This window comes from Pleurodeles waltl, chromosome 3_1 (assembly GCF_031143425.1).
Source record: "Pleurodeles waltl isolate 20211129_DDA chromosome 3_1, aPleWal1.hap1.20221129, whole genome shotgun sequence".
In the NCBI taxonomy this organism is placed as follows: Eukaryota; Metazoa; Chordata; class Amphibia; order Caudata; family Salamandridae; genus Pleurodeles; species Pleurodeles waltl.
Window position 1 is genome coordinate 370,006,168 of NC_090440.1, and position 144,179 is coordinate 370,150,346.

Sequence of the window (144,179 nt, forward strand, 5' to 3'; positions counted from 1 at the left end):
TCACCATTTAACTTCCTCCTCCAATATTTTGCTTCCAATAAACACACCTAAAGCACAAAATGATCTGGAGTCTGTCTGTGATTTCGAAATAGTGTATTTTCAATTACAGTGACAAAATGTTCTTGAAATAGTAATGTCAACATACCTATGTCACACAGCTCTAGTCCATGAGGAATCTAAGCAGATGACACACGTTGGGACCCACATCTGTGAAACCGTAAGGGAAAGTGACAACTCAGTGACCATACACTGGGTGAACACGACAGACAGTAGAGAGGTAGTAGTTGAAAAGTACAGGTAGTAGGCAGGAATGTATTCTCACCTGTGTTTCACTGGAAATATTGCTGGATCACTGAGTCCCTGTTCTGCATGTCTTCTTCCTCTGCTTCATCCTCATCACTGTCCACAGGCTCCACAGCTGCCACAACACCGTCATCTGGACCATCCTCCTGCAGAAAAGGCACCTGTCGTCACAAAGCCAAGTTGTGAAGCATACAGCAGGCCACGATGATCTGGCACACCTTCTTTGGTGAGTACAATAGGGATCCACCTGTCATATGCACGCACCTGAACCTGGCCTTCAGGAGGCCGAAGGTCTGCTCGAATACACCCTCCTAGTTCACCCATGTGCCTCATTGTAGTGTTCCTCTGCCCTGGTCCTGGGATTCCTCACTGGGGTCAGTAGCCATGACAGGTTGGGGTAACCAGAGTCACCTGCAAATGGCGAGGAACAACTGTTAGACACACACTAACCTATAGGGATAACCCCAGACAACCATTCCCACTGTCTTGCTTCCAGGGGCTCACCTAATAGCCACACACAGTGCCTCTGGAGTTGACCCATCACATAAGGGATGCTGCTATTCCGCAGGATGTAGGCGTCATGCACTGAGCCAGGGAACATGGCATTCACATGGGAGATGTACTGGTCTGCCAAACATACCATCTGTACATTCATCGAATGATAACTCTTCCGGTTTCTGTACACCTGTTCACTCCTGTGGGGGGGGACCAAAGCCACATGGGTCCCATCAATGGCACCTATGATGTTGGGGATATGTCCCAGGGCATAGAAATCACCTTTCACTGTTGGCACATCCTCCACCTGCGGGAAAACGATGTAGCTCCGCATGTGTTTCAGCAGGGCAGACAACACTCTGGACAATACGTTGGAAAACATAGGCTGGGACATCCCTGATGCCATGGCCACAGTTGTTTGAAATGACCCACTTGCAAGGAAATGGAGCACTGATAGCACCTGCACTAGAGGGGGGATTCCTGTGGGATGGCGGATTGCTGACATCAGGTCTGGCTCCAACTGGGTACACAGTTCCTGGATTGTGGCACGGTCAAACCGGTAGGTGATTATCAAATGTAGCTCCTCCATTCACGACAGGTCCACCAGCGGTCGGTACACCGGAGGATTCCGCCATCTCCTCACATGTCCCAGCGGACGGTGCCTATGAAGGACAACAGCAACCACAGAGTCAAACAACTCAGAGGTACGTACCCACAGTTTGCCCAGAACACCAATCATACACAATAGGTGGCCTGTATGTGCGTTGAGACTAGGCCTAGGTATGTGTGACGCAGTTGGAAATTTGGCCATGTGGGCCCCTGAAATGGCGGCTGCCTGGCCTCTAAAGTGGGACAATGGGATGTGAGGTAACTGCGCTGGCGTTGTACACCATCGCGGTAGGCGGTCGAAGACCGCGGCGCAATGCTGCATTGGTTAACATCGGACCCTATGGGTCCCAGGAGCCAATGACGATGTACGCCGGCGGTGATGGTACGCACCGCCGCAGACGTGACCGCCGCGGACATGACCGCCATTTTCTATCTGTTCAATCACTCGATACCTGATCTTCGACAGGAGAGGACCTACACTGCAAGTGCTGCTGTGACCTCGGTCTGGAAGAGACAATGGCTCGTGCGTCTGGGGAAAGGGCCCCTGCCTTCACATCGGAGGAGTTGGAGAAGCTCGTGGATGGTGTCCTCCCCCAGTACACGCTACTCTACGGTCCTCCAGACAAACAGGTAAGTACACAGGGAGCATGTCGTATTGGCTATGCCTGTGTGGAGAGGGCTGGATGTAAGAAGGAAGGGGGCAGAGTTCTGCGTGCATGAAAGACGGTGGGTGCATGTGCCACATGGCAAGGGTAGGGATGGGGACCAATCACTTTGACGGTGCAGTTGGTAATGGCTTCTCTTCTTCCCCTGTACATTTCATGTAGGTCAGCGCCCACCAGAAGAAAGATATTTGGCATGCCATCGCCAAGGACGTCCAGACCCTGGGGGTCTACCACAGACGGAGCACCCACTGCCGGAAAAGATGGGAGGACATTCGCCACTGGAGCAAGAAGACGGCGGAGGCTCAGCTGGGGATGGCCTCCCAATGTGGGAGGGGTGCCCGTCGAACCATGACCCCCCTGATGTGCTGGATCCTGGTGGTGGCCTACCCAGAGTTGGATGGGCGCTTGAGGGCATCACAGCAGCCACAAGGGGGTGAGTACACTCTCATTCAGCTGAATTTGCGTGCAGTGGAGTTGTCTGGGTGGGGGAGGAGGGCTGTGGGTTTCCCTAGGCCAGGGCGAGTTCCGTAGGCTAGGCCCCTCCGTAAGGCATGGCCCTGTGGGCCCCCACCCCACCTCTGTAGAGTGCCAAGTACAGCTATTCATGCCCCTGTGTCATCTATATGTGCAGATGTCGTCCATAGCCTTGTAGGCCATTTCCCAGGAATTGCACTGTGGAGCCCAAGAGCGCGGCGTAGTGCAGGGGGCTTCTGTGTCTGTGTTGTCTGCCAACGGTATTGGTAATCCATGCACTCAACATGTCTTTATTCTGTTTCCCCCACCCTTTTTGTGGTTTCCCTGTTCTTGTGTGCATTAGCATCATCAGGCGGAGGAGCAGTGGCACCGGAGCATGAGGGAGCTGCATCCCACATGGCCATGGAGGGCCACACTACTGACTCTGAATACACCAGTGGGACGGAGGGCGAGGGGAGCACCATGGCGGTGACAGGAGCTGAAACCAGCGACACGGACTCGTCCTCCGATGGGAGCTCCCTTGTGGTGGTGGCAACATCTGTGCCCCCCACTTCTACAGGTACAGCCGCCACCCCCCCTACCAGCACTGCCCTCCCAGCAGCCCCTCGGCCTTCGCCCCGTGCCCGCTCACCCAGGAGGGTGGGCATCACCTTTGCCCCAGGCACCTCAGGCCCTGCCCCAGTCACCCCTGCTGCCCTCAGTGAGGAGGCCATTGACCTCCTCAGGTCCCTCACTGTTGGGCAGTCTACCATTTTGAATGCCATCCAGGGTGTAGAAAGGCAGTTGCAACAAACTAATGCATTCCTGGAGGGCATTCATTCTGGTCAGGCTGCCCTTCACCGAGCTTTTCAAACTCTGGCCTCAGCACTGATGGCAGCCATTGTCCCTGTGTCTAGCCTCCCCCCTCCAACTTCCTCCACCCAGAGCCAATCCCCTGTACCTCTGCCTATCCCAAGCACACCATCAGACCAGCCTGCACACACCTCACCACACAAGGGAAGCTCAGGCAAACATAAGTACCACACATCCCACAGGCACTCACGCAAGCATCACACACATGCAGACATACCAACATCCACTGCCTCCACTGTGTCCCCCTCCACATCGTCTCCCTCCTCCCTCCCAGTCTCGTCTACACACACACCTGCATGCACTACCTCTACAGCCACTACGTCCCTCACCAGCACACCCACCAGCACACCCCGCTCACGTGCAGTCACCACCCCCACTACCATTCACACGTCCCCTGTATCCTCTCCCAGTGTGTCTGTGACGCCCCCTCCCAAGATACACAAACGCAGGCACACACCCACCCAACAGCCATCCACCCCACGACAGCCTCCAGTGCATGCACCTTCACCCAAAGTCACCAAGCGTTCACCTCCTACAACCACCACCTCTTCTTCCAGTCCCAAACCCCCTCCAGCTACCCGTCCCAGTGTGTCCAAAAAACTTTTCCTGTCCAGCCTTGACCTTTTTCCCACACCCTCCCCACCCCGTCCATCTCATAGGTCCCGAAGTAGCACCTCAGCCACAACATCTCCGGGACCAGTGGTGCCTGTAGTCACAGGTAAGTGGAGTGCACCGGCCACCAGGATAGCCAGTGTGGCACGGAGCCACAGCACAGCCAATCCCACCCCCTGTGAAGCATCAGCGGTTGGCCAGTGCCCGGCGGGAGAGGGGGAAGACTCCAGCCACCCAAGCCGCTCCCAGGGGTCCCGGTGGGAGTGTGGACTTAGCTGTGACACCTCCCAAGGTGGGGAAGGGCCACAAGAAACCCGGCAAGTCTGGGAAGAGCAGCACGGCAGAGAAGACCGCCATCATCCCCGCTGCCCAGGAGGGCCCCACCAGCCCCAGCCCAGCTGCCCAGGAGGGCCCCGCCAGCCCCAGCCCAGCTGCCCAGGAGGGCCCCGCCAGCCCCAGCCCAGCTGCCCAGGAGGGCCCCGCCAGCCCCAGCCCAGCTGGGCCATGTACGACCGCCAGCCCCAGCCCAGCTGGGCCATGAAGGACCGCCAACTCAAGCACCGCTGAACAGGGCAAGCACCGCTGAATAGGGCACGCACTGCTGAACAGGGCACCGCCAAATCAAGCACCGCTGAACAGGGCACCGCCAACTCAAGCACCGCTGAACAGGGCAAGCACCGCTGTACAGGGCACGCACCGCTGAACAGGGCACCTCCAAATCAAGCACCGCTGAACAGGGCACCGCCAACTCAAGCACCGCTGAACAGGGCACGCACCGCTGAACAGGGCACGCACCGCTGAACAGGGCACCGCCAACTCAAGCACCGCTGAACAGGACAAGCACCGCTGAACAGGGCAAGCACCGCTGAAGAGGGCATGCACCGCTGAACAGGGCACTGCCAAATCAAGCACCGCTGAACAGGGCACCGCCAAATCAAGCACCACTGAACAGGGCACCGCCAAATCAAGCACCGCTGAACAGGGCAAGCACCGCTGAACAGGGCACCGCCAACTCAAGCACCGCTGAACAGGGCACCGCCAAATCAAGCACCGCTAGCCCATGAGCGGCAGGGGCACTGAAGCAACTGGGACCGTCAGGGGGTGAGTGATGCACTCTGGGCACCAGCCCCCCTCCAGAACCAGTGGAGACATGCATCCACTACCTCTGTCCTTCACATGATGAAGCACTCAGGGCACCAGTCCCCCTCCAGAACCAGTGGAGACATGCATCAACTACCTCTGTCCTTCACAGGATGAAGCACTATGGGCACCAGTCCCCCTCCAGAACCAGTGGAGACAGTTATCCACTTGAGAGACTGCGGCTTTGCACTCCCCAGGATGGAACAGTGGGCAAACCACCCACTGTAGAGACTTGAGAGACTGTGGCTTTGCACTCCCCAGGATGATGCAATGGGCAAACCACCCACTGTATGGACTTGAGAGACTGTGGCTTTGCACTCCCCAGGATGATGCAGTGGGCAAACCACCCACTGTATGGACTTGAGAGACTGTGGCTTTGCACTCCCCAGGATGCAGCAGTGGGCAACCCACCCACTGTATGGACTTGAGAGACTGTGGCTTTGCACTCCCCAGGATGCAGCAGTGGGCAAACCACCCACTGTAGAGACTTGAGAGACTGTGGCTTTGCATTCCCCAGGATTGAACTGTGGGCATTGAGCCCCCTCGTGGATCTTGCATCGTGCACTCATCCGGCTGAGGTGCCCCTCCTTCCCTTCCCCCTGAGGTGCCTGTTGTTTTTCTATCTGATGCCCCTGCAGTGTTCTCTCTGTTTTGATCTGGTATCGAGTGTGGGCCTCGCCCATGCATTTTGGGCCCAGTGGTCCACGGACTATAAATGGTGCAATACCTGGACTACTATTCTTGGTGTATATTTTGTTAATAGTGTAAATATGTATATTTTTGCGTACTGCATTTTAATATATTACAATGGTTACACTCATTTCCTTTTGTCTTTGCTTTCTTCCGTGGGGGGTTGGGGGTGTAACTATAATGTATAGATATTTATTAGTGTTTGTGTTGTAGTGGGTGAGGGTGGGGGTGGGGGTGTTGCGTGTTGCGTGTTGTGTGTCCCTGTTTTTTGCCTCCCCCTCCCCTGTGTCGTAGGTGCAGTACTCACCGTGGTCTTCGCCGCCGGCGTTCGTGCTCCTGGTAGAGGAGCAGGAAGACTATCGCAGGTAGGATTTGGAGTTCCGGTTCCATGGTGTCCTCGTTCCTCGTCGAGTGTGATGAGGGGAGTGTTTTCGCTTCGAATTATTGTTTCCGCCGTGTTTTTATCCGCGGTGAATCCGTCCTGGAAAAGGTGGCGGATTGGCCTGTCATAATAGTGTGGGTGGTACATTGTCTCTCGCCTTTCTGTTGGCGGTGACCGCCGCGCTGTTTGTTTGTACCGCCGTGGCGGTCTTAGTGTTAAAGTGGGTGTCTTTGTTGGCGGTTTCCGCCACGGTCGTAATTGAATTTTTTTTTCCGCCGGCCTGTTGGCGGTCTTACCGTTGCTTTAACACCATCCGCCAGGGTTGTAATGACCACCAAAGTGTTTATTTATACCCAATTAAGAATCCACTGAGTGTACTTTGTACTCTGAGAACTGCACACCACGGTCTGTACCTAAGTGTACCAAGAATGTTCACAAGAAAGCATTAATAAGAGCTAAAGTCTTGCAACCAACCTCGTCAAGATCTATTATGCGTTAGAGGAGAGGTTTCTTTATAATATTTTTAGATAAGTACTTATAGAGGTTAGGACTGGGCTTTAAAGAAGGCTACATTACCAAACCAAACTCTTCATTCCACGACCTGTTGATTCACTTTAATTGTATTTGAAAACGCTTCATTATCCATAAGGAACATTAAGTTAGAGGGGAATCTGAGGCATTTTTGATGCCTCTTTGGCCTGAACTTGGAAGCTATGGCTCGCCACAGTTAATCACGCCAAAGTTGCCCTGAATCAGAGTCCTTATCCATGTTTGTGTGCCGTGCCTCTCATCTTCAGCCTCGGAGAAACTGAAAGAAACATCATTTAAAGGAAATTTGCACTTTTTTTCGGTTGACTCTGGGAATGGATAAAATATAATACATGACTGTACAATGAAGGGGAAACATATATTATTAAACATAGCAAATGTATACTCGCGGTAACAAAGAATCCAACATCTGCCACATGCAAACAATATTCCTACAGAGCAACAGAAAATAACGCTAGACTACCGGAAACTAACAGCACCATGGTTCGCTGTAATTATAATACGATCCACCATGGTGGTCGTTGGCACAAAAGTGTGAACATTTTTTATTCTACTGTGTTGCTTTGCTACTCTGGCAGCAAACGTTTTGACAGTATTGTAGCAAAGTGCAATGAGGCCCATAGGTTTCTATGGAAGCGTCATTTTAATGTCTGCTCCAAGCAGGTGTTAAAAATGATGCCAAAAATGGGCCAGTTAAATCTATTAAATTTTACTGAGCCATTTTTGCGGGCCTTCTAGAGCCGGAACACCCCGTTTGCGTTCATCATGCCTGGCACAGGCATAATATGGCGCAAGGGTTTACAAAGTGGCACAAAGCATGCATTGTGCCACTTTGTAAGGTGGCGCTAGGGGCTCTCAAATATGCCCCTTTATGTGCTGAAGGTTGTTGTCATCCCCTCAATGCAGAAAAGCATCAGTATGTGGTATGTCAGTATCTAGCATTAGCTAAAATGAATTTTCCCAGTGCTGTAAGAGCTCCGAATTCAAACTAAAGCAAAAACCTTAAAAAATGTCATGACTACACAATGACAGAGGACACCAACCTCAAGACCAACACCTTCCCAGAGATGATCCTTACTCCATGGGCATTTTCTGATTAAGCGGAAGAGTCTTTATCTATCTCAAAAATAGAAACCTCCATGTAATTTTTTCCAGAAAACCTCGCCTGACTCAATTTATTGATGCCAAACAACAGTGTCTATAGTCTAAAAAATGGGAGATAATCATAGCTTTCTTTCATCGCTCTAAGAACAGTGGCAGCCATCTTCATTTGGGTCAAATTGTATGTTTAATGGATACCATGTTAAAGTTAGCTGCATGATGAGTAAGCATTTGCAATGCAATAGGTCTTGAATTTGTGAGACTTAGAGCTATTGACTTTGTAAGTGGCAATGTCTTTTACGTATGTGTTTTGGTTTGGATTGTAGTGGATGTATGAAAAGAGACACAGCTGCAGCACTGCTTAGAGGACTTAAAATGGAGGAATTATAGACGGACCAGAGAAGCAGCTGCAGCACTGTTTGGGGGACTAAGAATGAGGAATTACCATTGGGAACAGAGACACAGCTGCAGCATGCCTGGAGGATTTAGAATGAATGAGTAATTACCACTGGGACCAGAGAAGCAGGTAGCAGCATTGTCTAGAGGTCTTAGAATCAGAATTTTCCACTGTGACTGTAGACACAGCTGCATCACTGCTTAGAGGACTTAGAATGGAGGAGCTACTGACGGGACCAGAGAAGCAGTTAACAGCACTGTCTAGAGGGAGAAGAATGTGGAATTACCACTGTGACCAGAGACACAGCTGCAGAACCGCCTAGAAAACTGAGGACGTTACTGACGGTACTAGAGAAGCAGCTAGCAGTGCAGTCTAAAGGGCTAAGAATGCGGAAATACCACCGGACCAGAGAGAAAGCCGCAGCACTGCCTAGAGGATTTAGAATGGAGGAGTTATGGGCCTGAGCAGAGAAGCAGCTAGCAGCACAGCCAAGAGGACTTAGAATGATAAATTGTCAACAGGACCATAGAAGCAGCTAGTAGCACTTTCTAGAGGACTAAGAATGAAGAAATACCACTGGGACCAGAGAAGAGCTGCAGCACTGTCTAGAGGACTTAGAATGAGGAATTACCACTGGGACCAGAGAAGCAGCTAGTAGCACTGTCTAGAGGACTTAGAAAGAGTAATTAACACTGGGACCAGAGAAGCAGCTAGCAGCATTGCCTAGAGGACTAAGAATGAGTAATTACCAACAGAACGAGAGAAGCAACTTGCAGCATTGTCTAGAGGATTTAGAATTAGGAATGACAGGCAGGAACAGAGAAGCATCTAGCAGCACTTTCTTGAGGACTGGGAATGAGGAATTACCACTGGTACCAGAGACGCAGCTAGCAGCAGTGTCTAGAGGACGTAGAATGAGGAATTACCACAGGGACCAGAGAAGCAGCTGTCAGCACCTCCTTGGGGACTTAGAATGAGGAATTACTGACGGGTCCAGAGAAGCAGCTAGCAGCACTGCTTAGAGGACTTCGAATGAGGAATTACCACTGGGACCAGAGAAGCAGTTAGCAGCACTGCCTAGAGGACTTAGAATGAGGAATTACCAACGGGACCAGAGAAGGACCCAGCAGCACTTTCTAGAGGACTTAGAATGAGGAATTGCCACTGGTACCAGAGAAGCAGCTAGCAGCACTTCCTAGAAGACTTAGAATGAGGAATTATCAAAGGGACCAGAGAAGCAGATAGCAGCACTGTGTACAGGACGTGGAATGAGGAATTACCACTGCAACAAGAGAAGCAGCTAGTAGCAATGCCTAGAGGACTTATAATGAGGAATTACCGGCGGGACAAGAGAAGCAGGTAGCAGCACTGTCTAGAGGACTTAGAATGAGTAATTACCACTGGGACCAGAGAAGCAGCTGCTGCATTGTCTACAGTACTAAGAATGAGGAATTACCACTGGGAACAGAGAAGCAGCTAGCAGCACTGTCTAGAGGACTTAGAATGAGTAATTACCACTAGGACAAGAGAAACAGCTAGCAGCAATGCTGAGAGGACTAAGAATGAGTAATTACCAACAGGACTAGAGAAGCAGCTTGCAGCATTGTCTAGAGGACTTAGAATGAGGAATTACAGATGGTACCAGAGAAGCAGATCACAGCACATCCTAGAGGACTACAAATGAGGAATTACCACTGGGACCAGAGATGCAGCTAGCAGCACTGTCTAGAGGACATAGAATGAGAAATCACCACTGGGACCAGAGAAGCAGCTAGCAGCACTTCCTCGAGGACTTAGAATGAGGAATTAGTGGCAGGTCCATAGAAGCAGCTAGAGGCACTGTCTAGAGGACCTCGAATGAGGAATTACCACTGGTACCAGAGAAGCAGCTAGCAGCACTGGCTAGAGGACTTAGAATAAGGAATTACAAACTGGACAAGAGAAGGAACCAGCAGCACTTTCTAGAGGACTTAGAATGAGGAATTACTGCTGTTACCAGAGAAACAGCTAGGAGCACTGCCTAGAGGACTTAGAATGAGGAATTATCAACAGGACCAGAGAAGCAGCTAGCAGCACTGTCTACAGGACTCAGTATGAGGAATTACCCCTGCGACCAGAGAAGCAGCTAGCAGCACTGCCTAGAGGACTTTGAATGAGGAATTACCGACCGAACCAGAGAAGCAGCTTGCAGCATTGTCTAGAAAACTTAGAATGAGGAATTACCAATGGGACCAGAGAAGCAGCTAGCAGCACTTTCTAGAGGACTTAGAATGAGTAATTACCACTGGGACGAGAGAAGCAGCTGCTGCCTTGTCTACAGTACTATAATGAGGAATTACCACTGGGACCAGAGAAGCAGCACTTTCTAGAGTGCTTAGAATTAGGAATTACCACTGGGACCATGGACACAGCTTGCAGCATTGTCTAGAGGACGTAGAATTAGGAATTACCAACAGGACCAAAGAAACAGTTGCAGACCTTCCTAGAGAACTAAGAATGAGGAATCACCACTGGGACCAAAGAAGCTGAAAGTGAATGAGTGTGTACACTGTGTTTTCACTGGTGTGGTGTGAACACATTGCTATGGACATCCAAAAGAACACTAAGGCTGCAATGCCCAGACGGGAGGAGGGGCCATCACACGCTGTAAAAGGAGGAAGCATGAACGCGCATGAACGTAGTATGATGGCCAACAAAAATGTTCCCTTAGGGAGATCGCCTGGGAGGGAACTAAGCACACAAAGGAGGGACATTTAGAAAAAAATGCACCAGTAAAAAGGAAAGATTTAAGACAAGCATACCAAAGAACGAATGGCAAAAGTGTGTGGGGTTAAAGCTCTTAGAATAAATACAGCAAGTCCTGCATACAGCTCATGAGTGGTGCCTGGCTCGACCTAAAAGGGGGACAGAAAAACAGCCAGAATTACAAAATAATCCAGTCCAGTTTCCAACAGTGACATGAACACCAGAACACCAATCTAACTAGGAACTTAGCCACCAGAGGTGGCCATCTTGCTGTGGGACAATGCTACCTTGAGTGCACAAGCACCCTGAAACTTGCAGTGCAATGAAAGAGAACCACGGAAAACCACAAACTTGGAAATAAAATACTCATGCCAGCACTATCACCAACCTCACCCTTGGTGTGGACATTAAGACTTTTTGTAAGATAGCAGTGAGGTGAGGAAGGGGAACGGCCACTCACACATATAATGGCAGCAATCTTGCTTTGAGGCAAGTGCTCTGTTTAATGCACAGTGGCGTAGTTAATGAGATAATACATAAAAGACAAGCCCTCTACTGAGCATGCGCTGAAGGCGTTCTGCGTGCTTTGATAAAAGCTACACAAAGTCATCAAAGGCCTCCAAAATGCTTTTATGAGCTGGAAACTGTGAACGAGACAAGGAGTGAGACTTCCTTGGAGAAGCCACTTCTGCAGAAAAGGTGGCTACAAGGATTCTTTGCTTCTTTTGCTCTCCACGTGGATGTAAAAGTGAAGAGGCAAAATGCTGTCTCTCACAGAAAGGGGGGCCAATGTCTGAAGTGGGGAGACCCATTGCCGTTTGATGTATGCTGTGGTGGCAGAAATAAAAATGTGACTGCCACGTGAACAGAACAATGGATGAAGGCAAATGACCAAAAGACCACAATTGACCAAAAGACCCTAAATGTAGGTATAACATGTATATGTTTTTTAAAACAATAGGCTAGCGAAATAGTCAAAGCTGTCTCTAAGGCAAAACTTAAATATGCAAAAGAAGTTGCAGGTATGTCATGTTATCGATGATATTACTGGTAGGGCGATATGTGATAATATCTCTGCCATAATGCGAGGAGTGCATTGAAGTAAGTTAGGGTTGTCTAGCTAATATTAACTGGTGAACTTCAGCACTTTTTCAACTGAAAAGTGTATCTCTAGGCTTTTTTTAACACATTTTTTTGCAGATTTTATGATTTTAAAAAATATTTGTATTATTGTCTGAAAGAGGAATAAACCATAACTTATCCATAACGAAGTATTTGCATAGATTGTTCTCAAGATATTACATTGAACTGCCACTTTTTAATATTTCATTTTGCCCAAGTCCAATCAGTCGACCCTGATGCACACCTACATAAAGGGGTTTGGTCTTTGGCCTGGCCCAGCACCCAACCTCCTTTTCAGCCCAAGGTTTGGGCATGTTGGTTATACTCGTTTATATCATGTCCCAGCAATGCTGTTTCACTTCTTTAAGTTGCTGGTGCTGCAATTGTTGAGGACTGCCTATGAGTTCTAAAAGTACATTCAAGACACTCATGCATAACATAGGTCAGAAGTTGTGTTGCCTCTGGTGCTTTTACATATACTAGTAACCTGTGGTTCACAGTGACCTCACCTAAACAGTGCATGTCCACTTATTTCTTTCATACTCTGATGCAGTTACTTTTACTCTTGTTTGCTTGGTCTGTCCAATTTTATTATGCGCGCGCCCAAGGGGTTCGCTTTCGCTAATTGTTTGCGGATTTATTGTTGTCAATGATAATACAGGGGGTAGATACAAACACCCAAACATGGAATAGCTGGACTCTCAATGGCTGCTTCAGTCCTCCAAGAATGCGTTATGATACATGCGAGTCAGTTTACTCACATTTCAAATATTTTTGCATATACTTGCTCAACTATGCTGTACTTCTCTTGACACTTTTGTAATAGTTTTCACAACTCATCAGAGGAATATAACTCTTGCATTTGGGGGTGCTTACATTGCTTTTGTATCACTGAGTTGCAATACCTAAAGAGCATGGCGCAAGCCATCGATTCAAACAGCCGTGTATTGGACTTTGTTCCTGGTCCAAACAAACCCTCATAAAATATCTCAGCAACTGTGCTTCACGCTATCACATGTTGGACCACACATCCTGCAATTCGTCATGCAATTCCATGTACCACATGTCTTTTGACATTCTTCCTTCCATTAGGGGTTCCTTCCATGTTGCTAATACAGTGGTAAAACAAACAGAGAATGTCAATTGGGGTAAAAAGAAGAACACCACAGCAGCAATACCAGGGGAGCGGATGTGGGAGCTGCCGACCCTGGAACTATGGAATCAAGTTTGAGTCTCAGCGTAGGCTCAACATCTTGAGATTCTGTGCAAATTACTTCATTTTTCCTTTCCTTTAAATGGTGCTCAGACAAAATATAAATTAAAAAATATGCAGTTACAGCAATATCAACTTTTTAATATTGTGACACAGAAATATTGTGTGCAAAAATATTGTTGAAACTAATATCAATGTTTTAAGGTAAGACATATAGGGCCTCATTATGAGTTTGGTGGTCTTTTTGCAAGACAGCCCCAGTGGTGGCCGCCAAAAGACCACCATGTTGGTGGTAATCCAACCGCCGTATTAGGACTCACACTGCGAAGTCCACCAAAAAACAGCCAAATTTTCAAAACTGCCAGGACACTGGAGGACAGAAAAGAGGCGGTCCCACCACCAGCACTGCCAGTCCGACAAAAATACACCCATCTGATTACGAGCCACAAATCACCACAGTGGTTCTTCCATGGCGGATAACCATTGGTAGTGCGAACCGCGGCGATCCCAACTCACTTCTGTCAGAACACCACACCACATTGGATAGTTTGAACACCCCACAGCTGACACACATCCACACACAGACACACTTACTCCCTGCACTACATAACACACCCCTACACAACCCACAATCCTTTGCATCCAGAGCGCCATATACATACTCCAGGAAGCATAAAAGAGAACATTTTGTACTTGAACACTACAGGCATGCATACACATATCACTCAGCACACACCCCACACCAAGACAACTATCACAATACACACATCACTAGCACACACAATCCGCAACTACCATCTCCAACTTACATTGCAGCACCCACACCTCACCAATTACCCAACATTGCACCCTTACACTCACAACACCCCCACACACCGTCTACACAACTACTACCATATCCCCACAAAAACACCCACGTTTCACTGATGATGAGTTGAGGGTCATGGTGGATGAAATTGTCAGAGTAGAGCCACACCTGTTTGGAGCACAGGCCCAACAAACATCTATTGCCAGGAAAATGGAGTTGTGGCAAAGGATAATTGACAGGGTCACTTCTGTAGGCAGTTATCCACACACAAGGGAGGACATCAGGAAGAGGTGGAACGACCTACGGGGGAAGGTGCATTCCATGGCATCCAGGCACCAGATAACTGTGCAGTAGACTGCCGGTGGGCCCCCGCCACCTCCTCCACAGTTCACATCTTGGTAGGAGAAGATCTTGGACATAATGCATCCTGAGGGCCTGACTTGAATACCTGGGAAACTGGAGGTGGATAAGTACCCACAACATTCATGTCACACAATTGACTAGTCCTGCATGCTTCCTCAGCACCCAAATCCTCCCTAATTAACTAATTTAGCCACTGCACCTCTCACCTAATCACCTAATGCCTCTCTCTTGCATGCCACCTCTCTGCTCAGCCCAACTGCCCTCACGGCCCTTGGAAATAACACGTTAACTAGAGGCTGATCAGATCACTACAACTCCCAGAATGCACCAACCCATCATTGTGAAAACTTAGATTGTGCACATCACATCACATGTTATGCATATATAACCAAAGCACTGGCTACACCATCTAGATTGTTCTAGTGAGGACCAGCACATCGCAATGACAGCACTGCAAGTGCACACAAACAACAGCAACCAAAGCAAAACACAGCTACTGCTCAGTGACCATCCCCAATGGCCACAGATCACAGATACCAAACCAGAAATAGCCAGACCTGGGTTAAAAATAAAGATGGCAGAGTTGATGCACATATACAACACATACTTACAGGACAATTACCTCTGCATACTTACACACTGTGTTCCCACAAGGACAACATTGTGCATTGTGCAGCTTTGATGTGTGACATCTGACAAGCCTGCCTCTACACTAGGTAATATAGGTGAACAATCATGTCACATATCAGACATCATCAGATTGCATCTGCACTAAAATTTATACCCAATTAGTATGACCACTCCCAACATGGAGTAAGGAAAACAAGTCACAGACTCGTATGTACAACTAAGGTATGCTTTGCAGCAGCTGTCAATATCATTGCAGGGGTTCATGTCAAGCCACTGTCTGCATCTCACACAAAAGCAACCAAACACATTTTCTAACCTGAACTCTGTGCCTCACTCCCTACACAGGTAACCTTGCCATTGCCACCATGGAGAGGGTACCTGAGATTGTGCCCCTCAGGATGAAGGCCCCAGTGAGGACAACACCTTGGATGTCTGGACACTAAAGAACAACCTGGCCCATCTGGGACACCTGGTCAGTCAACAACTCTTAGCCTCACCCTGCCCACATCAACACCTCCCAACACTGTTACATCAACTTCACAGGCAACCATTCTCCTCCAAACCTGTGTCCCAATGACTTCAATTTATTGTGTGTCCCACAGTACAGGTACCCGAGTCTAATCTTGCCACCCCTGACAATGATGGGCCTGCAACCACTGGGAGTGGGCACATTGTTCCAGGGACACATGCACGTGGGGCTAGGGAACGTGGTAGGGATGCTGTGGGCCAGAGGATGGGGCCTCAACGGGACACAAATGACCAGGAAACCATCCCCCAAGTCTTGGGAACTTGCCAAAGTTTTCCAAGACAGGACGGGCCAAATCCTAACTATGTTGGAGAAAAATCCGAGACTGCAGAGGGCACACCACCAGGAAGCCATGCAGCAGTGGCAGGCACAAAATGCACCCTGATTACCTTCTCCACACAACAACAGACCCCTTCCACTAGCAATGTTACATCTCCCCCTTTTACATCTGCGGCAGCTAGTGGATTGGAGGCCCTGCCAGGGGAAGGCCATGCCTCAGACACCCCTCCTGTAGTTGAAGAACCCCCTGCAAACGTGAACGTCCATCCAGACATACAACAGGAGCAGAAGCCAAGACCAAATCCACTGCAAGGAAGTGAACCTCTCCTGATTTGACACCCTTGTGTGTCACAGATACACCCTGTTGACTGTTCTGAAACCCAACTCCATTTTCCCATGGTACAAGGACACTGGACTTGTGTAACCAACTGGTGTAGGAGCTACCCTGATGAAATCATCCACCATGACTTCACCCATCACGTATATGTTAATTTATCTAATATTTTTGTCACTGATAGTCTTTTGATAAGCACAATAAATCACACTTGAACACAGCAACTGTGTATGTGTCCTTTACAATCCATGTACAGTAGCCATGCTTGCCGACTGTGATCTAGTCATGCCCCCCCCGTATCGAACAGCCAGTGTATGCTCATGATACAGAGGCTCCCTCAGCAGGAGACACATTACTACAGAAATGTCAGAGGACGGATGTGTAAGAGGTTGAAATCCAGGTTTACACTACTGAATAGTCAGTATTGCATTCAGGAAACAAAGGATGACAGAGAGTACCGTCTGGATGTAAGCAATGGTGTAACAAAAAACACATAAACTCGGTACAGAAGTCAGGCACATGGTAAACTATCTACAGAGCTGGGACACAGATAGGTCCTCCTTATCACCACATATTGGCTCTTCACATACTCATACCATAGCTATGAAGTCACATATCCCATGGAACACACAAGGAACATTACAGAGGAACCCACTTCTGAAAACATACACTAACATTGGCCCCATACCTATAGGATTGTCACTCAACTATGTCAGTATACAGTTACATGCACCTTGGACTGCAAAGTTAGAACACAAACACAGCTAGGTCCCATACCCTTCACAAAGTACTCCACCCATTGTGAAGTGAGATGTCATGATCCAACCTTCACACATGTGCCAGAAACTTCACCTGATGCATTATACATCATTTTACATCCTCCTCAACCCCACAGATAAAAGAAAAGGACCAAGCATTTACCACCCCACTTTTATGAAGCATAAACTTTCAAGGTACTACCCCACTGAAACAAATCTCATATTACCAGGGATCTGTCCGGTACACCTCTCATGTCTGTTAGCACTCCCCATTGGCTACTCACACAGAATACCTCAAGCCTAGGTTGCAGACCCAAACAGAATCAAGCTAAATCAGTGAGTGAAAGGAAAAGATGATAGGAGATTCCATGAGACATACCTCACATCTCAGACGTCTTTACCAGAAGCGTATGTTAGCATCTGCTTTAATAATACATGAAAAAGCAGAACAATCTGTCCTGGAGACATCACAACCTATCAGTCTGCATTCACAACTCACACATAGGAATTGGAACTCATTCCACCCACAGATGAAGCAAGAAAGGAGGTGTAATGGCAGCCATCTACTTCTGGCTGCACACATTCATCACATCAAAAGGTCCACTTCACATACCTGTATGTCAGTTGAAGTACTGATTGATGAGATTTGACCTAGAGCCACCTGCTCCTTCTTCCTCTGGCTCTTCATCACTTGCCATTTCAGCATTTCCAACCACAGGTCCAGCTGTCTCCCCCTCATCTGCTATCAATGGTATCTGACGCCTCAGGGCTAGATTGTGGAGCATTCAGCAGGCAACGACTATTTGGCATATTTTGAGGGGCGAGTAGAGGAGGGCTCTTCCAGATAGGTCCAGGCACCTAAATCTTGCCTTCAGGAGCCCAGATGCTCGCTCTGTTACACGCCTTGTCCTCCCGTGGGCTCATTGTAACAGAGTTCCCTTGGCATGGTGGGGTACCTCAATGGTGTCAACAGCCAAGGGTGGTTTGGATAGCCTGAGTCACCTGTGAACACAATGGTTGAACACCATAAACACGTATGTGGGACTTGCTATATTGTGGTGACAGGAGACACAAATCACAAACATACACTACAATGGAAACTTACCAACCAGCCAGGCCCTCTGTGTGTGGAGTTGTATCACTTGCTGTGGGACATTGCTGTTCCACATGATCAAGGAATCATGCACAGAACCTGGATACTTGGCTGTGACGTGAGATGTACTGGTTTGCCAGACACACCACCTGAACGCTGATTGAGTGGTAGTTTTTCCTGTTCCTATACATCTGTTAATTGGCACTGGGAGGGACCAAGGCTACATGGGTGCCATCAATGGATCCTACCACATGAAGAATGTGTTCCATCTCATAAACGTCTGCCTTCACATAGGCCAAATCCGCTCTGTGGGGAAACCTGATTTAGCTGCCCAGGTGTCTCAACAATGCACACAGTACATCCTTCAAAGCCAGACTGAACATGGGCTGAGACATCCCTGCTGTTAGGGTCACTGTATTCTGAAGGGAGCCTGTGGCCAGGAAGTGTAGTACTGACAAGACTTGAAGGATGGGCGATACGCCATAGGGATTGTGAATGGCAGGCATCATATCTGGCTACAATTGAGTACAAAGATCCATGATGGTATGACGATTAAGATGATATGTCTGGATGACATGCCTTTCCTTCATGGTGTCCAGGTCTACTAGTGGACGGTACACTGGTGCTTGTCTCACTCTCCACATGGCAGGATAACTATGTGAAGAAAAGTGAAAATAGTATAAGTTATGCAGTATGCACACATCATGTACAATTTGTTTATTTCTTCACACCTAACATCTGTAGACGATGCCTAGAACATCTGACATTTATAGCACAGCCCATAGATATGCATCTGATTACCCACTCCTTGGTGCACATTGCCAACTATGACAATGGGATTATACATATGATACTACTGTAAGAGTAAATGTGTGTGAGACTTAACTGTCTTGCACTAATCACACATATTTTTGGAATCAATCTATATTTTTCTGTGAACTAAGAACCTCTGAGTAGCTGTACATAGCTATCACTATATTTTCTCACTCAACACAGCTTTTACTTCACATTTGCACAATATGTGACCCAAACATGATGTAACTGCATACAGATATACAACACTTTAAGGAACTAAGTGAATGATGCAGATTAGTAAACACTTCCATCCATTAAATGTGCTCAAAATAGCAGGCACCTGATCTACTGTACTGGACAGGTGGAGGTGACCTAAGTCCACCAGCGTTATGGTGGTAGGCGGTTGCAACTGCCGTGCAACTTGCCATTGGAAAACATTGCTGCCTTTTGGTGAACTTGGGCCAATGGCGATGCCCACTGGTGGTGACGGTCATGTACGTGGTGGCTGTGACCGCCATCTCCTGCAGTATTGCTCACTTGACTCCTGACACTGTTGCCAGCAAGACCTCCATGACGTGAGCTGCTGTGTACTGCCTCTGGGAGCCATTATGCCAGACTTGCAGGTGACAGGGCCCCTGCCTTCACCCCAGAAGAGCATGAAAGGCTAGTGGAGGTCCTATCCCTGTATGAACAACTATATGGGGCATCAGAGGAACAGGTGAGACTAATGTCCTAGCTATGTGTGATAGGTGTTCTGTGTGACATTGCACCGGGCATGTGAACTTGTGAAGGTGTAGATGCATGCAGATGGCATAATGTGCATAATGTGAAGGCGTGTGTGCAGAGACAATGAGTATGTGTGCCTACTTGCTGTGACTGATGTATACTGACCACACCTATTTGTATGGTGCATGTGTACATGACTTTCTCCTTTTGTCTGTGTCATCCATGCAGGTCAACGCCCATCAGAAGGAGGGGAATTGGTGTGCCATCGCCAAGCAAGTGCAGACCCTGGGGATCCATAACAGGCGAAGCACCCATTGCAGAAAGTGGTGGGAGGACCTGAGACGCTGGGCACGGAAGACCGCTGAGGCCCAGCTGGGGATGTCCTCCCAACGAGGGAGGCGTGCCCGTCGGACCCTGACCCACCCAATGGTCCACATTTTGGCAGTGGCCTATCCTGAGGGGGATTGGCATTTAAGGGCAGCACAACAGCCACAAGAGGGTAAGTATTGACTGACTAAATGTACTTTCCTCTGGCAGTTTGTTTTTTGCGGTCACGCTTTAGCAGCTGTGACACTGTAGTAGGTGAAACATGTATGTTGACTACTGGGAATACATACTACTCAAGTTGCCAGAATAAAAGATGGAGATCTGGCCTTAGGGTTGTGCATGTTGACGTTTAGATCACCTGTGTCAAGGAATATCTATGACTGCATGTGGAGATACACATTTGACAGTGCCACATGTGTGACTTTACCCAGCCATAAGTATGTCTGTAAGCTGCTACCCATCTAGTATTTCCAGGTCCATTAATCAGATTATATAATAATGTAGCTCTAAGGTGTCAAACCACTCCCATTTGTAAAGACCAGCTGTATGTAGCCTGACATATTAAGTACAGGGCCTAGTTACCTTGTGTACAGGTATTGACTCCATGTGAGGCTGGCATCTCATTCAGTCAATAGGTATGACCAGTACTGGACTGTTCAAATGGGTTTGTGGAGGTGTTCCCATTGTCCCTACATATTCATACTATGTGGTATGTGAAGGTTGTAACGGAAGGATATCCAACTATGGGGATCTGATTTTGTCTATGTTAGACTTTTCATCCTTGGCGTGGTCTCCCTTAACTTTTTGCCTCTGTTCCCCAGGTTGTTGATGTGTGCTGGACTCTGATTTTACTGTTTTTGTTACTCTGGGCACTTTACTACTGCTAACCAGTGCTAAAGTGCAAGTGCTCCTTTACAAAATGTGTATGTGATTGGTTTATCCATGATTCAAATCAAATCAAATCAAATCATTAACATTTATAAAGCGCGCTACTCACCCGTGCGGGTCTCAAGGCGCTAGGGGGGAAAGGGGGGGTTATCGCTGCTCGAACAGCCAAGTCTTTAGGAGTCTCCGGAAAGCGGAGTGGTCCTGGGTGGTCCTGAGGCTGGTGGGGAGGGAGTTCCAGGTCTTGGCCGCCAGGAAGGAGAAAGATCTCCCACCCGCCGTGGAGCGGCGGGTGCGAGGGACGGCAGCAAGTGCGAGGCCAGCGGAGCGGAGGGGGCGGGTGGGGACGTAGAAGCTGAGGCGTCTGTTGAGGTATTCCGGTCCCTTGTTGTGGAGGGCTTTGTGTGCGTGGGTGAGAAGACGGAAGGTGATCCTTTTGCTGACTGGGAGCCAATGCAGGTGTCTCAGGTGTGCGGAGATGTGGCTGTTGCGGGGTACGTCGAGGATGAGGCGGGCCGAGGCGTTTTGGATGCGTTGCAGGCGGTTTTGGAGTTTGGCGGTGGTCCCGGCGTAGAGGGTGTTGCCGTAGTCCAGGCGACTCGTGACAAGGGCGTGGGTCACGGTTTTTCTGGTGTCGGCGGGGATCCAGCGGAAGATCTTGCGGAGCATGCGGAGAGTGAGGAAGCAGGCGGAGGACACGGCGTTGACTTGCTTGGTCATGGTGAGAAGAGGGTCCAAGATGAAGCCGAGGTTGCGGGCGTGGTCTGCGGGGGTCGGTGCGGTGCCGAGGGCCGTGGGCCACCAGGAGTCGTCCCAGGCGGACGGGGTGTTGCCGAGGATGAGGACTTCCGTTTTTTCAGAGTTCAGCTTTAGGCGGCTGAGCCTCATCCAATCTGCGACGTCCTTCATACCCTCTTGTAGGTTGGTCTTGGCGCTGGCGGGGTCCTTGGTGAGGGAGAGTACAAGTTGGGTGTCGTCGGCGTAGGAGGTGATGATGATGTCGTGCTTGCGTACGATGTCGGCGAGGGGGCTCATGTAGACATTGAAGAGTGTCGGGCTGAGCGATGAGCCTTGAGGTACGCCGCAGATGATCTTGGTGGGTTCTGAGCGAAACGGAGGGAGGTAAACTCTTTGGGAGCGGTTAGCGAGGAAGGAGGCGATCCAGTCCAGGGCCTGGCCTTGGATCCCGGTGGAGCGTAGGCGGGTGATTAGGGTGCGGTGACAGACGGTGTCAAAGGCAGCCGAGAGGTCGAGGAGAATGAGGGCGACTGTTTCACCGTTGTCCATCAGGGTTCTGATGTCGTCTGTGACTGAGATGAGGGCGGTTTCCGTGCTGTGGTTGGTTCGGAATCCGGTTTGTGAAGGGTCGAGCAGGTTGTTGTCTTCCAGGAAGGTGGTCAGCTGTTTGTTGACGGTCTTTTCTATTACCTTGGCTGGGAAAGGTAGAAGAGAGATGGGGCGGAAGTTTTTCAGGTCGCTTGGGTCAGCCGTAGGTTTCTTTAGTAGGGCGTTGACTTCAGCGTGCTTCCAGCATTCGGGGAAGGTAGCAGAAGAAAAAGAAGAGTTGATGACGGTCTGGAGGTGCGGGGCGATGATGTCGTCGGCTTTGTTAAAGATGAAGTGCGGGCAGGGGTCCGAAGGGGCGCCGGAGTGGATAGAGTTCATGATGGATTTGGTTTCTTCCGTGTTGATGTGGGTCCAGTTGTTGAGGGTGATGTCCGGGGAAGCGGGTTCAGTGGTGTATGGTTGGGTCTGGTGTCCGAAGCTGTCGTGGAGGTCGCTGATCTTGCGATGGAAGAAAGTGGCGAGGGATTCGCACAAATCCTGTGAGGGCGTGACGGCGTTGGCGCTGGCGCTGGGGTTGGAGAACTCTTTGACGATGCTGAAGAGTTCTCTGCTGTTGTGGCTGTTTTTGTCTAGTCTGTCGGTGAAAAAGTTCCTTTTGGCAGTGCGGATCAGGTGGTGGTGTTCGCGTGTAGCGTTCTTGAGGGCGGTCATGTTGTCAGCGGTGTGGTCCTTGCGCCAGGCCTTCTCAAGGGCACGACAAGTTTTCTTTGATTCTTTGAGGGTGTCAGAGAACCAGAGAGGTTTTTTGGTGTTGGTCTGTCGATGCGTGCGTTTGAGGGGAGCAAGGTTGTCAGCGCAGTTGGAGATCCAGTTTGTGAGGTTGAGAGCTGCGTCGTTGGGGTCGGTGGTGAGGGTGGGTTGGTTGGCGGCGAGAGCGGAGTAGAGTTGCTCTTCAGGGATCTTGTTCCACTGTCGATGAGGGATGGGTTGAGTGCGGAGGTGGGAGGTCTCGCGTTGGAATGTGAAGTGGACGCAGCTGTGGTCGGTCCAGTATAGGGCAGAGGTGTGGCTGAAGAAGACGTGTTTGCTGGCGGAGAAGATAGGGTCGAGCGTGTGTCCGGCGATGTGGGTGGCGGTGTTCACCAGTTGTTTGAGGCCGAGGTTGGCGAGGTTGTCGAGCAGGGTGGTGGTGTTGGGGTCGTTGTTTTGTTCCAGATGGAAGTTGAGGTCGCCTAGGAGGATGTAGTCCGGTGAGGCGAGGGCGTGCGGGGAGATGAAGTCGGCGATGGCGTCGCTGAAAGAGGCGCGAGGTCCGGGAGGACGGTAGACGAGGGATCCTCTGAGGGTGGTCCTTGGGTCGGTGCGAATCTGAAAATGCAGGTGTTCAGCGGCGAGGGGGGGGTCTTCGGTGGAGGTGGTGACGCTGATGGAGTCTTTGAAGATGATGGCGACACCTCCTCCTACTTGGTTGGTGCGGTCTTTTCTGGAGATCTTGTAGCCTTCGGGGATGGCGGTAGCGATGTCTGGAGCAGAGGAGGCGTTCATCCATGTCTCCGTGATGAAGGCGACGTCCGGGGCTGTGGAGTCCAGGAGGTCCCAAAGTTCAACGGCGTGCTTGTGGACGGAACGAGCGTTGATCAGGATGCACTTGAGGTGGTTGATGGCGCGTGGGCTTGTGGTCGTGGTAGTTGCGTGGTGGAAGATGCGTTTGCAGGAGTTGCAGGCGAAGGGTCCATGGGTGCGTTTGGGGTGAGCTAGGAAGCAGGTTTTGGAGCGCCCTGGGTTGAGGGCGTGGAGGGTGGTGGGGTCGTAGCGGATCAGCGGGGCTTGGGGGAGCTGGGGACCAGGGGTCGTGGCGCTGGGCGCGGGCCAGGCGCGGGCGGGCGCAGACGGGCTTGCCTCTGGCGCGCCTCCGGCGCGCCAGCGGCGTGCCCGCTGCGCGCGCCCGCTGCGCAGTCGCGCAGCGGCCGCCATAAGAGGTAGGAGGGGGGGGGGAGGGGTCAGCTGGGGGCGAATGGGAGCTGGGGGGCGGGGGCGTGCAGGAGGTCGCGGCGGGAAAGCGCGAGGGAGGGGGGGGGACAGGTAGAGTGAGAGGAGCTGGGGGAGGGGGTTTAGGGTGGAGGAGGGTGAGTGTTAGGAGGTTTGGAGATTAGGGAGAGAGATAGGAGTAGGGTTGTGAAGATAGGGGAGGGGGGGTTGTAGAGGTGGGTGAGGGAGAGAGGTAGAGTGAGAGGATAGGGAGATAGGTAGTAGAGGGGGTGGCGGGAGGGGGGGAGAGATAGAGAAATAGATAGAGAAAATAGATAGAGAAGTCGATAGATAGGGAAATAGATAGATAGACAGATAGGTAGGTAGGAGGAGGTGGAGAGTGGGGGAGTTAGATAGTGAGATAGGGAGCTAGAGAGATAAGAAGATAGGAGGAGTGAGGGAGGTAGATAGCGAACGGGTTAGCTAGGGGTGAGAGAGGGGGAGGCGAGTGAGGGAGGGGGATGAGGAAGGAGCAGGAGGGCAGGCTCGGGGGAAGAAGACGGAGGAGGTAGAAGAGCCGAAGACAGGAGAACAGAAGACAGAAGAACAGAAGACAGAAGAACAGAAGACCGGAAGAGCAGAAGACCAGAAGACAGAAGAACAGAAGAACAGAAGAACAGAAGATCGGGAGAGCAGAAGAACAGAGAAGAACAGAGAAGAACAGAGAAGAACACAGAAGAACCGAGAAGAAGAACACAGAAGCACCGAGAAGAACAGAGAAGAAGAACACAGAAGACCGGAAGAACACAGAAGAACAGAAGGGAAGAACAGAAGAACAGAAGAACACAGAAGAAGATTGCAGAGGGGGAACGAGGAGGAAGAGACAGAGAGGAGGAAAAGAAGCAGGAGCAGGAGAGAAGGTGAGTGGCGCGGGGCAGGGCGAGGGGCTGGGAGGAGGGGGGTACTTACAGTTAGGTGGGTCTCAGGAACACAGGAACTCGGGAACTTGGAGGAGCTGCAGCGGCAGGGGGAGCGACCTACCCTTGGGTCAAGTAAAGTGCACTAGAGGTGCCAGGGCCTTTAAATCAAATGCTACTAGTGGGCCTGCAGCACTGGTTGTGCCACCCACATAAGTAGTTCTGTAATCATGTCTCAGACCTGCCATTGCAGTGTCTGTGTGTGCAGTTTTAACTGTAAGTTCAACTTTGCAAGTGTACCCACTTGTCAGGCCTAAACCTTCCCTAAACCTTCCCTTTTCCTACATGTCAGACACCCCTAAGGTAGGCCCTAGGTAGCCCCAAGGGCAGGGTGCAGTGTATGGGTAAGGTAGGACATATAGGCCCTCATTCTGACCCTGGCGGTCTTTGACCGCCAGGGCGGAGGACCGCGGGAGCACCGCCGACAGGCCGGCGGTGCTCCAATGGGGATTCCGACCGCGGCGGTAAAGCCGCGGTCGGACCGGCACCACTGGCGGGGTCTCGCCAGTGTACCGCGGCCCCATTGAATCCTCCGCGGCGGCGCAGCTTGCTGCACCGCCGCGGGGATTCCGACCCCCACTACCGCCATCCAGATCCCGGCGGTCGGACCGCCGAGATCCGGATGGCGGTAGGGGGGGTCGCGGGGCCCCTGGGGGCCCCTGCAGTGCCCATGCCACTGGCATGGGCATTGCAGGGGCCCCCGTAAGAGGGCCCCTACATGTATTTCACTGTCTGCTGCGCAGACAGTGAAATACGCGACGGGTGCAACTGCACCCGTCGCACAGCTTCCACTCCGCCGGCTCGATTCCGAGCCGGCTTCATCGTGGAAGCCTCTTTCCCGCTGGGCTGGCTGGCGGTCTGAAGGCGACCGCCCGCCAGCCCAGCGGGAATGTCAGAATTACCGCCGCGGTCTTTCGACCGCGGAGCGGTAACCTGACGGCAGGACTTTGGCGGGCGGCCTCCGCCGCCCGCCAAGGTCAGAATGAGGGCCATAGTAATGTGTTTTATATGTCCTGACAGTGAAATATTTCTAAATTCGTTTTTCACTGTTGCAAGGCCTGTCCCTCTCATAGGTGAACATGGGGGCTACCTTTAAATCTGATTAAAGTGTAGATTTCCTATGGGAGCGGATGTGGAGTTTGGGGTCTCTGAGCTCACAATTTAAAAATACATCTTTTAGTAAAGTTGATTTTAAGATTGTGTGTTTGAAAATGCCACTTTTAGAAAGTGAGCATTTTCTTGCTTATACCATTTCTGTGACTCTGCCTGTTTGTGGATTCCCTGATTGGGTCAGTTTGACAGTTGGGCTGGTTGCACCTCACACTAGACAGTGACACAAAAGGAGCTGGGGTGTAGTCTGCATTTCCTGATGAGCCATCTGTGCTAGGAGAGAGGGGAGGAGTGGTAATTTACACCTGAAAGGGCTTTCCTCACACAATGCAGTCTCCGATCCTCTGGTAAGTGTCTGGGGCCTAGCCTGGGCAAGGCAGGATTTCACATTCACTAGAGACTTTGCTTTGAAGTAGGCCTACTTCAAAGGAGAAATTGGGTATAAGAAGGGCACCCAAAACCACAGACTTTAGAACACTTCTGGAAACAAGAGGAACCTCTGCCTGGAGAAGAGCTTAAGAGCTGAGAAGAAGTGCTGCCCTGCCTGTGGCTGTGCTTTGTGGAGCTATCCTGCAGTTGCTGCTTCTGCCAGAGTAAGAGGGCAAAGACTAGACTTTGTGTGCCTTCCATCTTGTGAAGAAATCTCCAAGGGCTTGATTTAGAGCTTGCCTCCTGTTGTTTGAAGTCTCAGGGACAGCAAAGACTTCTCTCTGCCAGCACCTGGAGTCCCTGGAGAGACTCCTGCTTTGACAAGTGGTGCGCTATCCAGTCCCTGGGCCCTTGAAAGAAAAGCTGGTGGAAATCCAAGGAAATCGACTTCAGACGACTTCGGACCGACGCCGCTGCAGCCCCGCTGAAGTCCGCGACTCCGTGGAAGTCGCCGCACCCCGTCGTGACCGATGCCGCTCGACGTGCGCGGATTCAATGTTTCGCACTGACGCTGCGATCCCCGACTTCGGGCATCAACTTGTTTTCACTCTTCACCAAAGGTACTGTACTTGGGGGTCTACGCGACTCCGTGTCCGGCGCCGCTGGTGTTGACTTGTTGGGAACGACTCCGTCACAACGCCGTGTTAACACCTCATCTAAGCATTTTGTGTTTCTAAGCACTATTTTTAAGTTTAATCTTTTAAAAAACTTGACTTGTGTATGTTGGATTTTTGTCGTTTTGGTCTTGTTTTGTTTAGATAAATATTTCCTATTTTTCTAAACTGATGTTGTGTCATTTTGTAGTGTTTTCATTAAGTTACTGTGTGTGTTGGTACAAATACTTTACACCTAGCACTCTGAAGTTAAGCCTACTGCTCTGCCAAGCTACCAAGGGGTTAAGCAGGGTTTAGTTGAGGGTGATTCTCTTTTACCCTGACTAGAGTGAGGGTCCTTGCTTGAACAGGGGGTAACCTGACTGTCAACCAAAGACCCCATTTCTAACATTGGTGATCAGCAGTTGGGATTTGGACTGGTATTTGTACTTGACATACAGTAATTAAGTGTACACTACTGTTTGAGTTCAGACCACTACGTGACCACATACTACTTGTTTGGTGATCTTTTGATTTTTCTCTTTGGGACTGTTTTTGTTCTACTCCATTTTTTGTTGCTGATTCCTTGATTGACTTTCTTTGGATCGTCATTTGGGAACTTGTTTTTCTGCCTTTGGAACTTTGCACTTGTTTTTGAATCTTCATCATGTCCCAAGCTGGAGATGCATCAGTTGGAGCTGACTTTGACCTTGAAAAATTTGAGGGTTATACCAAGGCTCAGTTGAAGCAGTTCTGTAAAAGCTTTGACTGTCCCATTAAGAGCTCATCCGGGAAGGAGGAGCTGCAAAAGGCGATGAGGGCCTGGGTGACAGCCAAGAGCACTGAAGGGCACACAGAGGATGAGGGAGATGAGGAGGAGGAGGAAGAGTGTTTAGTACAAAATGGTATTGAGGTATGGGGGAGACCACGCCAAGGGTGGGCAGGGTCCCTCTCAGAAGAAAGGGGGGTGAGGGTAAACAGGGGGAGTTCTCTAAAGGGACCCAAACTGATTCCCAGGGTAAGGATTCCCAACCCCCCCAGTGAAAAGAAGCCATGGTTCTCCAAAGGGAAGCCAGTGGCAGGTGGTCCCCCACGTAAGTGCTATGCATGTGACCAGGTGGGTCATGTGAGGGGGGACTCCAAATGCCCCAAAAGTACACCGGCACCCACTGGTGCGCCTTCCCAGGGTTTGGCCAGTGTAGCGCTTGGGGAGGAGTTGGTTTCAGGTGGGTGGGAACCAGCTGAGATGACCCTTGTCTCACTAGGGGACAGTGAGATGGTCCAGAGAACCCTAGTGCCTGAAAACACTAAGAAGTACAGGCAGTGGGTGACCATTAATGGACAGAGGGTGGAGGCTCTGAGAGACACAGGAGCTAGTGTGACTACAGTGAGGAGTCAGCTGGTGTCTGAAGAGCAGATTGATCCCCAGGTACTTCACCAAGTAGTTGCAGTGGACAACTCAGTGCATGTGTGCAGAGTGGTGCAGGTTCCCTTTGAATGGGGGGGATCTCAGGTTCCTTGAAGGTAGCTGTGAGTCCAACCATGCCTGTTGATTGTTTGCTAGGCAATGACCTGGAGGATTCCCCTTGGAAGGAGGTGGAACACAGGTCTCACTTGGAGATGTTGGGTCTGCCTGGGTGGGTATGCGTATCCACCCGGTCAATGGCAGCCCGTCAGGGTAATCAAGAGCCCCTGGAGCCTGAAACAGTGCAGCACAGAAGATATGCCCTACTTTGGAAGGTTTGCAGCAGCAGGCTGCAGTCCAGGCGGCTGGCAAGGAGCCAGGATCACACCTGATTTATTGGGAGGATGACCTCCTGTATAGCGAGCCTAAGGTTCCTGACCCTGGGTCAGCCCGTTTGCTGGTGGTACCCCAATGCTTCAGGGCCTTCCTACTGGGGTTGGCTCATGATGTGCCTTTAGCTGGACATTTGGGGCAGGACAAGACCTTTGGGAGGCTTGTCACCCACTTTTACTGGCCCCTAATGCGCAGGCACTCAAATGCACATTGCAGGTCTTGTCAGACTTGTCAGGCAAGTGGCAAGAGTGGGAGGAAATGTAAAGCTCCCCTCCAGCCTTTGCCTGTTGTCAGTACCCCCTTTGAAAGGGTAGGCATTGACATTGTGGGGCCTCTGGATCCCAAGACAGCCATGGGCAACAGGTTTATCCTGGTCTTGGTGGACTGCGCCACCCGGTACCCAGAAGCCATTCCTTTGAGATCAATCACTTCCCCTGTGGTGGGTCGTGCATTGATGGGGGTTTTTACCCGCATGATGTTCCCCAAGGAAGTGGTATCTGATAGGGGTATCAACTTCATATCCACGTATATGAAATCTCTGTGGAAGGAGTGTGGGGTAACCTACAAGTTCACCACCCCTTACCACCCCCAAAGTAATGGTCTGGTTGAGAGATTCAACCACACCTTAAAAGGCATGATTATGGGCCTGTCAGAGCCCTTGAGGCGGAAGTGGGACGTCCTCTTGCCATGCCTTCTGTTCCCCTACAGGGAGGTGCCTCAAAAGGGACTTGGGTTTAGCCCCTTTGATCTGATTTATGGCCACCCTGTGAGGGGACCCTTGAGTCTGGTTAAGGAAGCTTTGGAAAAAGCTCCTAGTAAACGCCCCAGGATGTATTCAGTTACATGCTGGCTTTGAGAAACCAGACTGCCCGCTTTAGGAGTCTCGCTCAGGAGAAACTGGAAGCAAGCCAGGAGGATATGAAACGGTGGCATGACCAGAATGCCACTCTGGTTGAGTTTTAACCTGGTCAGAAAGTGTGGGTGATGGTGCCAGTGGAGCCTAGGGCGCTCCAGGATAAGTGGACTGGGCCATTTGAGGTGGTGGAGCGCAAGAGCGAAGTCACCTACCTGGTGGACTTGCGGTCTCCAAGGAACCCTTTAAGGGGCCTGCATGTCAACCGCCTCAAACCTCACTTTGAGTGGACTGAACTGTCCATGCTCCTTGCGACAGATGATGGGGTAGAAGAGGAGAGTGAGCCTCTTCCTGACCTCCTGTCTACAGGAGAAAAAGATGGGTCAGTGGAGGGAGTGATCCTCTCCCCCTCCCTGACTGAGGAGCAGCAAGGTGACTGTTGCCACGTGTTGGAACAGTTTTCCTCACTGTTTTCCCGGATCCCAGGAGTCACACACTTGTGCACACATGATGTGGACACTGGAGACAGTACACCCATTAAACAGAAGGTTTACAGGGTGACTGACAGGGTGAGGGCATGTATTAAGGATGAGGTATCCAAAATGCTTACCCTAGGGGTTATTGAGCACTCCAGCAGTCTTTGGGCCAGCCCAGTGGTATTGGTCCCAAAGGCTGCTGCCCCTAGTGCCACTCCAGATCTCAGGTTCTGTGTGGACTACCGGGGACTCAATGCGGTCAGCAAGACTGACGCCCACCCCATCCCCCGAGCTGATGAGCTCATTGACCGGTTGGGAGCTGCCAAGTACCTCAGTACATTTGATTTAACATCTGGGTACTGGCAGATTGCCTTAACTGAGGGGGCCAAGGAGAGGTCAGCATTCTCTACACCAGATGGCCACTTTCAATTTAAAGTGATGCCATTTGGGATGAAGAATGCCCCTGCTACCTTTCAGAGGCTGGTACACCAGGTGTTGACTGGGCTGGATGAGTTCAGTGCCACCTACCTGGATGACATTGCTGTGTTTAGTTCCACATGGGAGGAACATCTGCAACACCTCTGGAGAGTGTTGGAGGCCCTGCAGAAGGCAGGCTTAACTATTAAGGTGAGCAAGTGCTAAATAGGGCAGGGTTCTGTGGTGTACTTAGGACACCAGATGGGGAGTGGACAGGTGGCACCCCTACAGCCTAAGATTGACACAATTCTGGCTTGGGAGCCTCCCAAGACCCAGACTGAAGTGAGAGCCTTTTTAGGTCTCACAGGATATTACAGGAGGTTTGTTAAGGGATATGGTACCATTGTTACCCCCTTTACTGAGTTGACTTCTAAGAAGCAACCCAGGAAAGTGATCTGGACAGAGGCTTGTCAGAACGCTTTTGATGCCCTGAAGGCTGCCATGTGCACAGCACCTGTGCTGAAGGCACCTGACTACTCCAAGGAGTTTGTTGTGCAAACATACACCTCAGAGCATGGTATTGAAGCAGTACTCTCACAGCTCAATGAAGAGGGCCTAGATCAACCCGTAGCCTTCATTAGCAGGAGGTTACTACCCAGGGAACGTAGGTGGAGTGCCATAGAACGCGAAGCGCTTGCTGTGGTCTGGGCACTGAAGAAGCTAAGACCCTACTTGTTTGGGACTCACTTCCGAGTTCAGACCGACCAAAGGCCCCTCAGATGGTTAATGCAGATGAGGGGTGAGAATCCAAAACTGTTGAGATGGTCCATTTCCCTACAGGGGATGGACTTTACGGTGGAACACCGTCCTGGTACAGAGCACGCCAATGGTGATGGTCTGTCCAGGTTCTTCCGCCTTAGTGATGAGAACTCCCATGAGGTTGGGTAGTTGCTCCCCACTTTCAGCTGGGGGGGACACGTGTTAGACTTTTCATCCTTGGTGTGGGAGGGGTCAGCTGGGGGCGAATGGGAGCTGGGGGGCGGGGGCGTGCAGGAGGTCGCGGCGGGAAAGCGCGAGGGAGGGGGGGGGGACAGGTAGAGTGAGAGGAGCTGGGGGAGGGGGTTTAGGGTGGAGGAGGGTGAGTGTTAGGAGGTTTGGAGATTAGGGAGAGAGATAGGAGTAGGGTTGTGAAGATAGGGGAGGGGGGGTTGTAGAGGTGGGTGAGGGAGAGAGGTAGAGTGAGAGGATAGGGAGATAGGTAGTAGAGGGGGTGGCGGGAGGGGGGGAGAGATAGAGAAATAGATAGAGAAAATAGATAGAGAAGTCGATAGATAGGGAAATAGATAGATAGACAGATAGGTAGGTAGGAGGAGGTGGAGAGTGGGGGAGTTAGATAGTGAGATAGGGAGCTAGAGAGATAAGAAGATAGGAGGAGTGAGGGAGGTAGATAGCGAACGGGTTAGCTAGGGGTGAGAGAGGGGGAGGCGAGTGAGGGAGGGGGATGAGGAAGGAGCAGGAGGGCAGGCTCGGGGGAAGAAGACGGAGGAGGTAGAAGAGCCGAAGACAGGAGAACAGAAGACAGAAGAACAGAAGACAGAAGAACAGAAGACCGGAAGAGCAGAAGACCAGAAGACAGAAGAACAGAAGAACAGAAGAACAGAAGATCGGGAGAGCAGAAGAACAGAGAAGAACAGAGAAGAACAGAGAAGAACACAGAAGAACCGAGAAGAAGAACACAGAAGCACCGAGAAGAACAGAGAAGAAGAACACAGAAGACCGGAAGAACACAGAAGAACAGAAGGGAAGAACAGAAGAACAGAAGAACACAGAAGAAGATTGCAGAGGGGGAGCGAGGAGGAAGAGACAGAGAGGAGGAAAAGAAGCAGGAGCAGGAGAGAAGGTGAGTGGCGCGGGGCAGGGCGAGGGGCTGGGAGGAGGGGGGTACTTACAGTTAGGTGGGTCTCAGGAACACAGGAACTCGGGAACTTGGAGGAGCTGCAGCGGCAGGGGGAGCGACCTACCCTTGGGTCAAGTAAAGTGCACTAGAGGTGCCAGGGCCTGTAAATCAAATGCTACTAGTGGGCCTGCAGCACTGGTTGTGCCACCCACATAAGTAGTTCTGTAATCATGTCTCAGACCTGCCATTGCAGTGTCTGTGTGTGCAGTTTTAACTGTAAGTTCAACTTTGCAAGTGTACCCACTTGTCAGGCCTAAACCTTCCCTAAACCTTCCCTTTTCCTACATGTCAGACACCCCTAAGGTAGGCCCTAGGTAGCCCCAAGGGCAGGGTGCAGTGTATGGGTAAGGTAGGACATATAGTAATGTGTTTTATATGTCCTGACAGTGAAATATTTCTAAATTCGTTTTTCACTGTTGCAAGGCCTGTCCCTCTCATAGGTGAACATGGGGGCTACCTTTAAATCTGATTAAAGTGTAGATTTCCTATGGGAGCGGATGTGGAGTTTGGGGTCTCTGAGCTCACAATTTAAAAATACATCTTTTAGTAAAGTTGATTTTAAGATTGTGTGTTTGAAAATGCCACTTTTAGAAAGTGAGCATTTTCTTGCTTATACCATTTCTGTGACTCTGCCTGTTTGTGGATTCCCTGATTGGGTCAGTTTGACAGTTGGGCTGGTTGCACCTCACACTAGACAGTGACACAAAAGGAGCTGGGGTGTAGTCTGCATTTCCTGATGAGCCATCTGTGCTAGGAGAGAGGGGAGGAGTGGTAATTTACACCTGAAAGGGCTTTCCTCACACAATGCAGTCTCCGATCCTCTGGTAAGTGTCTGGGGCCTAGCCTGGGCAAGGCAGGATTTCACATTCACTAGAGACTTTGCTTTGAAGTAGGCCTACTTCAAAGGAGAAATTGGGTATAAGAAGGGCACCCAAAACCACAGACTTTAGAACACTTCTGGAAACAAGAGGAACCTCTGCCTGGAGAAGAGCTTAAGAGCTGAGAAGAAGTGCTGCCCTGCCTGTGGCTGTGCTTTGTGGAGCTATCCTGCAGTTGCTGCTTCTGCCAGAGTAAGAGGGCAAAGACTAGACTTTGTGTGCCTTCCATCTTGTGAAGAAATCTCCAAGGGCTTGATTTAGAGCTTGCCTCCTGTTGTTTGAAGTCTCAGGGACAGCAAAGACTTCTCTCTGCCAGCACCTGGAGTCTCTGGAGAGACTCCTGCTTTGACAAGTGGTGCGCTATCCAGTCCCTGGGCCCTTGAAAGAAAAGCTGGTGGAAATCCAAGGAAATCGACTTCAGACGACTTCGGACCGACGCCGCTGCAGCCCCGCTGAAGTCCGCGACTCCGTGGAAGTCGCCGCACCCCGTCGTGACCGATGCCGCTCGACGTGCGCGGATTCAATGTTTCGCACTGACGCTGCGATCCCCGACTTCGGGCATCAACTTGTTTTCACTCTTCACCAAAGGTACTGTACTTGGGGGTCTACGCGACTCCGTGTCCGGCGCCGCTGGTGTTGACTTGTTGGGAACGACTCCGTCACAACGCCGTGTTAACACCTCATCTAAGCATTTTGTGTTTCTAAGCACTATTTTTAAGTTTAATCTTTTAAAAAACTTGACTTGTGTATGTTGGATTTTTGTCGTTTTGGTCTTGTTTTGTTTAGATAAATATTTCCTATTTTTCTAAACTGATGTTGTGTCATTTTGTAGTGTTTTCATTAAGTTACTGTGTGTGTTGGTACAAATACTTTACACCTAGCACTCTGAAGTTAAGCCTACTGCTCTGCCAAGCTACCAAGGGGTTAAGCAGGGTTTAGTTGAGGGTGATTCTCTTTTACCCTGACTAGAGTGAGGGTCCTTGCTTGAACAGGGGGTAACCTGACTGTCAACCAAAGACCCCATTTCTAACATTGGTGATCAGCAGTTGGGATTTGGACTGGTATTTGTACTTGACATACAGTAATTAAGTGTACACTACTGTTTGAGTTCAGACCACTACGTGACCACATACTACTTGTTTGGTGATCTTTTGATTTTTCTCTTTGGGACTGTTTTTGTTCTACTCCATTTTTTGTTGCTGATTCCTTGATTGACTTTCTTTGGATCGTCATTTGGGAACTTGTTTTTCTGCCTTTGGAACTTTGCACTTGTTTTTGAATCTTCATCATGTCCCAAGCTGGAGATGCATCAGTTGGAGCTGACTTTGACCTTGAAAAATTGGAGGGTTATACCAAGGCTCAGTTGAAGCAGTTCTGTAAAAGCTTTGACTGTCCCATTAAGAGCTCATCCGGGAAGGAGGAGCTGCAAAAGGCGATGAGGGCCTGGGTGACAGCCAAGAGCACTGAAGGGCACACAGAGGATGAGGGAGATGAGGAGGAGGAGGAAGAGTGTTTAGTACAAAATGGTATTGAGGTATGGGGGAGACCACGCCAAGGGTGGGCAGGGTCCCTCTCAGAAGAAAGGGGGGTGAGGGTAAACAGGGGGAGTTCTCTAAAGGGACCCAAACTGATTCCCAGGGTAAGGATTCCCAACCCCCCCAGTGAAAAGAAGCCATGGTTCTCCAAAGGGAAGCCAGTGGCAGGTGGTCCCCCACGTAAGTGCTATGCATGTGACCAGGTGGGTCATGTGAGGGGGGACTCCAAATGCCCCAAAAGTACACCGGCACCCACTGGTGCGCCTTCCCAGGGTTTGGCCAGTGTAGCGCTTGGGGAGGAGTTGGTTTCAGGTGGGTGGGAACCAGCTGAGATGACCCTTGTCTCACTAGGGGACAGTGAGATGGTCCAGAGAACCCTAGTGCCTGAAAACACTAAGAAGTACAGGCAGTGGGTGACCATTAATGGACAGAGGGTGGAGGCTCTGAGAGACACAGGAGCTAGTGTGACTACAGTGAGGAGTCAGCTGGTGTCTGAAGAGCAGATTGATCCCCAGGTACTTCACCAAGTAGTTGCAGTGGACAACTCAGTGCATGTGTGCAGAGTGGTGCAGGTTCCCTTTGAATGGGGGGGATCTCAGGTTCCTTGAAGGTAGCTGTGAGTCCAACCATGCCTGTTGATTGTTTGCTAGGCAATGACCTGGAGGATTCCCTTTGGAAGGAGGTGGAACACAGGTCTCACTTGGAGATGTTGGGTCTGCCTGGGTGGGTATGCGTATCCACCCGGTCAATGGCAGCCCGTCAGGGTAATCAAGAGCCCCTGGAGCCTGAAACAGTGCAGCACAGAAGATATGCCCTACTTTGGAAGGTTTGCAGCAGCAGGCTGCAGTCCAGGCGGCTGGCAAGGAGCCAGGATCACACCTGATTTATTGGGAGGATGACCTCCTGTATAGCGAGCCTAAGGTTCCTGACCCTGGGTCAGCCCGTTTGCTGGTGGTACCCCAATGCTTCAGGGCCTTCCTACTGGGGTTGGCTCATGATGTGCCTTTAGCTGGACATTTGGGGCAGGACAAGACCTTTGGGAGGCTTGTCACCCACTTTTACTGGCCCCTAATGCGCAGGCACTCAAATGCACATTGCAGGTCTTGTCAGACTTGTCAGGCAAGTGGCAAGAGTGGGAGGAAATGTAAAGCTCCCCTCCAGCCTTTGCCTGTTGTCAGTACCCCCTTTGAAAGGGTAGGCATTGACATTGTGGGGCCTCTGGATCCCAAGACAGCCATGGGCAACAGGTTTATCCTGGTCTTGGTGGACTGCGCCACCCGGTACCCAGAAGCCATTCCTTTGAGATCAATCACTTCCCCTGTGGTGGGTCGTGCATTGATGGGGGTTTTTACCCGCATGATGTTCCCCAAGGAAGTGGTATCTGATAGGGGTATCAACTTCATATCCACGTATATGAAATCTCTGTGGAAGGAGTGTGGGGTAACCTACAAGTTCACCACCCCTTACCACCCCCAAAGTAATGGTCTGGTTGAGAGATTCAACCACACCTTAAAAGGCATGATTATGGGCCTGTCAGAGCCCTTGAGGCGGAAGTGGGACGTCCTCTTGCCATGCCTTCTGTTCCCCTACAGGGAGGTGCCTCAAAAGGGACTTGGGTTTAGCCCCTTTGATCTGATTTATGGCCACCCTGTGAGGGGACCCTTGAGTCTGGTTAAGGAAGCTTTGGAAAAAGCTCCTAGTAAACGCCCCAGGATGTATTCAGTTACATGCTGGCTTTGAGAAACCAGACTGCCCGCTTTAGGAGTCTCGCTCAGGAGAAACTGGAAGCAAGCCAGGAGGATATGAAACGGTGGCATGACCAGAATGCCACTCTGGTTGAGTTTTAACCTGGTCAGAAAGTGTGGGTGATGGTGCCAGTGGAGCCTAGGGCGCTCCAGGATAAGTGGACTGGGCCATTTGAGGTGGTGGAGCGCAAGAGCGAAGTCACCTACCTGGTGGACTTGCGGTCTCCAAGGAACCCTTTAAGGGGCCTGCATGTCAACCGCCTCAAACCTCACTTTGAGTGGACTGAACTGTCCATGCTCCTTGCGACAGATGATGGGGTAGAAGAGGAGAGTGAGCCTCTTCCTGACCTCCTGTCTACAGGAGAAAAAGATGGGTCAGTGGAGGGAGTGATCCTCTCCCCCTCCCTGACTGAGGAGCAGCAAGGTGACTGTTGCCACGTGTTGGAACAGTTTTCCTCACTGTTTTCCCGGATCCCAGGAGTCACACACTTGTGCACACATGATGTGGACACTGGAGACAGTACACCCATTAAACAGAAGGTTTACAGGGTGACTGACAGGGTGAGGGCATGTATTAAGGATGAGGTATCCAAAATGCTTACCCTAGGGGTTATTGAGCACTCCAGCAGTCTTTGGGCCAGCCCAGTGGTATTGGTCCCAAAGGCTGCTGCCCCTAGTGCCACTCCAGATCTCAGGTTCTGTGTGGACTACCGGGGACTCAATGCGGTCAGCAAGACTGACGCCCACCCCATCCCCCGAGCTGATGAGCTCATTGACCGGTTGGGAGCTGCCAAGTACCTCAGTACATTTGATTTAACATCTGGGTACTGGCAGATTGCCTTAACTGAGGGGGCCAAGGAGAGGTCAGCATTCTCTACACCAGATGGCCACTTTCAATTTAAAGTGATGCCATTTGGGATGAAGAATGCCCCTGCTACCTTTCAGAGGCTGGTACACCAGGTGTTGACTGGGCTGGATGAGTTCAGTGCCACCTACCTGGATGACATTGCTGTGTTTAGTTCCACATGGGAGGAACATCTGCAACACCTCTGGAGAGTGTTGGAGGCCCTGCAGAAGGCAGGCTTAACTATTAAGGTGAGCAAGTGCTAAATAGGGCAGGGTTCTGTGGTGTACTTAGGACACCAGATGGGGAGTGGACAGGTGGCACCCCTACAGCCTAAGATTGACACAATTCTGGCTTGGGAGCCTCCCAAGACCCAGACTGAAGTGAGAGCCTTTTTAGGTCTCACAGGATATTACAGGAGGTTTGTTAAGGGATATGGTACCATTGTTACCCCCTTTACTGAGTTGACTTCTAAGAAGCAACCCAGGAAAGTGATCTGGACAGAGGCTTGTCAGAACGCTTTTGATGCCCTGAAGGCTGCCATGTGCACAGCACCTGTGCTGAAGGCACCTGACTACTCCAAGGAGTTTGTTGTGCAAACATACACCTCAGAGCATGGTATTGAAGCAGTACTCTCACAGCTCAATGAAGAGGGCCTAGATCAACCCGTAGCCTTCATTAGCAGGAGGTTACGACCCAGGGAACGTAGGTGGAGTGCCATAGAACGCGAAGCGCTTGCTGTGGTCTGGGCACTGAAGAAGCTAAGACCCTACTTGTTTGGGACTCACTTCCGAGTTCAGACCGACCAAAGGCCCCTCAGATGGTTAATGCAGATGAGGGGTGAGAATCCAAAACTGTTGAGATGGTCCATTTCCCTACAGGGGATGGACTTTACGGTGGAACACCGTCCTGGTACAGAGCACGCCAATGGTGATGGTCTGTCCAGGTTCTTCCGCCTTAGTGATGAGAACTCCCATGAGGTTGGGTAGTTGCTCCCCACTTTCAGCTGGGGGGGACACGTGTTAGACTTTTCATCCTTGGTGTGGTCTCCCTTAACTTTTTGCATCTGTTCCCCAGGTTGTTGATGTGTGCTGGACTCTGATTTTACTGTTTTTGTTACTCTGGGCACTTTACCACTGCTAACCAGTGCTAAAGTGCAAGTGCTCCTTTACAAAATGTGTATGTGATTGGTTTATCCATGATTGGCATATTTGATTTACTAGTAAGTCCCTAGTAAAGTGCACTAGAGGTGCCAGGGCCTGTAAATCAAATGCTACTAGTGGGTCTGCAGCACTGGTTGTGCCACCCACATAAGTAGTTCTGTAATCATGTCTCAGACCTGTCATTGCAGTGTCTGTGTGTGCAGTTTTAACTGTAAGTTCGACTTGGCAAGTGTACCCACTTGCCAGGCCTAAACCTTCCCTTTTCCTACATGTCAGACACCCCTAAGGTAGGCCCTAGGTAGCCCCAAAGGCAGGGTGCAGTGTATGGTTAAGGTAGGACATATAGGGGGTCATTCTAAGTCTGGCGGGCGGCGGAGGCCGCCCGCCAGACTTCCCCCACCAAAATACCGCTCCGCGGTCGAAAGACCGCTGAGGGTATTTTGGGATTTGCCCTGGGCTGGCGGGCGACCGCCAAAAGGCCGCCCGCCAGCCCAGGGCAAATCAACCTTCCCACGAGGACGCCGGCTCAGAATTGAGCCGGCGGAGTGGGAAGGTGCGACGGGTGCAGTGGCACCCGTCGCGTATTTCAGTGTCTGCAAAGCAGACACTGAAATACAGAGTGGGGCCCTCTTACGGGGGCCCCGCGGCACCCCCTACCGCCATCCTGTTCCTGGCGGGAGACCCGCCAGGAACAGGATGGCGGTAGGGGGTGTCAGAATCCCCATGGCGGCGGAGCGCGCTCCGCCGCCATGGAGGATTCTCAGGGGCAGCGGAAAACCGGCGGGAGACCGCTGGTTTTCCAAATCTGACCGCGGCCAAAGCGCAGCGGTTAGAATGCCCTGCGGGGTACCGCCGGCCTGTCGGCGGTGCTCCCGCCGACCCTCAGAATCAGGGCCATAGTAATGTATTTTATATGTCCTGATAGTGAAATATTGCTAAATTCATTTTTCACTGTTGCAAGGCCTGTCCCTCTCATAGGTTAACATGGGGGCTACCTTTAAATCTGATTAAAGTGTAGATTCCCTTTGGGAGCGGATGGACATGTGGAGTTTGGGGTCTCTGAGCTCACAATTTAAAAATACATCTTTTAGTAAAGTTGATTTTAAGATTGTGTGTTTGAAAATGCCACTTTTAGAAAGTGAGCATTTTCTTGCTTATACCATTTCTGTGACTCTGCCTGTTTGTGGATTCCCTGTCTGGGTCAGTTTGACAGTTGGGCTGGTTGCACCTCACACTAGACAGTGACCCAAAAGGAGCCGGGGTGTAGTCTGCATTTCCTGATGAGCCACCTGTGCTAGGAGGGAGGGGAAGAGTGGTCACTTACACCTGAAAGGGCTGTGTCTGTCTTCACACAGTGCAGTCTCCGACCCCCTGGTGAGTGTTTGGGGCCTGGCCTGTGCAAGGCAGGATTTCACATTCACTAGAGACGTTGCTTTGAAGTAGGCCTACTTCAAAGGAGAAATTGGGTATAAGAAGGGCACCCAAAACCACAGACTTTAGAACACTTCTGGAAACAAGAGGAACCTCTGCCTGGAAAAGAGCTGAAGAGCTGAGGAGAAGTGCTGCCCTGCCTGTGACTGTGCTTTGTGGAGCTATCCTGCAGTTGCTGCTTCTGCCAGAGTAAGAGGGCAAAGACTGGACTTTGTGTGCCTTCCATCTTGTGAAGAAATCTCCAAGGGCTTGATTTAGAGCTTGCCTCCTGTTGTTTGAAGTCTCAGGGACAGCAAAGACTTCTCTCTGCCAGCACCTGGAGTCTCTGGAGAGACTCCTGCTTTGACAAGTGGTGCCCTATCCAGTCCCTGGGCCCTTGAAAGGAAAGCTGGTGGAAATCCAAGGAAATCAACTTCAGACGACTTCGGACCGACGCTGCTGCTGAATCCGGTGATGCTGCCTGCATCCGACGCCGTGACCTTCGCTGGAACGCGATGATCTTTACAGGCCCAACGCCACTGCAGCCCCGGCTCTGAATCTGCCTGTCAGGTGGAATGTAATGTACCCTCCTAGGAATTAGTAGGATATCCATTGTTTAGTAGTTGTAACTATGCTCTCTGAGATTGTCTGTGGATGTCTCATGTGTGCTAGGTAGGCCACAGTGGCAGTACATGCATTTGTGATGTAATAGGGAATATCTGTGAATAGTGACTGCATCTATTCCTCTAAGATTTGGTACATGTATTGACATAGCTGTTCTCCAGACATGCAATGTAAAATGCGATGACAACTATATGGGCCTGTCACATGTGTCTTCATCAGAGATTGTCGCCATTGTGTCATTTATGTACAGAGGGATGAGCTAGGCATGTGATTGGAATGGCAGGCACTGTGGGGGTCATTCTGACTCCCGCGGGCGGCGGAAGCCGCCCGCCTGGCAGGAACCGCCAGAAGACCGCACCGCGGTCAAATGACCGCGGCGGTCATTCTGACTTTCCCGCTTGGCCGGCGGGCGACCGCCAGAAGGCCGCCCGCCGGCCCAGCGGGAAAGCCCCTTCAACAATGAAGCCGGCTCCGAATGGAGTTGAAGGGGTGCGACGGGTTCAGTGGCACCCGTCGCGATTTTCAGTGTCTGCAAAGCAGACACTGAAAATCTTTATGGGGCCCTGTTAGGGGGCCCCTGCACTGCCCATGCCAGTGGCATGGGCAGTGCAGGGGCCCCCAGGGGCCCCACGACACCCGTTCCCACCATCCTGTTCCTGGCGGTAAGAAAACCGCAGGGGAAAACCGGCAGGAAACCGCCGGTTTCCCTTTTCTGACCGCGGCTTTACCGCCGTGGTCAGAATTGGCCAGGAAGCACCGCCAGCCTGTTGGCGGTGCTTCCGCGGTCGTTGGCCCCGGCGGTCCATGACCGCCAGGATCAGAATGACCCCCTGTATCTTTTGTGAAGCGAGTTGTCTTTACTTGCATGGAACATGACATGTTCATGGACTGGGCGGGTGCATTTCCTTAAAGTGATAAGAATATGGAAAGTTATGAGCTGGATTAGGATGATATATCAGCTTCAGCCAGTGCATGATGAGCATGCTGACTTTGAATTACAGGTGATTTGATGGGATGCTCCTGTTGTGCTCCCTTATATGGAGTATGATGTCGGTGAGAGAATGACAAATGGGGTAGATAGAAGTAACATGTTGTGACATGATGTAGCATCTGTGGGTTTCAATATGAGATTGCCTTGCCAGGAGATGTATACCTACAGTTGTGCACGTTGTAATGTGTGCTTGTGAAGAATGTGATGACCCTCTCTCTCTCTCTCGCTATCTCTCCCGTGCCTCTCTCTCTGTTTGTGTGCATCAGCAGGTGAAGAAGACGGGGCACAGACGAGTGGGGATGCTGCCGGCCACGGCACCTAGAGTGCTGATACCAGAGACAGCGAGGGTCACAGTGACCCAGAGGGCGAGGGGAGTGCCACGGGGAGACTGGATCCAGCACATCATCTTCAGAATCCTCCTCCAGTGGACTCTCCCTGGCAATGGCAGACCCGTCTGGGACCACTCCAGCACCATTTCTGACTGCCACCCCCTTTTGAATACCGCCCTTTCTGTAGCTCCCCATCCACAGGCACCACAACCACAGACACACCTACATGGAGCACATCCATAATGCCTGCAGTCACCATCCCAACAGACAGTCACCCATCCACCCCAGCATCTCCCAGCACCTCCACTCCCCCTCCTCCCAAGATACATAAACACCCACACTCACCCACCCAACAAACACCCAGCACCCACAAGCATACCTTGCACATATGCACCCAAGACATCTACCAAAACTCCTCAGACAACCTCTCTCTCCACACCCAAACCCTTTTGCATGAACATCCCTGTGTGTCAAAGAAAGGTTTCCTCTCTGAGTTGAACCTTTCTGTTACTCCTCTCCCACCCCGTGAGACCCCAAAATGCTCTGTGTCCCTCTCCAAGTCCAGCCCTTCCACCTCCACCACCTCCCTTGCCCCCCTGCAAGTACTCATGCCCCTCACCCACCAAGAAGGCTACTGCTCCCAAGAGTTTCCAACCCTCCCCTAAGCCTCGACCTAAGCCTCCCCCATCTCAAAGATCTCCCTCCCAAACCTAGGCCCAAGCCCCCCTCCAGCCCTCCCTAATCCCTGAGGTGCCTGCCACCCTCTTGATGCCCCTACCTGTGGAGGTTACATGGCGGTCAGGAGTCAAGTTAGGGGCACATACAAGTGCATTATGTGCATGTTGCACATGTCAATTTTGGGCTTGCCTATGGCCTTCCTCTTTGTATATATATTTATTTATATTATTTTTACATTTAATATATATCAGGGCCAACCTGTTGTTGCTTCCAAGGTTACATCTTTGTCTTGCTTTTATTTTCTTAGGGCAGTTTTGGACTTGGCTGGTTTTATTTGTGTGTGAATAAGTTTTGTGTGAGTGGTGGTTGTGCTGCCAGTTGTGTCTGGGCAGCATGTGTGGTTGTGTGCATAGCATTTGTCCCCCCCAGTGATGAGTGTGTATTGTGTGATAGGCCTGTGTATGTTGGGGACATGTTGTTGTGTTGGTATTGTGCGGTGTTTGTGTTGATGTGTTATTTTCAGTATTGTGTGCCTTTGTGTGGTTGTACTGTGTACGTGACTGTGTGTGGAGATTGGTATGTCAGATCCGTTGTGATGTGTGTTTGCAGGGTATGACGTATGCTGCATTGTTTGGATGTGTGATTGTGTGTGTTCATTCTCTGGTGTTGGTATGTTGTGTTGTCAACTGGTGGTGTCTATTGTGGTTGCTTGCGGTGTGTGTTTCAGCTGTGTGTGTGTGTGTTGCCCGTAGTGTGAGTACTATGTATGTATGTGTTGGTATGTGGCTGTGTGTGAGTGTGTGTGTTGGTGCGGGGTTACCTGTGTGTGTCGCCCTCGCCACCTGTTCCCGATTGGTATGTTGTGTGTGCGTAGGTACTTTGACATTTTAGAACAGTGACAGGTAAGTATGTGTATTCACGGTTGCTGTCATTGTCGTCGTCACTGGTTTCGAAGTCGTTGAGCAAGCAGGAGCAGTGGGAAGATGTGTAGTTCTAGTTCCTCTGGCTCCGGGCGGGTATTGCTTCCTGAAGGTAAGTGTCTCCTTTTATACTGTTGGTTTCTGCCATTGTTTCCAGGGTGGTGCGACCACGGCGGAAACTTTGGCAGTGTGCAGCCTTGTAATATGTCTGATGGAAACATGGTCTCAGCCGGCCTGCAAGTGGCTGCTGTCGACCGTGGCAGCCTGACTGCACTGGCGATAGTTTGGCTGTATTCTGTTGAGAATACCGCCATGGTCATAATTTGGCGGTCTTCTCCGCCAACCTTTAGCAGTACGACCGCCACACCAACATGGCGGTCCTGAGACTGCTAAACTCGTAATGACCCCCCCTAGTTTTTGAAGTTTCTTTATGTGTTAAAATTATATAGTAATTGTCTATGTTTTATATTGCTTGTGTAATTGTTGTTAATGTTTTTATATATAGTGTGTAATTTTAGGGTATTTATATTTTTTATTTATTTGTAAAATAGTTATTTATAGCTTGATAGCGGGTTGTGAGGGTTCTAGGAGTACAAGATGGGAAGTTAATTAAGTACAAGTAATATATATATATATATATATATATATATATATATATATATATATATATATATATATACATATATATATGTATATTTTAAATTAATATTAATGACATTTGATTATTAGGTGTGTAAATTGTGTAAATAATATTTGTAAGATACATTTTAGGTGTGGGTTTTTGGGTTTGTAGAGGTATAGGGTGGAAAGTTAAACAATGATTGAGTAGTCATTAATTATGAAAACATTATTAATTAATCATTATTTAATTATGTAAATTATTTAAATATTATAATTTTGTAATTTATATTTTAGGTGCAGGTTATTTCGTTTGTAGGGGTATAGGGTGGGAAGTTAATTAAATAATTAATTGTCAATTATTCATAAATGATTAGTTAGTCAAATGTTAATTAATTATGTAAATTGTATAATTATTTTTTTTTTCATTTACATTTTGGGTGGGAGTTGTTGGATTTGCAGGAGTATAGGGTCTGAAGGTAATTACATTATAATTAATTAATTATCCACTATTTATAATTAATCAATTGTTAATTTATTATGTAAATCATGTAAATATTATAATTTAGATATATGTTTAAAGTGCGACTATAGTGTGAGAATTTAATGAAATAATGATTAAATAACATTGTTTTCTTATATTAATTATTTTAAAAAAAAATTGCTTAATTATTTTTACCGTATATATTTAATTTTATGTTAACAGTTTTATAATTTTATGGAATTAACATTTGTAGCGAAATAAAATATGTTTGTGAAGTGAAATACTTTCCCTACTGTTGCGAAGACTGGAGTGGGAATAGTTAATTTTACTCATCATGAGTCCGTTTTCTCTACTGTTGCACCGACTGGAGTGGAATTAGTACATTTTACCCATCATGAGTCCGTTTTCTCTCCTGTTGCACCGACTGGAGTGGAATTAGTAAATTTTACCCCTCCTGAGTGCAATGTTTTCCCAATGTTGCACCAACTGGAGTGGGAATATTACATTTGACCCCTTCTGAGTCCATTGCTTTTCCTACTGTTGTACTGATTGGAGTGAGAATAGTAATTTGACCCCTCCTGAGTCCAACACTTTCCCTACTGTTGCACTGACTGGAGTGGGAATAGTAAATGTTACCCCTCCTGAGTCCCCTCCTGACTCCAACACTTTCCCTACTGTTGCACAGACTGGAGTGGGAATAATACGTTTTACCCCTCTTGAGTAAAACGCATTCCCTACTGTTGTTGAACATTAAATTATTAATATAATGTTTCTGTGTATTTAAAATTAAATTATATAAATTAGTAATGTTTGTAATATAATATATTTTTTAGTAAAATGTATTTTTATATTTTTCACTTTTTTATGTGTAATTAAATTGTTATGTTTTATGTTGTATTACATTTGAAAAACATATAATAAATTATAATGTCAACGTTATTATTTTATTAATCGTTTTACATTATGTGTGTAAATAAACATATACAGATATATGTGTGTTTGTTTAAAGAAGTATATATTTATATATTTTTTGTATTGTTTAATTATATTTAATTTACATTATATTACTATTACATGTTAATATTTTTAATGTTCACTGTTTTTAACTACATATATTTTTAGAAAAAAAAATATTTTTGTCTATTTTTTCTATACAAGTATGGAATGATATTTTTTCCAATATTTTTGTTTTTTCAATTATAAGTATAGGAAAAGTATGCTTTTGTGCACAATATTTTTGACATGATTCCAACTTAGAATCAAATAGGGTAACAATGGTATAGTTGCCTCATTGGTAGAAAACTACTACTAAAAATCCCAAACTTTGCAGCCCGGACTAACGGTAATTACGAAGACGATCTTCATTAAATAGGAACCCAAATTCAAAAGCTGGTTTGTAACTATTAAGTATAGCCTTGATGACACAAGCCATGCACAAGAACACAAGATGATCATTAAAGGGCACAAAAACCCAGCGATTGTGGACGCGTGAGGCATCCATAAAACACCTCTCAAAATACATTGCAGAATAGCATACACATCCTCGTCTCACCATATGTGGGCAGTGCATCAACAGCCTCACCACATCTGATCAGAAAGATGAACTAAAAACAAAAGACAAAGCTCACTTCAGCACTGTCACATTGGCACAAAAATAGCCCACACCGAAGTCACAAAACGAACAATTAACCAGAATAACATACAAAAAAATAGGTTTTGTCTTCCCGGATGCATTTTAGCATCCATGACATAGTAGGACACAGGGTACAAGAGCCACAAAAAAAGTGAAACACGCATACCAACAAGTTGAGGCTGAAGCACAAAGCAGCAAGCACACAGGACACACTTCTTACACTACCCACCACAAACCTTACAGTGTACTTCAAAATACCACTGTACATTGAATACAAAATGTAACCTACCTGCCAATGACCATACTGGCATCTGGACAGCCACAGCAGAAAATACACGCTGTGTACTGGATGTATTAGCCTCATGGCCTGCGAGGTGTACTAGGCCAAGGGAAGGTACTAGCTGCCACTCCAGGATCAGTGTACAAACCCATTTCACATCCTAGTAACACTAAACTCTCCATCCTATTGAGGTATGTCTGAGACAAACAATGAGGACTCACTGATATTCACCTTTAAAGCCGTATAGCATTTGGTATTCTCCTACGCATATACCTACTTACTTATCTACTCTGGCTGCCTGGTTCTTTTGTTGGTGGAAGCAGAATTTGTAGTCAAGGCCATTCCTTTTACAAGATAGTCTTGAGAAAATGACATTAAGGAGATAATGCTCTGGTCATCTGATTGCTACAACCAATTTGTCTAATAACCTCCTGAAACTAAAAAAAGTAAATTTGTAGACAGAAGTCTCAGCTGTCTCATCTGAAGACCTACCCTTCAATTTTGAGTTTTTTCTCAATGAGTGGTAATGAGGAAGGGAAAAAAGAGATGAAAATTGGCATGGATCAAGCAGCTGATGTGCTATTAGACTCTTCATAATCACACAAGGCTTCTTCATGTCAGGAAGCTCAAATTGGCCAAAGTTCTCTCCTTACTACAAGTTTAGTCTGCTCTGTGGATCCCCTTGTGGCTCTCCTCATGTAGTAGAAGCAGTCGAGGTAGCTGGAGGGGCCATAACCAAGAAAATTGTCCCTTGTAGTAGCATTGAGCTGGGTCCTTTAGATGCTGTAGTATTGGGTTCAGTTCTAACCAGCCAAATTGAATCAAACTTTGCAAGTGGGTCACCTGGTACTCAGGGGCCGATTATAAGTCCTGCTCAGGTAGATCCTTTGGACATCATGGTCAAGATGCCTCTCCAGCTTTTAAAAACATGTTTTATATGGAAATTCAACAGGGCCCTATTGTGATGTGCACAGGGGGCATCCCGGTGTATTGGAGGACTTTACTCTGCCAGATATAGAGGTTCTTAATGACAAGAATCGGCTGAGGGAGGCATATTTGAAATTCCCTGTTGCTTCGGGGGCTGACTTGGGCCCGGCTTTGCAGTGTTTGCCCAGTCATCCTTCTTTGCCTGCTTTGTATAGTAGTACACCCACCTTGAGGGCCTCGTCATTGAACTTAATAAACTTAATGAATTGTGAACCATTTGTGTTCTTAGGGATACAAGGGTTTGTCCAGTTGTTTAAATCTGGAAGGAGACAGTGGGAGAAATGCCTCCTCTGATTATGTTTTGTATTAAGATAGTTTTATCTTCTATTTTATCTTTCTTAGAGAGCTCAATCTCTAATTCCTAACATGTGTTAGAGGTGTTGTCTCCAATTCTTTTGGGGGTCCAGCACCTAACCTACTCTGGCTCTCACCAAATGCAGAGACCAAAGGTAAAAGAGGTGAACTCGCAGGTCACCCAAATTAAGTTGGTGGTTAATGGTGGGTAAACGGAAATTGGGATCCAGATGGGTAAGCCATGTGGACCTGGGGTTTCTCCCTCTACCTTTAGGGTAACAAATGGAAAAACTAGGGCTAAACAGAAGGAAGATAACATGTTTTCATAAAAAATTCTATCTAAGGGGTGTAATCAGGATGAGCAAGGTGCCAATATAATAGGGAATCCTCTTCCTGTTTTCCTGATTTTCAATAAAGGAGTAACATCTTCTGGTGGTGCTCTTTCCCCTCATGTTCGATCTGTTCTCCTACCTAAAGTGCCCTCCAATGGGGACCTCCAGTGGGTGAGTGCCACCTCAGGGGGATTTCAGGGCAAAACCCCATAGGGGAAAACATGAAAGCGAAATTTTGTCATATGAAATGTAGGTGAAACAAATAAGGTTTGCTAGTGTCCCGGCGGAGTCTGTATCTCCTGATCGGCCAACAAATACGGAAATGATGATTAATGTTCCTCTTCACCCGGGTCTGGAGTCAGATTGGTCAGAAATGTCAATCTCATACCCATCTTCTAATACATCAGAGGTGCTAGGATCCAATACATGCTGTCAGGAAAAGGGGCCAGATCCTACTAACAGGGTAACTACTTATGAGACATGTGAGGGCATGGAAATGGTTTGTCAAAAGGGTGAATGTGGGAGTGGGGCGGTGAACCTTGGCCTTTTAATGGCTGAAGTAGGGCATAGGGGCTTTCAAGTGGTGGGTCAGAATTCGGAGATACCACCATTAATCTGCCCCTCTAGGGTAATGCCTATTCAGCATGAATTAAGGTCTGCTAAACCTCTTAATGGGGAGGCTCAATCATTTTTCCTGCCATCACGGTCCTCTTATTTTGGGTTCGGGACAAAGCTTGATAATTTAACAGGCGACCCAGAAATTGGTTTTCTTTCAAATGTACTGGATTTTGTTTCTCTGTTTGATTGTGAATTGGCCACTTTGAATAGACAATCCATTCTACATCTATTACTGGAAATTGAGGCCCTCAGATTGGTAAGAAGTAAAGACAGTAACAATGTTTATATAAACCCTGTTCCTTCTCATGTGAGTTCAAGGGTAACATTCAGCTCTAAGATTGTCATAATTTTGAGAATGTGGATTATTTTTGGAAAAGAGGAATTGATGTCCTTCCGGTCAAGCCTATTACTGTGCTTAATGTGATAGTTCAATGCTGAATTCACAGGGTACCACTAAGGACTTGAAACGGAGGAGGTGAGGTCAGTCAAGTGGAAGGACAATACCAAATCAGTAGGTAGGCGCATGGGAAGAAGAGTGATAAGTGTTGTGGAAAAGGAGGTTCCGAGTGCTTGGGACTTGGTGAAGGGAGGCGACTCATCACATTGGAGTTGGGTTGTTGGCACACTGATTTGGGCTAAAAACACTGTGAAACCTCTGGTGCTGCAGAGATTACCCTCTAGGTAACATAGTTTCCATGATCCTGACAGGCCTAGGGCAATCTAATAAGCAATTGAACTTTGTAGCACCTTAAGCCATTAAATATTTGCTTGCAAGAAACCTGGGCCGTTCTGACTTTAAGTATGAGAATGATTTTATTTACTACTGTGTGGCAAAATCTTCTGTAAAAGGCCACGCCAGTGGAAGAATTACCACTTTACTTTACAGTGATGTCAATTGGAATCCAAAGGTATTTGTTCATCCCTCAAATGTTTGCCTTTGCCTAAACCTAGCTTTGTCTAATGAAAACAGAGGGTTGTCATGGCTTTTGTTTGTAAATGTATACATCAACCTTGGTAACTCTCAGGACATCCTAGTCGACTCCATGTTTTCTTTTGTTCATAGCATTAGCCTCCTGGAAAAATGTCCTTTGGTTATTATTGTAGGGGTCTTTAGTGCTAAAGCATCACATTCTGCTCGTATTACCTTTGGCAGTATTGAAATGGTTGAGATGTGGTGCATTCCTGAGGCTGTTTAACCTGAAAAAGTTAGATCAGATAGGTGGCGGTTATGTTTTTTGGAAAGTTATCTTCTTAAATGGTAGATTTCCAGAGGATACTCCTGCCTCTTATACTTTTCATTCTCCTCTTGGTCATTAATTGACTACATGGTAGTGTCCCATCAAATGTTAAGAGTTTATTCACAATTGGACATTTTGGGGATTGACTTAAGTGACCATAGAATTCTCTCAGCGTCCATCGACTTAGAGCTTAAGGCTCTTGATTCCTGGAATTCCAGGAAAGATGACATAGTCTATAACAAATCCTGGATGCTCTTTTTGGTCAGGTAATAACATAAACAATTTGGGCCATAGTATTAAAATAACAAGCCTGGGCCCTCATGATTGCTTCTTAAAGGACCCTATTTTCTGGTTTGAAAAACAACTGACATGTTTTTGAACTTTTGGCAGTAAAGATAGAGGTAAAAGCTCCAAATCACCTATTAAGATCTTTTGGGCCGTAAAAAAGCTGTAGAAAAGATGAATCATGAAATAAACTCTCTGGGTAGGAACCAATTTACATTTTCTTTGATAACATGTCAGAGGGAAACTAATCACTTTAAGCTAATAAAGAACAAGATTGAAGGTAGTAGAATGAAGAAACAAGGAGGACAGGAAGTAGATTAATTTGAGGGAAGCCGCCACTTCATTCACTTCTTGTAAATATTGGGCTTTAACAGCCCAATACTGCAATTCTAGAGTTTCACCTGAGGCCATACCGATATCAGACACAGTATATTTCAAAATTATATGCCTTTAACTTAAGTAGCAGTGGCCAGTTTGTGTCTAGTGTTAAAGTAGTGTTGATGGAATTATATGGCCCAACATCCTGTAAGGAGTTTGAGGGATTAATTGAGGGTGCTAGAACTTCTGGTGCTATGGGCCCTTATGAACGTTTGATAGCACTAATTAAACAGGAGTCTTCCTTATGGGCTATTTTCTTATGTCCACTTTTCCACTTTTCCATTATTGTTATCTGTCTGGTGATGTTCCATCTTCCTGGAAGGGAAGTATTATTGTACCTCTATATAATAGAGGACCGAAGGACTCTCTTGCCAGTTATGGACAAATTGTCCTCCTAGATGCAATAGGCAAATAATATGCAAAAGCATATTACTTAATCTTCGGGAATGGGTGTTTGGCAATAACCTTATACCTGTTGAGCAAGCCAGGTTTTGTAACAACTGTGAAAATATGACAGCCCTTCAAACTATAATTGGGAACTATCCTTTGGCTAGGGGCATTCCCATGTACTTCACTTTCATTGATTTCTCCACAGCGTTCAACAGGGTCGAACGAGGTACGATGTTGGAAAAAACTGGCAGCAGCAGGGATTCCTGCTCATCTTTTTAGGCAAAAAATTGCTTTGCACTCCTTTACTTGGACTCAGGTCTTGGTGGGAGAGAACCAAGGCTTGTCCATTAGAGAGGCAACGCATATTGGTGTCAAGCAGAGGTGGCTGCTTGTGCTTCTTCTTTTTGGCTTCATACCCATGATTTGCCTAGTAGAGCTGGCCAGATAAAGAGGGATGCGCCTAAATTAGGCTTCATGAATGTTGGTTGTCTTCTTTACACAGATGATGGTATTTTGTTGGGTTTAACCCCAATAGGCCTTATAAAGTGTCTAAGGGCCCGATTATGGGTTTGGCAGATGGGAACACCTATCTGCCAAACTCCTGACGGGGTGGTTGCCACCACACTGGCTACCTCCCCACCGGCCCCATTAAGTTGGTTTCCGCCGGTCAGCCAAGCAGGAAAGTGGCTGCAGCATTGTTGCCAGCTTGCAATCGGTTTTTTTAATGACTTCTTTTTTTGCGAATGCTTTTATGCTGTTGAAGATATGGATGAAGCGTTTTATTCTTTATGTGGATCTCTGTTGAGTTCCAAAACAAAATAAATAAATAAAAAGTACATCAAGTCCTTTTTTTTTGCTCTGCCAGAGCCTTACAGGCCTGGGTTAATGTAAAGTACAGGCTACAATCATTTCAATTCGCACCAACTGCATCATAGGGTCCATCAAATTATCTACATGCTGTAAAGCATGTGGCATAGGTTAAAGATCATCTCTTTTGTGTCTGCTGCCCAGTGTTTTTACACAGCAAGTGCACATACAAATGTAAACAGACGATATGCAATATGGAAATCCACTTCTATATAAATCGCATCCTTGACAACAGAACTCTCATCGGCTTGTGCTTGAACTATGTTTTCACCTTAATGACGGTACACTTGCTTTCCATGAAATTAGCCAAAACTAAACTTCAAGTGACGGGAGCAATAGAGTCCAATTTATTGCTCTTCAACTGGCCCGCAATCTTTGGACTACACTGAAAGCTCTACACTAGCTCCATTTGAAGGTTCTTTCCCTGTTTACAAAGCATACTGGAGCAATACTGGAGCAAATGTTTGGGATACATGCATAAGGGGGTGCCACACCATGACCCCCAAAAAAGCTCTGCTCAGGGTCTGCTCTTTTGTGCAATCCTTTGGGAGGATGAAATATTGAGGCGGATCCGTGGGAATCAACGTTTCATTAATGTAGAACACCCTCTATCATGACATGAAATCTGAAGCCAATCGCACGCATCCCAGGAAACTCTTTGAACATAATTATTTTGACTTTCTTTCTTGACAGACAAGGAGGTGGGGCCTGAAGTGTAGTAGATTTGGCCACAGCAATCGTGCAGGCTCTTCCTCCACTACTTCCTCTTTTTTAGGTTGAGCATAGGCAGCACGCATTCGCTATCTCTCGACTGTTGTAATTTCTCTCTTGCCTCTATGCTCACCTACTGGCTTCTTATTGCCTGTTTGTTTGTTTTTATTTTATTCTTGGTTTGCTATTGGTTTCTGGCATGCATTTGTCATGCCTCCTTTCGTGTTTATCCCTCCCAAAGTGCAGCGACCAAGTACAATCTCCTTCCACAGGTTTCCTTTATTATATGTTTGTGGAACTTTTTTTTTTTTTTTGTGTTTGCAGTTGCACGGTAGTGATCAGTATTCATTATGTACTGGGATAGGTTTAACCTTTTATTTTATGGGTGCGCACTGTTTTTGTTGTGCAGTGCGCCCGTTGCCTTTTATCTCATTTTTCCTGTAACTCGCCCTGCTCTTTGAAAGCCGAGCCCGACGCTTGTTTAGTGTAAGTTGCTTGGGCGGCCTCGCCCCATCCTCTCTGCCCACTCCTTCCGAACCATAAATTGCCCTGACAAAGCTGTTCCCTTTCTTCTCCCCAGGATGAGTGTCGTAGGCAACCATACAAATCTATTTAGTGTCCCTCCCCACCAACTCCTGTCCCTCAGTACAACTTCTGCTTTCACACGAACAGACCCCACACCGTCCTTGTACCCTGTGATTCACCCTATTGCAGAAAGCCACATACAGGTCTGGGTGGTCTCTTTTCTGCCCCAGTTGCCCAATTGTCATTGGATCTGCTCAGTGTATGTACCATGAATCCTCCCACAAATATCTGACTCTGTCTCTTGTCTCCCATGGAGTGATCCGGTCTGCTCTCCACTTGCTCCACCGAACTTCTTCAGTTGGATTTGGTTTCAGGTGTGTGGGCTCTAGTTAGAACCGCGGATCAGAATTAGAAAGATACTTTATGCTTCAGTGTCTGCTCTAAGGGTGGTAAAAAATATATGAATCACTAATACTACAGCAACTTTGAAATAGCCATCAGGTACTTCTTTCAATGTTAAATAAATGTCTGTTGTACCCGTGCTCATGAAATGATAGTGTTATCGTGGTGGCTTCTGGATATGCAGATATTTGTAGAACCACACCCCCATAGTACACCAGCTGCAGTGCTACATGTGGTCACTAGGGGGGGGGGAGACCTATTGACGTGCTCTAGGAAGGACTGGACTAGGGACGTCTAGTGACGGCCTGTGGTACTGCATCCTCAGATGTCTACAGAGCGCACTGCAGGAGGACGTCACTTGGGCCCCTCCCCTGCATTTGGTGTTCTGTTGCGTGTGTTGCTGCAAATATCTGCATACGCAGAAGCCATTGCGGTGAACACTTCCGGTTTATGACCATGGATAAGCAGACATTTATTTAATTGACAGGAAGGAGTAGCTGTGGTCATATATTCAAGGACTGTTCAATGTTGTCCCTGTGTTAGTGTAATCAGCATACTCACAATCCTGTGCACAACTAACACGTCTGCTTTACTTCCGTACTAAATGCTGTGTCCTTTATGGCATTTTAAATTATAAAAAACAGACAATAAGGACATAGTAGCAACAGTACTGTGCTCCCGACTGGCTCCTTTGAGCAGGTCTACTAAGAAGCCGCACAACATAACTTCTTAGCACTAGTTAGATGGCCAGCTTTTCCGACACTGAGTTAAATGATTGTAGTAACTTGCATTGTGTTCCTTTCTTTTTTACAGATATTCACTTTTATATTCAACATCGTGTTGAACTTGTTTTTACCAATCTGAACAGTAGTCATGGTCTGCAAGCATGATATGTACCCCATTCACGAAAAATGTTTTTATTGTAACGGTCGTCAGTTCCTTGGAGAAAGCCTGAGCTTAGTGATTTCATTGGTAGGACTTTAAGGTGTTTTGTTAGTCTAGTCTATTAATAGCGAGAATCTGAAGAGAGCTTTAAACATGTGACTTATTGACCAAAACAATTCCTTTTAATTGGATTGATTTATTCTGCAATGTTCAAGTTAATTATTAGATTGCGTGTAGTCATTAAGCTATTGCATGAATTCACTTTTGAGCACCAAAGCATTATGGCTGGCTTCTGTACCTCTTCAGTAGTTGGTCAGGATTAGCATCTCCCAGCTCTGCCTCTTAAGGAAAGACGCTCACCGCAGAATGGGAGGAAAAACACCGGTCTTGTAGTACATTGTGTCCGGCAGTGCGTACAACTATGTGCAGTAAAGCTTAAATACTTTTTAAACGCTCTTACTTATTTTTTTTCTGTACGTAGTTTGCCTTATTTTTTTTCTACAATTTTTGTTTTTACCAAATATGCATTGGAACGTGCTATGCCCCCACATCCTTCCCTTTCATAAGGAGGAGAAATTGTCTGTAGAAACTCGGAGCATGGATATTAAATTCCGCTCTCTAATATTTCTAAGGACTTAGGCCCTCATTATGAATCTACTTATAAACCACAGAGGGTAACCCATGAACCCCAAAGGGCTGGGTGAAAAGTAAGCATTACATACAACAATGCCCAAAGAGGGAAAGCTAGAAAATTAGTCATACATCATAAAACAACATAGGTGAAAATAGAAAAACAATTTATTCATATAAATATATATTTATTCATATACAAATACATCTAAAAAACATCGTAGTATGTTAATCCTGTAAGGACACCCCATCTAATAGACAACACACCGAAAGATAGACAGTGTGAGAGAAAGTGCTTGTGATAAATGACAGAAAGAGGAATAATAAATATTCAATTAAATCCAAAACCTATACAAAAAAAACATTAAAAACAGTCGGTTGGTTCTTTTTTGCTGCACTGCCTCCATTCCAAATCCTTTAAGAATCTAAACCACTTCCTTCAGTCCTCCAAGGAACCTATGCAGAAACCAATCCGAACTGTGACATATCCGTCGACATTTCGACCCCTCAATATCTTGGGCCAAATCTCAGCTCCACAATGGGTCTTCTTCAGGACTAACTGATGGGAGTCCCTTAATATATCCTGATAGCTTTGATAACGATCAGTCTTACGAGGGCTCACACACGGATGAAGAATACATGGAATTGATCAGTAACCCGGTATATGGTGATAAATTGTAATTTATAAACAGATTCAATCTCCTGATAAGTAGATAAGTAGAAAAGTGACGGAGTCAGAGGATATATTAAGGGAAACAGAAGATCATTGCAACAACATCCCTGCCACATATACATGTCTATCACACAACACACATCATACCCTTGGGGGGGAAAAAAGAACTGCACATGACGTCACAGTCTGCTCAAACAACACAGGAAGTACAAGCAGCACACACACACAAATACTGGCACACAGTCTATGCCAGCCAGGAACAACTCAAACCTAGGAAAGGAAATGCAGGACAAAGATGTAACCTGAAAACCAACAACAGGTTGGTTCAATTATATTTCAAATTTAAATGGTAAAAATCCAAGGCCAATGGCCAGTCCTCTATCAATGTCCAAAACACCAAAGGCACTACATGGTGCCTCTACTTGACTCCTGGCTGCCATGTAACCTCCACAGGTAAGGGCATCAAGGGGACAGGCACCTCAGGGATTGTTGGAGGGTGGTGGGGGAGGGGGTTTTGGGTTTAGACTGTGGAGGGGGGTTTAGGTTGAACTTGGGAGAGGGTTGGGCCTTTTTGGGAGGGGACTTCTTTTTTGCAGGGAGAGGGGCATTGGCGCTGGCAGGGGGCTGGGGGAGGCCTGGGAGGTGGATGGGATGGCTTTAGAGAGGGAACCTAACAGTTTTGTAGTGACAAGGGGTGGACAGGGGAAAGGTCAAGGTCACAAAGGAAAAGCTTTTTAAACAGACAGGATGGGAATCTTTAGGGTGAGGGGAAGTGGAGTGTGAGGGAGTGGGTGTTTGACATGAAGGAGGGGGTGTCTTGGGTGCGTGTATGTGGGAGGTATGCCTGTGGGTGGTAGGTGTCTGTTGGGTGGGTGAGTGAGGGCATTTATGAGTCTTGGGAAGTGGGGGGATGGAGGTGCCAGGGGATGCTGTGGTGGGTGGCTGTTTGAATGGTGACTGCAGGTATGGTCCGACAGGCACCCCATCATCGTTGGGAGGACATCCCCAGCTGGGCCTCTGCAGTCTTCCATGCCCAGGGTCCGCACATTCTTGGTGATGGCACACCAGATTCCCTTCTTCTGATGGGTGTTGACCTGCCTGGATGACATAGAAATATGTAGATTGTCATGGCCACATGTTCCACACAAAAAAAGGCAAGCTAACCAGCTAACTAGCCAAATACTATCTTGAACATCCCCTCCACTGATTGAATACCATATGCAGGCAGGCCATATGTGAGGTGGACACAGGCAGACAACATGCATCTCCAACACCAGCATTAATGTTGACACATATGACCAGACAGCAAACACAGATTAAATATGCCATTGCAGGAGGAGTCTAGTGTGCCAATTCCACTAACCATGCTCACCAGTCACAAGGTGGGTCAGGGAACACACATCAAAAACTCTCCACAATGTATCTGGACTCATTATCTGTCACCATACATAAGTACATGATCATGAACTGAGCCCATTCGATCACAACTGTGGCATCCTACAGACCCTTAGGACGCAATCGCTAAGATTGGTCACCAGCCTTTGATTAGTATAAGAAATTATAGTAGGGCTACGGTAATATTTGGTGACATGGTGTACATACCTGCCCCTCTAGTGCATCATAGAGCTGTCCATACATGGGTAGGAACTCCTCCACCAGCTTCTCCAGCTCCTCGGGTGAGAAAGCAGGGGTCCCATAACCTATAGGACGTGGCATGATTACTCCCAGAGGCAGTACTAAGCACCTCAAGTCGTGGAGGTCTTGCTGGCAGTAGTATCAGGAGTCAAGTGAGAGATGGAGGATGAAATGGTGGTCACATTCTCCACATAAGACACCGTAACCACTGGCGGAAATCACTACTGGCCCAAGACTGCCAAAGGCAGCAAAATGTTCCAATGGCAATATCCACCACGGTTGCATCCGCCTACCGCCATGATGACTTCTCCCGGCAGACATAGTTCATTTCCTTATGCCATTTTATGATAATTAGATGACCGGAACATTACAAACAAATGTGTCACGAGCACTGACACATATCTACGCCCTTGTTATCTGTGCTGGCTTTGAGCAAATATGTCTTTATTATCCGACTAAATGGTCATAATGCCATTATCATGATATGTGAGCAATGTATGATAAGTGGCAAAGTCGGCACCCTCATGGCAATGGGATTGATGTTATCAGTGTTTATTATATGTGAAACATGGTATGAATGTCTTTATCACTGGGACTTTCAGTGACATGCGTATCCATGTCCTAGTCATAATTGTGGTAACGGGGACGACATTGCAGCATAACACCTACATGTCCCTAGTTATATCCTGTGTACCATGTATAAGAGAATCATAAGGCATGTCCAAGCATCATGTGTGACATATGTAGTTTCACACTTACAATGGACACAATGACTGATAGACATAACTTCTTATATTACCTCATCTAGTTACCCTGGAATGCAAAGGCTCAGACAACCTCCAGTGTACCATCCACTAGCAGACCTGCAGACCATGGAGGATCGACATGTCATCCAGCTCTATCTCCTGGATAGGCAGCCAATTACTGATCTATGTCGTCAGTTGGAGCCAGATCTGATGCCAGCCATTCGTCATCCCAATTGCATTCCACCTATTGTACAAGTCACGTCAGTGCTGCACTTCCTAGCCACAGGCTCTTTTCAAAATAGGGATGTCACAGCAAATGTTTAGTTTGGTCCTGAAGGATGCCCTCACAGCACTATTGAAACACCTGGACAGCTTATTCGATTTCCACAACGTTCAGATTTGGCCCATGTGAAGGCTGATTTTTATGCTTTGGGACACATCCCACATGTGATGGGAGCCATTGATGGTATTTATGTAGCTTTGGTCCCTCCAAATGCCAATGAATAGGTGTATGGGAACAGGAAAAACTTTCACTCAATTAATGTCCAAGTAGTTTGTTTGGCGGACCTCTTCATCTCCAAAGTATGTGCAAACTAGACGGGTTCAGTTCATGATGCCTTCATCATGTGGAAAAGCAATACCACTGCTGATGACACAACAGTACACAGAGAGGGCCTGGCTGTTTGGTAAGTGATATATGTGTCAATATCTGATGTCGGCTCCCGAAAGTAAGGCTGTCCAAGATTAATGTTTGCATACATGCAGTGACTCCTTAAAGGGATTTCAGGCTACCCAAACCGTCCCTGGTTGTTGACACCAGTGAGGTACCCAAACCACGCCGGGGGAAGTTAGCTTTAATGAGGCCCACGGAAGGACAAGGCGTGTCGAGGAGTGGACCTTTGGGCTCCTGAAGGCTAGATTTTGTAGTCTGGATAAGTCTGGTGGAGCCCTCCCCTACTCACCAGCTAAAGTGTGTCAAATAATTGTTGCCTGCTGCATGCTCCACAACCTGGCCCTGAGACATCAGATCCCATATATACCAAATGAGGGGGAGCCAGCAGTTCAGGCAGGTGAGAATTTAGAAATGCCTAGTGAGGATGGCAGTGATGAGGATAAAGGAGGTGACAGCCGGAAGACCTCATAAATCAGTACTTCAACTGACTGTAGGTATGTGTTGTTCAGTAATAAACGTGAGTCAGTGGGTTCTTGGGGGGGGCTCAAATATGTTTGAGTATGGTCTCTGTATGACCATCAGACATCTCAATAGTAGCTTAGCTGTACATAGCTCTGGTGTGCATGCTATTTTGTACTTGTATTTGTGCTAATAGCGATGATGTCCTTAGTTAATGTTTGTCACACTGCACTATCAGTGTAACTATTGTAATTGTGAAATGTCTTTATAGCTCTTAAATGTTATTACCTGCTTATACCTTAGGTATAACATGTTTTACTTTGCAGGTTTCCTCACAAGGTCTTTGTCACATGGTTGTTTATGATTTGTGCCACAGGGAGGTGGGATTTGCAGGTCAGAAACATGTGAAGTGAACATGGATAGAACCAGGTACTGTATGTCGTCATATTGGTGGTGTGTGAGTACAATGCCCAGACTGTCAGGACAGTGGGATGCTAGTGTTCTGTTTAACACATTAGACCTCTATGCCATGTTGTCTGTGTCCAAGGCTGTCATATGTGTGGTCTTGTGTCTCTGACATGTCATCCTGTGCAATCAATAGACTCAACCTTTTCATTGGTATGTTGATGATGCTATTCAACTTGTATGTAGCTGTCACTGTGTTTCGTCATTGCAGGTCAATGTGCATGTGTGTCAAGACTGACATTGGTGAGCGGCATGCCTACGGATACCTTACCATAGTAAGTGGAAGGTTCAATGACTGGGGGCTTGCGTACTAACCTCTGTCTGTGTTATGCAGTATGGTCATTTGGAAGGTTTGGTATGGGTACTTGATGTGGCTTTGGCTGATAACTGACAGAACCAATCTATTTGTCCATTTGTTCAGAAAATAACTGGCATCTCCCTAGCTTCATTACTCAGTGGTGTGCTTGTTGTTAAGACTTATGCTGAAGCATTGAATTGTGCAACTGTACTGCACTGTCTGATAATTGCCATGTTGTCAACAAAGGGACCATATGGATAGAGGATCATTTCCTGGCAGTGGTTGAGGTCTTGGTATCTGCTCCTCCTGGATGTTTAGGTGGACGGCCACATTTGTAGGGGGTTCTTCAGCTACAGAGGCAGGGATGTCTGAGGCATGTCTTTCCCCTTGCAGAGCCTCCATTCCATTGGCTGCCACAGATGATAAAGAGCCTGATTTTATCTGGCCAATGGAAGGGGATTGGTTTTGGGGACATGACCTACTCAGGGTGATTTTAATGTCTCTTAGCACCCCTGTTAGGGAGGCCATGATGGCATTGTGTGCCTCCCACTTTCGTTTGAGTTCCAGGGGTTGTCCGTCTGCAGCTGCTTCATCTCCCCAGCATGGCAAGTACCTGGCCCATCATGCCTTGGAACTGTTGGTATGCTCCCAAGACTTGGGAGATGGTGTCCTGGCCAGTTGTATCCCTCGGAGCCTCACCCAGCAGACCTACTTTATCCTTCCCATGCACCCTACCCCTACATTCCTGTGCCCTTGACACAGTTTGCCCACTCCCACTGGTGCCAGATACTTCATTGTCAGGGTATTGTTGTTGTGACTCCGATACCTGCAATGTGGGGCACATGATGATAGAACTGTCCTTGGAACACAGGTTGTGGGGGCAAGTGGTTGCACAGGGCTGTGAGTGGTTGATGTAGGCAGGGTGAGGCTGCCAGTTGCAGACTGGCCAGGTGTCCCAGATGGGCCAGCTTTGTCCTCAATGTCCTCACATCCAGGGGTGTTCTCCTCACTGGGGGCTTCATCCAGGGGCGAAATGGCTGCCCCAGGTGTAGGCTCCCTAATCACAACGGGCAGGTGACCTGTGGAGGAAATGGAACAGTCAGTTACAGATTGTAATGCAACATGTGTTTTCAGACTATGGCAGGTAGGTATGCGTTGTGCCATATACAGATAGGCTTAGCTTGATTCCATGATATCACAGTGACACCTGCTTTTTAATCTGGCGTACAGCTATATGGGTTACAGGTAATTCCTCTGACATACGCCTTGCTACAGGATACTGGATTGGCTTGACAATTGAATGTCTGTTGTTGGACTTGTCTGCTGTGTAGCCTAATATTGTCCATGTTACATCCCAGTTAGCAGTAGTTCAGTATAGACTCAACAGACAGCTGCAGAATATGCAGGGGAAACTGAGCTGTACATCAACTTAGGGGGAACCATTTTACCTGGCCATTTAAATCTGATAATTCCTAATAGTGCACACAGCAGATATGTGTGTTCCCCCCAGGTGAGTATTTTTCAATGAGTGATGGGAGGTAAAAGGGCCATTTTTGCATAGGACATAGCTGTAGCTGCGTGTTGGTGGTATTGTACTGGTAGATGCCCATGGCAATGTTGGAATTGCCCTGGACTGTTAAATATCTGTTAATTCAGGTGGGTTTAGTAGTTTGTGTAGTTGACCTGCAGGGTTTCTTTCCTTTTTGTACACTGTTCAGGTTTTCTTAATTAATGGTGGGACGATGCCTGCTGGGAGTTGTAGTGCTGTTTGTCCCTGTACAACCCACCCGATAGCCAGACACTGTGACCCCAGGTGTGTTTAGGTGACATGTGGCATGTCAGAGAGGGGTATTTGGACAGTTGGACACAGGGGTTGTGAGTGTGTTGGCTGCTAAGAAGTCAAAACGTGATATGTGAGCATGCAAGACAGAACTTAGAGGTGACATTACCGGTGTATGGACTTACCCTGACTCCACTACCCCAGGTATTCTTGTGAGTGCCTGAGTATGTAGGTTGTCCAAGATGTTCTCCTCCCATGATGTGAACGTTGGGGGAGGAGAAAGGGGCCCTCCGCCAGTCATTTGTACCGCCAGCTGATGCCTGGCGGCCATGGAACGTACCTTCCCACTGAGGTTGTTTTACCTCTTCCTGATGTATTCCCTTGTGTGTGGGAAGCTACCTACAAAATTGATCCTGTCGACTATGATTTGCCACTTCTCCATTTTACTGGCGATCAAGGTTTGTTGGACTTGGGATCCAAATAGGTGTGGCTCTACTCTGATAATTTTGTTCACCATGACCCTCAATTCATAATCAGTGAATTGGGGATGTTTTTGTGGGGCCTGGTATTGTCTGATTTTTGGCTGTGTTTTGGTGGTCCTGACTGTGTAACTCATGATACGGCGGTCTATATAACTGCCAACGTGGTGGTCTTTTAGCATCCGCCACCGCAGCAGTCTTACAGTCAAACCGCCAAAGTCGTAATGAGGCCCTTTGTCCTCTTTAAGGCAGAAGTAGCAACTGCAGGGCAACCCAGCAAAGCACACACAGCAAAGGGGTAGTAATGCTCCTCCAGCTCATCAGCTTTTCTCCTTGGCAAAGATTCCTCTTGATCTAGAAGTATTCCAAAAGTCTGCGGTTTTGCGTCCACTACTAATAATATTTTCTGCCTTTGAAGTAGGCATACTTCAAAGGAAAGTTTGGGTCCACTACATATACTCATTTCTGCCTTTGAAGTAGGCAGACTTCAAAGGAAAGTCTCTGTTTTTCACAAGATCCTGCCTTGCCCAGGGCTGGCCCCAGACACACACCAGGGGGTTAGAAACTGCATTGTGTGAGGTCAGGCACAGCCGTTTCGAGTGCAGGTGTCAGTTTCTCCCTCCCCACTCTAGCCCAGGAGACTCATCAAGATATGAAGGAAATACCTCAGCTCCCTTTGTGTCACGGTCTAGAGGGAATTCACAAATAGCCCAACTGTCAGTCTGACCCAGACGTGGATTCCATAGGCAGGCAGAAGCACAGAATGGTTAAGCAAGAAAATGCCCACTTTCTAAGAGTGGCATTTTCAAACAGACAATCTAAAAACAACTCTACCAAAAGATGTATTTTTATATTGGGAGTTCAGAGACCCCAAATTCCATATGTCTATCTGCTTTCAATGAGAAACTGCACTTAAAAGACATTTAAAAGCAGTCTCCATGTTAACCTATAGGAGAGATAGGCCTTGGAATAGTGAAAAACGAATTTGGCAGTATTTCACTATCAGGACATGTAAAATACACAGGTACATGTCCTACATTTTAAATATACTGCACCCTGCCCACAGGGCTACCTAGTGCCTACCTTAGGAGTGACTTACATGTAGTAAAAGGGAAGGTTTGGGCCTAGCACGTGGGTGCACTTGCCAGGTCAAATTCTCAGTGCAAGACTGCAGACACAGACACTGCAGTGGCAGGTCTGATACCTGTTAACAGGGCCATTCCTGTGGGTGGTACGATCAGTGCTTCAGGCTCACTAGTAGCATTTGATTTGCAGCCTCTGGGTACCTCTAGTGCACATTACTATGGACTTACTAGTAAATCAAATAGCACTGATTAGCAGTGACAAAGTACCCAGAGTCCTAAAGCCAACAAACACTGGTCAGAAAAAATAGGAGAAAGGAGGCAAAACGTTTGGGGATGACGCAGCAAAAAGGGCCAGGACCAACATATAACATATGTAATTATTTTCACTATTTGTTTTTATATCACAGCTGGTCGTTTTATCCTAAAACAATTAATCCAACAGCTTGAAAGTCAGTACCACCTTTTAAGGTGATTAAGGCAGCACAGGCACTTCAAGCAAGAAATCAGAATAAGCCACTGCTGCAGATATGTTCCCCATGAATCTCTTCATGAGGAATATTGTACTTTAGGCCCAATTGATTGGTAGATGACATAATATAATCTGCACCTTTCAGCGAGCTCCTGACACATTTCACAAGACATTACCCATTTCTTCAAGAAGAGGGATAAATTATTCCATCTAACAATCACCCCACATCATAGCTTGATGTGGTAATTTTGGTGAACAAATCTTTACCAGGATTGAACAATGGGTACAAGAACACAGTATTATGCCCTTGTTCTAGAGGTTTCACTCTGTCATAGGACCTTTCAAGCTTTGCTTTAGATCAGTGGTTCCCAATCTTTTGACTTCTGTGGACCCCCACTTTATCATTACTGGAACCCGGGGACCCCCAGTGAATCATTATTTGAATCTAGTGAGCCACCCCATTGAGTAATTACTGTACTTTTAGCCAATTAATTTATATACAATTTATTAATCTATTAATATTAGTTAATTTTCTAAGCAGTCACTGACCCCCTTTGGACGCTTCGCGGACATCTCGGGTCCCCGGATCACAGGTTGGGAACCACTGCTTCAAATTGTACTGCTTCAGCATCACGAAGGACCATTTGGTTCCCGACAGCCCACTTTATTTAATATTTTTGGACTGGAAAGGTGCTTTTCTTTTTTCTTTTCTAACCTAGCATTTTTGCCTAGTTAAGGGTCTAATTGAACTTATGCAGTCTCCTCTTCAATACAACACACCTGGGGTGCAAGTTTAAATGAGTGGTGAAGTCTTCACTAAAATTCTAGAGATGATGGGTGTATGCAAAGGGCCTTTAATATTCAGTCTTTTTTATGTAGCAAACTGTTTAATTAAAGCTGGCCATATATAAGATCAATATGTGAGAAATACTGATACATCTGTACATGAACAGGGCAGTCCTAACAACAGCTAGAACACACTTAAAAATGATATGTCCTTTAAGTAGTTTAGTTCCTTTGTCTTACGTGCCTCATACTTTCTTGTAACAGATGTAGCAGACATTGTAGGAACATTGTGAGATGTAGCAGACGTTGTAGGGACATTGTAGGGAGGAGCCAAGGAGGAGTCACGCAGGGAGCAGTTGGGAGAGAGGTGATGCTGTCCTTCACCGCTCCTTGTGCCCCCAGTTTTCATCACTTTACGACCTAATGGGGAGATTGCATCCATGCTGGGCAGCAGTAGCTGCAAGTGTGAATAACCCAGAGGGATAGTGAAGTGAGTGTGCCGGGCTGTGGTGCACTAGTCATGGCCGCCACAACCCTAGGGCTCGAAGGCTTCCAGCTTAGGGTTTGTGCTGCTTAAGCCCGGGTCTAGGGTTGCCACGGAGCCCATGTTCATGCTCCCCACCCTGCTCTCCTTGACTTCCTTCATCACGGCCCTCAACCGTACTTCAGTGCCTTTGTTTGACCAACCTCGCCCGCTCGACTCAAGACGGGCGGCACTTAGTAGCATCCATTGACCTGCTACCATGTTTAAACGTTTCCATAGCTCATTCCTGCCTCTTCATCCCATCCAGCATTATTGAAGACATTTTTCATTGTTACCAGTGAGGAATAGCGGGTATTTGGTAGTTCACCGGATTGTACCTGCATTTGCTTTCACACTTGTACTTGTTTTGATTCCCCAAACGAGACACAATTAGGCATAATTAATGAATAATTTCTCAACAGAGTTTGATAGGGACCTGAAACAGGCCCAACAGCATACACAAAGGCACCCAAAGCAGTAAGCTGTTATCGGACCAACTTTGTCCTTGCCCCATCCTGTGCCTGTACCTGTGCCGGCACCTGCCATTGCTGTGTTTGTGCCCCCTCTTTCAAAGTCAAGCAGGCTGGCAGAGTGCAGAGATCCCTCTGAAAGCCGTCCGGTCACATGATCACATGATCTGAAGATCGGGGGAAGGCCGCAGCAATCCCACAATTAAGGCTGGCCGCTGTCCATTCTATATACTCCTTCCATTTGCTTCTACAAGTGTGGAAACTTTCATACATACTTTCATGCAGAAAATCAAATATGAGGCACAAATGAGGCACAAGAATGGAGCACATAAAAGAGGCACATTACCAAATGCCAATAGGCCACAGCAACACAGCGAAACAAGCAAGGGTCAGAGGGGTGCTCAAAAAGCAGCATCTTCACCTAAAAGCAAAGTGAAGGCAACAGAGAGCCTATTTTCTATTAAGCTCTACTTTCTTCATAGTAACAATCCACCACTGGCCACCTCAACGTGCACCACAGAATGTACGTCTACACATAGGGTGAGTACCCCACTCTTATCCACCTTGAACTGGGTATGCAACCTGCACCCTGGGCAGAAAATCCACAACACCTCTGTTATCAAACTCTTGTGCACATCAGTGCTATCTGCACCTACCTTCCTGGAATCAGAAAAAAACAATTGCTTCAGGCTACCCAAAAGAGGTGATAGCGGAAGTCCATCAATTCCTTTGGCAGGACAGGTCGAGCTACGCCCCGATCTTCGCAACATGTAACCACACAAACCAACTGACTGGAGGCACTTTCAAGGTTTTCAGCAAGCTTTTCACTGAATGGCTCACATGAAAAAAACATTATAGGCAATTGATCAACTGCAGTGGCACACAAACTCTCCAGAGAAGGAATCCAGGCTACCTAGGCAAACATCTATTGAGGCACCCTGCTGTCAATCAACTCAACCCGTTTTGCTGCTACGAACACCCTCCCCTGGTACTCCCATACAATAGAACTCCAGGTTGATTTGATACAAATTTTGGCAAATGCAATAACTAGCACAGATTAAAACCTTCAAGCTGGTGGGTCCATGATGTGAACTTTCACTCCATTAGTAGACAAGCTTTGTACACTCACAGAACTACTCACAATTCTTGTAGATAACCTGAAAATCCAGTACTCTACAAAAGGTGAGACCAAAGCTGTGGACCATGCCACTGGATCAATCACATTAGAGAAGGACAACATCCTTTGAAGGACCCACATCCCAAACAGATCCTGATGGTTCTAGTAAACCCCACTTTTGTTGGAAGAAGCAACTCAGATTCCATCGAACAGCACCCCAGCCAAGACCAGTAGCATGAACAACCTGGCAAAGGGCCCTTTCACCAACCTTGCTTCCATAGAAGTAGCCAAACTGACCATCAGACCCCTAACTAGGAGGCAGAAGAAAAGGCTTAGGAAAAATAAGAAAGAAAACAGTATGATTAGCAGGTTGGGTGCCAGCCTTAAACTTTGCCCCTAGGACTGTCAACGTCTGCTCTCAGCCAAAACCGCCTCCCACATTGTTCCCAATATTCCGACAGGTCTAAACCACCCCATAACGCCAGTTGGTGTATGATGACTCAATCCATGCTACAAACCCTGCGCCTAGGACCCACAACAACGATTTTGTTAGCCAAATATTAGCTCCAACCTTTGACAATGCCCAAAATTCCTCATCCACCAAGTCAAGAAACATGATCCCCTTGGCGGATGATGCCCCACACTAACCAGAACTCATTTAGTTAAGAGCATGGGCTTTCTACGAGGGCACTATCCAGTGGGTCGTCTGTTAGAGAATAAGTATATCAATAAGGAATAAGTATATCAGTCCACGTTAGGTGGTATGAATGGGCCTGCTAATGAGGCTGTTACCCGAAGTAGTTTAAACAGTTTTTACAAGCATCTACCAATCAAGCCTTCCCAGTGTGGGAAAATAAACTTTGTAAACTCTCAACCCTAGCAGGAAAAAGTTACACTCTCTCACATTGGATTTTATTTTCTTCCTTTAGACATGCCATCTACAGTGTCACAGTAGTACAAAAGAAAGGCATATTTTAGAATGCATGCTTCTAAATGTCTTTACAATGTGTTTTGGAACAGACCTACATTCAAAATATGACTTACAAAAATACACATTATTGAATAAAACACATTGTAAGTGATATGACGTTATTCGTAACACAAATGCACATGTCTCAAAGCATTGAGAGACATATCTGCAATCCCAGGCAAACAATAAACTGATGACGCTTAAGGAGTCCAAATCTTTGTAAAGGGTACCAAAATTACTTAAAAGCACATTTGCTAATGTTTGCACTCTGTGTGTTACTCTCATATACCCTAACATCACTAAAGCTATTATGGCTGATCCAACTTGGTAAACACATTAAAAGTCTTTTCTCCACTGCGAAGAAAGCAAGATAACAGTGAAATGACACCATGATTTATAAAATCAGCTTGCAAACAGCGGAGGCATGAAGAACCAAAATGCAGCATTAGTGAAAAGCAAGCATTCCCAAAGGCCAAAAATTGAACAGGCACCTACACGTTATCGGTCAAGAGGTCTATTAATTAAAGACTATTGAGACTGACCCGCAATGTTACATGTAGGTGATCATATCAGAAAGGTCACTGAATGAATGGGCGTGGAGAAATATAAACCTGTCTGACGGTGAAGGAAGACTGTAATTATCGGTTATTAATTATTCCCCTTCACTGTCTATTTACAAGTTATTCCATCTTGAATGAGGAATAGCATGAAGCTCTGATCTTACTCGGTAAAAATCCACAAACGGATCAGTCCACCTGATTTGAGCAGTTGGTAAATGGAGTGAGTGGAGGGGATCCAGAGACAGGACCTTAAAAGCTGCCTCCAGAAGGCAGGGGCTTGTTTGCCAGGGGTCGGGCTGTGCTTGTGAGAGAGCTTCTACACAATCCACACTGGCTTTGCTAACTGCTGTGGGAACACCATACCACTCATGATTGGCTGAGTAGTATCCCACCCAGGGATGCACCTCTGTCTGACTCACAATCAGACCCGAAGTAATCATTTCAGAGGCCAATGGGAGTATTGTGTTGGAACTGACCAGCATTGAAACATACATGTAATCATTCTAAAAAGGCTGGTGACTGAATGGGCTTGGAGTCTAATCTCCAAAGTCGACTATATTGTTTGGAATGTTCTAATATGGCCCACTGTTTTAGTTATACCAGGAATGTTTGCACACAGACCATTGAATATACAGACAAGCATTTTCATATGGATTGCACGACTTGCAACTCACTATTTGTCAAACACGTGTGCCTTACGTTTTTCAATCATTTTAGTACAGCATCAGCACTCTATAGTTACTTTTCTTCTTATATTGAATCTACTATTTCTGAGACTACAATATCTCATGTATTACTCACCTCTTCCAATGAACTGAATTAAATAGGGAGATATAAAGGGGAAACGCGCTGTTGCACTAAAAAGCAGTAGTCACATGTAGAAATCGTGTAACAATTTATACAATTTTGTAAATTCTGTGATTAAAACTACTTTTCTCAAATTAGAAACTGTTTATTTAGGATACTGCAATACATCACAACCAAAGATAACTAATACGTTTTTTGTTTGTATTACATTTTTTCAGAAAACGTTCCTGCCATCCTCCGTATGATTTTGTACATTGAGAATTAATGTCATAAATCAATAACGAAGACAGCACAAGAACATTGGAACATGTTACATACTTTGTTGTCAGTGTTCATGAATATTTTGTTGTTTACAAGACACACAGCATGAGGTGTAAATCATTCAGATGCTAACAAAGAGATAGCATGTAAATGTTAGAAGCCATTTTTAGTGGAACACACCTGAGTAGAGTATAGAAGAATTTCCTGTATGCTTATAACAGTGTTAGAGAAGAATTGCCTGTATCCTTATAACAGTGTTAGGCAGAATATGGGAATTACTGATTTTGGCAGACCATTTAGTGAAATTGTATTTTCATAATGGACATCAAAACAGCATTGTATATTTTATGGTATTTGGACTTGTAAAGTGCTGTTATTCACCCACAAGGGTATCTAGGCACTGAGTAGGGCAAGGGCTCGATAAAGGTATTTGGATGGAATCATGCCTGTTTTTTTCTGGAAGATCCAGGTCTTGAACTTTTTTCAGAAGCTCACGAGGGAGATGGTGATTCTGAGGAATTATGGGCAGTCGTTCCAGGCTTTGGCTGTGATTTGTGAGAAGGATCGTCCTCCACATCTGATCTTCTCAATGCAGTGGCCTGGGAAACCATCCAAAGGTATGCTGGTCTGATTTTCTGGAGGGCTTTGTAGATGTGCATAGGCATGTGTGAGCAGCTTGAATTTGCATGTTTCCTGAACTGGGAGGCAGTGGAGCGCGTTGAGGTGTGGTGGGATGTAGGTGTTTCGTGGAATGTCCAAGATTAGTCTGGTGGCATAGTGGTTTGGAGTTAATGTAGAATGCTGGCTGGCATTACGGTGTAGAGTGTTTCTGTAGTCAAGTCTGCTTGTGAAATAAGCCTGGGTGACTGTTCATCTGGTGTTCAAAGGGATCCAGTTGAAAATCTTCCATAGCATTCGCAGGTTGAGGAAGCATGATGAGGAGATGGCATTGATCTCTTTATTCATAGTGAGGTTGGTGTCCAGTATGATGTTGAGGTTTTTGGCATGCACCGTAGGGGTGTATTGGGGGCCCAATTCATAGGGCCACAATGAGGCATCCCAGGGGGAGTGGTTGTTTCCGAAAATGAGGAATTTGGTTTTGTCTGTGTTGAACTGGAGGCAGTTGTTTCTCATCCATGATGTGACGACTTTCATGCAGCTGGCGAACTTGGTTTTGGTAGCACTGAATCTGTCCATTGGGAAAAGGATAAGCTGTGTGTCGTCGGTGTATGAAACTATTCTGATGCTGTGCGATCGGATGATATCTGCAACGGTGCCATATAGACATTGAAGAACGTTCAGCTGAGGGTTGAGCCTTGAGGGACTCCGCAAATGAGATTTTGGGGTTCTGAGATGTAGGGTGGTAGTCTCACTCGTTGTGTTCTTCCAGCGAGGAAGGGGGTATCCACTTAAGGGCAAGATCACTGATGCCCAGGAGGTTAAGCCTTCTGATGAGTGTGTTGTGGGACATGGTGTCAAGTGCTGCAGAGAGGTAAAGGAATATGAGGGCAACTGTTTCTCCTCAGTCAAGCATGCTTTTGATGTCATTGGTAGACACAATGAGGACTGCTTCAGTGCTGTGGTTGGGACGGAAACCTGTTTGAGATCTGTTGAGGAGTTGTGGTGCTGTAGGTGATCTGAGAATTGAATATTGATGGCTTTGTCCATGATTTTGACTAGGAAAGGTAGGAGTGAGATGGGTCTGTAGTTGCGAGAAGGTTTGGGGGTCCACTGATGGCTTCTTCAATAAGACAGTGACTTCTGCTGTTTTTCAGATTGCCGCAAAGGTGGCGGTGGTGATTGTATGGAAAAGTGTTTGAAGGTTCAATAGTTAATACTGAAATCTGCCATTGAAGAGTTCTGTAAAGAAAAACAGTCCTTTTCCAGCAGTTTTTTTATACTATGCCAATTATGGGTTGCTAAGAATAACCACTAGTACACGTGGGCCTTTCAATTGCAATCTTCGGTCTTCTTCTGTCACTTACAAGAAAATGATTATGGCCCTCATTACAACCCTGGTGGTCGGTGTAAAAGCGGCGGTAATACCGCAAACAGGCCACCTGAAAAAAAAAATGGGGTTACGACCGTGGCAGAAACCGCCAGCATAGACAGCCACTTTAACACTCCGACCGCCACGGCGGTACAAACAAACAGCGCGGCGGACACCGCCAACAGACAGGCGGAAGACAATGTACCGCCCACCCTGTCACAACACGGCTATCCACCACCTTTTCCGGGGCGGAACCAACGCAAATAAAAACACTGCGGAAACAGTACACAGAAGGGAAAACACTCACCTCTCCACAACCCACAAGGAACCAGGACGCCATGGAGCCCGAATTGCAGATCCTGCCGGCGATGGTCTTCCTGCTCCTCTAGCAGGAGCTCCAACGACGGCGGCGACGACCACGGTGAGTACTGCACCTACAACACAGGGGAGGGGGGAGGGAAAACAGAGTGACACACACACGCAACACACAACACCCCCTCCCCCACCCTCACCCACAACACCATACACACAAATACATGCTGCAACATTACATATACACCCCCCACCCCGTGGAATACCACAAGGATAAAAGGAAATGATTTGAACGATTATAATCAATAAACATCCATTAGTCAAAAGTCAAAATCCAGTATATGCAAATATGTACACCAACTACACAAGTCCGGATAGTGCACCAATCATTGTCCGTGGACCACTGGGCCCAAAATGCATGGGTGAGGCCCACACTAGATACCTGACTCCAAATGGAGAGAACACTGGAGGGGCATCACATAGAAAATATACAGGCACCTCAGGGGGAGGGGGGGCACCTCAGCCTGATGAACGCACGATGCCACTGCTCCACGAGGGGGCTCCATGCCCATTGATGTATCCTGGGGAGTGCAAAGCCACAGTCTCTCAAGTCTCTCCAGTGGGTGGGTTGCCCACTGCTTTATCCTGGGGAGTGCAAAGCCACAGTCTCTCAAGTCTCTCCAGTGGGTGGTTTGCCCACTGCTTTATCCTGGGGAGTGCAAAGCCACAGTCTCTCAAGTGGATAACAGTCTCCACTGGTTCTGGAGGGGGCTTTGTGCCCAGTGTGCTTCATCCTGCTAAGGACTGAGGTAGTGGATGCCTTTCTCCACTGGTTCTGGAGGGGGCTTTGTGCCCAGAGTGCTTCATCTTGCCAAGGACTGAGGTAGTGGATGCCTTTCTCCACTGGTTCTGGAGGGGGCTTTCTGCCCAGAGTGCTTCATCCTGCCAAGGACAGAGGTAGTGGATGTCAATCTCCACTGGTTCTGGAGGGGGCTTTGTGCCCAGAGTGCTTCATCCTGCCAAGGACTGAGGTAGTGGATGTCAATCTCCACTGGTTCTGGAGGGGGCTTTGTGCCCAGAGTGCTTTATCCTGCCAAGGACTGAGGTAGTGGATGCCTTTCTCCACTGGTTCTGGAGGGGGCTTTGTGCCCAGAGTGCTTCATCCTGCCAAGGACAGAGGTAGTGGATGTCAATCTCCACTGGTTCTGGAGGGGGCTTTGTGCCCAGAGTGCTTCATCCTGCCAAGGACTGAGGTAGTGGATGTCAATCTCCACTGGTTCTGGAGGGGGCTTTGTGCCCAGAGTGCTTCATCCTGCCAAGGATTCTGGAGGTGGCTTTGTGCCCAGAGCGCTTCATCCTGCCAAGGTCTGAGGTAGTGGATGTCAATCTCCACTGGTTCTGGAGGAGGCCTGGTGCACAGAGTGCTCCACGTGCAGTGTGGCCGGTACAATTCCCTCACCTGGGTGTGTGTGCCACGAGATTGCCGAGGTACAGGTAGCATGATACGCCATGGAGGCAGCGACATACCCCACACTGCTGCGGCTTTGCATTCCATATGCAGGTGACAACTGTGATGACAGTGTTGCTTCATGGAAGCTGCCCAGGGTCCTGGAACTCACCACCAGCCTCAGACGACTGACCACTGGGGATGGTAGCCATGTCTGTGGTGGTGCCACTGGCTGAGGATGTCGCGGGGGCGCTGGCGGTGCTTGCGGCGGTGTCAGTCGCAGCAGTGCTTGCAGTGGGGTCTGTGACAGCAGTGCTGGCTGCGGGGTCTGTGGCGGCGGTTCTGGCTGCGGGGCTGTGGCGGCGGTCCTGGTGGCGGTGTCTGTGGCGGTGATGCTGGCTGCGGGGTCTGTGGCGGCAGTCCTGGCAGCGGGGTCTGTGGCGGCGGTCCTGGCTGCGGGGTTTGTGGCGGTGCAGGTGGCGGTGTTCTCTGCCATACAGGTTGGCGGCGACGTGGACAGAAGGTGTGACACTGGTCCCTCAGTTGGTGCCACCATGCCCGCTCCTGACCTGCGCTTCAGTTTTTGGCCCTTCCCCACCTTTGATGGTGGCGCAGCTGTCTTGCCACTATCCCCTTTCGTTTTCCCTGACCCCTTGGTGGCAGGTGTTTTCGGCTTCTCCCTCTGGGATGTGGGCACCTTTTTCACCTTGGTAGGTGGCGGAATGTCCTTGCCCTAGCTCCGTGGCACACTGGCAGCCCTGATGGTTGGTGCACTCCATGACCCCACAGTTGCTGGCACCACTCTGTCTGGGGATGTGGTGGCTGAGGTGCTGGGCTGGGACCTGGAAAGCCTGGCCCTAGGGGAAGGACGGGGGGGAGGTGTAGGGAAGAGGTCAATATTAGCCAGGAAATGTTTTTAGACACACTGGGACGGGTAGATGGAGGGGGTTTGGGAGTGGAGGTAGAGGTAGTGGTGATAGGAGGTGTACGTCTGCTGAATTTGGGTGAAGGTGCATGGGCTGGAGGCTGTTGTGAGGTGGATGGCTGTTGGGTGGGTGTGTGCCTGCATTTGTGTAGTTTGGGAGGAGGGCTCACAGACACACTGGGAGAGGACACAGGGGATGTGTGAATGGTAGTGGGGGTGGTGAGTGCACGTGAGCAGTGAGTGGTGATGGGCGTGCTGGTGATGGAGGTAGTGGCTGAGGATGTAGTGCATGCAGGTGTGAGTGGAGATAAGACTGGGAGAGAGGAGGGAGACGTGGAGGAGGGGGACACAGTGGAGGCAGTGGATGTTGGTATGTGTGCATGGGTATGATGCTTGTGTGAGTGCCTGTGGGATGCGTGGTGCTTATGTTTGCCTGAGCCACCCTTGTGTGTTGAGGTGTGTGCATGCTGGTCTGAGGGTGTGCTTTGGATAGGCTGAGGTACAGGGAATTGGGTCTGGCTGGAGGAAGTTGGAGGGGGGAGGCTGGACACAGGGACAATGGCTGCAATCAGTGCTGAGGCCAGAGCCTGAAATGCTATCTGTTGGGCTGCCTGGCCAGAATGAATGCCCTCCAGGTATGCATTTGTTTGTTGCAAATGCCTCTCAACTCCCTGGATGGCATTCACAATGGTAGACTGCCCAACAGTGAGGGATCTCAGGAGGTCAATAGCCTCCTCACTAAGAGCAGCAGGGCTGACTGGGGCAGGGCCTGAGGTGCCTGGGGCAAAGGAGATGCCCACCCTCCTGGGTTCAATCACTAGATACCTGACCTTCGACAGGAGAGGACCTACACTGCAAGTGCTGCTGTGACCTCGGTCTGGAAGCGACGATGGCTGCTGCGTCTGGGGAAAGGGCCCCTGCCTTCACTGCACAGGAGTTGGAGAAACTGATAGAAGGGGTCCTCCCCCAGTACACGCTACTCTATGGTCCTCCAGACCAACAGGTTAGTACACAGGGAGCATGTGGTATGGGCTAGGCCTGGGTGGAGAGGGCTGGTTGGAAGAGGGAAGGGGGCAGAGTTTATAGTACATTAATGCATGGGAATGAATGGGCCACATGGCCAGAGTAGGGAGGGGGCCACTCACAATGACGGTGCAGTTGTTAATGACTGTTCCTCTTTCCTTGTGCATGTCATGTAGGTCAGCGCCCACCAGAAGAGGGACATTTGGCGTGCCATCGCCAAGGAGGTCCAGACCCTGGGGGCCCACCAGAGACGGGGCACCCACTGCCGTAAGAGATGGGAGTGTCGCGTGGGCTCTCATTATCCTAAATGAGACTACTGGATTTCTAGGCAGCAGGATCGATAACGGTGTGGGGGACTGAGTCTGACCCACGTGTAAGGAACTCTGTCACCCTAAATCCGGTTGTTGCTCCGGCTAACTAGCAGTGCCTCATTTCTCCCACGGGGAAGAAATGATTGGGCAGCCGAGCGCATGACATCTTTGGAACTTCTCAGGGAAGTCGTGGTCACTCAGATCCAAACCAACTCTCTCATTCACAATATGGTCTCATATACAAATGACAAAGACAGTATAAGTTTTATATAATGTTTTAATAAAACGACTGTATTTTACATATTAAGGCGTGAGCCGCAATAACCAGAACAATACAACATAGTAGGATGGATATAGTAACCAGGAGAGTAAAACATAGAAATAAAGCTATCATAATTCCTAACCGTTTCTACTCTCCCTCTGCTTGTTCTATTTAGAGCACAGCATGTTAAGCTTTCAGCTTGCCTTTCTGTATCACTAGGGAGACGGATACACTCATACCTGAGCAAAGGCCTGTGATCTTGGTTCAGCATCTGCAACAAAGCAGTCAGCGTCAAGTTGTGGTTCCCTGGTCGGAATCTCCCTCTTGCGTGTACTGGGACAAGGAAGTAATTTTATAACTAACATGTCAGCGTGATCACAAAATGTCCCTACGCAGGAATGCCCAGTCTAAACTCTTACCACGTCTATCGGCAATGTACCAGACTGTATCCTTGACTGAAGCACAGAGTAAACATGTTATGGAGAACTCCAGTGCTGAAGTAGGCAAAACAGTGTGATATGAATAAAAAACAACACCGTAGAACTGGCTATTTGAAAAATAACAGTACGAAGCCTAATAAAAAACATGTAGAGCAAAGTGCACAGAGGCTCTAAGCTATTAGCAAATGAATAAAATATATTCAGGGCAAAATGCACAAAGGCCTAAAGCCTGAAGCTAAAGCGCAATGAATACGTAAAACTAACCACACTACACCCTCCCCTTGTCGGTAGCAAGTGGTTCCAATAACATAAAAGGATGCCCTAAATATAAACAATATCTAAAACAAGTATTTCGACAAGGTGAGAAGACAACAAAGTCATAAATTTAGGTAACATGTGAGCATAACCAAATTCAATATAGTGTCAATTTTGTAAAATCCAATCATCAGACAGAAGCAATAGAAAGTAGGAGTTCCTCCACTTCGATATATGTCAATATCGGAAGATCCACGCCACAAAGTACCATGGAGCAGGTGTGATCCAAAGCCCCAAAACCATTCAGGGCGGCACCCCGTGCAGGGCCTATGAAAGAGACACTACCATCTTCCTCCAGGAAGGGAATCTCATAAACTGCCTCACGAAGCAAGCGCATCCGTAGTGCACAAGTCTGGGAATGAGCCCTCATCGGGAACCTCAACAGATCAGCATCGACCATTGGAGGGCGCTGCAATGAGAGACAGAGAGCCAGTGCATGTTCAAACGAGCACCAAAGGCACCGAAACACGGGTTGCACACAATCCAAAACCGGTCTGAATGACAGAGACCAGTCGCACTCCAATTGTCCCAGGAGTGTTGCTCCAAAATGCTGCATCATGCGTTCACGACACAGCTGCGCTAATGGGAGCAGCAGTACAGGATCTCGTCGTGACGGGACAGCCATTGCGAAAAAATAGCAATAACAGCAAGACTCCAGCCAATAAAGCCAAAGTAATCGGGAAACCCCCAAAAATGCTTCCGAAAATAGAATGTATAGCCGAGGGTATCAAACCGAATATGGAAGAGAAGGTATTAGCAAAACCAACACCAACGACTTTGAAAAAATGTGCAATACCAGCAGTGCTGGATGCATTAAATATACGTCCCACAAGTTCACCGAAGTGAGTCGGAAAGTTAGTATTCAAAAGGGACTGTATCTCCGCCGATGACCTTGCCACCTGAAGTGCGTAGGTCTCGCTAGCAGATGTAAGGGCCACATGCTTTTGAAACAATAAAGCTTTTAGCCGACTCAACTTGTCGAAATCAACCTTGGAAGTAGCAATATGAGGCCAGATGTCCACTACCTCCCTAATTTGAGTGGGGGGAAACAACACATTCCCGCAGCACGTAACGGCCTTGTTGACAACGACGATGTAAACTATTCCGGCACGCATGCCACAGCAGCGTTCGCTGTTAAGAACAATGTAACTGCCGTTAGAAAGCACCTGGAAAGTGTTTTTAATAACCGGGACTGGAACTCCCTTCAGATAACAAGCTAAGTTAGCAATCGAAGCATTACACGCCCCGTGCAAGGACAGCTGTTTACAAACCATTGAATGGCTGACAGAAGCTTCGCATTCGCTGCCGCTAAGAAAAACCTCCTTCAAACCATTAACACATCTGTACTGAAAGGGAAGGTCCCACACCTCGTGTATGTAACTGTCTCCCAATAGTTCATATCTACCCACCGGAATATGCTTCAAACACGAAGTAAATTGCAAAGTAGAGATAGGCAAATTAATAACCCCATGGATCAACCATTCAGCTGACGGAATCTCAGCTACCGTGAAAGGCAGTTTCTCTAATTTTTCAATATTTAACATAACATATGTCGCTTCCTTTTTAGCCATCAGTTGTTGTTGACGAGTCAAATTAAAAGAGATAAAGATCTCCCTGGCACGAACGTGCTGCCATGGAACGCGACCCGCCTTCAAGGTCTGAAGAGTCCAACCCAGCTGCATGATGGACCGCGTCTGACTCTGCCCATGATATAAAGAAGACATGTCCGATTTAATAATGTCAATAGCAGAGGACACAATGCTGTCAATCGTGTAAACACGTTCAGAAAGGGTATGCATGCCATTATCAACAACAGACAAAGGCCCTCATTCTGACCCTGGCGGTCGGTGATAAAGCGGCGGCCAACCCGCCAACAGGCCGGCGGTCCAAAATATGCAATTCTGACCCTGGCGGGAACCGCCAACACAGCCCGCCGCATTAACACTCCGCCCGCCACGGCGGAACAAACAAACAGCGCGGCGGTCCCCGCCAACAGCCAGGCGGCAGACAATGTACCGCCCACCCTATCACGACCCACCAATCCGCCACCTTTTCCGGGGCGGGAGCACCGCCGATAAAAACACGGCGGAAACAGACTACGAACGGGAAAACGCTCACCTCCACATACTCCACGCGAGATTCCGGCAGTATGGAACCCGAGTTGCAGGTCATCCCCGCACTCCTATACCTGCTCCTGTACCAGGAGCACGCCCGGCGGCGCGGAAGACATCGGTGAGTACTGCACCTACGACACAGGGGAGGGAAAAGATTACCGGCACACACCCACCCACCCACACCCACTACAACACACACATCAATGCATTCCCACAGATCACTGTCACAACCCACAAACCCCCCCCTTCCGAAATAATGCAAAGACCAAAAGAAGAGATCTCAAACGGGCAGATATATTGAAAAATGGACAGCAGTAATCCAAATAAATAAATAAACTATGTACAAAATATATACAGCTACTAAATGTAGTCCAACCACTGTCCGTGGACCACAGGGGTCCTGAGCAAAGGGGCAAGGCCCAGTCCCACGACAAGAACTCCACGGAGAGAACACTGCAGGGGCATCAGAAAGAAAAAAGGACAGGCACCTCAGGGGGAAGGGAAGGGGGGGCACCTCAGCCACTTGAGTACACGACGCCAGATCCACGAGGGGACTCCATGACCATTGGCCATCCTGGGGAGAGCAAAGCCACAGTCCAAACAGTCCATACAGTGGGTGGCCTGCCCACTGGGCCATCCTGGGGAGAGCAAAGCCACAGTCCAAACAGTCCATAACAGACTCCACTGCCACTGGAGGAGGCATGTTGGCCAGAGGACATCCTGCAGCCCTGCCCGAGACAGATCCTGCCCTGCCACGTCTGCCAAAGGGCCAGCGGTTCCTGCCTGGAAGGGCCCAGTTCAGCGGTTCTTGCCTTGAAGGGCCCAGTTCAGCGGTTCTTGAGACGGCGGTCCCCAGCGGAGCGGTGCTGGAGACGGCGGGGCCCAGTTCAGCGGTTCTTGCCTTGAAGGGCCCAGTTCAGCGGTTCTTGCCTTGAAGGGCCCAGTTCAGCGGTTCTTGAGACGGCGGTCCCCAGCGGAGCGGTGCTGGAGACGGCGGGGCCCAGTTCAGCTGTTCTTGCCTTGAAGGGCCCAGTTCAGCGGTTCTTGCCTTGAAGGGCCCAGTTCAGCGGTTCTTGCCTTGAAGGGCCCAGTTCAGCGGTTCTTGAGACGGCGGTCCCCAGCGGAGCGGTGCTGGAGACGGCGGGGCCCAATTCAGCGGTTCTTGCCTTGAAGGGCCCAGTTCAGCGGTTCTTGAGACGGCGGTCCCCAGCGGAGCGGTGCTGGAGACGGCGGCCATTCTATGGCCAACTGCTCATTGCCTGGTGGTGCCCTCCTGGGCAGCGGGGATGGTGCTCCTTCAATGCCCACCTGGGCTGTGGGTGGTGGGGCCCTCCTGGCCAGCTGGGCTGGGTCCTCCCTGGGCAGCGGCTATGGGGGTGGTGGGCTCTCCCGGGGCAGCTGTGCCGGTTCCTCCCGGGGCAGCGGCTATGGGGGTTGCGGGCTCCTCCTGGGCAGCTGTGACGGGTCCTCCATGGGCAGCAGGCCTGCTGCCTGATTTCTCCGCCTTGCTGCCCTTGCCCTCCTTAGTCGGGAGTCTGTGGCCCTTTCCTCCCTTTGGAGCTGTGGCTGTTGACAGTGGCTGGCTAGTGTCCTGGGGGGATATCGAATCCGGGCTCCGGCGGCGGCCCTTCCGCCTTCTGCTCCTCTTCCCAGGGGGTGGGCTGGCTGTCCCCTTGCTGCTGGGCGAAGATCCAGACCTGCGGGCTGGTGGGCTCCAATACCCCTGCACCCTTGTCAAGGGGGCTGCAGGGCTGGTGGTGGCTGAGGTGCTCTTTTTACCCCGACGAGAAGGAGGGGGGGGGCTCAGGGTCAGGAAAGAAGGTAGCAGTAGAGAGATAGATTTTCTTGGGACAATGGAGAGTGGTAGGTACAGTGGGTATGGGAGTGGAGAGAGAGGATGTGGTTGTAGGCGAGACAAGTTTGCTGTCTTTGGGTGCAGGTGCAGGAGCGGGAGGCTGTCGTGAGGTGGATGGCTGTTGGGTGGGTGGGTGGCTGCGTTTGTGTGGTGTGGAAGAGGGGGTGACAGACACAGTGGGAGAGGACACAGGGGACGTGTAAATGGCAGTGGGGGTGGTGACTGCACGTGTGCGGACTGTAGTGGAGGGTATGCTGGTGATGGAAACACTGGCTGATGGTGAGGTGAATGAAGGTGTGAGTGTAGACGTCACAGGGAGGGAGGAGGGAGACGAGGAGGTGGGGGTCACAGAGGTGGTAGTGACTGTTGGCATGTCTGCATCGGAATGTTGCTTGTGTGAATGTCTGCGTGATCTGTGGTGCTTATGTTTGGATGAGCTGCTCTTGGGTGTTGAGGTGTGTGCAGGCTGGTCTGATGGCGTGGGTGGGACAGGCAGAGGAACAGGAGACTGGGAGGAGGGAGTTAGTAGAGGGAGGCAGGAGACAGGGACAATGGCTGCCGTCAGTGCTGAGGCCAGAGCCTGGAACGATCGCTGATGGGCAGCCTGACCCGAATGAATGCCCTCCAGGTACGCATTGCTGCGATGAACCTCCCTCTCCACCCCCTGGATGGCATTCAAAAGGGTAGTCTGCCCAACAATGAGCGTTCGGAGGAGGTCAATGACCTCCTCACTGAGGGCAGCGGGGGTAACAGGGGCAGGGCCTGAGGTGCCTGGGGCGAAGGAGATGCCCGGCTTCCTGGCAGAGCGGGCACGGGGCGAACGCTGAGGGGCTGCTGGGAGGGCGGAGATGGTGCGCTGGGTGGCGGCTGTACCTGTAATGGCGGGGGGGCACGGATGGTGCCACCCCCGCAAGGGAGCTCCCTTCCGAGGACGTGTCCGTGTCGCTGCAGGGTCCAGTCGTCCCCGTTGTGGAGCTCCCCTCGCCCTCCGTCTCACTGGTCCAGTCAGACTCTGTGGCATGGCCCTCCTGGGCCATGTGAGATGCAGCTCCCTCCTGCCCCGATGCCACTTCTCCTCCGCCTGATGATGCTGATGCACACAAGCACAGAAAGACAAACAAAAAGGGGGGGGGAGAGAGAAATAAAGAGATTTTGAGTACATGGATCACCGGTACAGTTAGCGGACATGACAGACACAGATGACCCCTGCACTAAGTTGCGCACTTGGGGTCCGCTACGCATTCCGTGGAACATGCCCTACACGCCTAGAGTTGACAACTGCACCCATGGATGACACGGCCCAGGGATGGCTGTACTGACACACTACTGAGGGTGGTGGCTGGGGACACAGGGGCTTACGGGGGTGCCCAGCCTACAGATATCGCCCTGGCCTAGGGGGACCCACAGCCCTCCTCCCCCACCCAGACACCTCCACTGCGCGACAACAGAGTAGATAATGCTTGTACTCACCCCCTTGTGTCTGCTGTGCTGCCCTCACGCGCCCATCCAAATCAGGGTAGGCCACCGCCAGGATCCGGAACATCAGGGGGGTCAGTTGACGGCAGGCACCCCGCCTACGTTGGGAGGCCATCCCCAGCAGAGACTCGGCGGTCTACTTGGTCCCGCGGCGGATGTCCTCCCACCTCTTGCGGCAGTGGGTGCCCCGTCGATGGTGGACCCCCAGGGTCCGGACTTCCTTGGCGATGGCACGCCAAATCCCGATCTTCTCATGGGCGCGGACCTATGTGACACGTACAGGGAGGGAGAAATACCACGTTCAAGTTTGTCTGCATTTTCGTTGCCAGTGGCCCAACGCCCCCCATCCCCGCCAGGCCCCCCGCCAGGCCCCCCGCCAGGCCCAACATGCCCCCCATCCCCGCCAGGCCCCCCGCCAGGCCCCCCGCCAGGCCCAACATGCCCCCCATCCCCGCCAGGCCCCCCGCCAGGCCCAACATGCCCCCCATCCCCGCCAGGCCCCCCGCCAGGCCCCCCGCCATGCCCAACATGCCCCCCATCCCCGCCAGGCCCCCCTCCAGGCCCCCCGCCAGGCCCAACATGCCCCCCATCCCCGCCAGGCCCCCCGCCAGGCCCCCCGCCAGGCCCAACATGCCCCCCATCCCCGCCAGGCCCCCGCCAGGCCCAACATGCCCCCCATCCCCGCCAGGCCCCCCGCCAGGCCCAACATGCCCCCCATCCCCGCCAGGCCCCCCGCCAGGCCCAACATGCCCCCCATCCCCGCCAGGCCCCCCGCCAGGCCCAACATGCCCCCCATCCCCGCCAGGCCCCCCGCCAGGCCCAACATGCCCCCCATCCCCGCCAGGCCCCCTCCAGGCCCCCCGCCAGGCCCAACATGCCCCCCATCCCCGCCAGGCCCCCCGCCAGGCCCCCCGCCAGGCCCAACATGCCCCCCATCCCCACCAGGCCCCCAAGCCAGCCAGTGGCCCCAAATCCATATTGAATTAAACTCACTTGTTGGTCTGGAGGACCGTAGAGTAGCGCATACTGGGGGAGGACCCCATCCACAAGTTTCTCCAACTCTTCTCCAGTGAAGGCAGGGGCCCTTTCCCCAGGCGCAGCAGCCATTGTCCCTTCCAGACCGAGGTCATAGCAACACTTGCAGTATAGGTCCTCTCCTGTGAAAGTTCAAGTCGCGAGTGAATAAGTAGATAGAAAATGGCGGTCACGCCCGCGGCGGTGCGTACCGCCACCGCCGGCGCCCTTCGCCATTGGCTCCTGAAACCCATAGGCTTCAATGTTAACCAATGCGGCTTCGCGCCGCGGTCTTCGACCGCCGACCGCCGCGGTGTGCCACGCCAGCGCATTGACCTCACATCCCATTGTCACACTTCACAGGTCAGGCAGCCGCCATTTCGAGGGTCCACATGGCTCAATTTCAACTGCGTCACACAGGCCTAGGCCTTGCATAGCCACTCAGACACGCCATTCACTGCATAGAGAATCGTTTACTGTGCAAGCTGTGAGTACGTACCTGTGGGTTGCTTGACTCTGTGCTCCATGTTGTCCTTCCTAGGCACCGTCCGCTGGGTTTGGCGAGGAGACGGATGAATCCTCGCGTGTACCGACCGCTGGTGGACCTGTCGACAATGGAAGAACGCCACATTATCCTGACCTACCGGCTTGACCGTGCCACTATACATGAACTGTGTGCCCAGCTGGAGCCCGACCTGATGTCCCCCATCCGCCAACCCACAGGGATTCCCCCTCTGGTGCAGGTCCTGTCAGTACTCCATTTCTTGGCAAGTGGGTCCTTTCAGACAACAGTGGGAATTGCTTCTGGGATGTCTCAGCCCATGTTTTCGAAGGTGTTATCCAGAGTGTTGTCTGCCCTGATGAAATACGTGAGGAGCTACATCATTTTCCCTGAGGTGGGCGAATTGGCTACAGTGAAGGGTGATTTCTACCCCCTTGGACATATTCCCAATGTCATTGGTGCCATTGATGGGACCCATGTGGCTTTGGTTCCCCCAAGAGACAGGGAGCAGGTGTACAGGAGCCGCAATAACCAGAACAATACAACATAGTAGGATGGATATAGTAACCAGGAGAGTAAAACATAGAAATAAAGCTATCATAATTCCTAACCGTTTCTACTCTCCCTCTGCTTGTTCTATTTAGAGCACAGCATGTTAAGCTTTCAGCTTGCCTTTCTGTATCACTAGGGAGACGGATACACTCATACCTGAGCAAAGGCCTGTGATCTTGGTTCAGCATCTGCAACGAAGCAGTCAGCGTCAAGTTGTGGTTCCCTGGTCGGAATCTCCCTCTTGCGTGTACTGGGACAAGGAAGTAATTTTATAACTAACATGTCAGCGTGATCACAAAATGTCCCTACGCAGGAATGCCCAGTCTAAACTCTTACCACGTCTATCGGCAATGTACCAGACTGTATCCTTGACTGAAGCACAGAGTAAACATGTTATGGAGAACTCCAGTGCTGAAGTAGGCAAAACAGTGTGATATGAATAAAAAACAACACCGTAGAACTGGCTATTTGAAAAATAACAGTACGAAGCCTAATAAAAAACATGTAGAGCAAAGTGCACAGAGGCTCTAAGCTATTAGCAAATGAATAAAATATATTCAGGGCAAAATGCACAAAGGCCTAAAGCCTGAAGCTAAAGCGCAATGAATACGTAAAACTAACCACACTACAGGAGGACATTCGCCGCTGCAGCAAGAAGACGGCGGAGGCTCAGCTGGGGATGGCCTCCCAACGTGGGAGGGGTGCCTGTCGCACCATGACCCCCCTGATGTTCCGGATCCTGGCGGTGGCCTACCCGGAGTTGGATGGGCGCTTGAGGGCATCACAGCAGACACAAGGGGGTGAGTACACTCTCATTCTGCGGACTTTGCACACAGTGGAGGTGTCTGGGTGGGGGAGGTGGGCTGTGGGTTTCCCTAGGCCAGGGTGAGTTCGGTAGGCAAGGCCCCTCCATAATGTAGGCCATGTGGCACTCTACCCCACCTCAGCAGAGTGCCAAGTCGAGGTATAGTTGCCCCTGTGGCATCCATGTGCGCAGATGTCCACCATTGCCATGTAGGCCATTTCCCAGGAATTGCATGTGCAGAGGGCAGGAGCACGGCGTAATGCAGGGGGCTGCTGTGTCTGTCTTGTCCGCCAACGGTAGCGGTATGCCATGCACTAAAACTCTCTTTCTTCTGTCTCCCCCCCTTTTTCTGCTCTCCCTGTCCTTTTGTACATCAGCATCATCAGGCGGAGGTACAGTGGCACCGGAGCACGAGGGAGCTGCATCCCACATGGCCATGGAGGGCCACACCACGGATTCTGAATGCACCAGTGGGACGGAGGGCGAGGGGAGCTTCACGTCGGCCACCGGATCACCAAGCAGCGACACGGACTCGTCTGCCGATGGGGGCTCCATTGTGGTGGCGGCACCATCTGTGCGCCCCACTTCTACAAGTACAGCCGCCACCTCCCCTACCAGCACCGCCCTCCCAGCAGCCCCTCAGCGTTCGCCCCGTGCCCGCTCACCCAGGAGGGTGGGCATCACCTTCGCCCCAGGCACCTCAGGCCCTGCCCCAGTCACCCCTGCTGCCCTCAGTGAGGAGGCCATTGACCTCCTCAGGTCACTCACTGTTGGACAGTCTACCATTGTGAATGCCATCCAGGGTGTAGAACGAGAGTTGCAACACGGTAATGCATTCCTGGAGGGCATTCATTCTGGTCAGGCTGTCCTTCAGCGAACCCTGCAATCTCTGGCCTCAGCACTGATGGCAGCCATTGTCCCTGTGTCTAGCCTCCCCCCTCCAACCTCCTCCACCCAGACCCAATCTCCTGTGCCCCAGCCCATCCTACACACCTACAGACCAGCATGCACACAAGTCAGCACACAGGTAGCTCAAGCAAACATAGGCACCACACAACCCACAGGCACTCATGCAAGCCTCACCCACGTACAGACACAGCAACATCCACTGCCTCCACTGTGTCCCCCTCCTCCCTCCCAGTCTCGTCTACACACACACCTGAATGCACCACTTCTACAGGCACCATGAATCGCACAAAGAGACCCAGCACCACAAGCCGCTCACCTGCACTCACCACCTCCACTCCCATTTACACATCCCCATGTCCTCTCCCAGTGTGTCTGTGACGCCCCCTCCCAAAGTACACAAATACCGGCAATCACTCACCCAACATCCATCCACCTCACGACAGCCTCCAGTACCTGCACCTGCAGCCATAACACCTAAAGTGACACCTCCGACAACCACCTCCTCTTCCTCCACTCCCAGGCCCCCTCCTACTACCCATCCCAGTGTTCGTCAGAAACTGTCCCTCTATAAAGTTGACCTTTTTGCCCCCACCCCCCCTCCAATTTATCAGTCCCGTCGTAGCGCCTCAGCCAAAAAGCCTCCAATACCAGTGGTGCCTGTTCAAGGTTTGTGGAGTGCACCGGCCACCAGGGCAGGCAGTATGACCCGGAGCCAAGGCACTGGCAGCCCACCCCCTGTAAAGGCTCTAAAATTGGAGAGTGGACGACGGGACCATGTGAAGACTCCTGGTGGGAAAACAACTCACATGGGTTCCAAGGGGATTGGAGAGTCAGCTGTGACTCCACCAAAGGTGGGGAAGGGCCAGAGGAAGTCTGCCCAGCCTGTTGTGAGTGTCACGGTGGAGAAGTGCGCCATAATTTCCGGCGGTCGAGACACAACCGCCAGCACCATTGTCACTGGTCCAGAGACCACCGCCGGAGTCACAGCCCAGGAGGGCACAAGTATCGTCACTGGTCAGGAGACCACCGCCAGAGTCATTGCCCAGGAGGGCACAAGTATCGTCACTGGTCAGGAGACCACCACCAGAGTCATTGCCCAGGAGGGCACAAGTATCGTCACCGCTCAGGAGACCACCGCCAGAGTCATTGCCCAGGAGGGCACAAGTATCGTCACTAGTCAGGAGACCACCGCCACCACCGGAGTCACAGCCCAGGAGGGCCCGGCTGCCACAGCCCAGGTGGGCTATGATGGAACGTCATGCCACACACCAATGCCCAGTAGAGGGAACGTCATGCCACACACCAATGCCCAGTGTAGGGAACATCATGCCACACACCAATGTCCGTACCAGAACCGCCATGGCAAAGCACCGCTGAACAGTCCTGAACCGCCATGTCGAAGCACCGTTGAACAGGGCAAAGACTGCCATGGCAAAGCACCGCTGAACAGGGCAAAGACCGCCATGGCAAAGCACCGCTGAACAGTCCTGAACCGCCATGTCGAAGCACCGCTGAACAGGGCAAAGACCGCCATGGCAAAGCACCGCTGAACAGTCCTGAACTGCCATGTCGAAGCACCGCTGAACAGGGCAAGGAACGCCATGGCAAAGCACCGCTGAACAGTCATGAACCACCATGTCGAAGCACCACTGAACAGGGCTAAGACCGCCATGGCAAAGCACCGCTGAACAGGGCAAAGACCGCCATGGCAAAGCACCGCTGAACAGTCCTGAACCGCCATGTCGAAGCACCGCTGAACAGGGCAAGCACCGGGTAGGAATGAATAGACCGCCACATCAGGCCTCCTTATCCCATGTGCAGCTGGGACAGTGACAGGACAGGAACTTTCACGGGGAGACTCATCCAGTCTGGGCACCAGTCCCCCTCCAGAACCAGTGGAGACCTGCATCCACTCTGTCTGTCCTGCACAGGATGAAGCACTCTGGGCACCAGTCCCCCCCAGTACCAGTGGAGACCTGCATCTACTTGAGAGACTGTGGCTTTGCACTCCCCAGGATGGTACAGTGGGCAAACCACCCACTGTAGAGACTTGAGAGACTGTGGCTTTGCACTCCCCAGGATGGCACAGTGGGCACCCCACCCACTGTAGAGACTTGAAAGACTGTGGCTTTGCACTCCCCAGGATGGCACAGTGGGCACCCCACCCACTGTAGAGACTTGAAAGACTGTGGCTTTGCACTCCCCCGGATGGTACAGTGGGCAAACCACCCACCCACTGTAGAGACTTGAGAGACTGTGGCTTTGCACTCCGCAGGATGGCACAGTGGGCACCCCACCCACTGTAGAGACTTGAAAGACTGTGGCTTTGCACTCCCCAGGATGGCACAGTGGGCAAGCCACCCACTGTAGAGACTTGAGAGACTGTGGCTTTGCACTCACCAGGATGGCACAGTGGGCACCCCACCCACTGTAGAGACTTGAAAGACTGTGGCTTTGCACTCCCCAGGATACATAAATGGGCATGGAGCCCCGTCGTGGATCTGGCTTTGCAGTCATCCGGCTGAGGTGCCCCCCCTTCCCTTCCCCCTGAGGTGCCTGTAGTATTTCTATCTGATGCCCAGCAGTGCTCTCTCCGATTGTGGTCAGGTATCCTTTGTGGGCCTCGCTCATGCATTTTTGGACTGTTGGTGCACAGACATTGTTGTGTACATATCTGTACTACTTCTCGTACTGTATATAATTATGACTGATTTTCATATATATCTGTATATTTTTGTATGACATGTATATTGCCACATTACAATGTTTGCCCAAATTTCACTTTGTCTTTTCATTCTTCCGGGGGGATTGTAGGTTGTTACTGTGATTTTTGTGAATGCATTGGTGTGTATGTTGTATAATCTGAGGTTGGGGGTGGGGGTGTTTGGTGGATGTCCCCCTAACTTTTGCCTCCTCCCTCCCCCATGTCGTAGGTGCAGTACTCACCGTTGTCTTCGGCGCCTACGTCGATGATGGTCGTAGAGGAGCAGAAACACAAGGGCAGGGAGTATTTGGAGTTCCGGGTCCATGGAGTCCTCAGTCCTCGTGGGATGTGTTCAGGTGAGCGTTTTTCCATTGCCAAAGCTGTTTCCGCCGTGTTTTTATCCACGGTGAATCCGCCCCGGAAAAGGTGGCGGATTGGCGGGTTGTGATATTATGGGCGGTACATTGTGTCCCGCCTGTCTGTTGGCGGTGACCGCCGCGCTGCTTGTCTGTACCACCATGGCGGGCAGTGTGTTAAAGTGCCTGTCTTTGTTGGCGGCTCCCGCCAGGGTCATAATTCTCTTTTTTTGTCCGCCGGCCTGTTGGCGGGCTTACCGACGCTTTAACACCGTCCGCCGGGGTTGTAATGACCACCTCTGTTTTCTCATTATTGATTGTATAGCCAACACATTCGTAAAAGTCTTTATTGCGTGCTAAGCATTCTTAATATTACCCAAAGTTAGGGCTAAAAAAAGACTCAAATCATCTGCATATATCGTAATTTTCAATACAGAAGATAAAAGAGGGACACGTTTGATTTCTTCCAGCTTTTCAGTATATTGGCAAGTCTGAGGATCCCATATTTTAGAGATGGAATTTTTATTACTCTTCTCTTGCTTTCCAGGCTAAAGAAATACCTATAGATTCACCTACCTCATACACCTGTTGTTGGAAGGTCCTGTCATTGACTAATTCCCTTTGGGGATAATGATCCCTAATGTTCTCCCTGACATTGCACCACCTCTCATATATGACTTCCAAGAAGTCTGATCCTAATGCTTGATAAGCCCTATCTACTTCCTCTTGTAAGGTACCGTTCCTCCTCCCTCCATTTCTTCCTCTTGATGCTCGTAAGGAGATCAGTACTCCTCATATGATGCATTTAAATGCCTCCCACACTGTTGAAATGTCAGCAGAAAGCTCTTTGGTGGTAAAAAAGAAAAAAAAATCCAAAATAATTACATCAATAACCTCTGATTCCCCATAATCTTTCAATCCATCCTCCACCTCTAATATTAATGGGTAAAGGGAGGAACATCACACTTTAAGAACACCCCCTATGATCGGTCAGCCCACCAGCATAAAGGGAAATGTCCAAGATTGAAAGGAACAGGGATCCTAAAAACAGATCTATCCCGGAAGCAGATTTACACTGCTTAGAATAGAAAGTGTGTGACCTCCCTGTCTCATTCTTTCTCGTCCAGATATCCCTCACATTCAAACAGAGGCATATATCTTTGACAATTTTATTTGCTCTTCTCCTGCTGCCTCTAGAGATTCAAAGAGTCCAAACCTACATTTGGAACATGATTAAGATATCCCCCAATAAAAATCTCTCTCTATAAACTTTTTAATGCCATCCTAATTTTTGCAGATCACTCAGATCGTCACTTATCTGATCATATTATGAAACAAGATTAATTTTCCTCCCATTAATATCTGAAGGAATGATTATGCAATATTCTGTCCTGCCTTAAATGGGTAGGGCCATTTTCCTTAATGTCCCTTTTCTGACTAGAATAGCCATTGCTCTATAACTAGACTTTGCAGATGAAAAAAGCCCTGCCAATGTTGCATGCAATTTATCATATTAACCACTTTTCTCCAGTCCAGTGTTTTCTGTAACATCATGACACTACAGCTGAATTAGCTGCACCAGGCCTTTTTTCATCCCTTGATGACATGCCGGGATGTTCTCTATGTGCTCTAGCAATTGACAAGTCTGAAGCTGGTTCATTGAGTACATGAGTTGCTATCAGGCTTGTAACAGCCTCCACCATTTCCAAATCTGCTTTCCATTTCTCAAGTACACCTACTAAACACAGGTTTGGACCTGTGAGAGCGATTATCCAAATCTTTCAGCTTCCCATTCATGCTCAGTATTTCTTTCTATATTGTTTGGATCTGTTTAGCCTGTTTGGAGAACATATCTTCCAAGTCTAGAAGCCATTGCTCAGCTGTTATTTGGTGGGTACCTAAGTCTGAAATTTTGGTTTCTATAGCCTCTAGCCTCGCTTCCAATTTACTCACAAGATCGGCTTGGGCTATTTTAATATCTTGTACTTCCTTCAACACCAGATGGAGCAGAGCTAGTATTGTTTCCTTTTGCGTTCCTGCAGAGGCTTTCCAAACTGGCATATTATCAAAGCCTGACAGGGATGAGGGCGGTATTGATGACTGCGGCAAACCCACTGACTCAATTTTAGGAAGTGACCCTGTCAGATCTGCATTAGTAGCTGTAGGAATATAGGCTTGCTGTTCACTACCCACCCTCTCTTCCTCTACAACACTGATCTGGTGTTTGCCATACCAAGACGGGGAGGATCTTTTCTCCTTCTTCTGAGTTAACCAACTGCTATTTGGGTTTGGGCCAATCTTGTTTTGATTTTTTGGCCTTGGACTGCAAAACAGAATGTATTTGTGGTAGTGGATATAGCTGGGGGTCTTTTCCCCCTCCACTTTTACAGCCTTTTAAAAAATTGGATATTGAATCCAACTCTCTTAAACAGCCTGCCAAACTTTATGATTCTCTTTAGAAGAGAGCACTGAGAGGTCACTCTTGATACAATTCACAGCTGTGTTCTTTTTCCATGTCTACTCTACTTCACTTTCATCGGGCAGGACCCCTTCTCCACTTCCTGGGAGTTTATTCCTGTATTTATTGTGCCCCCAGCAAGATGCTGCAAAGCCACCATTTCCGTTTGCACCAGTTGTCGAGTGCCGACCTCCCCTAAAGAAGTTTGTTTCTCTTAGAGTGACCACCAGGTATGGAGGCAAATTGTGGACAGGACTGTAACAAATTCAGGACAAAGGGTCAAAATTCAGGGCAAAAATTCAGGACAAAAGTTCAAAATTCAGGACAAAAGGCAATTATACTGACACATCTAAGGACAGGCCACTCAAGACTACTTTATCAGTGCATTGATTTACTATTTTCTACATAGCACTGTTTATTCACTATGGTCTTTTATGCCTCTATGAATGCTACATTCAAGTGGCACATTATTGCCTTGTTCAGTAGTAAATTAATGCCTTTGAACACGGTGTCAAGGGCATCTGCGCTATCCAAATTTACCCAATCTTTCTTGCAAAGAAAGCAACATTTTGTATTATGTTTCTAAACATTTTAAAACCTATGGCATACAGTTTGAGAAACATTACTAACAGGGAGATTGACCTGGCCAAATCACTGAACAATGTGGATTGGGCTAAATATTGGAAAATCCCCATAGAGTATCCTGTGGCTTCCGCTCAAAGAGACGGTGCACCGCAATATAAGCAAATAAATATATAGTGTAAGGGAAAGGAGAAGTCCGATGTTCTGACAGTGCAGATGAACAGTACTTTTTAAATATTTCGTTGCAAGTCCGAAATGTTAATTCCACACAGTTCCGTAGGTGAGATAAGTTAGGACAAAAAAATAAAATAAAACAGCCTTGTGTTCTTGCATTTCCATAGGCAAATTGAATAATACTCAGGATGAACAGCCAACGCGTTTCGCCCAATTGAAGGGCTTCTTCAGGGCTGTAATACAACCAGAAACACATATGTATACTATGCCATCAATTGCATGAAAGATGTAAATACAAAAGTAAGTGTGAGAATACACATTGTGGAAGTGAAACAAGAAAGAAAATGCTGTGCACCAACACGTTAATAGAAGTGATGAGCCCGTGCAGGACATGTTCCATATCATGCAGAAAGAGAAGTATATTGAGAGGGATATGTAAAAATTAACCAACCAATGAGTTAATTGAAAATAGAATTGAAATATTTATACAAGAAAATATACGTAGAGTGTTAGTGTGTGTCCAATGGAAAGTGAAATCCCAAAGAGAGGGGGGGCATCCAAGTGTCAAGTTAAACAAATAGGACAAACTGCAAAAATACATACCATCAATGGTATCCAGTCAGTAATAATAGTAACAAATGCATTGATAAATTAGTGACCTGAACAAACGAAACCAAAGAGAGGGGGATTAAATATAAAAGTGTAAAGCAGGAGGGGTGGTTCACAGGAAAAATGTCATCAAAATAACATGTAAAGTAAGCGCTTCAGAGTGGCGAAAACTAGACCACGTGCTTACATCAACTGAGTAAAATAAAGTATAAGGCAAAAGATGAGGAAAAGCGCATCGATCCAAGTCGCGCTCCAAACCTAAAGTAAAATGAATATCCCCGCAAACCATAACTAATCAGACACCAAAAAGAATAACATATTGGGGCAGGCAAGATGTCCCTTAAAACAATTTGCCAGAAGCGCATCCAAAGAATTCCAAAATATGAATACAAAACCTGGTGAGTGACAGCAAAGTGAATGATTATCCGAGAGAAGCAAACAATAAATAAAAGAAGAATTCAAAATAAGCGGAACAGGAGAAACCTTACCGCTTATACTGTAATGCGGCATGTCCCGCGCTCAAGAGGGATTCTATGACGCGATCAGAACGACTGCGAGAGATCTCACCCGACCGGCCCAAGTGTAAAGCCGGCCGCCGATGGGAAACCTCTTGAAGGAAACCTCCGGTCCGGGTGTGCTAGCGACAGACGCCCGGAACCCAGAAATACAAAATAAAACTTCCTAAAAATAGAAGAGGGACGAAACCAACCGCCATCTTAAGGCTGGTTGTGATTGAAAAGAGTGCATGCTAAAAATAAAGATAGGACAAAAAACAACCGCCATATTGGGGTTGATTGTCGATGAAAATGCCGGCTGCCAGAGATAAAGTAGAAAGGGTGATATGAAAAAACAAATAAAATGAACCGAATATAGATGTAAAACAGGAGAATTATGAGGAAAAATATTGGAAAGGGAGCAAACTATATAAGACTGACTGGGTACCCCATGGAACTTGAATAAGCAAAAAAATATATGAAATAAAATAAAATAAAAATAGTAACCGTGAAAAATTGAAAAAGTAAATATACAAAGGAAGGGTGAGAAGGAGAGGGTGAGGGAGGGAGAGGGGGGGAAGGGGAAGGGCACGTGAGCCCAAGAAAGTAATGTGATCAAGAAAAGTGTGGTTAGCATGATGGGAGACATATACATATTGATGGAAAAAATTTGGACAATTAGAAAGATGCATATGATGACAAAATTAGCCGATTGACACATGATATAGGTCCAGATACAGATCGATCTAATCATAAGGAAGGAAAAAAACATAGTCACAACTACCGAGAGCACAAACGAAGTGTGCAACGTTACAAATAGCAGTAATATGGAAACAGAGTCGATGCTATAATGACTAATTAACAGGTCGACACATGTTATTAATTTGGGCATTAATCTATGAAAGATTTGAAGAAAAACAAATGGGGAGAAGATACAAAGTACATGTTTAAATATAGTAACATAAAATTGGAGCAACGGAATATCCACAATATTGCAAGAGCAAAGTCAGATGAAACATGATTTCGAAAAAATCAAAAAAATATAGTAAACATAATGTAAGTGTGTTACAAACAAATAGCAAAGTAATACCCACCCCCAATGGCACATAGACAATCATGGTGAAAAACAAATAACATTTCAAACAAAACAGTCACAATAGAGAAAACAATGGAACTCATGATCAGTATTAAGGCCCAGTTCTACCGATTGGAGGCGGCAGATCCAGGCCGCCTCCTTTTGGCGCAAAATCATTTCTCTATTTCCCCCTCTAGAGTGAATGGGAACGTGTTCGATACCATGAAACCAGATAGTTGGATCATTAGGATGGGCCGATATTATATGTGTTGCGAGTGGATATGCAAAATCATGTTTTCTTATAGCTCGTAAATGTTCCTGTATTCTAAGTTTTAAAGGGTGTTTTGTGCTGCCCACATAGACCTTATTACGTGCGCAACCCAAAATGTAAACAACAAATTTGGTATTACAATTAATGAAATGATGAATAGTAAATCTCTTCGTGTTGTGATAGCAAAAATCTTTGGTTTTGTCAGGACCAAAAATGCAAATATTACAATCATGACAAGTGTAGAATCCCTTAGGTTTCATAGAAAGCCACGTGGTGGGACTGGGAGAAGAAATGTAGCTGGGATATAGATGGTCTCTAAGAGTTAGCCCTGTACGATAGGTAATCTTAGGTTTGTTAGGTATGAGTCCTTTAATGCCCGGGACATCAGTCAATAAGGGCCAATGGCGTTTAAGAATTCTAAAGATACCCTGGCTGTGGGCCGTGTACCGGGTCACAAAAGATAAGAAGTCCTTCTGAATCCTGTTATTCCCATGTGTTTTAACAGTCAAAGTGTCTTTTGTAGGAGTCTTCATGATACGATGAGCGGCCTGTGTTAGGATCTTGGCATTGTAGCCCCTATTAATGAATCAGTGTCTAGTGTGCTGAATCTGTGTGCAGAAGATGTAGTTGGTATTACAATTACGTCTAATGCGTACCATTTCTCCATATGGGATATTTTGAATAACCGAAGCAGGGTGGGCACTGGTAGAGTGAAGAAGACTATTGCATGCTGTGGATTTCCTAAAAAGTGCACTCTGTATACTGTTACGTTCTATGAAAAACCTGATGTCCAAAAAGTCTATGGTATTTTTATTGTAATGTAAGCTAAGTTGCACATTGTAAGGATTGTTGTTAAGAAAAGCATGATACTGAGTAAGTTGGTCAATGGTCCCATTCCAAATAATAATGATGTCGTCAATATATCGCCCCCAAAAGACAATAAAATGCATCCAGGGCGAGGCAAATTTGCCCCAGGCGTGTATTTTTGTGTACCTGCCCATGAACAAACAGGCATATGATGGGGCAAATTTTGAACCCATCGCCATCCCCTGTGTCTGTTGGTACCACTCGTTATTATGCAGAAAATAGTTTCTGGACAGAATAATATCAATCATCTGAAGAAGCATCTGATTGTGTGCAAAGCAGTCCACAGTCCTAGAATTGAGAAACATGGTGACTGCTTGAATCCCAAAAGTTTTACGTATGCATGTGTACAAGCTATTCACGTCCATAGTTACAAAGAGAAGATCCTCAGACCAAGTGAAATCATCAAATTTATTGAGGATATCTTTGCTATCCTGTATGAAAGAAGGTAAGTTGCTGACAAATTTCTGTAGGTAGAAATCCACATATTCAGATATTTTTTCTGTAGGGGAGTCTATCCCTGAAATAATAGGTCTTCCAGGGGGGAAGTTACCGCCTTTGTGTACCTTAGGAAGTGTGTAAATACAAGGAAATTTCTGGTTTTTAACAGTTAGGTATTTGAATTCATCATCAGAAAGTAGACCTTGTTTGTGCCAACCCCACAGCTTGTTACTGATATATTCAATCAGACCACCAATAGGATTGTGTGTGAGGTGTTTGTAACAGGTAGTGTCAGCTAGTTGTCTGTTAATTTCCTCCATATAGTCCCTGTAGTTCATAACCACCACATTGCCTCCCTTGTCGGCCTCACGTATAACGATCGATTGATCATTTTTGAGGCTCCGAAGAGCCTCCCTTTCTGTAGCAGACAAGTTATCAAGTTGTTGCTAATTGTGTATGTGGGTATTAAGAGTATGATGCAGATCCAAAGAAACACTTTTGGCAAAAAGCTCGATATTACTATGAGTATAAGCTGGTGTAAATTGGGACCGGGGTTTGAATCTGGTAGTTCTTTCAATTTTCTCTGAAATCCCCAAGTCTATCCGAATATCCTCTATTTCCCTACAGTCATCTTCTAGGGACATAAGTAACTGTACATCATGAAGATCAGAGACCAACTGGATGGAGGGATGGGTGTCAGGAGTGGAGGTAACTTCGGCATGAGTCTCTAGTCGAGGTCTACTCTTGTCTCCATCTGGAGCAGAAGAGAAATAATTTCTTAGTTTAAGAAGACGTGTGAATTTGAACAAATCAACAAAGACCTCTACAGGGTCGTTAGTCTGGGTAGGACAAAAGCCTAAACCTTTACTCAATAGTTTGCATTCAGTAGTGCTCAGAGTTCGATCAGACAGGTTAATAATAGTCAGATCACCCTCAGTCTTATCTGCAATAGGTGAGATGGGTATTAATCCTTTTTGGACCTGGTTCTGACCCCCGATTTTCCTGTGTCTTTGTTTCTATCGTTTCCCACCCCTTCTGGTCTTATATCCTTTCAAATCATTTTTGTGCCTTGGCTTAACCGCTCCATTTCCACTAAAAAATTATTATTAGGAATATCGCGAGAGATCTGTATGGAAGAACCATTGTCTTTAGATGTGCAACTGTCAATTGAGGAGATAGAACTCCCACTGGATAGGTCTGTGTCATCAGTATCTCGTCCCCTGATGGTTGAAGACTCTGGAAGTTTCACGTTATTGTATTGACGCGCAAAAGTATATATTCTGCCCAATTTGTAATGCAAATCATCCTGTTTAACTTTCCGTTGTTTTTTGTCTCTTAAGTACATTTGATAATCATCAATTATTTTATCCAAAATGTCGTAGTTTTTCTTCACCAAATCTTTTTGGGTGACCTCATCAATCTCTCTTTCTAGTACCTCAATATCACCCTGAAGTTTGGTGACCTTCTTATCAGTATGTCGGATTAGTATGCGCATCATGTTGAAGGATGAGTTCTGCAAATTAGCCTCCCACTCTTTTAGCGAGTCCTCATCTAAATCCTCATATGTAGGAAAAATCAAAATTCTAAGGCCCCTGGGTATCTTATTGTTGTCCAGGTATTTTTGTAAGGTGATCCCGTCCCACCTTCTAGTTAATTCTTGTTTTCTGAGCCTTTCCAACTTTTGCATTAATATTGGATGAAGAACTAAATAGTTCCCTGGCTAGTTCTTCTCGTTTGTCTTTAAAGCGTGACATGATATTGAAGGTAGGGAGTGCGTAAGAGCCTTAAGACACAAAGCAGACAAGCAAGAATTGCAGCAAGCTCATAGACAATGCACCATCCCTATTAATACCCAATAGTAAGAAAATACAAATGGAAAACAACAATACTGCTATTAGGTTTCAATAAGCGTGCAACTACACCAAAGTTCCTGCTGCAAGAAGGAACTAAACAGGGCTGAGGCAGCCCCACTGGAAAGCGCTCAAAGAGGCGGTGCACCGCAATAAAAACAAATAAATATATAGTGTAAGGGAAAGGAGAAGTCCGATGTTCTGACAGTACAGATGAACAGTACTTTTTAAATATTTCGTTGCAAGTCCGCAATGTTAATTCCACACAGTTCTGTAGGTGAGATAAGTTAGGACAAAAAATAAAATAAAACAGCCTTGTGTTCTTGCATTTCCATAGGCAAATTGAATAATACTCAGGATGAACAGCCAACGCGTTTCACCCAATTGAAGGGCTTCTTCAGGGCTGTAATACAACCAGAAACACATATGTATACTATGCCATCAATTGCATGAAAGATGTAAATACAAAAGTAAGTGTGAGAATACACATTGTGGAAGTGAAACAAGAAAGAAAATGCTGTGTACCAACAAGTTAATAGAAGTGATGAGCCCATGCAGGACATGTTCCATATCATGCAGAAAGAGAAGTATATTGAGAGGGATATGTAAAAATTAACCAACCAATGAGTTAATTGAAAATAGAATTGAAATATTTATACAAGAAAATATACGTAGAGTGTTAGTGTGTGTCCAATGGAAAGTGAAATCCCAAAGAGAGGGGGGCATCCAGGTGTCAAGTTAAACAAATAGGACAAACTGCAAAAATACATACCATCAATGGTATCCAGTCAGTAATAATAGTAACAAATGCATTGATAAATTAGTGACCTGAACAAACGAAACCAAAGAGAGGGGGAGTAAATATAAAAGTGTAAAGCAGGAGGGGTGTTTCACAGGAAAAATGTCATCAAAATAACATGTAAAGTAAGCGCTTCAGAGTGGCGAAAACTAGACCACATGCTTACATCAACTGAGTAAAATAAAGTATAAGGCAATAAGATGAGGAAAAGCACATCAATCCAAGTCGCGCTCCAAAACTAAAGTAAAACGAATATCCCCGCAAACCATAACTAATCAGACACCAAAAAGAATAACATATTGGGGCAGGCAAGATGTCCCTTAAAACAATTTGCCAGAAGCGCATCCAAAGAATTCCAAAATATGAATACAAAACCTCGTGAGTGACAGCAAAGTGAATGAATATCCGAGAGAAGCAAACAATAAATAAAAGAAGAATTAAAAATAAGCGGAACAGGAGAAACCTTACCGCTTATACTGTAATGCAGCATGTCCTGCGCTCAAGAGGGATTCTATGACGCGATCAGAACGACCGCGAGAGATCTCACGCGACCGGCCCGAGTGTAAAGCCGGCCGCTGACGGGAATCCTCTTGAAGGAAACCTCCGGTCCGGGTGTGCTAGCGATAGACGCCCAGAACCCGGAAATACAAAATAAAATTTCCTAAAAATAGAAGAGGGACGAAACCAACCGGCATCTTAAGGCTGGTTGTGATTGAAAAGAGTTCATGCTAAAAATAAAGATAGGACAAAAAACAACCGCCATATTGGGGTTGATTGTCAATGAAAATGCCGGCTGCCAGAGATAAAGTAGAAAGGGTGATATGAAGAAAAAAAAACAATGAACCGAATATAGATGTAAAACAGGAGAATTATGAGGAAAAATATTGGAAAGGGAGCAAACTATATAAGACTGACTGGATACCCCACGCTTATTGAAACCTAATAGCAGTATTGTTGTTTTCTATTTGTATTTTCTTACTACTGGGTATTAATAGGGATGGTGCGTTGTCTATGATCTTGCTGCAATTCTTGCTTGTCTGCTTTGTGTCTTAAGGCTCTTACGCACTCCCTACCTTCAATATCATGTCACGCTTTAAAGACAAACGTGAAGAACTAGCCAGGGAACTATTTAGTTCTTCATCCCATACTAATCCAAAAGTTGGAAAGGCTCAGAAAACAAGAATTAACTAGATGGTGGGACGGGATCACCTTACAAAAATACCTGGACAACAATAAGATACCCAGGGGCCTTAGAATTTTGATTTTTCCTACATATGAGGATTTAGATGAGGACTCGCTAAAAGAGTGGGAGGCTAATTTGCAGAACTCATCCTTCAACATGATGCGCATACTAATCTGGCATACTGATAAGAAGGTCACCAAACTTCAGGGTGATATTGAGGTACTAGAAAGAGAGATTGATGAGGTCACCCAAAAAGATTTGGTGAAGAAAAACTACGAAATTTTGGATAAAATAATTGATGATTATCAAATGTACTTAAGAGACAAAAAACAACTGAAAGTTAAACGTGATGATTTGGATTACAAATTGGGCAGAATATATACTTTTGCGCGTAAATACGATAACGTGAAACTTCCAGAGTCTTCAACCATCAGGGGACGAGATACTGATGACACAGACCTGTCCAGTGGGAGTTCTACCTCCTCAATTGACAGTTGCACGTCTAAAGACAATGGTTCTTCCATACAGATCTCTCGCGATATTCCTAATAATAATTTTTTAGTGGAAATGGAGCGGTTACGCCAAGGCACAAAAATTATTTGCAAGGATATAAGACCAGAAGGGGTGGGAAACGATGGAAACAAAGACAGAGGAAAATCGAGGGTCAGAACCAGGTCCAAAAAAGGATTAATACCCATCTCACCTATTACAGATAAGACTGAGGGTGATCTGACTATTATTAACCTGTCTGATCGAACTCTGAGCACTACTGAATGCAAACTATTGAGTAAAGGTTTAGGCTTTTGTCCTACCCGGACTAACGACCCTGTGGAGGTCTTTGTTGATTTGTTCAAATTCACACGTCTTCTTAAACTCAGAAATTATTTATCTTCTGCTCCAGATGGAGACAAGAGTAGACCTCGACTTGAGACTCATGACAAAGTTACCTCCACTCCTGACACCCATCCCTCCATCCAGTTGGTCTCTGATCTTCATGATGTACAGTTACTTTTGTCCCTAGAAGATGACTGTAGGGAAATAGAAGATATTCAGATAGACTTGGGGATTTCAGAGAAAATTGAAAGAACTACCAGATTCAAACCCCGTCCAAATTTACACCATCTTATACTCATAGTAATATCGAGCTTTTTGCCAAAAGAGTTTCTTTGGATCTGCATCATACTCTTAATACCCGCATACACAATTGGCAACAACTTGATAACTTGCCTGCTACAGAAAGGGAGGCTCTTCGGAGCCTCAAAAATGATCAATCGATCGTTATACGTGAGGCCGACAAGGGAGGCAATGTGGTGGTTATGAACTACAGGGACTATATGGAGGAAATTAACAGACAACTAGCTGACACTACCTGTTACAAACACCTCACACACAATCCTATTGGTGGTCTGATTGAATATATCAATAACAAGCTGTGGGGTTGGCACAAACAAGGTCTACTTTCTGATGATGAATTCAAATACCTAACTGTTAAAAACCCGAAATTTCCTTGTATTTACACACTTCCTAAGGTACACAAAGGCGGTAACTTTCCCCCTGGAAGACCTATTATTTCAGGGATAGACTCCCCTACAGAAAAAATATCTGAATATGTGGATTTCTGCCTACAGAAATTTGTCAGCAACTTACCTTCTTTCATACAGGATAGCAAAGATATCCTCAATAAATTTGTTGATTTCACTTGGTCTGAGGATCTTCTCTTCGTAACTATGGACGTGAATAGCTTGTACACATGCATACGTAAACCTTTTGGGATTCAAGCAGTCACCATGTTTCTCAATTCTAGGACTGCAGACTGCTTTGTACACAATCAGATGCTTCTTCAGATGATTGATATTATTCTGTCCAGAAACTATTTTCTGCATAATAACGAGTGGTACCAACAGACACAGGGGACGGCGATGGGTTCAAAATTTGCCCCATCATATGCCTGTTTGTTCATGGGCTGGAACGAAAAAATACACGCCTGGGGCAAACTTGCATCGCCCTGGACGGATTTTATTGTCTTTTGGGGGCGATATATTGACGACATCATTATTATTTGGAATAGGACCATTGACCAACTTACTCAGTATCATGCTTTTCTTAACAACAATCCTTACAATGTGCAACTTAGCTTACATTACAATAAAAATACCATAGACTTTTTGGACATCAGATTTTTCATAGAACGTAACAGTATACAGAGTGCACTTTTTAGGAAATCCACAGCATGCAATAGTCTTCTTCACGCTACCAGTGCCCACCCTGCTTCGGTTATTCAAAATATCCCATATGGAGAAATGGGATGCGTTAGACGTAATTGTAGTACCAACGACATTTTCTGCACACAGATTCAGCACACTAGACACCGATTCATTAATAGGGGCTACAATGCCAAGATCCTAACACAGGCCGCTCATCGTATCATGAAGACTCCTAGAAAAGACACTTTGACTGTTAAAACAGATGGGAATAACAAGATTCGGAAGGACTTCTTATCTTTTGTGACCCGGTACACGGCCCACAGCCAGGGTATCTTTAGAATTCTTAAACGCCATTGGCCCTTATTGACTGATGTCCCGGGCCTTAAAGGACTCATACCTAACAAACTTAAGATTACCTATCGTAGAGGGCTAACTCTTAGAGACCATCTATGTCCCAGCTACGTTTCTTCTCCCAGTCCCACCACGTGGCTTTCTATGAAACCTAAGGAATTCTACACCTGTCATGATTGTAATATTTGCATTTTTGGTCGTGACAAAACCAAAGATTTTTGCTATCACAACATGAAGAGATTCACTATTCATCATGTCATTAATTGTAATACCAAATTTGTTGTTTACATTTTGGGTTGCGCATGTATTAAGGTCTATGTGGGCAGCACGAAACGCCCTTTAAAACTTAGAATACAGGAACATTTACGAGCTATAAGAAAACATGATTTTGCATATCCACTCGCAACACATATAATATCGGCCCATCCTAATGATCCAACTATCTGGTTTCATGGTATCGAACACGTTCCAATTCACTCTAGAGGGTGAAATAGAGAAATGATTTTGCGCCAAAACGAGGCGGCCTGGATCTGCCGCCTCCTAGCGGTAGAACTGGGCCTCAATACTGATCATGAGTTCCATTATTTTCTCTAGTCTGACTGTTTTGTTTGAAATTTTATTTGTTTTTCACCATGATTGTCTATGTGCCATTGGGGGTGGGTATTACTTTGCTATTTGTTTGTAACACACTTACATTATGTTTACTATATTTTTTTGATTTTTTCGAAATCATGTTTCATCTGACTTTGCTCTTGCAATATTGTGGATATTCCGTTGCTCCAATTTTATATTACTATATTTATAAATGTACTTTGTATCTTCTCCCCGTTTGTTTTTCTTCAAATCTTTCATGGATTAATGCCCAAATTAATAACATATGTCGACCTGTTAATTAGTCATTATAGCATCAACTCTGTTTCCATATTACTGCTATTTGTAACGTTGCACACTTCGTTTTTGCTCTCGGTAGTTGTGACTATGTTTTTTTTACTTCCTTATGATTAGATCGATCTGTGTCTGGACCCATATCATGTGTCAATCGGCTAATTTTGTCATCATATGCATCTTTCTAATTGTCCACATTTTTTCCATCAATATGTATATGTCGCCCCTCATGCTAACCACACTTTTCTTGATCACATTACTTTCTTGGGCTCATCTGCCCTTCCCCTCCCCCCCCAAAAACCCCCCTCTCCCCACTCACCCTCTCCTTCTCACCCTTCCTTTGTATATTTACTTTTAAAATTTTTCACGGTTACTATTTTTATTTTATTTTATTTCATATATTTTTTGGCTTATTCAAGTTCCATGGGGTACCCAGTCAGTCTTATATAGTTTGCTCCCTTTCCAATATTTTTCCTCATAATTCTCCTGTTTTACATCTATATTCGGTTCATTTTATTTGTTTTTTCATATCACCCTTTCTACTTTATCTCTGGCAGCCGGCATTTTCATTGACAATCAACCCTAATATGGCGGTTGTTTTTTGTCCTATCTTTATTTTTAGCATGCACTCTTTTCAATCACAACCAGCCTTAAGATGGCGGTTGATTTCGTCCCTCTTCTATTTTTAGGAAGTTTTCTTTTGTATTTCCGGGTTCCGGGCGTCTATCGCTTTACACTCTGGCCGGTCACGTGAGATCTCTTGCGGTCGTTCTGATCGCGTCATAGAATCCCTCTTGAGCGGGGGACATGCCGCATTACAGTATAAGCGGTAAGGTTTCTCCTGTTCCGCTTATTTTTAATTCTTCTTTTATTTATTGTCTGCTTCTCTCGGATATTCATTCACTTTTGCTGCCACTCACCAGGTTTTGCATTCACATTTTGGAATTCTTTGGATGCGCTTCTGGCAAATTGTTTTAAGGGACATCTTGCCTGCCCCAATATGTTATTCTTTTTGGTGTCTGATTAGTTATGGTTTGCGGGGATATTCGTTTTACTTTAGTTTTGGAGCGTGACTTGGATTGATGCGCTTTTCCTCATCTTATTGCCTTATACTTTATTTTACTCAGTTGATGTAAGCACGTGGTCTAGTTTTCGCCACTCTGAAGCGCTTACTTTACATGTTATTTTGATGACATTTATCCTGTGAAACACTCCTCCTGCTTTACACTTTTATATTTACTCCCCCTCTCTTTGGTTTCGTTTGTTCAGGTCACTAATTTATCAATGCATTTGTTACTATTATTACTGACTGGATACCATTGATGGTATGTATTTTTGCAGTTTGTCTTATTTGTTTAACTTGACACCTGGATGCCCCCCCTCTCTTTGGGATTTCACTTTCCATTGGACACACACTAACACTCTACGTATATTTTCTTGTATAAATATGTCAATTCTATTTTCAATTAACTCATTGGTTGGTTAATTTTTACATATCCCTCTCAATATACTTCTCTTTCTGCATGATATGGAACATGTCCTGCACGGGCTCATCACTTCTATTAACGTGTTGGTACACAGCATTTTGTTTCTTGTTTCACTTCCACAATGTGTATGCTCACACTTACTTTTGTATTTACATCTTTCATGCAATTGATGGCATAGTATACATATGTGTTTCTGGTTGTATTACAGCCCTGAAGAAGCCCTTCAATTGGGTGAAACACGTTGGCTGTTCATCCTGAGTATTATTCAATTTGCCTATGGAAATGCAAGAACATAAGGCTGTTTTATTTTATTTTTTGTCCTAACTTATCTCACCTACGGAAGTGTGTGGAATTAACATTTCGGACTTGCAACGAAATAGTAAAAAAGTACTGTTCATCTGCACTGTCAGAACATCGGACTTCTCCTTTCCCTTACACTATATATTTATTTGCTTATATTGCGGTGCACCGCCTCTTTGAGCGCTTTCCAGTGGGGCTGCCTCAGCCCTGTTTAGTTCCTTCTTGCAGCAGGAACTTTGGTGAAGTTGCACGCTTATTGAAACCTAATAGCAGTATTGTTGTATTCTATTTGTATTTTCTTACTATTGGGTATTATTAGGGATGGTGCATTGTCTATGAGATTGCTGCAATTCTTGCTTGTCTGCTTTTATACTGCGGCTTCCATTTTAAACATATTCAATTTAATATTCTGAACTGAGTCTTCTTACAAGAATTGCCAAAATATACCAGGGAGCCGCAGTTGCATTTGTCCTTGCTGTATGCAGTTAGATGTCAATTTGCTTCATATGCTTTGGTCTTGCCCCACACTCTTTCATACTGCTAGAGAGTTGTTGAGGTGTTGTCAACCATGATGGGCTGTGTACTAATGAATCCCCAGAAATGGTCCTATTGGGCATATTCCCCCACCCTATGTTTGAGAAACCCTCCACCAAATTCCTTGTCCTGGCTCGTCTTCTAGTAACACAAAATATTACACTGCACTGGAAGGGTCAATTTTCCTTGACTATCATAAGTTCGACCAGGGCTTGATCGCTTTGTTTGGATCTGAGAGCACCCTGTTACACAGGGAAGAATGAGTGGTCTGAGAAAATATTTTAATGCACAGAAGTGGGATATTTTGGTGAAGGGCTTTAAGGACTGCACCAAGGATGATACACTTCCCCTGTAACCCACTCAAACACATACACTCTTGGTTTCCATGCACTAGCCAAATTTAGGTAACTACACAAGGCAGTGGCCTAAGGGCACCTATCTGTGATAAACTGTTGGATTTCCCGACTAGAAAATGTTCTTTTAAGCACAACAGGGTTCACTGCTCTGCTTCCCTACACTGATAGTTAAGGCAGCGGTGAGTGGGCAGGAGGATGGGATGAACAGTTTATTATGGATCAGATTGTTACACATAAAGTTTTAATAATTGTGTGCTAACTCTTCATAAATGTATGTACTCCAGCACTATTCTTCTGTAAATGTACAATGCAATCTTTTGCTATATACCTGGCCTCCATCATGCGATGCAACCTCTTTTTGGCATACAGCAATACAATCTTTAAAAAAATAGATAGTAGTGTTTCAGTTTAGTACGTTAGATCACAACATTGCATTAATATTTATTTGAAATGAACGTTTCTATACATAAACTTTAAAAACTTAAAATATTCCTTAACTCTCCCTTTTGACAACACCAGGAGTGAACAACGTGAACCAATTATCTGGTGTTCCTTCATGGCTAATTATTGTTATGGATGGTGGAACATTCCAGGCTAATAAAAGATACAAGTGGGTTTTTGTACACAGTCCAACTTAAACCGAATTACTTGAAAGTGCTCACAAATATCAATATCAAGTAAAGATCACACAATTTAGGCATGCAGGGAATCTGAGATTTTAACCCAGGCTTCCTAGTTACACAAAGTGCACTTTAGCCACTGAATAGAGTAATTTCTTTTTCTCAATCCCCTTTAAAACTAGAAGATAGTGTTTTGGTACAATTCCATAAAATTAACAGTACACTGTATTAAATAAGTACAGACCACAGGATATCTGACACTATAACTAAAAAAAGAATAAGCATTGGCAAAGCCAATAGGTCTCACTTATAAAGGAGCTGTTGGCTTTGGCAGTGTTTTTTTTTTGCCATGTAGTCCACCAGTGTGACTGTTGTTCAGTATGGCTAAAAGTTAGTGGTGTGGAGTGTCAGAGTGGAGTGTGGGTAGAGTGTTGTAGACTTGCATTGTTGTTGGAGTATTGTGGAGTGGAGTAGGTGGAGTAGAGTTCATAGACCTGAATAGGGGAAGTAGACTTCAGTGGTTCAGTGGCAGAGCGCATCGTAGAGTAGGGTCGAGTGAGGTGCATTAGCATCGAGTGAGTGGGACTGGATTGAGGTAGTGGGGTGAATGGGAATAGAGTAGAGTGGGGTGGATTAGATTGGGGTAGAATGGGGTGGATTGGTGTGCAGTGGATTGGATTGGAGTGGGGTGGTTTGAAATGGGGTGACATGGATTGAAATTGGGTGATTTGATTGGGTAGATTAGATTGGATTGGGGTGGGTGGTTTGGATTGGAGTGATGGGGTGAGGTGGATTAGATCGTAGTGGGGTGGATTGTATTCACTGGATTGGAGTGGGGGGATTGGACTAGAGTGGGATGGGGTGGGGTGGATTGGAATGGGTGGATTGGATTGGAGTGGCGTGGATTGGATTGGAGTGGATTGGAGTGCAGTGGAGTGCATTGGAGTGGGGTGGATGGACTGGATTGCAGTGGGGTGGACTGAACTGCGGCATGGTGGGGTGGATTGGATTGGGTAAGAGTAGGGTGGATTAGGGTAGAGTGTGATGGATTTGAGTAAGTGTGGTGACTCTAGTGAGTGGGGTGGATTGGGTGGGGTGGATTGGAGTGCGGTGCATTGAAATTGGGTGGGGTGGGTTGGATTGGGGTGTTGTGGGCTGCAATGGGATGGATTGGATTGGGGTGGATTGGATTGAAGTGTGTGTCTTAGATTGGAGTGGAGTGGAGTGGATGACACTGAGGTGGGGTGTATTGGATTGGAGTAGGGTGGGGTAAATGGATTGGATTGGAGTAGGGTGGACATAACTGGGATGGGCTGGGGTGGGATGAATGGGATTGGGGTGGGGTCGGGTGGGGTGGATATTAGTGGGGTGGATTGTAGTGGATTGGATTGACATGGGATGCATTAGATTGGAATGGGGTGGCTTGGAGTGGGGTAGACTGGATGGATTGGATTGGATTGGAGTGTGGGGAAATGAACTGGGATGGGGTGAATTGGGGTATAGTAGGGTGGGTTGGAGTACAGTGTGGTGGATTGCAGTGGAGTGAGGTGGAGTGGATTGAAATGGGGTGAGGTAAAATGGGAAGGAGTGGACTAGAGAAAGTGGATTGGGGTGGGGTGAATTGAAGTGGGGTAGATTGGAGTTGGGTGGATTGCACTGAGGTGAGGTGGATTGAATTGGCATCGGGTGAAATGGATTGTAGTGTGGTGGATCGTATTGGGGTGGATCCGATTAGAGTGAGGTGGATCGGATTAGAGTAAAGTGGATTGGATTGAGTGGGGTGGATTTGATTGAGTGGGGTGGATTAGATTGAGTGGGGTGGATTAGAGTGAGTGTTGTGGATTAGGGTGGAGTGGGTGGAATCAATTGAGTGTTGTGTATTAGATTTTATAGGGGTGGGAGGATTGGAGTTGATTGGAGAGGGGTGGTGTGGATTGGGGTGGGGTAGATTTAGTGGGGTGGGGCGGAGTAAAGTGGAGTGGATTGTGGTGGAATGGACTTCAGTGGGTTAGATTGGATTGGAATGGCGTGGATTGGATTGTAGTTAGGTGGGGTAGGGTGGATTGGATTGGTGTGGGGTGGATTGGATTGGTGTGTGGTGGATTGACTGGAGAGGGGTAGATGGCTTTGGAGTTGGGTGGATTGGACTAGAATAGAGAGAATTAATGTAAACTAGTTTGGATTGTGGTGGGGTGAATTAAAGTGGATTGTATTGGAGTGGGATGGATTGGAATGGTGTGGGTGGATTGGATTTGACTGGAGGGAGATTGGCTGGGTAGCAGTGGACTTGATTGGGGTGTGGTGGATTGCAGTGGTTGGTTGAGTTGCATTGGTTTGGAATGGGTAGATTGGATTGGAGTGGGGTGGGTTGGATTGGAGTGGGTGGGGTGGATAAAACTGGAGTGGAGTGGATTGAATTAGAGTGGATTGGGGTGGATGGGGAGGGTTGGATCGAGGTGATGGGTTTTAGATTGGAGTGGGGTAGATAGAACTGGGCTGGATTGGGGTAAATTGGTTTGTTGTTGGTTAGATTGGAGTGGGGTAGACTGACTTGTAGTGGGGAGGATTGGAGTGCAGTGAATTGGGTGGAGTGGGGTAGATTAAGTTGGGGTGAGGTTTATTGGATTGGAGTGAATTTGAATGGGGCAGACTCTTTTGGACTGGAGTGAGATGGATTGTTTTGGACTAAACTTGGACTGATTGGAGTGGGGCAGATTGGAATGGATTGAGTGGGACAGATTGTTTAGGATTGGAGTGGGCAGATTGGAATGAGGCTGATTGATTTAGTGTGGATGGGAGTGGGCTGGAGTGCAGTGGGGTCGATTAGGTTGGTGTGGGGTGGATTGGATGGGAATGGGGTAGATTGGAATGGGGTGAATTGGGATGGAGTGGGGTGGATTGGATTGGGTTGAGGTGGATTGGACTTGAGTGGGGTGTATTGTTTTGGACTGGAGTGGGGCAGACTGGAGTAGGCCAGGTTGGAGAGGGGCAGATTGTTTTGGATTAGTGCGGGCAGATTGGAGTGGGGTAGATGCAAATTGGACAGATTGTTTTGGATTGGAATGGGGTAGATTGGAGTGGGACAGATTGTTTTGGATTGGAGTGTAGCAGATTGCAGGGGTAGATTGTTTTGGATTGGGGCAGATTGTTTTGGATTGGAGTGGGGCAGATTGTTTTGGAGTGGTGCAGATTGTTTTGGATTGGAGAGGGGTAAATTGGAGTGGGTGAGATTAAATTGCGGTTGGGCTGGGAGGATTGGAGTGGGTGGGTTGGAGTGGATTGGGGTGAGTGGTTTGGTTTGGAATGTGGTGGAATGGTGTCGGGTGAGGTGAGGTGGATTGGGGTGGATTGTAGTGGGGAAGATTGGAGTGGGGTGGATTGGGGGGTACTTCATGATGTGTTAAAGTATAATTTAAAAAATTACACATAATTAAGAAACAATGTTACTTTGCAATACTTAGAACAAGATAATCGTCATCTTTTGAGAACAGCACCCACGAGCAAAAATAAAAGAAAACATGAGTGCAAAGTGAGAAAAGAGGACTTGACAAAATAAAAAAAGTTTGCTCTAAAAAATAAAACTTTGCAATTTTATTTGTCTTGCTGGGCACGTTTTTGCCAGTCAAGAACCTTCTGTTTGCAGGGCACTAGAAATTAAAAGAACAAAATAGTACCTGAGTCACTTCGAGAGCAGCGAACAGGCACTGATTCAGTTGAATCAATTAGTTCTTGGTCCCTGCTCCACACAGAGGAGCAAAAATAATGCTTGGCCTGCAGTGATGCATTTAGAGGCTGAAAAGAAGAGTGCCATGCAAGCCAACAAATGGTAAGGAACAGGCAGGCTCCAAGCCATTTACTATACACAACAGAGTCTCACAAGCGAGACGCATGCGCTAGCACATGCACTCGCAGCCTTGACCCTACAAAAGGTACATGATGAAGGTAAGGGAAGGCAGGACACCATATCCTTTTATCACTGGCTTTCTTATACATTGGAGGGCGGTTTTAGCAAAGTTTTGCCTTTCCCTTGTGCCACGCAGGGCGATGCAAAACCTAAAATGAGATTTACCAGGCTATGCAGATGCACCCTGCAAGGCTTGGCAAATAACTCAAGGCAGCAAGTGGTTGCCCTGTGTTATAATATGCTAGAAAGAAGTTTCATGTGTGGAGCTTGGATTCCCACGCATTCACCCATGTATTCTAAGGATTCCCAGATATACCAACACTGGTAGACCTGGGAATGCTTTAGAATTTTTCGCCTTCCCAGGAGAGGCCCAACAATGAGAAATATCTTTCTCTCTCCTTGTTGTTTTCTCCTTCTGAATGTCCTGCATCCTGCAGCACACTCAGAAAGAGGAAAATGCTTCTGAGGATTATTTTGTGCAGGAATGTGTCCTGTCCTGCACAAAAACAATCCTGCCTGTAACTCAGGCACCCTTGCACCACTGCACAAGGGTATCTGCATTGGCACCAGGCTGCAGATTGAGCGCTAGCACAGGTAGAGGACAGCAATGTGCCATATTTTGATATGGCGTATTCCTGCCCTCTCCCTTCATGCAGCACAGCAAATTGTTTTGCTGCATTGCATGAAAAAATTGTACATCTGGGCCTACAGAATATTCAAAGCACCAGTCGAACTGCATTTTTAGAATCGGGGTCAGTGAACACGGAGGAAGAATTAAAGGTGTTGATAAAAATAACAAAATATTCTGTAACTATTTTGTTGTACTTTCAGCATCAAGTAACTACATATGAAATAACACACGCCTAATGAAAAATAAATGAAAGTTAAACTATTCAGTGGGAAATGTCATGAAACTTCTATTGGTTAATGCATTCACTACAGATGCCAATGTGTGCAATCAGAGGCCCATAGAATTGCATCCTGTTTGGTGTAGTAGGGAGATGTGACGTATTTTGAGAGCTCTGAGGTCCCTGAAAGTACTCTTAATTTGTAATTCATCATTTTAAACATGCATTATTCACAGTATAATATAGTCTGCCACACAATGTGCATATAAATTTAAATTAATATAAAAACAGCTTCTAAAGTATGTACTTCAGTAATACACAGTTTATCCCTAGTGCAAACCTTTTTTAAAGCTTTCCATTAAAAGCATACACTCCACAGCTCAGCTTGTAGCACCCTTACAGTACTTCTAAAAAAGGAAAACATCTTTGTCACAGGAAACTTTAAGTGATTCTATCAGTTAAGGCCTATCCTAGCTCCAGAGCTCCTTTTAGGATTGCAGTTTTAACCAAATGCACACATTTACATTTCTTTCTGGAAAGCAGGCACACTGTGAAGAAAGCTTGTTTCTTTATGTGTCTGCCCCTCCCTGAGGAACACAGAAAAGGAGACTTCCTCCTTTCAACTTCAGCTGGGGAATTTGTCCTTTAGAAGAAAGGCCAAAATTACAGACAAATGCTGTTTGTTAAACATTTTATTACGGACATTAGGGTGAAATTACGGACAGTCAGTGAAAATTACTGACCAGTGGTCACCCTAGTCTCTCTCCTTCTCTACACTTAGCCAGAATGCTACTGCCAGTCTCCATCATCTTTGAATCCTCAGAATGATGTGGTTTGGTGTCTCCAGTAGGCCATAAGTCCTGCTTGTCTGATTGGTTTAACTTCAGCAAATATTGACTGGGAGGGAGCCGTCTTGATATGGGTTCAGTTCTTAGGTTCCAGTCTGCCACACAGCACAGCTGTGTGGTATGCAAAATACATTTTGTGGAGTTTCAGAAAGTTGACATGGGAATGCCTTCTGCCCATCGCTTGCCATTTGCTTTGTGGATTGTAACTCACATTTTATGACTCTCCATTGCTAACTTTATTTGCTTTAGTGAGTTAATCACTCCCCCATGTGAAAGCCGTGTTTACAGTATTGTCCCACAAGCTAGTTTTCTGTAATAAACAGGCCTGTCAATCTTGTTCTTATCTCATCATTTTGCTGAGTATTCAAAGACCCAAAGACTGAGGTCAAATGTAAGGCGCTGTCTTGCAACCTAGGCCGAAGGAAGAGAAGCAGACACAGAGGGCCTCATTACGAGTTTGGCGGGATAATAGCAAAACCGCTGCAGTGGCGGCCGTCAAAAGACTGCCATGTTGGCGGTCAGACAGACCGCTGTATTACGAGTCACACAGCCAGGGCTGCCAAAGTCCAGCCAAAATACCAACACCGCCAGGACACTGGAGGGTGGGAAAGAGGGAGTTTCACCACCAGCTCCGCCAGCCCGCCAAAAATCCTTTGAACCTATTACAATCCACATACCACCATAGCGGTTCTTCCATGGCAGAAAACCAATAGCCGTGCAAACCGCGGCAGTCAGCGATCACCACAGTAATACACAACACCACATAGGATAGTTTGAATTCCACACACCTGTCACATATCCACACACCCGACATACCTACAAACTACACTATAAAACACACCCCTCCACATCCCACAATCCTTTGCAGCCAGAACACCACACACAGCAACATAGAGGCCGCACACAGAAATTAGGAACCATAGAATAGGCATCCCTCTACATTTAAAATACCACTCATTCCACACCTGCACATCATACACATTACACATGTTTTTTCCCCACACATCAGACACCACCAGTCACCCACTCAACACAGCACCCACACCTCATCACCTTTTCTATATCTTTGTATTCATGTTGGCCACCACTATCATGTCCCCACAAAAACACCCCTGCTTCCCAGACGATGAATTGAGGGTCATGGTGGACGAAATCATCAGAGTAGAGCCACCCCTATATGTAGCCCAAGTCCTGCAAACCTCTATTGCCAGGAGAACAGAGATGTGGCAAAGAATAGTCGACAGGTTGAATTCTGTAGGCAGGTATCCACACACAAAGGAGGACATCAGGAAAAGGTGGAATGGCCTCAGGGGAAAAGTACATTCCATGGCCTCCAGGCACCAGGGGCGGTCCTCAAGACTGGTGGTGGGCCCTCACCTCCTTCCCCAACTTTCACATTGTGGAAGGAATCTTGGACATCCTGCATCCTGAGGGCCTGAAATGAATACCTGGGGAGTGGAGTCTGGTTAGCCACTAAACCAATGATGTCACCCTAAAGTTCTGTCTTGCATGCTCACTGATCACCTTTTGACAACTTAATTGCCAACCCACTTACCAACCCTGTGTCCATCTGTCCAAATACCCCTTTCTGGAATCCTACATGTCAAGTAAACTCACCTGGGGACATAGGGCCTGATTACAACTTTGGAGGAGGTGTTAATCCGTCCCAAATGTGACGGATATACCACCAGCCGTATTACGAGTTCCATAGGACATAATGGACTCGTAATACGGCTGGTGGTATATCCGTCACTTTACCGTCACTTTTGGGACGGATTAACACCTCCTCCAAAGTTGTAATCAGGCCCATAGTGTCTGTGTATGGCGCGGGTAGTACAACTCCCAGCAGACACTGTTCTACCTTTAAGAAAACCAGAACAGTGTACCATAATGAAAATGGTCTTGCATGTCAATTAAACAATCAACTAAACCCACCTGAATGCTCCACAATTGTACAGTGTCGGTCAATGACAGCAATCCTATGGGCATCTGCCGATATAATACCACCAACACACAGCTACAGCTGTGTCCTCTGATAAACTGTCCCTTCTACCTCCCATCACCTATTGAAATACATTCACCTGGGGCATATAAGAAGTGTGCTGAACTTGGTGTAACCTCACACATATGGCCAGGTACAATGGTTACTCCTAATCTGATTGACAGGTCAGTGTGCAGCCATCTGGTGACTCAATACTGAACTACTGCTAATTGGGAGGTAACAAGAACAATATAAAGTTACACAGCAGACAAGACATGAGTCTATCAACAGACATCCAACTGCCAAGACACGCTGACATCCTATAGCAAGGTGTATGATATAGCAATTCTCTGTATCCCATATTGCTGCTCCCCAGATTTGAAAGCTGGTGTCACTATCATATCAGGGAATCAAGCAAAGCCTTCCTGTTTATGGCTCAAAGCATATCTGCCTGTCAGAGGTTGTACCCACATGTTGTATTACAATCTGTAACAGTCTGTTCCACTACTTCAATGGGTCACCTAGCCATTGGGACCATGGACAGGGCACCTGAGACAGCCACTTCCCCCCTGGATGAAGCCCTCAGTGAGGAGAACACCCCTGGGATACCTGGTCAGTCTACAACTGTCAGCCTTAACCTGCCTACTACTGCTGGTTCCCCCTCATCTGGTATATATGGGATCTGACATCTCAGGGCAAGGTTGTGGAGCTGCAGCAGGCCACAATGATTTGACAAACATTGGGGGTGAGTAGAGGAGGGCTCTACAGAATATTGCCTTCATGACTCCTCCCAGCTCTGTTGCTCCTACATCCCAGGCAACCATTCACCCTCAAACCTGTGTCGCAAGGACAGTTAATACCATCATGTACTCCACAGTACAGGCACCTGAGTCACCACTAGAAAACCCAGACAATGAAGCACCTGGCACCAGTGGCAGTGGGCACACTGTGCCAAGGGCACAGGCCAGTGGGGTTAGGGTGCATGGGAGAGATGGTGTGGGCCAGCAGAGTGAGGCTCCTAGGGATACAGCTGGCCAGGACACCATCTCCCAAGTCTTGGGAGATTACTGACAAACCAAAGGCTGCTCCACACAGAGGAACAAAAATAATGCTTGGCCTACAGTGACACATTTTGAGGCTGAAAAGAAGAGTGCCATGCAAGCCAACAAATGGGCAACAGGCAGGCTCCAAGCCCTTTACTATACACAACAGAGTCTCACAAGCGAGACGCATATGCTAGCGCATGCACTCGCAGCATTGACCGTACAAAAGGTACATGATGAAGGTAAGGGAAGGCAGGACACCATATCCTTTTATCACTGGCTTTTTTATACATTGGATGGCAGTTTTAGCAAAGTTTTGCCTTTCCCTTGTGCCACGCATGGCGATGCAAAACCTAAAATGAGATTTACCAGGCTATGCAGATGCACCCTGCATGGCTTGGCAAATACCTCAAGGCAGCACAAGTGGTTGCCCTGTGTTATATCATGCTAGGAAGAAGTTTCATGTGTGGAGCTTGGATTCCCACGCACTCACCCATGTATTCTAAGGATTAACCAACTACTTGCTATGATGGGGGAGATAAAAAAGCAGCAGAGGGAAAACCACCAGGATGTTATGCAACAGTGGGAGGCCCACAATGCCAACATGGTCTCTCTAAAAGGGGTGCTGAAATACATTAACACCACCCTGAGTAAGTTGTGTCCACAACACCAGAGCCCTTCCATTGGCCACGTAACATCAGTCCCTGCATTATCCGTGGCAACCAGTGGAATGGAGGCTCTGCCAGGGGAAGGACATGTCTCTGACACCCCTGCCTCTCTAGCTGAAGAAACCCCCCCGCTAACGCGAATGTCCTCCAAAACATCCAGGAGGACCAGATTCCGAGACTTCAACCACTGCCAGAAAGTGATCCTCTACTGATTGTTTCCCCTAGTGTGTCACTGATACACCCTGTTGACTTTTTTTTAACCAATCTCCATTTTCCAATGGTACAAGGACACTGGACCTGAGACTCTAAGGCCCTCTAAGGCCCTCATTTTAACCCTGGTTGTCGGTGACCGCCAGGGTTAAAGTGGCCTGGTGGTACTTCCAGCCATATCATGACCGTGGTGGAAGCGCCATGGTCATACCACCGGGACCGGCAGTATACTGCCATGGAGGTCCCGGTGGTCGCAATCCGCCAGGGCAGCGCTGCAGGCAGCGCTGCCCTGGGGATTTCAAGTCCCCTTACAGCTAGCCTGTCCATGGCGGTAAACACTGCCATGGAACGGCTGGCAGTAAGGGGACTCGGGGGTCCCTGAGGGCCCCTGCATTGCCCATGCACTTGGCATGGGCAGTGCCGGGGCCCCCAGGCACAGCCCCATTGCGATTTCTACTGTCTGCTTGGCAGACAGGGGAAAGCGCGACGGGTGCTGTTCCACCCTCTGCACCGCCACATTGCCACCGGCTCCATTAGGAGCCGGCTGCAATGTTACGGCACAGCGGGGATGTCCAAATGCAGCTGGCGGGTTCCTGGCCGCATAGGCTGCAGGCTGTCGGTCCAATAATGTTGAAATGAGGGCCTAAATGTTGTAGCAGCTACCCTGATGATTACAACCACCATGACTGAACCCTCCACTGTTTGCACTTTTTGGTTTGATCTAATTCATTTTGTTTTCCTGTGTACTTGTAATTAAACATAACTAAAACACATAATAGATTTGAGAGTCCTTTTTCATCTATATTAAACAATGAAATGTGAATCTTGTTGCTTATACATGATATTCACACATGTAACAAGTCCCATCTGAAATGTAATGTATCTGTGTTCACTTAATACACAATGATACAAATAGACAATCTACAATCTCCATTTATAGCACTTTCCAGCACATATGTTGACAACATGCCAATGATCACACAGTGAAGTACACCTTCACAAATGTGTCCTTCAGCACAGCTGTGAACAACTAACACACCACAGACTACTGAAGCTAAGGACATGTCATACTTCGTCTGTCAAGATAGGCAAACAGATTGGTTCAATGTGTCATCAGCTAAAGTCTTATCACATACCCAACCCATACCTCCCAAATAACCATACTTAATAATACAGACAGAGGTCAGTACAAATGTTCCCAGTCATGGAACCTTCCACTTACCATGGTCAGGTATCTGTAGGCATGCTACTCACCCACGTCAGTCTTGACACACATGCACAGTAGCCTGCAATGAGGAAACACAGTGACAGCTGCATGCAAGCAAGAGAGCATCATTATCATACCAATGAGAAGGTTGAGGTAATGGATTGCACAGGATGACATATGTCAGAGACTCAAGACCACACACATGACACCATTGGACCCACATTACATAGCAAACAAGTCTAAATTGTGGAACAGAACACTACCATCCCACTGTCCCTACAGTCTGGGCATGGAAATCAGACACCACCCTTATAATGCCATACAGTACCTGGATCTATCCATGTTCACCTCACATGTCAGACCTGCTAATCCCACCTGCCAGTGACACAATTCAGAAATTACCAAATGAGGATGACCTTGTGAAGAAATCTGCAAGTAAAATTTTTAAAAAAAGGTATAGGCAGATATTGGTACCAAAGACCTATAAAGACATGTCCTAAATACAATGGTAAGTCTGATTGTGCATTGTGACAAACATCTCCAAAGGAGATCATCACAATAGTCACAACTCCATTTACTATTTAGCATGCATGCCTGAGCTATGTACTGCTAAGCAACTTATTACCTGTCTGGTGGTTATACAGTGACCATTCTCAAATATTTCTAAGCCAACCAATATCCCACTGAGTCTATCATTTTACAAAACAACACATATCTACAGTCAGTGGAAGTACTGATTGATGAGATCTGCCCGGATGTCTCCACCTTCATCCTCTTTACAGTCATCATCACTTGGCATTTCTGCATTTTCACCCGGTAGAACTGCTGGCTCACCCTCATCTGGTATATATAGGATCTGATGTCTCAGGGCAAGGTTGTGGAGCATGCAGCAGGCCACAATGACTTGACAAACTTTGGCGCTTGAGTAGAGGAGGGCTCCACCAGACTTATCAATGCAAAAGAATCTTACTTTCAGGAGCCCAAAAGTCCGCTCAACGACTCGCCTTGTCCTTTCATGGGCTTCATTGAAGCGGACTTCCCCTAGGCTGGTTGGGTACCTCACTGGTGTCAACAACCAGGGACAGTTTGGGTTTTCCCAAATCCTCTATAAGGAATCATTACATATGTGCAAATATAAATCATGGACATCCTTACATATTGAAGCAGACATAAGATACTGACACACATCACATTTATGACTTACCAACCAGCCAGGCCCTCTGTGTGTACCTTTATGTCATCAGCAGTGGGATAATGCTGTTCCACATGATGAAGGCATCATGGACTAAATCTGGGTACCTTGCACATACTTGTGAAATATATATGTCTGCCAAACAGACTAACTGGACATTTATGGAGTGAAAGTTCTTTCTGTTCTGATACACCTGTTCATTGCCATTTGGGTGAACTAAGGCTACAACATGGGTACCATCAGTGGCTCCCACTACATGTGGGATGTGTGCCAAAGCATAAACATTTGCCTTCACATGGGCCAAAGCTTTACATTGTTGAAATCTGATGTAGCTGTCCAAGTGTTCCAACAATGTAGATAGTACAGCCTTCAAGACCAGACTGAACATAGGCTGGGACACCCCTGCAGTTAGTGCCATGGTATTTTGAAAAGACCCTGCGGCCAGGAAGTGCAACACTGACGTGACTTGTACAATGGGTGGTATGCTATTGGGATGACGAATGGCGGGCATCAGATCTGGCTCCAACTCACGGCAGAGATCCATGATGTCTGCCTATCCACGCAGTAGATCTGAATGACATGTTGATCCTCCTTGGTCTGCAGGTGTGCTAATGGACGGTACACTGGAGGTTGTTTGCCCATTCTCATTCCAGGGTAACTATTGAGAGAAAACAAGAAGGTATGTCTATCACACATTGTGTCCATTGCAAGTGTTAAAATACATATGTCAAACATAATGCTCAGACATGCCATATGATATAGTAGAAATGTTGTGCACTGCACGTACCTAGGGAAATAATGGCTTATTACTGCAATCTCATCTCTTTCTTCAATTATGAATTGGAAATGGATACGCATGTCATGAAAAGCCTCTGTGATATTGACATTCTTACCATGTTTCTCATTTAAAAGACACAAATACTAGCTATCTAGTTGCCTTGAGCGTGCTAACTATTCCACTAAAGATACATTACTTTTATCTCATCAATATTACAACATGTCTATTACATCTGCATATACATACATGGTTGGTCAAAGCCAACATTGAAAACTATGGTGTAGGTATGTTTCACAGCTTGTGACACACCATTAAATTCACTTTTCTTTACATCTAAGGACCTCAAAATGGCATCTGTCTGACCTACTGTAGTGGACAACAAGAAATGACCTACGTCTTGGGCCAATGGTGATGTCCGACGGTGGTGACGGTCTCTGACATGGCGGGCGTGACTGCCATATCATACTTCATCTCTCACTTGACTCCTGACCCTGCTGCCAGCAAGACCTCCACGACCTTAGCTGCTGTGTACTGCCTCTGGGAGCAATCATGCCACATCGTATAGGTTATAGGACCGCTGCCTTCTCACCCGAGAAGCTGGAGAAGCTGGTAGAGGAGGTTCTACCTCTGTATGACCAGCTCTATGGTGCACCAGAGGAGCGGGTAAGTGCACCATGTGCACATATGTTTCATTAGTTCAGCTATACTAAGAAAAGACTGATGGATAATGTTTCTGTTAGTGTCCTTAAAGTCTATTGGGTGCCAAAGTTGTGGTAGAATGGGTGACTTCCCGGGCATGTACTTATGTTTGGTGACAGATTTTGAGTAGTGAGACATTGTGGAGAGTGTTTGATGTATGTCGCCTGAGCCACCTTTTGACTGTTGCACATGGTTAGTGGAGGTGGTATACCAGACTCCTCCTGGAAAATCATATTTTCATTTGTGTTTGCTGTCTGGTCATATGTGATAACATGACAGCTGGTGCTGGATATGCATTTTGTCTGCCTGTTTCCACCTCACATATGCCCTCACTGCATATGCTCATCTATCAGTGGAGAGGATGTTCAAGACAGTCTGTGTTTGGCTTATTAAAGTAACTTGTTAGTAACTCTGTCTGTTTTAGTATGGTACATGTGGACATGACATTCTATTTTATGTCTATGTCATCCATGCAGGTCAATGCCCATCAGAAGAAGGGGATTTGGCAAGCCATCGCCAAGAAAGTGTGGACTCTGTGGGTCCACAGCCAGCAGAGCACCCACTGTCAGAAGAGGTGGGAGGACCTGAGAGACTGGGCCCGGAAGACCGCTGAGGCCCAGCTGGGGATTTCCTCCCAACGAGGACCGGGTGCCCGTCGGACCCTGACCCCCCTAATGGCCCACATTTTGGTGGTGGCCTACCCTGAGTTGGATGGGCGTTTGAAGGCAGCAGAGCAGCCACAAGGGGGTGAGTACAGACCTAACTCAATTTTTTTCCTTTACCAGGTAATTGAGTGATGTTACAGATTGTTAGCTCAGACAATGCAGTAAGTGCAAAATGTCACAAGTCTCCTGTGAACAAATTGAAGTACTGTAGCCAGGTGTGTATTTAAAAATGTACTTTTGAGACATGTTACTCAGCTATGTTGTCCCCTCCGTACAATTGCACATAATGCTGCACATATGACTGTATCATATGTGTACCACTACACAGCTTCTTCTACCCTGTTAATTGTCAATTCCCATCCAAAAAGTAAATCCTCCCAATGTCATGATGGTAGGGTGTGTAGTTCCTTACTCTCTGTCCTCTATAATGTCTCACGATTCCTGTCTATGGGCAACATAGAGTCAGACATATTTAAGCCTTCAATCTCTGCATCATGTGCGGCTGTGATGTCCATCATATATACTGACATACAAGGTCAGTATTTCCACACCTCTTGCAAAGTAATCCCACTTGGTAAGTGAGAGATGTACACAGACATTTGTGATGTTTTATCAGAGTTAATAATATACATGTTGGATACCATTAAGCTGTTGCCACATCTCTATGTGGATATATATTTTGTGTCAGAGGCTAGGAATGTTACAACCATGTTAATAGTCTGTTTGTGGAAAGTGGCAACACAGCATTGTCCTTGGGTAGACAGTAGTAGGCAAGATACATAGGCAATGGTAGCCTATTCACAGTTACACTCAACAGATATTTGAGAATATCATGTGTTAATTGACAGGTTCAGACATGAATCAACTTTGGAAATAGTCATATCTACCTGCTGTTGCTATGAAGGATAAGTCAACAGAGTCCTGGCTGTTTAGGAATGTAGGGCCAGATGTATCAAACATTGTTACGATCGCAAGTGGGCCGTTTGCGATCGTAAAAATGCATTTCGGTATGTAATAAGTCCAGTTTGCGATTTGGTAACTTGTTACCGAATCGCAAATTGGATTTGCGACTACATACAGATGCGGTATTAGGAAGGGGTGTGTCAAGGGCGACCCTTCCTAATTCAGAATCCCAGAGGTATGTATGATTGTTTTGTGACCGTGAATGCAGTCGCAAAATAAGCACAGTTACCACCTACCTAGGGGACCCCTGCCCCTTTGTGAATGCATGCAAAAACATTTTTTAAGAGCAGGCAGTGGTCCCACGGACCACCGCCTACTCTTAAAAAATGACAACAAAACTTTTCATTTTTCATTTTTAAACGCATCCAGTTTTCCTTTAAGGAAAACGGGCTGCATTAAAAAAAAATTGCTTTATTGAAAAGCGATCACAGACATGGTGGTCTGCTGAGCCCAGCAGGTCACCATCCCTGTGATTGTAGCCATTCGCAATGGCTCGCAAATTGCGACCTACCTCATGAATATTGATGAGGTAGGTCCATGTGCAAGCCCTTGCGAATTGCAGTATGAAACTCCTGGAGTTTCATACATTCCATTAGCGATTACTTAATTGTGATTCGCAAAAAATTGCAATTGGGTAATCGCTATTGGATAACATGATACATCTGGCCCCTAATGTTGGCAATGACACCTATGTGGTGCAGGTGTGGTACTTAATTTACACATGTGTGTAGTATTGGAAGTGTATCTAGGCTTTTCGCTTGCCTCATGGTTGGTTTACCTGTAATGTTAGCATCACATGTGCTTTGGCTCTCAGAATCCTCCACAGACAGAATTAAGGCTTGCCATGTCTGATTTGTGGGTGGTGATGCTGTCACTGTCAGTGGCCTATTGATGTCCAAATTGCATGATTAGGTAGCCCTGATTGTTATCTTCCTGCACAGAACAGTGGTCTATTTGTAAGGTACACTTTATTGATAACTTGTGGTTGTGTTTGGAACATAGGTCTGAGCTTAATTGGCCCTGACATGACTGATAACGTTTGTTCTCGGAGGACCAGTGACCTAGATGTCTTGGTCCACATTGTATTTTCAGTCCTTGATACATCACTATTGGTGCATGTGTGTGTGACATGTGTTCTGACTCCTTGACCTAAAGTTGACATGTGAGACAATTTGAGGTGATACATGTTTGCATGTGTGCATTGTGTATGGTAGTAACTATGTGAAATGAAGAAGGTATGGCTTGTCTACACAAGGCTTGCTTGCCTTCACTTCACAACATATGTCATTGCCTGGTACATGACATCAGGGTAAAATATTTGTATGTGTTGAGTATGTGTTTTTAATTAGTGGAAGGTTGTCTCCCATTTCTGGACAATTGCTTAATTGACTATGTTGTTGTGGATAGGGGACCTGTATTGTGTGGCAATGTCACCTTGTCATAATATGGTCAGTGTGACTGATGAAGAACCTAATACATGGTATTGTATATGTGAGTTAGGTAGCTTAGCTGGTGTGTAACAATCTTTTTCTTGAGGGACATACACCATATTTTGTTGTGACATGATGTTGGCACTTTACTTGCACTACCTAGGGGTGTAGGTGAGCAGGAAGTAATGAAACTTAGGCCCTCATTATGACATTGGCGGTAAGTCCCGCTTACCGCCATGCTGACTGCCACCAACGTACGGCTACCGCAGCGGTATACCGCTACCCATATTATGACCCACACATAGCAATCCGTCACTATACAGACACACACACAACTCCGCCAGCCCAAAGGTCAGTGATAAACTGGCAGTACCAAAACCCACACCGTTACGCCAACAGAACTACGCCCACAATATTATGACCCACGAATCACCGCAGCAGAGATTCAACTGCGGTAAACCATTGGCATACATACTGCCGCGCTCAAAATACACACACACATACAAAACAACACCACATTGGACAATTCAAACTACACACACCTGACACACATACACACACCACACCCACACACCCACACCACTATAAAACACACACCCACATTACCCACATCCCTTTACGACTAACAAAAATTGCCACCAGAGAGAGATACAGCAAGAGCACCCACAGAACCAGAGACACCTAACACCATCACCCATACACCATCCACGCACCTCACAGCACACACCCCAACACATCACCCCACATACCCTAACACACACCACTCACACTACACCCATGGCACCACAAAGACACCCCAGGTTCTCAGAGGAGGAGCTAAGGGTCATGGTCGAGGAAATCTTCCGGGTAGAGCCACAGCTATTCGGATCACAGGTGTAGCAGACATCCATCGCTAAGAAGATGGAGCTATGGCGGAGAATCGCAGACAGGGCCAACACCGTGGGAGAGCACCCAAGAACAAGGGATGACATCAGGAAGAGGTGGAATGACCTACAGGGGAAGGTGCGTTCTTTGGTAGCAAGACACCAGATAGCAGTACAGAGGACTGGCGGGGGACCCCCACATCCTCCCCCACAACTAACAACATGTTTGCTAGGCGGCAGTACTCACCGTGGTTGTCGTCGCCGGCGTTGGTATGCCTGGTGTAGGAGGAGGTAGACCAGCATGGGGTTCAGGCTCCATGGCGGCGTGGCTTTTCCTTGAGTCTCCAGAGGTGAGTCCTTTGACTTCTGAGATCTGTTTCCGCCGTGCTTTTGATGTCGTTGGTACCACCATGGAAAAGGTGGCGGATAGGCCTCTTGTAATACTGTGGGCGGTACATTGTCTTCTGCCTGGCTGTTGGCGGTTACCGCCGCAGTGCTTGTTCCTACCACTGTGGCGATCGGTGTGTTAAAGTGGCTGTCTGTGTTCCGCTGTGGTCATAATTCCATTTATTTTACCGCCGGCTTCGTGGCGGTATTACCACCGCTTTAAAACTGACTGCCAGGGTTGTAATGAGGGCCTTAGTGTAATGTATGATGGAATTGTTATCTTGTGAATGTGATGACCCTACTTCACTATCTATTTGCAGCATCAGCACAGGAAGGTGAAGGAGATGGGGCACAGCCAAGTGGGGAAGCTTCTGACCATGGGACCTACAGTCACGACACCACAGACAGCGAGGGACCCAGTGGCCCAGAGGGCGAGGGGAGTGCCATGGGGAGATCGGATCCACTCCATCTTCTTTGGAATCCTCCTCCAGTGGCCACTCCCTAGTGGTGGTGGACCCATCGGGACCACCCCAGTACCATCTCTGTCTGCCACCCTCCTTTCTCTCACCGCCCTCCCTGTAGCTCTCCAACCAGTTGGCTGTGCTGCCCATCCAAAAGGGTGGGTGTCTCCTTTGCAGCAGGCATATCTGCCCCAGCCCGTTAGCCCAGCTGCCCTCAGTAAGGAGGCTATTGACCTCCTGAGAACCATCTCTGTGGGTCAGTTGACCATTGTGAATGCCATCCATGGACTGGCAGCTCAAATCCAACAGAGTATTGAGTTCCTGGAGGGCATTCACGGTGCACTGTCTGGCCTACAGAGATCTTTTCGGGCTCTGGCCTCCACACTGACGGCAGCCAGTAACCCTTTGTCTACCGTCCCTCCTCCACCTTCTTCTTCACTAGGCCGAACCCCCCCTTTCCCGACCCAGCCAAAGCACACAAACACTCTTGGATGCATCCACCTCAACAGACAATAGAAGAGCATACAAACATAAGCACCACAAGACACACCACCGGCATGCACACAAACCAAATCCACCTGCAGACACAGCAACAGTCACGACCAGCCCTGCTATTCCCACCACCCCCAGCATCACAGACACAACACCTAACACACCTGAAGACACCACACCAACATTCACTTATCCAGCTACCACACCTACCCTACCTGCAGACAGCTCCCCAGCAGATCCTCATACATCCATCCCAGTCACCACACCCGCAGGCACCACAACCACTGACACACCTACATGCAGCAAGTCCACCATACCTGCAGCCACCACCACAACAGACACTCTAAACATTAGACAACTACTCCCTCTCCCTCCAAACCCAAACCTCCTTCTGAAGACCATCCCCTTGTGTCAAAAATATATATTTTTCCAAGTCTGACCTTTTCCTTTCTCTTCCACTGCCGTGACATGCCTAGAAGATATGTTTCCCTTCCCAAGGCCATCCCTTCTACCTCCAATGCCTCCCCTACCCCACTGCCAGCACCCATGCCCCTCCCCCTGCAAAAAAAGAAGTCCACCCCTCTCAAAACGGTCCAACCCCCTCCCAAGCCAAAGCCTAAACACCCCTTCTCAAGCCTAAGCCCAACCCCCACCCCTATCACCCTCCAAGAATCCCGGAGGTAACTGTCCCCTTAATGCCCCTATCTGTGGAGGTTACATGGTAATCAGGAGTCAAGTTGGGGCACCATTACGTGCCTTTGGCGCAAGAGCACATTTGTATAGATGGACTGGTCAATGGCCTTGCACTTATATCTTTGTGCACAATAATATATGTATAACCAACCAGTTGTTGGTTCTCTGGTTACATCTTTGTCCTGCATTTCCTTTCATAGGTTTGAGTTGTTCCTGGTTGACATTGGTTGTGTGCCAGTGTTTGTGTGTGTGTGCTGCTTGTGCTTCCTGTATTGTTGAGCAGTCTGTGAGGTTTCGTGCAGTGCTTTTGTCCCCCAGAGATAGGGTGTGTGTTGTGTGATGGATATGTGTCTGTAGCTGAAATAGTTTTGTCATGGTATTGTGTTTTGTTTGTATTGCTATGTGTTTGTTGTTGTGCTGTGTTGCTTTTGTCTGTTTTGACTGTTTGAGTGTATGTATTGTGTATGGCATTATATTGTGTGTGATGTGTGTGTTGATTGCTAGGTTGTATGATTGTGTAATTGTGTGTGTTCCATCACAGATAGTTGTACATTGTGTTGTATGTGTGTCGAGTTACTGGCCAGTGTAGGTTGTGAGCGTTTGACATGTGTTTATATTTGTGTGGTTGTGGTGTTGTTTTTATGAGTTCCTATGTTGAATGGGAATATGTGAGGCTGGGCCTGTGCTGTGTTTCCATGCGTAACTGTGTGATACTGACGTGTGGTGTGTGTGTGCTGGCTGCAGTGTGCGTGCTGTGTATATGTGGGTGTCTTTGTTGCTGTGTGTGAGTGTGTCACTGTACTGTTACATGTGAGTGTAGTTCTCGCACGCCCTTCCCTACGGTATGCTATATGACTGTACATATACTGTACAACAATTGTAACAGGTGAGAGTGTGTACTTCCGGTTGTTGTTGTTGTCGTCAGCGATGATTCAGTTGTCTGTCGGCGTGCAGGAGCAGCGGTATGGTGTCTAGTTCTGGTTCCTTGGTGGCTTCAGGCGAGTATGGCTTCCTGGAGGTGATTGTTTCCTTTTATACTGTTCATTTCCGCATGGAGTTCCATAGTGGTCCGACCGCAGTAGAAATGTTGGACTGTGCAACCTCGTAATGAGTCCCGCGGTAACATGGTCTCCGCCGCATGGTTGGGGGCTCCTATCCACAGCCCACAGCGGAGTTCTGACCACACTGGCGGTGGCAGCGGTGCTTTGGCAGGATTCTGTATGCATCACTGCCAATGTCATAATTTGGCGGTCTTCTCCGCCAGCCTGTTGGCGGTCGGACCGCCAACATGGTGGTCCTCGGACGGCCAAACACCTAATGAGGCCCAAAGTAATCAATCCAGGCCTGGGCTGAGATGATTGGTGTCCTTGACAACCAGTCACCTATCCTCGACCCTCAGCCAAGCTCATAGTGCCAAGAGCACACAGCAGAGAAGCTGAAAAGCTTCTCTGGCCGAGTGCAAGCTAAAGCGCCTTGAGCATTTCGCTCGGAGAAGAGCTTCAAAGGTGGCAAACAGTCGAAACAAAGCATAATAACCCCCCCTCAGAAAACAAGGTACATTTGCATTCATTGTTAATGTATAATGGCTCCAAACTCGAGGCTATGATTAGAGACAGACTTTTTTTGGACACCTGGTTCCCACCTTGGCCGCTGTCTGGATATCAAATTGGCATCAAATACTCCTTTATTCCTAAAGGTGTGTTCTTCACAGAACAGCCCATCCTCCAGTCTGGAGAGTAAACTAACTTGCACCACACAGGCCTCTTGAGGTGCTAATGGCCCTTTTCTTATGTGGAAATGTATATGTGCATATTCATGGCTAGTGTCTTGTATATGGTTGCCTCTTGTGTTCCTCTCAACGCAAATAATGTTTAACATCCCTGCTGGTGGAGTGACTGATGGAAAGGAAAGGCTTTAGCTCTATGATAGCTTTAATGCTTCATTTACCCCTCAAATGTGATGTGAAGAATGCTCCCATCTTAGTAAGGACATTGTTTTGTTTCATATTAATATGTAATCACGATTAAATCATGTGTATGATTCTCAAGGCGGGGATTCATTTATCAGGCCCTTGAGGACATTTATTCTCATTATGAGGAGAACAGCACTGTCTTGGGTGGTTCACCCATCTATAAATTGTACACTTTTTTAGTTTGAGACTGAACTGTTCACATGTCTTAGCGTTTCAAGCTCTCTCTATCACACTCAGAGCACTTTTAAAAGAAATGGCAGAGCCCTGTTTGTTTAAGAATGGAGCAGGAGGTGGGCAGCATTGCCCTATTCGCTCTCTTTATAGGGATGTGCTCACCATTTCACTGATTACTTTGTAAACATCTTATTTAGGCCTTTAAAGATGGCCTGGGTAAAGTTAACTATGCCAGGATAGGAACCTGTTAACTACTGGTCAGTCAATCTTACCAATATGTGTTTAGCACCCTTGCGCTGTAATAGATAGTTTCAATGATAAGAATGTTAAGAATTAAACAAACTTTGGCAAAGCTAAAAGGTAACACCTTTTCAGAATATTCCCTCTGCCATTGCCTTTTGTACATGCTGTACAACTTGGGCACAGTTGACTTTGACAATAATTTTCAGACATGCTGTATAGCAGCGTGGCAAAAAATAATAATAAACAAGCATTTGCCATGCAATAGGTCTCGCATTTGCTAGAGCTATTGGCATTGTAAATTCAAAGCTGGACTTTTCTTGCCACATAAAATGGTCAACCCTGCCTCATAATTTCGTCTTTTCCTGCCATATAATTCCAGTGGCACTGCATATAACTAAAGTACTTCCATTTACCTTCTTCCTCTATATGCAGCAAAAAATGCAATTGAATACCACTTTCACCATCCCACCATCAAAGTTGCTGGCTGGCTAAAACAATTCCCCCCAAAAAGACACAAGACAGCCACAGAGGAGAAATCAACTAGAAGGGTTACACACACATTTCAAGAGTGTTCATAGTCATTGTGTTATAAGGTGTGATTTATGGTGTTAATTATAATAAGGAGAGATTATTAAAACATATATAATTATCATATAAACCTTTATGAGAAATAAACTTTTGGCTCAAAATAGCCCCTAGAGGGCACCATAAGAAAAATATTTGTAAGAAATATAGGTGGTCAATATGACATTGACAGTCAGCTGACCGCCATGCTGGCAATGGCGTTAGTACCGCTGCCAGGCTGGCGGTAATGACCGCCAAATTATGACCATGGCGGTGATCCCCCCCATAGACAGCCAATGTACCACCCCAACCGCCAGAGTGGTACGACCACTGAACACGGCAGTGGACCACTTCAGGCCAGTCCAAAGTTTGCAAATGGCCACAGGGCAACGTCCAAGGCCCAACTTGACTCCTGACAATATTGTCACTCCACTGGCCAGGGGCATCATGTTGGAAATAGGAAGGCACCTCAGGAGGTGGGGGGGTGTTGTGGGTTAGGGCTTCTTCTTGGGAGGGGGGTCCTTGGGCTTAGGTTTGGGAGGGGGTGGGTCTTTACCCTTCTGTTTAGGGGGTGGAGGAGTGGGCTTGGGGCAGGGGACCGGAGTGCCATTTTTGTGCCCCTTAGTGGCAGCTGCAGTCTTAGGGGGAGGAACAGGGCTCGATTTGGTGCTGGTGGTACTGGGCTGGGGGGGTGGGACTTTTCTCTTACGGGCAGGATGGGGAGAGTGAGAGGAAGAGGTCAAGGTGGGAAAGGAAAAGCTTCTTTGGACCAATGGGGTGGGTTGTGGGAGGAGGTATGGGAGTGGAGGTAGAGGGATTGGTTGTAGGAGGGGCAGGTGTGCTGGATTTGGGTGCAGGTGCATGAAAAGTGTGCATGTGTGAGGTGCATGGCTGTTGGGGGTCAGAGTGGGAGTGTATGTGTGTTTTTGGAGGGGGCAGACAGGGAGGAGGAGGTCAAACAGGACATGTGGATGGATGTTGCGGTGGTGTCTGCAAGTGAGGTGGGTGTGCTGCATGAGGTGGTGATGGTGGTGGTGGTGACTGCGCATGTGGTGTGTGGGGAGCATGTCTGCGGGTCAGCTGTTGTGGTGACTGTGGGTAAGGCTGTACAGGTGGCAGGATCTGTGACTGTTGATGCAGTGCATGAATGTGTGAGTGCTGATGTGCCTGTAAAGGAAGAGGAGGAGGAGGAGACAGTGGAGGCAGTGGCTTTTGTTGGGTGCATCTGTCTGTTGGCTGTGTGTGTGTTTGTGGACTGAAGTGTGGTGCCTGAGTTTGTCTGTATGAGTCCTGTCTGCTGTTGTGGGTGCATGCTTGTCAGAATGTGTACGTGGGATGGGTTGGGGGAGAGGAGACAGGGACTGGGAAGAGGTAGTTGGAGAGGGGACGGAAGAAACATGGACACTGGCTGCCGTCAGAGAGGAGGCCAGAGCTTGAAACGATCTGTGTAGGGCCGCCAAGCCACCGTGAATGCCCTCCAAGAAGGCATTGCATTGCTGCATCTGCAATGCCAGCCCTTGGATGGCATTCACTATGGTTGACTGCCCTCCAGAGATAGATCTCAGGAGGTCAATAACTCCTCACTGAGGGCAGCAGTGCTGACTGTGGCAGGGCCTGAGGTGCCTGGGGCGAGGGAGACACCCACCCTCCAGGGTGAGCAGGCACGGCAACTGAGTGGGGGGCTACTGTCACAGTCACTACCAGTCTGTCACATAAATGGCTTGCATTTGCCCCTCATCAAGCACACACATGACCCATACCTCTGAATTCACATTGCCTGCAGCCACCCCCCCCTCCAAATGATACTGGCATCGCACACATACACCTACATGCAGCCATGTTGCATGCAACGTACCCATGATGTGCTCACCTGTTGGTCTGGAGGACCATACAACTGCGCATACAGGGGTAGACCCCAACCAACAGCCTCTCCAACTCCTCCGACATGAATGCTGGGTCCCTTTTCCCTGTTGCATGGGCCATGGCAGGTTCCAGACACAGGTCAGAGCAGCCCACGTAGAGATGTATCACTGTGGAAAGTCAGGAATCAAGTGAAGTGGTAGAAAGAAAATGGCGGTCATGGTCACGGCGGTGAACACCGTCACCGCAGGCATTAATCATCTTTGTTTCGCTCACTCCATAGAGCCCCATGTTAGCCAATGAGGAATTGCACGGTGGAGCAGATCGCCTTCTGCCATGACACCTACCGCCGACGGAGTGAGGTCACTTCCACCTGTCCCTGCATACAGGACAGCCGGTTGCCATTTCCTGCTGCTAGTACTCATGTATTGCATTAATATGTGCACCATTGGTGTTGACTGTACACACCTACACAATTCTAGTGTCCTCGATACACACATGCTCTGTGGTACTCTGATGTTGTGTGTCCATAGGTCCTGTCATCACACCCATTTTACTTTTGGCTCACTAAGGTACCAATCACTGTGGAGGAGTAGGAGGAGGAGGCATGAATCTGTGTACAGACCCATTGTGGACTTGACTACACTGAAAGACTGGCACATCATACTCACCTATTGTCTGGACAGGGCCACAATCACAGAGCTGTGTGCACAATTGGAGCCCGATCTGCTACCTGCTATCTGTTGCACCACAGTAGTCTCCCCTCCTGTGCAGGTAGTGTCAGTGCTCCATTTCCTGGCAATTGGTTCTTTCCAGGTGACTGTGGGCTTTCCTGCAGGAATGTCACAGCCAATGTTCTTGATTGTGCTTGCAAGGGTTTTGGCTGCCTTGCTCAAACACTTGTGCAGCTACATCGCATTCCCCCAGGTTGATGATTTGCCCACTGTGAAGGCTGGATTCTACGCAATGGGACGCATACCACATGTGATCGGGCCATTGACAGGACCCATATTGCCTTAGTCCCTCCCAGGGCGAATGAACAAGTGTAAAGGAATAGGAAGAGTTTCCACTCTCTCAATGTCCAGATGGTGTGCTTTGCTGACCAGTACATACTGCCAAGTATCCTGGATCTGTGCATGATGCCTTTGTCTTGAGGAATAGCAGCGTCCACAGGTGATGGCACGACTGCAGAGGCACAGAGTGTGGCTCATAGGTGAGCTTGAGTCCCTGCCCAATGTCTGTCAGTGTATGCCTACTGGAGTCATTCCTCATGCTATTGTGCATGGCTAATGTGTGTCCCTCACTTCTTCCAGGTGACTCCGGCTACCCAAACCTGTCCTGGTTGTTGACCCCTGTCAGGAATCTGAAAACAGGGACTGTGAATTGGTACAATGATGCTCATTGGCGTACCAGGAGGGTTGTGGAACGCCCCTTCAGTCTCCGAAAAAAACAAGATCAGGTGCCTCCATTTGACAGGTGGATCCCTATGCTACTCCCCTGAGAAGGTCTGCCAGATTGTGGTGGTGTGCTGCATGCTGCACAATTTTGCCCTCAGACGCCATGTGCCCAATCTGCAGGAGGATGTGGGTGACAATGCACGTGGGGCAGCAGTGGACACTGAGGACAGTGAGGAGGAGGAAGAGGAGGAGCATGTGGACAACAGGACACATAATTCAGCAGTACTTCCAATGACACTCCTGTAACACTGTTGATCTATACATGTCTCCATTTAAGTGATGTGCTTTGTGGCTGTAGTATTATGCCAGTCTCTACCTTGCCATCCCAATGGACTGTCACCTATGCCTTCCCGTATTGCAAATGTTTGTGTGATTACAACAGTGTACTGATGCGATGACTACAGACTGATGAGACACATTTGTTAGATGGATAAACACATTACAGGACATTTGCACAGGATCATGCAGTTCAATACAGTTCACTACATTGCACATTTTTTTCTGTGAAAGCACTATCACTCAAGTTGTGCTCAAGGGTGTTTATTTGAATAACAAAAAAAACAATGGATAGTGCAACAGAGTGGGGTGATGTTGGGAATAGTCCAGTGTAGTGGGCTAGTCTGTTTGTAGCACAGGTCCAGTTCCCAAGGGGCCATAGGAAGAGGATCAATGGCAGTCCAAAGTGAACACGGTCACTCAGTGGAACACAAGGGTGACATTCTGGAGGGGCTCATTTCCTGGCAGTGGTCTTGGTAACTGTCTCTGGTGTCTGTCTGAGTTGCAGGGAACGTTTGCGAGGTGGTTCACCTTCTGCAGGGGGAGGTGTGCTGGTGGCTTGTGGGTTCTGTGGCAGGGCCTCCTGTCCATTGGCTGCAGCAGATGTGGAGGGCTGGTCAGTATGGAGGGCTGGTCAGTACACTGGCTGGTGGTAGGGGCCCGCTGGTGTGCTGTGTACTCCCGCATGATGTTTGCCATGTCATTCAGCACACCTGCAATGGAGGCCATGGTAGTATTCAAGGACTGCAATATTGCATGACCTCCTGGTGGTGTTTCCCCTGCAGCAGCTGGTTCTCCTGCATGATGTTTAACACCTGACCCATCCTGTCTTGGGATTGTTGGTATGCCCCCAGGACATTTGTGAGTCCCTCTTAGGCAGTTGGTTCCCTGGGCCTGTCCTCCCCCTAGCACACAGCTGACCTCCAACCGTCCCTGGCCCCCTGTGCCTGTGTTCCCTTAACGGTGTGCCTACTCCCACTTACACCAGGACCCTCATCGTCTTGCCTGTGTGGTGTCAACTCGGGTCCCTGTACAGGTGGGCACACTACTGATTGACGTGTACTGGGGACAGAGGTTTGGGGGTGTTGGCTGGCTGCTGTGGTGTTTGAGTCTGAGGGGGGCCTGTGGTGGACTGGCTGTGGGATGTGGAAGCCAACTGACCAGTGGTCCCAGATGGGCCAGGGAGTTCATCCAGATCGAAAACTCCAGAGTTGCTGTCATTACTGAGGACATCTTCTGGTGAGGGACTGGGTTGGCGTTGCACCTCCTCGCCACTGACATTGGCTGGGGCACCTGTGGAGATGTAAGTGATTTGTTAGGGTACTTGTCTATGACATATTCCACATTTCTAGCTTTCCCAATGTTACTGGTGTTGTCCTCCCACCTTTGTCAGTGTATGGTTATGTGATGTGGTATTGGTAGTTCTCCATGCTGTCCATGCATTGGTGGTGGGTGTGCAAGCAGAGCTGGGTAAGATGTGCTTGCAGTTGGTATGGCATGCAGGGGTGGACATTTAGGTGTGGCAATTGGGGTAGTGCACTGTGGGGATGGAGTGGGGTGAGGGGAGTGAGGGTGAGAGGGTTGGTTGGCATGCAGGTATGGGGTGGTGGTAGGTTGTTAATGGCGACTCACCAGTGTCCAGTCCTCTGGCTACTCCAGTGAGTCCCTCATGCTGCAGTATTGCCAAGATTTGCTCCTCCCATGCTGTCAGCTGTGGGGAGGAGGTGGGGGTCCACCACCAGTCCTCCTGATAGCAAGTTGATGCCTTGGTGCAATGGTACGCACCTTCCCCGTAGATCGTTCCACCTCTTCAGAATGTCGTCTCTTGTGCATGGATGTTGTCCCACAGAGTTCACCCTGTGCACGATTCTTGGCCATAGCTCCATCTTCCTTGCAATGGAGATCTTCTGTACCTGTGCTCCAAACAGCTGTGGCTCTACCCTGACTATCTCCGCCACCATCACCCGCAACTCCTCATCTGTGAACCGGGGGTGCCTTTGTGGGGACATGGGTGTTGTGTGGTATGTGTTGTGCAGAGGGTGTTGTGTAATGTGGTGGGGTGTGTGGTAAGTGACGGATGAATGGGTAGTTGTGGTAAGTGTGTGCAGTTATCTTTGGAATTGGCCTGGCTAGGTGTGGCGATGTGCTCGTGTTTACAAAGGATTGTGGGTGATATGGGTGTGTGTTGTATAGTGCTGTTGGTGGGTGTGTGTGTATTTGTGTCAGGTGTGGGGTTTTTGTTCTGGCCAATGTTGCGTTGTTTTGGTTTTGGGTGGCCATTTCCGCCTTGGTGGTGTTCACTGCCAATGGTTTACCGCCGTTGACTGTCCACTGTGGTTATTCGTGGGTCATTATTTGAAGGGTGTTGTTTTGGTGGCGTAACGGTATGGGTGCTAGTTCAGACAGTTTTTCGCCTTTGTTGGGTCTGGCGGATTTTTGGTTGTGGCTGGTTTCTCTCGGTTTTGTGTTTGTGTGTCATAATCTGGCAGATGGATGTTTGCCTACGTGGCGGTATGTTGGCGGCAGTTATCGCAGCAGTATTTGGAATTTACCGCCAATGTCTTAATGAGGGCCATAGTCATGTAACCATATTTTTAACCTCCTAGAGGGGTTAACCCCATAAAAAAACTGGAGAAAGTAATTTAGTGTAACCATATACTTAGCCCCTGGTGGCATTTTTAGGGCTAGCAGTCCAACTGCAATGATATTGCAAACAAGGCCTTTAAAACAAAAATGCTCCCACCTGTAAAACAAAAGTTGTAGGCATTAGAAAGCCTAAAAGACACTGACTGGAATAAGGTGTTATTATTTTGGGGTCCCCTCTAACCTAGTGTGGGGACCTAGAGATGATGGAGACAGAAAGAGCGTTTTGAAGGTGGTCCCATTGTCATAGAACCACCACAGGTTGAGTTATGAGCAAAAATGTTTTGTAAAAGTAATGCCCTGCAAAGGGCAAGGGGCGAGTTTCGTGCTGCAAATACAATAGTATGTTGACTGCAATGCTCAGAACAGCCCCTAGAGGACACCACAATACAAACCATATTTGGAAGAAACATGGTATGTAACCATACAGTCAGCCTTTAGAGAGCATAACCACACAGAAAAAGAATGGAAGAAAGAAATGCAGTGTAACCATATATTTAGCCCCTAGAGGGCATAGTGCATTACACATTTTAAGGCTAGGAGGACTATTGTAATGATATTACAAACATAACTTCTCTCAGCTGTGAAACATAAGTTCCAACCATGAGAAAGCTTAAAAAGATAGTGAATGGAGGTAGTGGTTATTATTTTGGAGATGATGGAGACAGAAAGAGCACATTACGGTCAATGTTTTGGAGGTGGTCCTATTTTCCTAGGATCACCACAGGCTATGCTATGAGGGACAATGTTTTGTAAAAGTCATGCCCTGCAAAGCATTATTGGACAAGCTTCCGTGCCACAAATATTTTAATATGTTGATATGAATGTAATGCTTAGAACAGCCCCTAGAGGACACCACAATGAAAATAGCATGTGTGAGAAACATGGTCATGTAACTATACAGTTATCCCCTAGAGGGCATAACAAACAAAAAGAAAATGGCAATGAATGATGCAGTGTAACCATATATTTAGCTCCTACAGGACATAGTGCATTACATATATTCAGGGGTAGCAGGCCTATTACAATGATATTATAAGCAAGGCCCTTAAAGCATAAAGCAACCCCCAACTGTAAAACAAAGGTTCCAGCCATGAGAGAGCTTAAACAGACAATGAATAGTAGGCAGGGTTATTATTTTAGGGACCCCACTAGCTTAGTGTGGGGACCCAAATATGGTGTAGACAGAAAGACCATGTTGTTGTGAACGTTTTGGTAGTGGTCCAATTGTCCTAGGACCACCACAGGCTGAATTATGACGAAAATGTTTTGTAAAAGTAATGCCCTGCAAAGCATTGTGGAGCGAGGTTTCCAGAGTGCAGTGAATATTTTAGTATCACCTCTCTCGCTGTGCCGGAAGAGTTGCTTCCACTTTGAGGATTTCCTTTTTTTGGTAAAGCATTTACCAATTTAAAGTGTTTTAAGGAGAGAGCCACAAGAAGTGACTCTGATTAGGTAACTGTGAACAATGTGACCAGTGCTCCAATTCCGCCGTTGAGTTCACACTATGGTGCTTGTTTGCACTGTGAGCACCATGGCCGCCATGCAGCACAAAGAGGAGAGACAAAACAAATAGTTTGTCCACGCTGAAGTATATCGCAATCATGCAATAATCCATGGAACAGGGACGATCTGCAAGGCGTGACAAAAACAGCCTCAAGGCGGGACAAACGTAAAACATTTACCAATTATATCAAGTGATTTTTAATTGGTGTGGATAAAAGCCCACAATACTTACAGCAGGTCAAAGAGCTTGTGCGCTCGACCTAAAAAAGTACTATGATGCATGCAGCGCTAATGCACCTAAAAAAGTGCATTAGCCCTGACTGCATCATATCGTTTTTTAAAAATTATTGTTAACCACACTGCAAAGCATGCGGAATGCTGTACAGCATGGCTACAAATATTGCATAAGCCAATAGCTCTCATAGGCAAGACCTACTGGCTTTGCTAATGCTTGTTTAAAGAATTCTTCCTCTTCAGCATATCTACCACTCTTTCTGTACAAACTGAGGATAATGATGAATATATTAGACTACTTTCTGACACTTAAAATGTATTATAGCTGAGCAAGTTCTCCAACTACTGTTGCTGTTGCCGTTGACAACTACTAATCATCCCAACCCCTACAGGCTGCACAGGTTACTTTAACAAAAGTGGACTCTGTAACATGCAATAAAATTTAAATATGACTTACATTTTTTATGTAATAATAAAAATGTATTCAAATGTTTTATTTATTTGTCTATATATAAATGTTTATTTATAACTTTGAAATCATAAATATAAATTTGAAAAATGTGTTACATCTTTATTCTATAGAAATATGTAAATAATAGTATTATTTACTACAAGCATACAACTAGCTAGATTTTTATTATATTTCTAAACATCAAAATGAAATACTAATTAAGTAATACAAACTATTTCTACTACATACAAATACAATTTAAACAAAGGATTCCACACTAAAATGTATTTTAAAATTAAATAATCACACTCCAGCGTAAACCATTTTAAATAAAGTGTTGGATACCAAAGGAGTGACATTTACTATTCCCACTTCAATCTAAACCAATTTGGAGAAGGTGCTGGGCACTGAAAAGGTTACATTTACTATTACCACTCCATTTTAAACCAACTTGGGGAATGTGTTGGACACTAAAGGGGTGACATTTACTAATCCCACTCCTATCTAAATCAATTTGAAGAAGGTGTAGGACTCTATAGGGTTTCCACTCCAATCTAAACCAATTTAGGGAAGGTGTTGAACACTAAAAGGGTGACATTTACTATTCCCACTACTATCTGTACCAATTTGGAGAATTTTTGGATGCTACAGGGGTGATCTTTATAGTCCCACACCAATCTAAAACCAATTTTGGGAAGCTGTTTGGACACTAAGAGGGCGACATTTACTATTCTCACTCCCATCAATACCAATTTGGGGATGGTGATGGACACTAAAAGTGTGACATTTGCTAAATCCACTCCAACCTGTACTAAGTTGGGGAAGGTGTTGTACACTAAACAGGTGACATTTACAACTCCCACCCTAATCAAAACCAATTGGGGAAGGTGTTGTACAAAAAGGCATGACACTATTCACACTCCAACCTGTACCAATTTGTGGAAGGTGTTGGACATTAAAAGTGGTGTCATTTACTAGTCCCACTCCAATGTACACCAATTTTGGAGAAGTTGTTGGACACTAAAGGGGTGATATTTACTATTCCCACTCCAATCTATACCAATTTAGAGAAGGTGCTGGATAATATATAGGAACCCTTTACTATTCCCGCTTCAATCTCAACCAGTTTCGGGAAAGTAATAGACACGAAATGGGTGTAAAATACTATTCCCACTCCAATCTAAACCAATTTGGGGGAGGTGTTGGACACTAAAAGGGTGACATTTACTATTCCCACTCCAATCTAACCCTAGTGGGGAAAGGTTTTGGACACTAACGGGGTGGAATTTATCATTTCCACTCCAGACTAAGCTAATTCGGAGAAGGTGTTAGACACTAAAAGGGTGAAATGTACTATTTTCACTAAAAACTAAAACATTTTATATAATATGCTACAAACTAAATATTTTTATGTACACAGTCAACACTCTATGGACACACTATTTTTTATCCATAAAATGCACTCATATTTACTTTAAAAACACACTAACCAAAACTAAATACCTATATATTCATTTTTAAATAGTAACATGTACAATGATATTTTACACTATTAATAATTAATATCATTTTTCACATATTTACCACCATTAAACTTAAAAGCATAAAAAAATATAATCATAATCCAAAATTAACACTTTTAACATTAAAACAAATTATAAACAAAATTCTTAAATTATGAATTAAGAATATTTTTTTACAATTAAATTATAATTGAAAGACAAAAATATTTGAAATATCTTATTATACATTTTTCCACAAAATTATACAGTTTAAAATGTTTATTTATACACATTTCAATTATTTTATTAAATTAAATTAAATTTTATTTATATTTCTAATACTAAAAAACAAATTTGTAATTTAAATATTTACTTTATTATTTAAAACATTTTAAAATCTAATACCATTTACATATTTTAATTAATTACAAATAATAATTTAATAAAATCAATAATGTAACAAAACACATTTAAAATGTTTCAAATATTAATTTGCACATCAATAAAATATTGAACATAAACTTTACTTTGAAATCCATTGTTTTTATACATTAATTACTAAAAGTCCAAATAAAAAAATAATAAACAAACAAAATAAAACACTACAATAAATTACTTCCTAATTAACACTTACAAATGAAATTACATGCAATGATATTTTCTATTTTAACTATTGTTTACAATGATAATAAGAACAACACTTAAAACAATATTTTTATTTTTGATATTCCTGTTGATGATATTTTTGACATACCAATGTTCTTGACACAACATTTTTTTATTACAATATTTTTTTACAATATATTTTTTTATGCAACAAGCCTTTTTCAGGCCCCGGGAACCCCATCCCCTGGAGGCGATTGTTCTTTCTAGGGGACTAGGCCTGTAGACCCCCTCCCCTAGCCTCATAGAAGCCCTGGTGGACCCCATTTGCCAGAGCAGAGTTTTATATTTGGGTGGGGGGGTTCAGTGCCCCTTTCCAAGCTGTTGTTCATCTCTGTGGCCTCCATCCCTTAGGGTCCGATGAGTGCAATGTTATGGGAACTCCATCCACAGAGACACTGCAGTGTATATTGCCCCGGAGAGTGATAGCAGGGAATATATAACTGTATTCCCTACTTGCACTCCTCCAGGAAGGGAACACAATTTTGCTCCCATCCAGGCAGGAGCAAAGAGTAAAGCTGCTCCTGCCCAGATGGGAGCAACACAACAGAGCTAGCTTTTACTTACCCCACAAGGGGTACTGGCTGGGAAGCTGGTAGGGGTCACAGGTACCTTGGGGCTCCCCCATGTCCTCCAATTTAAAAATAAAGATGTGGGGGCCCTGGGTGGGAACCAGAGTGCCCACAGTTAAATAAAATATGGCGTACTCTCACCAAGGTGCTGGCTGGTGAGTTGGTAGGGGCCACAGGGACCTTGGGTCTTCCCTGTAGACCCCAAAATAAAAAAGGATGTGGGTGCCCCAGGTCGGCACCAAGGCAACCCCGGTTAACAATAAATGGCTGACTGATACCAGGGTTCTGGTTGAAAAGCCGTCCGGGTCCATGGGTGCCTTGTAGCTCCCCTGCAGCCTCAAACATTGTACATAATGTAGGTGTCCTAGGTGGGCACCGAAGCACCCATAGAAATATATACATAAAAAAAATAACATATGAGCAGAAGGAGCCGCTCATTTATTATTCACTTCTTGGATTCTGCACAAAGCTGAAGACCTTACTTACCACAGGCAGAGCTAGGCACACACCTGCTCAGCACCACTGATACCCTTACAGGAAGTAGCAAGATGTACAATACAAATAACATAACATATGCGCTACTTGAAACAGTTGAACTGCCTTGGAATTTGTATCTAAAGAGCTATACAATCATCTGTTTGGACAGCTCATATTCTAGAAAAGACATAGGGGGTCATTACAACATTGGCGGTAAATGCCGCTTACCGCCGTGCAGAAGACCGCCAACATACTGTGGCGGCCGTGGAATTCCGCCACAGCTATTACAACCCACAGCTCGGAATCCGCCAAAATAAAGACACCCACACAAGTCTGCCACACCAAAGGTCAGTGATAAACTTGCGATAACAAAACCTCCACCGTCAGGCCAACAGGAATACGCCCACACTATCACGACCCACAAAATACATACACATTTACAAAACACAACTACATTGGACAATTGCAAATACACACACCTGATACACATACACACACCACTCCCACACACTCAATACAATATAAAAAACACACCCACATCACCCACAAACCCTTACGACCAGAAATTTAGACGAAGGCCAGAGAGACAGCACAGCAAAGACAACCCCACCATACAGAGGCACACAACACCATCACACATACACATTCATGCACAAAACACCACACACCCCTAAACATCACCCCACACATCACAACATACACCACCTCACACATCACCCACACCACCCCATGGCACCGTAAAGACACCCCAGGTTTTCTGAGGAGGAGCTCAGGGTCATGGTTGAGGAAATCATCCGGGTAGAGCCACAGCTATTCGGATCACAGGTGCAGCACACCCCCATAGCTAGGAAGATGGAGCTATGGCGCAGAATCGTGGACAGGGTCAACGCAGTGGGACAGCACCCAAGAACTAGGGATGACATCAGGAATAGGTGGAACGACCTACGGGGGAAGATACGTTCCGTGGTCTCAAGACACCACATCGCGGTTCAGAGGACTGGCGGCGGACCCCCACCTCCTCCCCCACAACTAACAACTAGGGAGGAGCAGGCCTTGGCTATACTGCATCCTGAGGTCCTCGCTGGAGTAGCAGGAGGAATGGACTCTGGTAAGTCAAATCTTTAACTACTTCCTCCCCCACCCTACCTGCATGCTATCACATACCCCCACCCTCGCCCTCACCCTCATCACTCCAACTCCTCACATATGTCCCACTATCACAAACCACACATCCCAACACCAAGCCCTGCATGCAACACCAAAGCATGGACACCCATCACCAATGCATGGCCACTGCACATACCCACACACACCCCTAAACAATTATCACACAAGGTCCTATACAAGAATGCAAGCACTGGGGTACAGGGTCACCCACCCATTGCACACCATGGCACACACAGATGCAATAATTATGCCTTTGAACCCCTGCAGGACCCCTACCCAACGTCACCGGACAGGAGGTTACATACATGTCCACTCCCCCCACAGAACAGGCCCACACTGATGATAGCAGCTCTGTCCAACTGGATCTAGATGACCAGCCCGGCCCATCTGGGACCTCAGGATAGTCGGTTCCCCTCACACTGGCACAAGCCACAACAGAGCCTCCCCCCTCTGGAAACACCAGCACAGCACCCACCCAGCGGGCCCATACCTCTGTCCCCAGGACACGTCAAGCAGCAGTATGTCCACCACTACAGGGAACCCAGGCTAACCCACCACCCCAACAACAGCAGGGACCTGGGGGCAGTGGGCACACGGTTCAGGGGACAGAGGCCCAGGAACACAGGGGAACTGGGAGGGCTGCTGTGCGACAGGGGGAGGACAGGCCCAGGTAACCCACTCTCCATGAGGCCCTCTCCAACATCATGGGAGCCTACCACCATTCCCAGGAGACGATGGCAACGGTACTGGCCAAGTTTCAGGAGACCCAGTGGCTGCAGAAGGAACAGTATTTGGGGTTCAGGGAGGAACTCAAAACCATCAATACCACCCTGGGCACCATTGTAGGAGTGCTGAAGGAACTCGTGAACACCAGGAGGGACACTGTGGCACAACAAGGGGCCCCTGACACTAGCCTGGACGATGAACTGCCCACCACCTCCGCCGGCGCTAGTGGACAGGAGGCACCGCCACAGGACCACGACACCAGCACCTCACCCCCTGCAGATGGAGAACCACCCCACAAGCGGTCCCTGAGATCCAGGACAAAGACAGAGAACAATGCCAAGACCCCCGCCAAGAAATGAGACCACCCTGATTGTCATCCTTTTGTTCCACTTTGTCACCATGTCCATCCATCAACTGCCCAAGCTCCACTTCCTATGCTCCTTTGGACAATGCACCTGTGAGACTAATAGACTGGACTCTGCCATGGACATTCCTCCACCATCACCCCTGACCAATTTACAACCCCCTCCACTATTTAGCACTTAAATAAACACCCTTAAATCACAAAACTATCTGGAGTCAGTCTGTGCTTTCGAAAATGTGTATTTGCAATAACTGAGGAAAAATGCAATATCGATTGTATTGTCAACATACCTATGTCACACAGCTCTAGTCCATGAGGAAACAAAGCAGATGTCACACATTGGGACCCACATCTGTGAAATCGAAAGGGAAAGTGACAACTCAGGGTCCATACACTGGGTGAAAGTGACAGACATATGAGAGGTAGAACAAGTGTATCAGATGTAGCAGGCAGTGATGTCTTCTTACCTGTGTCTCACTGGAAGTATTGATGAATCAACGTGTTTCTGTTATCGATATCCTCTTCTTCTGCTTCCTCGTCTTCACTGTCCACAGGTTCCACAGCTGCCACAAGACCTCCATCTGGACCATCCTCCTGCAGAAAAGGCACCTGTCGTCGCAAAGCCAAGTTGTGAAGCATACAGCAGACCACGATGATCTGGCACACCTTCTTTGGTGAGTAGAATAGGGAACCACCTGTCATATGGAGGCACCTGAACCTGGCCTTCAGGAGACCGAAGGTCCTCTCTATAACCCTCCTAGTTCTCCCAAGGGCCTCATCGTAGCGTTCCTCTGCCCTTGTCCTGGGATTTCTCACTGGGGTCAGTAGCCATGATAGGTTGGGGTACCCAGAGTCACCTGCAAATGTCGAGGAACAACTGTTAGACACACACTAACCCTTAGGGACAACCCCAGACCTAGACACCTAGTCACACTGTATAGGGTCCATGTCCTCACCTAATAGCTACACACGATGCCTCTGGAGTTGCCCCATCACATAAGGGATGCTGCTGTTACTCAGAATGTAAGCATCATGCACTGAGCCAGGAAACTTGGCATTCACATGGGAGATGTACTGGTCGGCCAAACATACCATCTGCCCATTCATAGAATGGTAACTCTTCCGGTTTCTGTACACCTGTTCACTCCTGCGGGGGGAACAAGGTCACATGTGTCCCATCAATGTCACCAATGATGTTGGGGATATGTCCCAGGGCATAGAAGTCACCTTTCACTGTAGGCAAATCCTCCACCTGAGGGAAAACGATGTAGCTGCGCATGTGTTTCAGCAGGGCAGACAACACTCTGGACAACACGTTGGAGAACATGGGCTGGTACATCCGTGATGCTATGGCCACTGTCGTCTGAAAAGACCCACCTGCCAGGAAATGGAGTACTGACAGCACCTGCACTAGAGGGGGGATACCTGCGGGATGGCGGATAGCTGACATCAGGTCCGGCTCCAACTGGGCAAACACTT